This window comes from Mizuhopecten yessoensis, unplaced genomic scaffold, assembly GCF_002113885.1.
Source record: "Mizuhopecten yessoensis strain PY_sf001 unplaced genomic scaffold, ASM211388v2 scaffold481, whole genome shotgun sequence".
Classification (NCBI taxonomy): domain Eukaryota; kingdom Metazoa; phylum Mollusca; class Bivalvia; order Pectinida; family Pectinidae; genus Mizuhopecten; species Mizuhopecten yessoensis.
The window spans coordinates 183,681-327,859 of NW_018403568.1; the positions used below are offsets into that span (position 1 = coordinate 183,681).

The 144,179-nt window shown below is 37.0% G+C and overlaps 4 protein-coding genes and 1 long non-coding RNA gene across 9 annotated transcripts in view; 3 read left to right on the top strand and 2 right to left on the bottom strand.

The window, feature by feature from the left end:
* Positions 1–15,603, top strand: part of LOC110449884 (glutamate receptor-like) — a 20,270-nt gene extending 4,667 nt beyond the window's left edge. Inside the window, exons 2-7 of the mRNA XM_021497032.1 lie at positions 7,284–7,319; positions 7,723–7,902; positions 8,834–8,968; positions 9,609–9,813; positions 10,686–11,413; positions 11,972–15,603. Coding sequence (XP_021352707.1) covers positions 7,284–7,319; positions 7,723–7,902; positions 8,834–8,968; positions 9,609–9,813; positions 10,686–11,413; positions 11,972–12,088 — 1,401 coding nt within the window. The 3' untranslated portion in view covers positions 12,089–15,603. The remainder of the gene's footprint in view (positions 1–7,283; positions 7,320–7,722; positions 7,903–8,833; positions 8,969–9,608; positions 9,814–10,685; positions 11,414–11,971) is intronic.
* A 4,703-nt stretch (positions 15,604–20,306) lies between these two features.
* On the bottom strand, positions 20,307–48,575 carry LOC110449854 (GRAM domain-containing protein 4-like). 5 transcript variants are annotated; one of them, XM_021497022.1, is made up of 19 exons: positions 48,471–48,575; positions 42,234–42,386; positions 41,215–41,344; positions 40,602–40,728; positions 40,181–40,290; positions 38,843–39,005; positions 38,163–38,188; positions 37,708–37,799; positions 34,329–34,420; positions 33,488–33,539; positions 33,177–33,245; positions 31,711–31,754; positions 30,709–30,815; positions 29,809–29,963; positions 28,913–29,027; positions 28,240–28,330; positions 27,489–27,570; positions 23,743–23,808; positions 20,307–20,950 (listed from the first exon to the last, which is right to left on the bottom strand). In XM_021497022.1, the coding sequence occupies exons 2-19, from the start codon at positions 42,354–42,356 to the stop codon at positions 20,735–20,737; spliced, it is 1,860 nt and encodes a 619-aa protein (XP_021352697.1). In that variant the 5' UTR covers positions 42,357–42,386; positions 48,471–48,575; the 3' UTR covers positions 20,307–20,734. The 5 variants fall into 5 exon arrangements, with proteins under 5 accessions (XP_021352697.1, XP_021352688.1, XP_021352662.1 ...); XM_021497013.1 differs by having other exon boundaries at positions 33,177–33,242; positions 41,215–41,374; XM_021496987.1 differs by having other exon boundaries at positions 41,215–41,374.
* A 58-nt stretch (positions 48,576–48,633) lies between these two features.
* LOC110449894 lies at positions 48,634–50,081 on the top strand. The gene is made up of 3 exons (XR_002462910.1): positions 48,634–48,744; positions 49,111–49,239; positions 49,551–50,081. It is a non-coding gene; the product is annotated as an uncharacterized LOC110449894 (long non-coding RNA).
* A 1,244-nt stretch (positions 50,082–51,325) lies between these two features.
* LOC110449814 lies at positions 51,326–95,548 on the bottom strand. The gene is made up of 22 exons (XM_021496915.1): positions 95,345–95,548; positions 95,005–95,067; positions 85,289–85,482; positions 67,427–67,528; positions 66,696–66,849; positions 66,174–66,349; positions 65,614–65,776; positions 64,655–64,845; positions 63,644–63,733; positions 63,016–63,175; positions 61,196–61,362; positions 60,716–60,866; positions 59,565–59,749; positions 59,196–59,291; positions 58,354–58,504; positions 57,874–58,025; positions 57,159–57,312; positions 55,278–55,444; positions 54,760–54,847; positions 52,873–53,097; positions 52,258–52,387; positions 51,326–52,042 (listed from the first exon to the last, which is right to left on the bottom strand). The coding sequence occupies exons 1-22, from the start codon at positions 95,546–95,548 to the stop codon at positions 51,933–51,935; spliced, it is 3,273 nt and encodes a 1,090-aa protein (XP_021352590.1). The 3' UTR covers positions 51,326–51,932.
* LOC110449901 lies at positions 69,177–75,304 on the top strand. Its single transcript, XM_021497051.1, has 2 exons — positions 69,177–69,975; positions 73,955–75,304. Exons 1-2 carry the CDS (start codon positions 69,568–69,570, stop codon positions 74,507–74,509), a joined length of 963 nt encoding a protein of 320 aa, XP_021352726.1. The 5' UTR covers positions 69,177–69,567; the 3' UTR covers positions 74,510–75,304.
* Positions 95,549–144,179: the final 48,631 nt, after the last annotated feature.

A 144,179-nucleotide genomic window follows, 5' to 3' on the forward strand; every position in this document is an offset into this window, starting at 1 on the left:
CCGACCATCCTAAACTATGTATTATTTGGCCCCTTTCTTAAGAACCCGTTATACATGTATCTATATATAATAATTTATATCCCAAGATAATCAGTAATAAACGGAAGTTGAAATGGATAGTTGGGTTAAGACTTGGGCTCTGTATACATAAATCATACGTTTTGTTTACAGTTTTGCATGTTTTCCCTTTGTTAACTGCGTTCGCGTTCCGGTGTAATTATTCGCTTTTTTAGAATTAATTTAGCAAAACATGGTAGGAAGTCATGTGCATTGTACGACAAAAACATACTGCGTTGTGCGAATAGTACACGTACATAAATATGTACGAGAGACCTAGGTAACACCCTTATGATAATTGTTTGGGTTCTTCTGTGTTCGTTTTGAGAGAAGACACAGGCCAGGTACTTCTGTGTCAGACCTCCTATATCCAGCACGGTAATGTTAGGTAGTGAAAAGTAGAACTAACATTACGCTGATAACACCACGAAACGTTAAACATTTCTGGCAATGTCCCAAAAATACTTTGAAATCATACGAGCGCTTATCTATAAAATGGCAAATAATGTCTTTAGCATGATAGATACTGTTTATAGTGCCAAGGACTCCCGTCCAGTACCAAAGTCCTTCATCCTTGTTTATCGCTCACAGCAAGAGCTTCTCACAAAAACCTTCATTTCACAGACTTGCTCCAACATGGCGGTATTCTAATCCCCAGATGGAAGGATGCGCGCTCAGGAAAGTGATCTGTATCTCCGCGGCTGCTGGTGGAATAACAAACGAAACAGACACCTGCCGCGGTGAACTACTTTTTTCTGCTTTTAAGATATATTCCCTATGACTACGACAAATCACGAACGCATCCTGGTCAGTTCACTTGTCAGAGGAAATCTCGCAGTTCGACTTCTCACAGTTATAAGCTGTAACTTGTGTTTTTTTCTGTTGGCTCGAACGCATGATGGTCGTCTGCAAGCTGTAAACATGTAGTGTATGGTCATCGTTCGGCCACTCGAGAGATAGGAAGGTATGGTATACACTAACGACTTGGCCGGCCTGCAAATATTCCCACCAATTTTAGCGCTGTGTGTGATGTGTACAGTGTACGCCGCTATATCGTTGCGAACTAGGGTTGGAAAGGTCGAATGTCTGCAAATTCACAACTGTCTCTGTTTCATCGAAATGTTATCAATTGAGAATAATTTGATATACGTGCATATGCATACCCTGCGGTGCTGAGAGTGATACAGAATCTAGCAATAAATAATAGCCCCGTGAAAACTCATGTTATACAGACCATATGTGTTCAGCTCTTTCAAACTATTTAAAAGACTATGCCTGAGGAGGTATTAAATGCTATAAATAAAAGTAAAGATCATGCTTAGATTTCTTTCCTGCTCCTCCACACCTCTATCCAATCGTCACCCGGACCGATTTAAGTTTGCTACTAGTTGTAATAAGGATAAGGATAAAAAATATACCCGAACCGGATGTCGACGTCACTCTCTGTCACGTACAATCTCGGGGTCATGCTTACCGTATGACCCAGGATGAAATATTTCCGGACCAATGGAATCTTTCTTACGTCGTTTTCGAAAAAAATAATTCCTATATATTGCCAATCCTTTATTATTGTATTTTTCAGCTCGACATGAATTAATAAAACCTTGTATTAAATATCTACACTTAATCGATTCAATTTAATAGCGGAAAGTTTACGACAGTGTCACTCATGGGATATGTAACAGACTCGGAATAGAAGCTGCTCGCTAAACAGTGTGTAGTCTGTTAATTTATCGCAGACTGTTAACATTATAATGTTACGTAGAGATTGAATCAAAGATAAGTCAGCTTCTCGTGAGTAAGTTTTCCGCAGTCGGTCTATCTGTCTATCTAGTACAGAACCCCGCCTGTCTTCGTGCGAAGGCGAGCACATTAATCATACGGATCTTTGATACATATTAATTGTTTGCTTATATAAATTTGAACGCAGACCAGAGAATAAAAGTTGTACGTACTTTAAGGGTACGAGTGGTTTTACCATTACTTTCTAAAGATGTTTAGTTCTGTATGTCGGTAAATATATCAGACACCCGCCAACATACCATACCGTACATGTTGACATTTCAAATCTTGATATTGAACATCATTCTTAGGTAATTTGGTGTTACAGTTCGTAAACGTAAATAAATGCATCCCCCGCCCTAACGAGCGAACTATCAGATGGTATAACACACAAGTGAGAATACTTGTAATTGTAATTAACCAGCAGCAGCTAGCGGTTTCAATTAGAAGACTTTATGGCGTAGATTATACAGTCAGGCAAGTCTCCTTTAATTGCTGTTATTTACAGGTCCAAGGTGTTGATAAGCCAGTGCTCCTCTTATGTTTGAAATTTCATATATTTAAAGGGTTCCATGCCCGTCCGTCTGTTTCAGTGGTGTGTTTTGGCCAATGCCATCACTGATGATGGACGACATAGCAATAGAGTGCAGTGCAATTCACTTTTGGAAAACTGTTATAACATCGTATTGGTGCAATCCCATACGTTCATCACTTAACATTGTTGTATTAGACATTACTCCTGATACAGTCATTGTATTTGTTTACAGTCCCAGGGTGTAACCCACAAAGTGGTTACATTGAACATTACTCCTGTAGCTGATACAGTCATTGTATTTGTTTACAGTCCCAGGGTGTAACCTACAAAGTGGTAACATTGAATATTACTCCTGTAGCTGATACAGTCATTGCATTTGTTTACAGTCCCAGGGTGTAACCCACAAAGTGGTTACATTGAACATTATTCCTGTAGCTGATACAGTCATTCTATTTGTTTACAGTCCCAGGGAGTAACCTACAAAGTGGTAACATTCAACATTACTCCTGTAGCTGATACAGTAATTGTATTTGTTTACGGTCCCAGGGTGTGACCTACACAGTGGTTACATTGAACATTACTCCCGTAGCTGATAAAGTCATTGTATTTGTTAACGGTCCCAGGGTATAACCTACAAAGTGGTAACATTCAACATTACTCCTGTAGCTGATACATTCATTGTATTTGTTTACAGTCCCAGAGTGTAACCTACAAAGTGGTAACATTCAACATTACTCCTGTAGCTGATACTGTCATTGTTTTTGTTTACGGTCCAAGGGTGTCACCTACAATGGGGTTACATTGAACATTACTCCTGTATCAGCTACAGGAGTAATGTCTAATGTAACCCCTTTGTAGGTTACACCCTGGGACCGGAAACAAATACAATGACTGTATCAGCTACGGGAGTAATGTTCAATGTAACCCCTTTGTAGGTCACACCCTTGGACCGTAAACAAAAACAATGACTACAAATACAATGACTGTATCAGCTACGGGAGTAATGTTCAATGTAACCCCATTGTAGGTGACACCCTTGGACCGTAAACAAAAACAATGACTACAAATACAATGACTGTATCAGGAGTAATGTCTAATACAACAATGTTAAGTGATGAACGTATGGGATTGCACCAATACGATGTTATAACAGTTTTCCAAAAGTGAATTGCACTGCACTCTATTGAAACAATGACTGTATCAGCTACATGAGTAATGTCCAATGTTACCACTTTGTACGTTACACCCTGGGACTGTAAACAAATGCAATGGCTGTATCAGCTACAGGAGTAACATTGAATATTACTCCTGTAGCTGATACAATCATTGTATTTGTTTACGGTCCCAGAGTGTAACCTACAAAGTGGTTACATTAGACATTACACCTGTAGCTGATACAGTCATTGTGTTTGTTTACGGTCCAAGGGTGTAACCTACAAAGGGGTTACATTAGACATTACTCCTGTAGCTGATACAATCATTGTATTTGTTTACGGTCCCAGTGTGTAACCTACACAGTGGTTACATTGAACATTACTCCCGTAGCTGATACAGTCATTGTATTTGTATACAATCACAGGGAGTAACCTACACAGTGGTTACATTGAACATTACTCCCGTAGCTGATAAAGTCATTGTATTTGTTAACGGTCCCAGGGTATAACCTACAAGGTGGTAACATTGAATATTACTCCTTTAGCTGATACAGTCATTGTATTTGGTTACAGTCCCAGGGTGTAACCCCCAAAGTGGTTACATTGAACATTATTCCTGTAGCTGATACAGTCATTGAATTTGTTTACAGTCCCAGGGTGTAACATACAAAGTGGTAACATTGAACAATACTCCTGTAGCTGATACAGTAATTGTATTTGTTTACGGTCCCAGAGTGTAACCTACAAAGTGGTTACATTAGACATTACTCCTGTAGCTGATACAGTCATTGTTTTTGTTTACGGTCCAAGGGTGTAACCTACAAAGGGGTTACATTGAACATTACTCCTGTAGCTGATACAGTCATTGTATTTGTTTACGGTCCCAGGGTGTAACCTACAAAGTGGTTACATTGAACATTACTCCTGTAGCTGATACAGTCATTGTATTTGTTTACAGTCCCAGGGTGTAACCTACAAAGTGGTTACATTGAACATTACTCCTGTAGCTGATACAGTCATTGTATTTGTTTACAGTCCCAGGGTGTAACCTACAAAGTGGTTACATTGAACATTACTCCTGTAGCTGATACAGTCATTGTATTTGTTTACAGTCCCAGGGTGTAACCTACAAAGTGGTTACATTGAACATTACTCCTGTAGCTGATACAGTCATTGTATTTGTTTACAGTCCCAGGGTGTAACCTACAAAGTGGTTACATTGAACATTACTCCTGTAGCTGATACAGTCATTGTATTTGTTTACAGTCCCAGGGTGTAACCTACAAAGTGGTTACATTGAACATTACTCCTGTAGCTGATACAGTCATTGTATTTGTTTACAGTCCCAGGGTGTAACCTACAAAGTGGTTACATTGAACATTACTCCTGTAGCTGATACAGTCATTGTATTTGTTTACAGTCCCAGGGTGTAACCTACAAAGTGGTTACATTGAACATTACTCCTGTAGCTGATACAGTCATTGTATTTGTTTACAGTCCCAGGGTGTAACCTACAAAGTGGTTACATTGAACATTACTCCTGTAGCTGATACAGTCATTGTATTTGTTTACAGTCCCAGGGTGTAACCTACAAAGTGGTTACATTGAACATTACTCCTGTAGCTGATACAGTCATTGTATTTGTTTACAGTCCCAGGGTGTAACCTACAAAGTGGTTACATTGAACATTACTCCTGTAGCTGATACAGTCATTGTATTTGTTTACAGTCCCAGGGTGTAACCTACAAAGTGGTTACATTGAACATTACTCCTGTAGCTGATACAGTCATTGTATTTGTTTACAGTCCCAGGGTGTAACCTACAAAGTGGTTACATTGAACATTACTCCTGTAGCTGATACAGTCATTGTATTTGTTTACAGTCCCAGGGTGTAACCTACAAAGTGGTTACATTGAACATTACTCCTGTAGCTGATACAGTCATTGTATTTGTTTACAGTCCCAGGGTGTAACCTACAAAGTGGTTACATTGAACATTACTCCTGTAGCTGATACAGTCATTGTATTTGTTTACAGTCCCAGGGTGTAACCTACAAAGTGGTTACATTGAACATTACTCCTGTAGCTGATACAGTCATTGTATTTGTTTACAGTCCCAGGGTGTAACCTACAAAGTGGTTACATTGAACATTACTCCTGTAGCTGATACAGTCATTGTATTTGTTTACAGTCCCAGGGTGTAACCTACAAAGTGGTTACATTGAACATTACTCCTGTAGCTGATACAGTCATTGTATTTGTTTACAGTCCCAGGGTGTAACCTACAAAGTGGTTACATTGAACATTACTCCTGTAGCTGATACAGTCATTGTATTTGTTTACAGTCCCAGGGTGTAACCTACAAAGTGGTTACATTGAACATTACTCCTGTAGCTGATACAGTCATTGTATTTGTTTACAGTCCCAGGGTGTAACCTACAAAGTGGTTACATTGAACATTACTCCTGTAGCTGATACAGTCATTGTATTTGTTTACAGTCCCAGGGTGTAACCTACAAAGTGGTTACATTGAACATTACTCCTGTAGCTGATACAGTCATTGTATTTGTTTACAGTCCCAGGGTGTAACCTACAAAGTGGTTACATTGAACATTACTCCTGTAGCTGATACAGTCATTGTATTTGTTTACAGTCCCAGGGTGTAACCTACAAAGTGGTTACATTGAACATTACTCCTGTAGCTGATACAGTCATTGTATTTGTTTACAGTCCCAGGGTGTAACCTACAAAGTGGTTACATTGAACATTACTCCTGTAGCTGATACAGTCATTGTATTTGTTTACAGTCCCAGGGTGTAACCTACAAAGTGGTTACATTGAACATTACTCCTGTAGCTGATACAGTCATTGTATTTGTTTACAGTCCCAGGGTGTAACCTACAAAGTGGTTACATTGAACATTACTCCTGTAGCTGATACAGTCATTGTATTTGTTTACAGTCCCAGGGTGTAACCTACAAAGTGGTTACATTGAACATTACTCCTGTAGCTGATACAGTCATTGTATTTGTTTACAGTCCCAGGGTGTAACCTACAAAGTGGTTACATTGAACATTACTCCTGTAGCTGATACAGTCATTGTATTTGTTTACAGTCCCAGGGTGTAACCTACAAAGTGGTTACATTGAACATTACTCCTGTAGCTGATACAGTCATTGTATTTGTTTACAGTCCCAGGGTGTAACCTACAAAGTGGTTACATTGAACATTACTCCTGTAGCTGATACAGTCATTGTATTTGTTTACGGTCCCAGGGTGTAACCTACAAAGTGGTTACATTGAACATTACTCCTGTAGCTGATACAGTCATTGTATTTGTTTACAGTCCCAGGGTGTAACCCACAAAGTGGTAACATTGGACATTACTCCTGTAGCTGATACAGTAATTGTATTTGTTTACAGTACCAGGGTGTAACCTACACAGTGGTTACATTGAACATTACTCCTGTAGCTAATACAGTCATTGTATGTGTTTACATTCCCAGGGTGTAACCTACACAGTGGTTACATTGGACATTACTCCTGTAGCTAATACAGTCATTGTATTTGTTTACATTCCCAGGGTGTAACCTACAAAGTGGTTACATTGAACATTACTCCTGTAGCTAATACAGTCATTGTATGTGTTTACATTCCCAGGGTGTAACCTACAAAGTGGTTACATTGAACATTACTCCTGTAGCTGATACAGTCAGGCAATACACCTTTAATTGTTGGTATTTTATTTGTTTACAGGCCCAGGGTGCAACCTACAAAGTTATAACATTACTGGTAAGTTATTTTAAAATTAAGAATTTAAATTTCAGTATTATTTTATCTTAATCAAAATATGAAACGTTATGCATTCGATTCCCCCACTTATTATGTTTGATGCCACAGTCTCTTAGGAAAACACTTTATAACAATGAACAATGTCGTACCATTTTGTCTACAAACATGTTGACAAAGTTCCGATTCAATATCAATTTATCTAATGATAACGTCCAGTTCACTCCCTTATACTCCAATGAAATTGTGTCATTCTCTTGGTAAAAAAACTGTTTTAGTCTAAGCATCCGTATTTTTTATTTATTTAATAATTTTTCTGAAATATGTTAACTGAAAATTGTGGTGCATCAACAAGGTTGTAAATTCAACGTTTAAATTAGAAACGAAACACATTTTTCAATTGAAGTCCCCACCATGGGTTATGGAGCGTGATGGGCGAAGCACAGAGGGTTTTATGATTGATCTGCTCAAGAGAGTGTCGAGGATCTCAGACTTCAACTATACTCTCGCCTACGTCAAGGACGGCAATTACGGCAGCGAGGTGGGCGGTAACTGGAACGGAGCTATTGGCGAACTCATCGCTGGGGTAAGTTTGTGCTAGCAACGACGCATTATTTATTATTTTGATGAAGAAGATAACTTGATTTTTACAGAACACCGTCGCACCACACTGTACTTTGATGAGTAATTCTTCGTTGTAAATACTCATTCCTATTTTTCTGGAACTGCAATCAATAACATATACATTTTTCTATTTATTGTTTAATGTGACATGACTTCAAGCGGTGTGCAATGTTATAACTGTGACATAACGTCCGTAACTGTTCTTATTTTTAATAAAGTAACCGTTCGCGTTGGTTAACGACGTCAATGATCCCAACGGATCCCGAAACATCATGAAACTGATTATTGTTGACGAAATGAACAATAGCCCGACATCGAAAGGCCTCTATGTTTCCGCTGCACTTGAACAGCTATTGACGTCACTCGTCTACTGCAGAGTGACCAGGATGCCTCAAAATGCTCCTAAATAACGTAAAATCGTACTGGTTTTGGTGTTTGTCTCTTGTGTAAATTGGAATGGAAATTGGAACGCGCTATTTTATTGTCAAAACATAAAAGAAGTTTTCTTATTTTCAGTATAACAACAATTTATTGCACTAGCAGTAGGAAGAAGATCCATCAGCTTGGAAATATGTAATATCAACGTTTTACTTTGAACACAATGTACGTGTTAAACGTGTCGCAACGGTACAAGACAAACTGGCTCCTTTGTCAAGCTATATGACACAGGGAACGAGTAAACGTTTCTCAATGTTTCAAGACCGACTGGTCCGAGCTACGAAAAACGGACCAGTCGATCATGAAACGTTGCAACACGTTAATATGTACATTGTTTGTGTATAAAGTAAAACTTTGATATTATTGGCAATATATGTGTAAAATAGAGTGCTGCATATAATTTTGGCAAGTAAATAACGTTCATTTATTATAATTCGAGTCTCTTTCATGTCTAGGACGCACAAATTGCTGCACTACCAATGATAACGACAGAGAAGCGACAGACAGTGGTGGACTTCTCAAGTCCTATCATTAACAGTGGCCACCGGATACTCATCAAAAAGCCAGTCACACATAATGATCCGCTCAAGGTAAGTCAGACGAACAAATGATAACAATTTAGGTCAGACGAACAAATGATAACAAGGTAAGTCAGACGAGCAAATGATAACAAGGTAAGTCAGACGAACAGATGATAACAAGGTAAGTCAGACGAACAAATGATTACAAGGTAAGTCAGACGAACAAATGATAACAAGGTAAGTCAGACGAACAAATGAAAATGAATGTCACACACAATGATCCGCTTAAGGTAGCTCACGAGAACACAAACATTTGGCCATACACGACAATCTGTTCAAGGTAGCTCACGAGAACACAAACATTCGGCCATACACGACAATCTGCTCAAGTAAGGTCACAGGAACATATGAAAATGTCTTCCACCCAAAACGATCCACTCAAGGTATTGGATCTTTTATTATAGATGGGGAAAAGTTAATATAAAAAAATAATGTTTGCATATATATTAACGTTTATATTCCCGCAATCTATTTTTAAAGAGCGAACTTCCTGGATTATTGCTTTTGACAGAACCTATATCCCATCTTAAAATTCCTCATGAATTATTGAAAGAAGTATTATTTAGCACATATCAATGCAAAATTGTCTTACTTTTGTGTCATCAATTTATTCAGAATTGCCGGGCTGTTAATGGTTTCTATTTTACAGGTGTTGTTCGAGCCCTACTCTCTCCCAGTGTGGATACTGGTGATGGTCATCTCTTGGATAATGGGTGCCGTACTTATTGTCATCAACAAATTCAGTCCATCCGAGTGGGGTCAGTTACCCGAAGATGAGGACCCAACGCACTCCAGAAACAGCTTCACTGCCAATAACGCCTTCTTTTTCGTTCATAGTACGCTGACATGGCAAGGTAAGTCATCCGAATTATTCTCACGTGGTACTTAAACTGCACAAATAATATACCCATGTGACACAATAATTCATGTATAGTATACTAACGTCACTCCGTTATTCAATAATAGTATATGGACAGTAAGACAGCAAAAGTAAACTCATCCACACTGTACGTCATTAATTCAATAATTTACGTAAATAGTCATTGCCATCGTCTAGTATATCTTTGGACAATACTTCATCCATAACTACTCATAGACAGCTATTCATTCAGAGATACGCCCGGACAGTTATTCATCCATAGTATAAACCCATGTGACACAGGGTAATTCATCGCTAATAATGCATGTACAAACTGTACCAATGATCATCATCAATATGAACTGACATGAAGCAATTATCCAATTTCCGTCATGGGCAGTCTATTATTCCATATAAACTCATTGACTTGTTCTTCACTAAAAGTTATTCATATACATCGATAGCATAGCCATGAACAGATTCAAAATGAACCGCTTTGCAGCTCAATAATTTGTTTGAAGACCAACTAATTTTACCAACTCGTGAAACAGACAAAGACGAAATTCGACCCACAAATAGAAAGTCAAGTGATCATGACAATACCATTCGCCACTAGCATATTGTATTGTATAGGGGATTGGTAACGCACTGACAAAACAGCATATGGCAAATCAACAGTTCGAGGACAGGAAGACATGCCAAAGTTACTGTCAGCATATATGGTCGTATTTTAAATAGTAAAAGAAAATGCAAGAATTTATTTGTTAGGATACAATATAACGCTAATATCACTATATGTGCTTCTTGTCTATGGTACTGTGTAGAGAAAGCTGCATTAGTCACTGTTAAACTTTCTGTATGTTCTAGGTTACAAAGAGGTTCCGAAGTCACCGGCCGGGAGGATTGTTGTCTGTATGTGGTTCAGCTTCATCTTCTTCATGATCATCGCCTATACCGCTAACCTCGCGGCCCTGCTGCTTGCAAGGGGCCCAAATCAACCCCTCGTTCCTTTCAAGACATTCCACGAGATGGCGGCACAAACTCTCACCCCTTATGGAACCAGGCAAAATGTACATCTGATTAACAAGCTGAGTGTTTCAAATGACCCAGTATACCGAAAGATACTGGCTTATATGAACCTCATCGACAACAATTTCCAAGATATTGGGGGTGCTATGAAAAAAATAAGAGATTCTCCTAAAGGATACGCCGCCATAGTGGAGAGTACGGAAGCCGACTACATTGCTTCTAAAAACTGTGACCTGATGGTGGTGGGAGAAACGATAGCCATTAGCCAGATTGGATTTGCATGCAGCAAGGCCACCACGGGACTGTGTAACGAACTCTCTGAGGCTATCAGGGAAATACGAGAGGCTGGGGACATGTACCTACTGTACAAAAAATGGTTCAAGAAAGGACAGTGTACGGAAACCGACTTGGACGACTATGTGAGCAGAGAGGAGACCGCCAAGATCACAGCCCGACCACTCTCGCTCGCCGACCTATCACTTGCCTTTATAGTCCTCCTGTTTGGGCTCATAGTTGGGGCGATTCTCCTAGTGGTGGAAATTCTTGTTCACAGGTACAAGAAAAAGGTCAGTGGTATAAGTTACTCCCTCGTGTATCATCAGAATTATCTCGTTTGAATAAAAAAAGATGCGTGTCTAATATGAATTATTGCTAACAAGAAAACGCCTAGTGAACCGCACATACACGTTCGATCAATACAATGTATGGATATATAGCCTATTTTATAGTGTCAATACTGTTTCTAGATACGATGTAATAGGAATTCATTCCTGAAACAAAATTTATTTGTGTGATTCTGTACTGTATGTATTTCATCACTGCTTATTATATCTGTCATTTGAAAACTGTTATCTACATATACTGTAGATGTTATTGCAATTTTCATTTCAAAATATCATTTGAATTCATATTAAACTTTAATAAACGTACTAGTCACTTTAATTCATACTAATGTTACAATATATTTGTATGTAATATGCTACCAACTGTGTATACTTTGTATAGGGAGGGTTAACATAAGCCATGCATGTTGACCCATGCCCTTGTCAGTAAACCATGGTGCTATGAAGTACAAGCAATTCTGTCTAACAGTCGATATATATTTGTTGATCTATTCATTGTAGAAGGGAAGCAGAAACATGGAGCCCGTGCGCATGACAGCTGCCAACGGACGTGGACAATCGGAGACGGACGTAAATGACGAAAGCGACAAGGCACCGATAGCAGCGGCGGAACCATGATGCACATGCGCATGTGCTGTACGACGGACAGTAAGACACAACAGCAAAGAGATCACATACAATACTCGGATCATCAACATTCTTTTATTTCAGCTTTAAGTCTGCGAGAAAGTCAAAATGATATTGTCGCCATCACACCAACTACTGTACATTATACGTGGTGGAAGAAGTAAGTTAGATACATGTATGTATTTTCCAGAACAATAATGATTTAGGGAAATCGCCAACAACGACTAATACAAATTAATTCCATGTGCTTTTTCAATTAAGAGGATGATAATATCTATGTTTATATTATTTCTAGTTTCTAACTTGATCACGAGGACCACAAAATTTCTGACACACAACCCTTCAAAACATATATAACAAACCTGTGTAGAGCTTACGTAGATATATTGTCTATCCGCTTTCGGAATTCATAAAGCACTACGGTTATAAAACATGTTAACTGAATATTTAATCTGCATGAAATTTAAAATTAGATCTATGACGGTAGATTCTGATCGATGATGTCGGAGACATAACTCAGCACTTAATTGGTTACATTTTGAAAGAATTAATAGAAGATAGAAAAATATGCTTAAACATACTAAAGGAGTCCAGGATCCGATTTGATAGACCAGGACAATTGTTGTACACGTGCATTTATGTAGGACCACTTCCATTTAAGAAAAAAATGGAAAACACGCATATCTAATGGGATAATGTCGAAGCCATCATTTGATCAAGGATGCCTTCAATGCGTTGGGACGTCATGTGTCATTCCTAAAAGGTTTTTGGAAGCGGCGAAAAAGAAATAAAAATGAAAAGGGTCTTCCAATTGTACATTGGACCCTAATTGTCTGCTGTATAGATAAACATGTTTTTATGTAATCAATGACAATGAGATTTGGTATTTTGTCAAATTCAGGTTTAATATATTAATGATAAGAAATGCTTTTTATGTGGTACATGTGTATCATTTCCTTCCCGTTTGATGTCTGTAATATCGTTGTGTATGTGTCATTATAAATACATGCTTTATAATATTCAAACCGCTGTATCTTACCTGTGTTGTCAATACAAATGTGTATTTACCTATACAAGGATATCTGCACTTGCTATGTGAAATGGTTACTGTGTTTACCTATGAAATGATTTTCGCACTTGTAATTAATAATGGTTTAAAGGACGTTTCCTTTTGCCGTCATGGATCGTTAGGCTGGTATCTCACGTTCCCAAAGATAAGGCTTGATACTGAAACGGCTGTTATACTGTGCCAATTTTGCTTAAACATCAGAAAAGTATCCCCAAAATACTGACTGGCAAGTACGATATCGGATCAGTGGAGGCTGAATAGTGTTACAACCGGATAAGATGTAGCTGGAAAGTGGAACAACAGTATAAGTGGTAGTTCGATAGTGTGACAACCGGATAATTGGTGGCTCGAAAGTAGGAAACGGTATACGAGGTAGTTTGGGTCGGACAACAGGATTAGTGGTAGTTTGATAATGGGGCATCAGGATTAGTAATTGTTCGATAGTGAGACAACCGGATAAGTGGTCGTTTGATAGTGGGACAAGCGGACTCACGTAAGTGTTGGCTCGAATGTGGGACACAGGATAAGAGGTAGTTTGATAGTGGACAACTGGATTAGTGATGGTTCAGACGTGGTGATTTGATAGTAGGACAACACGATAAGTGGTGGCTCGAAACTGAAACGACAGAATAAGTGATAGTTTGATAATGGCACAACAAGATTACTGGTGGCTCGAAACAATAGGATTAGTAGAAGTTTGAAAGTGGGGTAATCGGATAAGTGTTGGCTCGACAGTGTGACAACAGGATTAATGTCTAGTGACATGATTAGTAGTTGCTGGATAGTAGCTGACTGGATAGTCGATCGGTGGTCGGTGCTATCAGAGAAGATAGTTTTCATCTCTGTTGATCATCTGGTTAACTAAGTTTTACACTTTGACATCAATAGCATTATGTTCTATTTGCATTCATAAACTAGTTAACTGTTTAAAATACACTGCAACTTATACAAACTTGCACGTACATTGCAACTGTAACTATGGTAAATAAAACGTCTGTTGTATACAGCACAACTAATTAAAGTAGCCATCTATAAGTTTAGTTATATTAATTATATCTGCATATCGCTTGGAAAAGTCACACTGATACAGGCGAAAAGAATGAAAAGGGTAAATGAATATTGTTTGGTAAACGTATGTTACATGTGTAATCTTGAGTACAATTACCATGGTAACAATACGCCAGACTAAACCTCCTCAGTTATCATTTCTATCCACCGATCTGTCATCATCAAGTTTCATTTGCTAGGTGGTAGATATTAATTGATTGCTCGGTAGATATGTGCCCGTTTGAATCGTTATGTAGATATGGTTAGATGATGAAAACAGCACGTATCTAATTCATACAGTAATGTGTAACAGTTTTAACATCCATTGCCCGTTATCAATTTAAAACAATCTAGTTTGAAGTGTTTTAACCCTTTCATCCCCATGTAACTTAAGTAGACTCTACCATGCATTGATATGGGTTAGTCCATTATGGTATACAGTGGTGAAAGGGTTAATGACACTATGACAGGTTGACTCAATAGCAGTCACTATATTGATCGATTCAACATTTTTGAGAAGTTGTGTTCTGTTACGATATATCACGTTTTTAAATTATGTAAAAGTTAAAATATACATATATTGTAATAACCAAAGTGTCTTTGCCAGCAGAGTGTATACTATCCTATTTCTACGTTTCTAAGACGTCACGTATGCAAAAAATGTATAATTATACATATACAAGTATGTTTTGTGTAAATACACGTACATGTACAAGTATGCTTTGTGTAAACACACGTACATGTACAAGTGTCTTTTGTGTTTACACACGTACATGTACAAGTGTCTTTTGTGTTTACACACGTACAAAATATATACACATATGTTTTGAGTAAACACACGTACATGTACAAGTATGCTTTGTGTAAACACACGTACATGTACAAGTGTCTTTTGTGTTTACACACGTACAAAATATATACACATATGTTTTGAGTAAACACACGTTCATGTACACGTATGTTTTGTGTAAACTTAAGTAAATGGAGAGTGTAATAAACACACGTTCATATATGTGTAAAATAACATGTTCATTTAAAGATATGTTCAGATTTCGAAGGTGAATCAAGCGTGAGAATGTTGTTACAATAATTGATTATTAGTATGTAATATTTGTACATTACAAGTATGTATGTGTCTGTATTATACTATCAAGTGTTAACATAACATTATAAATAATTCTGCTAATAATATATTATATTATGAATCATTAGCATGGTTTCTGTAAACTACCATACAATATATACAATGTTTTTAAAGCGTCGTAATTTTTGGCAGACTATTTTAAAATAACCATCCAAGTACATGATAGACCTGTTACTAATCACTGTAATTCCAGTAAATATGTCACGCATGCTTTTAAAAAATGAATAAAGTTATGAAACAAAATTATATATTTTATTAAAACGCTTTCAAGAACATTACTGTCAGATAATGCACTGAGATACGGATTTATATATTATATGTTGGTGATACTTACAACGTACATTTAGTCCACACTCTTTACCTATCTGTTATACGGTAATCCTACACGGACTTATGTATACACTCTTATCCTTGTTAATGATGCCTGTACATGCACTACTATAGATTTAAAAAAAAATCCATATGCTGACCACAACAAACACCAAAACAGTTGGTCATTTTTATTCTATAAATAGATCATTGTTGATTCAGTGTGATGAGTAAGACATGATGTAGTTGTATGTGAACCAGCTGATAATAAAGTCTTTCCAGAGATCGATACTATCATGGTTCAGCGATATCTCTAGCGTTGCTCTTGATCACTTCTGATGTGGTTCATTTGTTCAGAAAAAAGGCGACGCTATTATTTGCAATACTGTTATAAGGAAACAATTCAAAACACTTCCTTGAACATACAGTTTTGTGTGATATTATTTCCTTAAACTTAATACTACCGTTGATATCCGGGTACTTCACACAAGGTCGTCAGCAGAATATTTTAAGTGCATACATGTTTTAACCTATAGATAAGTATAGCATAGGAAACTGTGTCCTAGTGCTTCAGTACTGAGTAATAGGGCGCGTTTTTACAAGTTTACTAAACACACATGATACAGTGTGTAATTGTGTTTGAAATATTCCATACATTTGGTAATAAACGCTGTTAGAACATCACAGTTTAACCCATTTACATCACAAATATTCGATACGTTATATAAGTGTGCGAAAACATCACGTTATGACTCTTTTCTGTCACAAATATTCGATACACTGTAACTTTGCTAAAACGTAACATTTGAACTCATTTACATCACGAATCTCGAAAACATTAGGTAACTGTGTTACATTACAACATGTATCATGGACATCACACTTCATCGTCGAGTGGTGTAACTGCACACTTGACATAATCTAGATACAATGTATACCTTTTTACTACAACTGCTTATTATTCAACAGTGTAGACTGAACGACCAGTTTGCTATGTTATCACGAAAACAGACCGATCTCAAGAGCTCCCTATTAACATATCTTATGTGTAAAATGGCACTCCAGTACAATATGCTCTGATATGTATAACATATAAACAACGTGATCAATGATGCATTAATGAAACAAGATTCATAAAAAAGTGAACATATTTATCACGTGGCTACAAATATATCTGCTTATGACGTAGTGATCACGCCCATTTAATATTTTCTGCGAAACAACTCATGGCATATCCCCACTGTGACGTCATAATTGGGATAATTGACATGATGTCATGACATTGTGACGTTAATGTCACAAACAAATAACACAATAAAAAGTAAAAATAAAGACGTGAATAGCGCAGGTCGGAGATGAAGAAATGTTTTGTTCTTCAATGTATATATTGTTGTGAATATTTATTGACATACTTGGTTATTTTATAAGAAAATAATGAAAATACTACGTACTGTATAACCTCGCTAAATCGAAAACACTTATACTCGTTTCTGAATCTCACATGAATGTAACTCATTTAAGACCTTTTGTTTATAAAACCTAAATACATATTGGCAAAAATAAGATGAAATTGAGAAACAATTGATAACACAATGTTCAGCAAAATATAAGGATAAAATCGGAAATCATAAGTCGATAAAGAAATACTATTAACATAAGAAAACGGAGAATTCGTACGGAAACGAGGTCATAGTAACGACTGTTTACGTTTTCCAGCATTGCAGCGCTATGTCACTATTAAAATGGATGAGACAGGTATGTTATTATAGAGGATGGAAGGCTTTTATTGTATTACTACGAATGGGAGGCTGGTATGTTACTATTGAGGGGACGGTGATAGACACTTACTGAGAAGGAGAGGCTGGTATGATACTATTGAGGGGAAGATGATGGGCACTTACTGAGAAGGAGAGGCTGGTATGTTACTATTAAGGAGGGGAAGATGATGGACACTTACTGAGAGGGAGAGGCTGGTATGATACTATTGAGGGGACGATGATGGACACTTACTGAGAAGGAGAGGCTGGTAAGGTTTCTATTAAGGAGGGGAAGATGATGGACACTTACTGCGAGGGAGAGGCTGGTATGATACTATTGAGAGGACGATGATGGACACTTACTGAGAAGGAGGGGCTGGTATAATACTATTGAGGAGGGGACGATGATGGACACTTACTGAGGAGGAGAGGCTGGGATGGTACTATTAAGGGGGGGAAGATGATGGACACTTACTGAGAAGGAGAGGCTGGTGTGTTACTATTAAGGAGGGGAAGATGATGGACACTTACTGAGAAGGAGAGGCTGGTATGATACTATTGAGGAGGGGAAGATGATGGGTACTTACTGAGAAGGAGAGGGTGGTATGTTACTATTGAGGGGGGGAAGATGATGGACACTTCCTGAGACGGAGAGGCTGGGATGTTACTATTTAGGAGGGGGAGATGATGGGGACTTACTGAGAAGGAGAGGCTTGTATGTTACTTTTGAGGGGAAGATGATGGGCACTTACTGAGAAGGAGGGGCTGGGAAGGGTTCTTTTAAGGAGGGGGAGATGATGGGGACTTACTGAGAAGGAGGGGCTGGGAAGGGTTCTTTTAAGGAGGGGAAGATGATGGGCACTTCCTGAGAAGGGTGGCTGGTATGATACTATTGAGGGGAAGATGATGTGTACTTACTAAGAAGTAGAGGCTGGTGTGATACTATTGAGGAGGGGACGATGATGGACACTTACTGAGAAGGAGAGGCTGGTAAGGGTTCTATTAAGGAGGGGGAGATGATGGGCACTTACTGAGAAGAGGCTGGAATGTTACTATTGAGGAGGGGGCGATGGCACTTACTGAGAAGGGGAGGCTGGGATGTTACTATTGAGGAAGGGAAGATGATGAGCACTTACTAAGAAGTAGAGGCTTGTATGTTACTATTAATGAGGGGACGGTGATAAGTACTTACTGAGAAGGAGAGGCTGGGATGTTACTATTGAGGAGGGGACGATGGCACTTACTGAGAAGGAGAAGCTGGTGTGTTACTATTAATGAGGGGACGGTGATAAGTACTTACTGAGAAGGAAAGGCTGGTATGTTACTATTGAGGAGGGGACGATGGCACTTACTGAGAAGGAGAAGCTGGTGGGTTACTATTAAGGAGGGAAATATGATGGGCACTTACTGAGAAGGAGAGGCGGGTATAATACTATTGAGGAGAGGAAGATGATGGGCACTTACTGAGAAGAGGCTGGAATGTTACTATTGAGGAGGGGACGATGATGGGCACTTACTGAGAAGGATAGGCTGGGATGTTACTATTGAGGAGAGGGAGATGATGGGCACTTCCTGAGAAGAGGCTGGGATGTTACTATTGAGGAGGGGACGATGATGGGGATGATACTATTGAGGGGAAGATGATGAGCACTTACTGAGAAGAGGCTGGAATGTTACTATTGAGGAGGGGACGATGATGGACACTTACTGAGAAGGAGAGGCTGGTATGTTACTATTGAGGAGAGGAAGATGATGGGCACTTCCTGAGAAGAGGCTGGAATGTTACTATTGAGGAGGGGAAGATGATGGGTACTTACTGAGAAGGAGAGGCTGGTATGTTACTATTGAGGAGGGGAAGATGATGGACATTTACTGAGAAGGAGAGGCTGGTATGTTACTATTGAGGAGAAGGCGATGATAGGCACATACTGAGAAGGAGAGGCTGGTATTTACTATTGAGGAGGAGACGATGATGGGCACTTACTGAGAAGAAAAGGCTGGTATGTTACTATTGAGCAGGAGACGCTGATTTGAACCTGCTGAGGAGGGGACGCACTAATGTTACTATTAAAAAGGGGAGGTAGGTTCATGTATGAGTACTATTAAGGAGAGAAAGTTTACATGCTATTACCTCGAATGGGAGGCTGGTATGTTACTATTTAAAAGAAGCGCCTAGTAAGATACAACTGAGGTGGAGGGAATTTAAAATTGTTACTTATGATGACGGGAGGCTTGATGGTTACATATATTACAACGAAAAGGAATTATTACGGTCGGAAAATGTAAGTCGTTTGTGAAGAAATATTGTGGTAGACTGTTCAGATATGACACTGACGAAGAGTCATTGGTGATGTTATGAGAGTCCTCGCCATTCGTGACATTCAAGGACAAAATGCTTATCATTCTTAAATACCCATGTGTAGATATGATGCCTCACAAGAGTATAGAGAGAGATGCCTACAAGTGGTGCACTTTCAGTCTAATTGACACAACGAAAAACAATTAATAATTGAAGTACTGCTTTAAACTCCATCAGGAAAACAATATATATGTACAAACAAAAAGTAAAATGCGTACACAACATTAGACGGTTATTGACATCGAAATGCTGGTTCAATTGTTTTGATATCTAAAGTTTACATATGGAATGAGACCTAAAGTTTATATGCTAATAAGTAGTTTTGATCAGTTAGGAGGGATTGTATTTGATTTGTTCAACCATCAAGGTAACGTACTAAATAAAAACGTGTACTGTGTTTTTCGGATAAGGAACCCTTTATCCGATACTGATAAAATAACATCACATGGCAGTTTCTGTCTGTCAAACAAACGTCACAAAACAGTACATGCACACGTAACACAAAATAATAAAATGAGCCTGTATCGTGTACATCAAATATGCTTTATACATGTACCATACCTATATCATACCTGTATTATAATGATATAATGTCTATATTATATCAGTATACCTGCTACATGAATCCATCTGTAGCGTAAATGGAACATGAAATAACATGAGCGAAAAGTGTCCACATTACAAGTAGCGTGTTGGCTAAAATCATAAAACGATATAGTGATGTACCACTGGGAAAAGATTGACACTACATTTCCCAACAAAACAAGACATGGACACACCGTACGTGTATTGCTGAAACATTTCTCATACACTTACACAGAAGTGCTGACACCATGCACCACAATATTTAAACGGTGCTCGCAGAAATTTAATGCCTCGATGATCCCATATGAGGTTTTTAACATTACGATAAATGTGTTTTGTATATGTATAAGAGTATTTTAAATCAACCTTAATCAGAATCGTAATACTCTGAAGCAAGGCTAAAATTTCGGAATTTTTGTCCGCCGTTGTTTCTTTTCCTTAGTGTGATCGGTGACATGCCTGAATCATTTTGGTCTATTGATATCGGATCACCGGTTGCCCATGGCAACATATTTTCAAGTCCTGTTTCCATGATGTGGTCATAAGCCTCGTCCCTGTTCAGGATACCGCCGAAGATAAATGTCTGCAAAATAAAGACGAGATATTATCCAGAAATAACATGAATAGCTTCCTTTCTTCAAATTTTATAGAACAGGATATGCTTGTGACTCCTACTTATGTATCTCGTCGTTCATCATTAACAAAATGGTCAACGAGTTCATAATGTGGTTTTTGTTTCGGAATACATGCATACCAGTAGGAACAGGTATATCAGCCTATCAGAAGAGCATGATACCAGTAGGAACATGTATAGAAGCCTATCAGACGAGCGTGATACCAGTAGGAAAATGTATAGCAGCCTATCAGAAGAGCATGATACCAGTCATGATACCAGTAGGAACATGTATAGCAGCCTATCGGACGAGCATGATACCAGTAGGAACATGTAAAGCAGCCTATCAGACGAGCATGATACCAGTAGGAATATGTATAGCCGCCTATCAGACGAGCGTGATACCAGTAGGAACATGTTTAGCAGCCTATCAGACGAGCTTGATACCAGTAGGAACATGTATAGCAGCCTATCGGACGAGCATGATACCAGTAGGAACATGTAAAGCAGCCTATCAGACGAGCATGATACCAGGAGGAACATGTATAGCAGCCTATCAGACGAGCATGATACCTGTAGGAACATGTATAGCAGCCTATCAGACGAGCATGATACCAGAAGGAACTTGTATAGCAGCCTATCAGAAGAGCATGATACCAGTCATGATACCAGTAGGAACATGTATAGCAGCCTATCAGACAAGCATGATACCAGTAGGAACATGTATAGCAACCTATCAGACGAGCATGATACCAGTAGGAACATGTATAGCAGCCTATCAGACGAGCATGATACCAGTAGGAACATGTATAGCAGCATATCAGAAAAACATGATACAATGTATTTATTGTCCATAAAACGACATTTTAGTAAGTCAGTTATTAGACGGAATACAAATTTCTATTTTAGATATCAACCCGTTCGGCATGTTTGTTTGGAAACCAAAGTTGAACGCGAGGTAACAGGATGATCACGTGACCTTTTTCCTGATGACCGCAAAAGAAATTTAGAGCGTTTTCTTCACTCGACAGACAGAGATGAATACCAGACATATATCATATGGCTCGTGAAGCCCAAACGTACTCCTGCACAAGTGTGGCACAGTGTAGTCACGTCGTAGTGGCTCCTGAAGCCCTAACGTACTCATGTACAAGTGTAGCACAGTGTAGTCACGTCGTAGTGTCTCGTGAAGCCCTTACGTACTCCTGTACAAGTGTAGCACAGTGTAGTCACGTCGTAGTGTCTCGTGAAGCCCCAACGTACTCCTGCACAAGTGTGGCACAGTGTAGTCACGTCGTAGTTGCTCGTGAAGCCCTTACGTACTCCTGTACAAGTGTAGCACAGTGTAGTCACGTCGTAGTGGCTCGTGAAGCCCTAACGTACTCCTGTACAAGTGTAGCACAGTGTAGTCACGTCGTAGTAACAGTGTTGTTGGGTCATTCCTATGTTTAAAAGTGACACAATATGTGACGTCACAGTGTTGTCACATTATGTCCCATTCGTATCAGTGCATATAGGTACGGATGTCATATTGTAATGACAATGTCGTTCATCTGTGCACGTGCATTACAGTAGCTTTACGTATAGTCCCCGTTCGTACAGGTTTATAATGGCGGTAACTCAAGTTTAAAATGTATCAATGGTCCGATTTTATGGAATAATACCTTTCCTGATATTTTGTTAGTTGTTGTTCCGAGTAAACAATTTGTCGTTCTGTATTTAACTTAACAAAGTAATATGATTGTACCGCACCATTTGATTCATGAAAGTAAACATAAACTAAACTAATACCTCAATAGTCAATACAAAAGTATACCAACAGGAACTGAGGAGACACCAAAACACCAAAATAAGTTAACAGACATCTTTTACTCCGAATAAACGAAGATGGAACCAGGCCTTACGGCAACAACGTGTGACAGCCGTAGACGCGGTGATATCTCATACAGATTAACAGCTGCGGTGATGTCTGGAAAAGACTTACAGGCGCGGTGATGTCTGGAACAAACATACAGACGCGATGATATCTCATACAGATTTACAGACGCGTTGATATCTGCAACAAACAGACTTACAGACGCGGTGATATCTTAAACAGATTAACAGCCGCGGTGATATCTGAAACAGACTAACAGAGGCGATGATATCTGGAACAAACTTACAGAGGCGATGGTATCTAAAACAGACTTACAGACGCGGTGATATATCGAACAGACCTATGGTGAAACCTGAAACAGACTAACAGACGCATTGGTATCGGGCATCGACAATCAGGTGGGCATATACCCGTCAAAGTTCTTATAAATGACTGACTAACGGACCATTACTGCTGATATTAGCGAAGAGCGATGACTCATTGATAAATTCCAACGGAGGAGCCGATATGGCGGAAAGACTTCGGATTTCTCTAAAGCGGGAAGACGACTTACAGACTCTCGCTTGTCTCGCTCATTAGATGTATCACGGTGACGCACCGATTATTGTAGTACAATTACCACGGGATTAATAACTACAATATATTGTCTTCTCACACGCTCACACAGCTGTTGGTTTTGATTCGAAAATGTGTTCGGTGAACATAATTTGACAGCTTAACAGAGTAGCAATTCTATACGGACTCATTCAATTTCGAACAGACGAAATACTTTACACCTTGTATATATTAGAGCCGCTCTTACGATATGAAATCTAATCGTATTCCAACAGACCCAGTTTACAAATGTAATTATCAGTGTGGACTGTTTTGTTAGATAATGTCTCACCTTGTTTCCAGTCACTACCACTTCCATCGCCATTCCATTTCCAGGAAGAAAACTGTATGGCTTGCACTGTAAAATAGAAATACTTATAATGTATGACATACAATGTAAAATTGATCCATCGATACTCTACGACTAACATCTCATACACCGATATATCACCATACATCATACACCATAATATCAATACACCGATAATGTATTATTGAAGGATTTTACGGTAACATCGGTACATAAAATTTGTATGGTCTAAAATAAAATCGATACATCAAGATTTAACAGATTATACAGTAAAATTAATACACCAATAATGTAAGGTATACACTTTAAAATCGATACACGAATAACGCACGATCATCACTGTAAACCGATACACCAATATCGTAGGAACTAACTGTACAATCGATACGCCAATAATGTAAAGCTTAGACAGCTAAATCGATACACCGATACACCATGCAAATAATGACACAACTGTTGGTCATTTGATATTAATTAGAAAATCGTAGAATGAACTAGGAGTACAAACAATAAATAGAAATAAACATATATTTATATAAATGAACTACAGCCACGATTCTGCGATACGAAAACAACAACCAAGCACACGTCAAAAAGACATCATGACCTTTTACCTTGTCTATCAGGATATGATATTAATAGCGTCCTAGACATTCACGTTTCAATGAAGACACAGTTAATGCGATGTACTTTCATTGGTAAAATTTGAAGAGTTCGTATTCTGTTATTAATTAAGATAATCACCCGATAAATGGCAGAGGGAAGGATTGGTAGAAGCAAGATAGCAACGGTTCAGCATACAAACACAATGACCTTAATGTGGATTTGCTATACCAAATGCTAGAAACAAATCATTATAAAACACCTTCCTTGTGACACGAAGCGTATCTTGTTGAAATAAACAAACAAAACATATATCAAGGAGAAAGCAGAAACATGTGCAACGCCATATTAAGGAGGCTCCAGTTTCAAATTTAACCAGCAAAATTGTTGCAAATTTCATATATTGTTTATGCAATTATGTAGAGTTGATTTTATGAAAATCTAAGCATTCTGATAGTTTGGGGACTTTTTGGGAGAAAATACCAAAAAAACACCTTTTCGTCAATTTTCATATTTTCGTTGTTTTTTTATGACTCTACAAATATTTTATTTATCGCAAAATATATAAAACACGTTACACAATTTTTCTTTTATTGAAATTGTACGGATAAAAGTATTTATCTACAAGCTAAAAACAAACAATACACAAAGATTCATGCATAAAGAGTAGGTAATTGAACAAAATAAACACCATGGCTTTATAATTAATTTATTTCACATTTTTACAATCACTTTAGTCCTGGTGTGAGATTTCTTTCTTGAAAAAACCCCGGAACGTTTTGCAGAGGGATAAAATTTACACAATGACAGTTATCTCATTTTACATATATCAGAAGTGATGGAAATAAATTAAAATTATAATATCAAAATTTTCAACTTAATTTTCTATTGGAACCAAATTACTCTCGGTCATGGACACTTTGGACATCATTCCAAAGCCCGCTAACGCACGGTATATCAACATGTCAGGTACATAATTATGTGACCAGAAGCTATCGCATGGTATGCCTTTCTAACATGCACCCACCCAGGCATTTTCATAGGGATATTGATATTATACAAAACACTATTTTCACAGAGGAAGTGTACCGCATTTGTAAAAATGATTTCATCGACAGAGCGAAACTCGCTCAACAGCGAAAATCGTAACGACATCAAGCTGCTTGTGGACTCGTGTAAGCACGTGATATGCACATGTGAAGTCGGTACACAAATCACATCAGTCCGCATTCCATGCATTTCATATGTGACCTTCTTGAAGTCGTCTGGTCTCATGTAAGTGTCTTCCCGTGAGTCACTTTATGTCTTTGTATTCGAGCTTTATTCCTTAAGTACGTGTGATTACACATTTCCCAACAAAATCTCAATATTGGGTGTTGACATATCATCGTCACGCACGTGTACTATTGTTTACCAGGTGTTACTATAATTTACACTACGATATTGAAATGCCCGATGCGCAAAACAGATATGACGACACGGTGTACATGCATATTTCGTTCGAGATAATTGAGTCCGAGTTGTAGTTTTTCCGGAAAAACGTCACGAAAATGGACACTGATGACGTTGTGTAGAGCCACCTTAAACATTTACTTGTGAATCACATAGGCTTAGTTTGCGCAAACCAACTCGACCTATTATCTAACTACAATAATGTTAAAGTTATCACCCCTGTGTTTCAGAAAGAACAAATCTGCGGTCAATGTTAATATTTGCAAGGAACCTTACTTAACGCAAGCAGAACACTAGATAAGTCCACGAACGTTTTACAGACATACTAGTACAACAAACTCCCTTTCATTTTACTTCACAATTTTACTGAAAAAACTTTACTATTATTACATCTTTTTATTTCACCATAAAAGTTCTGTGTTATATTCATCAATTATATAATGATGTTCCTCATGCCACGATAAAATTTGTTAAACACATTACGTTTTGTCTACACAAAGATTTAACAGACATACACCATTACTAAGAGATGCCGTTATTTTCCGAACACTTGTTTCAGTTCTCGTTGCCCTAGCATTCTCATTTCTTGAAAACAAAATGCTATCGTGTGGGAAGGTACATATTAAAAACTAAGTTAGACCAAACCACCAAGTATTTACTGAACCTACAGACCAAACCACCAAGTATTTACTGAACCTACAGATCAAACCACCAAGTATTTACTGCACAACGACTAAATAGTCGATGTCCATTTAAATGTCTTCATTTTTTTCATTTCATTTCAACAGATAGTATTGACATGGTGTTATGGTCAAATGGATCGAATAACAGGCAAGCCTAAGACTTTTGGAAATTAGAACACACATACTACCTCATACAGTGTATTGGATGAAAGCAGGCAAAACACATAATTGATGGTATAGTATTGGTATATAGAAAGTATGTTGATATATTGTACAGGAAATATGGGATTCTACACAATGACGTTTGTGACTTTATCAAAGTCAAACTCGACGATAAAAACTATATTTTCTATTATTATCCATATATTATACAGGTTTACACTATTATTGTCCATATATTGTACAGGTTTACACGAGTATTGTCCATATATTGTACAGGTTTACACTATTATTGTCCATATATTGTACAGGTTTACACTAGTATTGTCCATACATTGTACAGGTTTACACTAGTATTGTCCATATATTGTACAGGTTTACACTAGTAGTGTCCATACATTGCACAGGTTTACACTAGTATTGTCCATACATTGTACAGGTTTACATTATTATTGTCCATATATTGTACAGGTTTACATTATTATTGTCCATACATTGTACAGGTTTACACTAGTATTGTCCATACATTGTACAGGTTTACACTATTATTGTCGATATATTGTACAGGTTTACACTATTATTGTCCATATATTGTAAAGGTTTACACTATTATTGTCCATATATTGTACAGGTTTACACTAGTATTGTCCATACATTGTACAGGTTTACACTAGTATTGTCCATACATTGTACAGGTTTACACTAGTATTGTCCATATATTGTACAGGTATTAGGATTGTCCACATATTGTACAGGTTTACACTATTATTGCCAATATATTGTACAGGTTTACATTATTATTGTCCATACGTTGTACAGGTTTACACTTACCTTTTGGAATTTGACAATATCTGTTAATGGAATAACTATATTCTTCGGCGACGGAGACGTTTTCCTTTCAAAACAAATAAAACTGAAAGGGAACATAAGAGTCTTACTTGATATATATATATATTACGATAGTGTTTTGATATATCTAGCAATAACTCTATTAATACACCTGACATAGAAAAGTCATTAGAATTCCAAAGACATCAATTACATTTCTCAATATGTTGTAATATGAATTTTATATGAAAATTACGTATTAAACGTTGGTTGCAATGGTCAAATAGGGCGTTTTGTAAGACTCGATTAATTTTTGCGTGACAAATTCACAACAAAAATATCATACTGAATGTTTATTACTGGTCATCTTTTGCAGGATTAGACCGCATTTGGCGTAAAATCGTAACTACAATCACCTTCTGAGTAATAAATCAACTACGCAAAGGCGATTTTGAAAACTACATATGTATTTCACCTCTTGTGTAATAATTCACTCACCCAAGGGTAATTTACTCAGACTATTACAACGTTTGAGTAGTAATTCTCTCACACATGTGTCATTTACTCAGACTACATGTATTACAACTTTTGTGTAATAATTCTCTCACACATGCGTCATTTACTCAGACTACATGTATTACAGCTTTTGTGTAATAATTCTCTCACAAAATTGTCATTTACGCAGACCAATACACCTTTTGTGTAATAATTCACTCACAAAAGGGTTATTTACTCAAACTATAATCTGCATCACCTTTTTGTGAGATAAATCTTGCCATTCTTCAATCCTGCTGCAAATGCCTTGTCTTTATTTATCAATGTACATCGTCGACCACCTTTCCAGCCTGACAAAATGACAAGAGGATTATTAGCAATGAAACATTGATGTATTTCTCTTTTGGTTTGATGTCTTCTCCATTCATGTTATTGTCTTTATGTATCGAGTTTTATTTCTAACTTGTTTGTGACTACAAACTACCCTATTGCCGTGGAAACTGTCGGAGGGAGTGATAACCGTTAATGGACAAGCACTTCAATGAGCAAAAATGTCAGAGTGTGCGTTAACGTTTCTGGGAAAAACTCTGAGGAGGAAACATATTGTCGGGGTCAGAAATAACAATTCACAGACTGGCCTGGTATAGGGTTTGATTGTTCGGTGAGAGGGGAAGGAGATGGAAGGAGGGGCACATAAGTCACCGCCTTCGACCAATCTGTTTGGATAGTATGGTCTATTCTTTTCCTGAGCCAGTCCAGCAGAGAAAGAAACGTTCATAAATTAGCCTGGTATGGGGATACTGTCGGAGAGATACATAAGCGTTTACAGATTGACATGGTGAAGGCGATTATATCGGAGGGAGTGATAACAATTTAAAGACTGGCATGTTAATTAGATTAATATGTCGGAGGGAGTGAATTCATAGACTTACCTGATAAAGGGGATTCCGCCAGGGGGAGTGAAAACAGTTCACAGAACTGCTTGTCTTGGTTTGTAATTTCCGTTTCACAGCCTTCTAGCTCACTCCCTGACTCCACAAATACGTACTGGAATGAAAACAATTAATGGTATAATTGTGACATTACGAAACGGTGTGGAAAGCTAAAATATCATTGTATAGCGGAAAATCTCAAATTCATTGCTCCACTGCCTAACATTATTAGCCTTATCCAATACTTATTTATAATTAAAAGTCAATTCAAAATTGTATCTTCATTTAGACTTCCAAAAATGATTATTGTGCTCATATGAGTATTATGCTATTTTTTAAAACAATCCTGTACAAAACACTTCATGTAACTACATGAAGACGAGCTAAAACAAATAAATAATTCACACACATACATTTCCGTTCAAGTCGCTAAGAATTTGTGCTACAGCCAAGGAAAGGTATGACATAAATTACACAGCTCGTGCATAAAAACAAGAGACTGCCGTCAACAAACCCGTAATTTGACCTCAAAATTGATAAAATTGAAGCAAAATATTAACAGCAGGGAGATTTAAGTGTCGATCCTTGAAAACTTGGAAAAAAATAGGGCAAGATATTTAGGAAATGTTAGTGTTTTCTGCTTCATCAATAACACCGCCATGTAAATCTATGTCAAATCCAAGTCATGCCACATCCCCATAACGAAAACCGATATTATATGGAAACAAATCGACGGTCATATCTCACAAAGAAATAACATATTTCTCGTTGAGATCATGATAGAGAACAGAGACTACATCAACCTCTAACTTTCGAAAACCCTTGTTGTAAGCTTGTCCATAAGAAGTCTATCACAGAAATCATGAAAACATTACCTGAAAACCTACATATCTTACTTTGGTTAGCTCTGTTTTTATACACTCCTGTTGATACTGCGCGTCTGTCGGCAGAGACATCCAGATCTTGTACGATGAATCATACTTCCTTTTGATTCGTGGATACTTGTTGTAGAAATAGTTAATGATGAATAACTTCACTCCAAATGCTAATCCTAAACGTACAAAAGGCATGTGTGAATAAGATAAAGCTATAAAGAAACAAATATAAACTTACATCGATATGAAAAATATTTTTATTACAACAATATATTTTGTCTTATTTCAAAACATTTCATTCATTTCATTCCAATTTAATATTCTACTAATCGTGCACAAGGATTTTTTTAAATATCTAAATGACATAAACTTTCATTCGTAGTTGAAGTGACAGGAGTAGAAAACAGATGGATAATGGGATACTTTTGACTAAAAGAGGAGAAACCAATCACATCCTCGTAAACATCACGTTCATGTAGGTAGTGGAACATAGCAGTGGCGCATATATCAAACATATTCTACTTTATATTTTTATTGTATATAAACAAAAGCGGAGAAGCTAAACAACAGAAGAATTCAATTATTATTTTCAATATATCACCATACTAGGGTGTATGATACATTCGTAGATATACTTATGTTACATATTTTGTTATAAGACAGTACGACTTCAACGACAATAAATGCATGGTTACATACATGTACCTTCAAACAGTTTGAAATACACTGTGAATTCTGTTACAAAACTTCGTATTTTAAGACGGTGAAAAACGCGATGAAGTACTTCAAAGTTGTACGAAATACACAGACAATTTTGTCATATACTTCCACGATTTAAGACACTAGGGACTACAATGTGTAGTTACATGTACCTCTACATTTAGGACATAAAGACCAGGATTAAAACACACGATGACATACCTCCAAGTTTGAAGAGATACAGGGACGGTAAGAAGCAGGACAATATGAAGACAAACATCAGTCCGTTGAATAGTTGCCGTGTAGCTTGATGTCGCCATGTCAGTAAACTGTGCAAATATAACAGGAATAAGGAACATACACATATATACCAAATCTATATAATACTTTAATACTTAAGTAACATATCATATATACCAAATCTATATAATACTTTAATACTTAAGTAACATATCATATATACCAAATCTATATAATACTTTAATACTTAAGTAACATATCATATATACCAAATCTATATAATACTTTAATACTTAAATAACATATCATATATACCAAATCTATATAATACTTTAATACTTAAGTAACATAAGTTTAGTGTGTTCATATCATTTGATGACTATCAAATGACTGCTTTATCAATTAGTGTAGAACAATAAAAACAAAGTGAGATATGGCTCACATTATTATACTATATATTAAAACAATAATCAAAATTTGGATTAATAAAATAATTGAAAACGTGAAACCGGATGATTCTGATAGAAAAGACTGAATGCGTCTAATTCTTTTTTTTTCTCTTAAAGGTTCACATTATCCCCTGTTAAACAATCATCTATGGTAACTCCGAGAAGGTCTTCATCATTTATGATTCTTTTTTAACATCATTAATAAAAACAGACAATTACTCGGTTTGTCTCCCTATAAAATTTATTTATACATATACATGTGTCGACGTCTCTGCCGTAGTAAAATGAAGTGGGATTTTATCCTGTGTCTATCAAACATGCACAAGGGCGTTGTTTTTTCTGATTAACTTTTAACGATCTATTAAGTCGATGTTAAATAAAGGACCTTAATTTCAGTCTAATGTGTTGATGTTAGTTTGTTTTCATCACTATGGTTGTGGCTGTACTCGCATTGATTAACAAACACTAATCAAACCACAATTATGATCATTATTTTAGATATGTACCCTACGTATCAAAATTAATATACACCAACCTTTTGATTTTTTCGAGGCTATCAGCAGCATCTTTTAGACCATTCTGAGATGTAAAAAAAGACATCATATCTAGACTGACGTTTTCATCTTATTGAAATATGTCTATATATGGGTAATGATCGAGGCAATTACATAGTATGTTTTACAAACACATTCGACTGAAATGTGCTCACTAGGAATATACACCTGAACCAATATCAACAAGTCAGAGGACGTATGTAACTATTACTGAACACAGAACTCCTTTATATAACAACGCCAACACACATCAAACAAGCAAAAAACATCACGAATTGAGGTGATAATTATGGAATCGTATTTTACAACTGAAATGTTCGTATTTCCTTATATACTATTTTAAAATTAGATTATATACAGAATCTAAGGGAAATGTTATGAAATTAGTGATATGTATTTCATAATTATAACATTTACATACCTAGCATATTTTATGTGAATATTCATAATGTATTTTACAATGTACTTGTATTTTAAAAGCTTTCTGTAATAAGGGTATCCCAATTGTAGTGTTAAAGTATTTGAAAACAAGAGGCCCATTAACCTTAACGGTACACCTGCGTTAAAAATAACTATTACCAGTTACAGAGAATACAATTATAACAAAATATGTCTTCTTGATTGTGGATTTGCTTTTACAATATGGTGTTTGGGAGTGACAAACATTGACATAAAGCAAGTAAATATCAGTTAAATGATAAAGTGATACTGCCATAAAGTTAAACGTACCTCCTAAAGAGAGAATAGTTATACTGCAAATCATATAATAATTCCGACCAAGTTTCAACTACTTCCCACTACAAATCAACAAAAAATACAGAAGAATGCCAATTCCCTATATATACAATAATAAACATTACCCCTGCACAGTTGGGGGGGGGGGGGGGGGGGGGGGATTGAATTAGTGACCCAGGAGAACAGAAATTCACAAATTTGATAAAGCAACTTTCTATCCTGAAAGAGGAATTTTATTCTACCATATCTTGGTCTAAGGTTGTTGAAATTTTAGCCAATTGACCACTTGTGCTTCCGCCGCATAGGCCCTTTGAAGGTGAGACCGATTTCCAGTATAATTCTGATCCCACCTTAAGTTTCACCAAAATCTAACAGATATTTTCTGGAAAGAAGTCGAAATACGATTGTTTCAGGTTTTATACTTAGTGACCCCATATTATCCCCCTGATAGTCAGCCCCAGCTCGAGTATAGCTTCTGACACCACCTCAGACTGATGATTACCACTAAGTGTCATCAAAACCTGACTGACGCTTCTGAGGAGAAGTCAAAAATCTGTCCGTTATGTATGACGGACAAAAGGCGATCGCAATGAAAATAATATCTACCAGCAAACGATATCAGTATGAACATGTTCTGCTTGTTAAAAATAGAACCCTGATGTAATAGAGGAATGCTAGACAAAGTGTATGGACAAAGAAAATGTTTTCTCACCTGAACTTTCCTTGCTACTTGTAACACCAGATTAAACTTGTCTGATATCCCCAAACTCTCCTCCGGCTGCTTGGGGGAAGATGAAAGTTAATTCAACGTTCATATAAATATACATGAATAAAGAGATTTCATGAAATTATGTAAAACTAGCCATCGTTATCTGACTCAGCGTTTATAGCTATGTTTATTGATATGGTTTAGTAGTTAATAAGTTTAAAACAATTCTTTCACCATTTAGTGTTTAACTATCATTCAAAAATAAATATTACAGAAACAAATCACAAATCGTTATTGCATTTGTAGTGAAATACCTTTTCGGATTCTTTGCCAGAATCAAAGTAGTTGAAAGTTAGTTTGAAGCCACTGAAACAAAAGTCAATACAGTGTAGCTTATCGGCGCCACAGTAAAAACAATGTGTGTATGTTTCGGTATCAAACCCCTATGTCCTTCTGCCTGGTAAGTTGTAGCTATGTCCGCCGACTGTCCTTGTTTGGAATACATACAGCAGCAATAATGCAATTTCTAAAGTGATCGTCAAAACCGGACAGCATCATGCATACACTAATATAACATTAACACAACTAATGCAATATAACAGATCATCACGATTCCAGGTATAAAGGTATACTCGTTTAGTACATGTACATTACAGGCGACACAGGGACCGTAAAGGAACGCACTTCATATCATCGACATTCCAAGGGATACGCTCTTATACGTCCTCTCCAACCATTGATTATATCATAGCGAAAACGAGGCTTCTATTCGCGCCACCTTTTGGTTGATACAAAAAGACTAGCTTGAAATTTTGAAGAAAAATAATCGGGTGCATTACAGTGGTATTGGCTGATTCCTTTGTATTTTTTAAAGATTAGGTACATCGTATCAGCGAAGTGGTTATTCAGATTTGTTTTACCGGATCCAATCAAATAGCTATCAGCGTGCCTTCGAATTTGCCATGACATATTTCAGGGTTGCAAAACACACTAGTGAGTGTAACCCATCGAATGTCCACTATGTATTCGTATGAATATTTCATTGTTACAAAATCAGGCGGCCAAACATATATACAAATCGCCTGTTGTGTTCTTGAAATATGTACGTGAATAAAAAAAGATACATTGATATTAGTTATGGAAAAAAATACTTACTGGTGTTGCAAGTAGGTAATAAACAGCCTACAGAGAAGCAGGATGACGACAACAGGGAGGAGCCAGCCCTTCCACGCTGTGTACATATATATCTACAACATGAATATAACATTTTGTGTAGAAACATACCAACAACTTTAATATTATCAAAAACATAAGCCATTTACACTGAACAAAAATAATATCTACAATATATATCATACCCATAGCACAGACCATCTACAATATATATCATGCCCACAGCTCAGATCATCTACAACATATATCATACCCACAGCACAGACCATCTACAGCATATATCATACCCCCAACACAGACCATCTACAATATATATATCATACCCCCAACACAGACCATCTACAATATATATCATCCCCACAACACAGACCATCTACAATATATAACATACCCACAACACAGACCATCTACAATATATAACATACCCACAACACAGACCATCTACAATATATATCATACCCCAACACAGATCATCTGCAATATATATCATACCCCCAACACAGATCATCTACAATATATATCATACCCACAACACAGCCCATCCACAATATATATCATACCCCCAACACAGACCATCTACAATATAAATTATACCAAAAACACAGACCATCCACAATATATATCATACCTACAGCACAGACCATCTACAATATATATCATACCCCAACACAGATCATCTGCAATATATATCATACCCCCAACACAGATCATCTACAATATATATCATACCCACAACACAGACCATCCACAATATATAGCATACCCACAGCACAGACGATCTACAATATATATCATACCCACAGCACAGACCATCTACAATATATATCATACCCCCAACACAGACCATCTACAATATATATCATACCCACAACACAGACCATCTACAATATATATCATACCCACAACACAGACCATCTACAATATATATCATACCCACAACACAGACCATCTACAATATATATCATACCCACAACACAGACCATCTACAATATATATCATACCCACAACACAGACCATCTACAATATATATCATACCCACAACACAGACCATCTACAATATATATCATACCCACAACACAGACCATCTACAATATATATCATACCCACAACACAGACCATCTACAATATATATCATACCCACAACACAGACCATCTACAATATATATCATACCCACAACACAGACCATCTACAATATATATCATACCCACAACACAGACCATCTACAATATATATCATACCCACAACACAGACCATCTACAATATATATCATACCCACAACACAGACCATCTACAATATATATCATACCCACAACACAGACCATCTACAATATATATCATACCCACAACACAGACCATCTACAATATATATCATACCCACAACACAGACCATCTACAATATATATCATACCCACAACACAGACCATCTACAATATATATCATACCCACAACACAGACCATCTACAATATATATCATACCCACAACACAGACCATCTACAATATATATCATACCCACAACACAGACCATCTACAATATATATCATACCCACAACACAGACCATCTACAATATATATCATACCCACAACACAGACCATCTACAATATATATCATACCCACAACACAGACCATCTACAATATATATCATACCCACAACACAGACCATCTACAATATATATCATACCCACAACACAGACCATCTACAATATATATCATACCCACAACACAGACCATCTACAATATATATCATACCCACAACACAGACCATCTACAATATATATCATACCCACAACACAGACCATCTACAATATATATCATACCCACAACACAGACCATCTACAATATATATCATACCCACAACACAGACCATCTACAATATATATCATACCCACAACACAGACCATCTACAATATATATCATACCCACAACACAGACCATCTACAATATATATCATACCCACAACACAGACCATCTACAATATATATCATACCCACAACACAGACCATCTACAATATATATCATACCCACAACACAGACCATCTACAATATATATCATACCCACAACACAGACCATCTACAATATATATCATACCCACAACACAGACCATCTACAATATATATCATACCCACAACACAGACCATCTACAATATATATCATACCCACAACACAGACCATCTACAATATATATCATACCCACAACACAGACCATCTACAATATATATCATACCCACAACACAGACCATCTACAATATATATCATACCCACAACACAGACCATCTACAATATATATCATACCCACAACACAGACCATCTACAATATATATCATACCCACAACACAGACCATCTACAATATATATCATACCCACAACACAGACCATCTACAATATATATCATACCCACAACACAGACCATCTACAATATATATCATACCCACAACACAGACCATCTACAATATATATCATACCCACAACACAGACCATCTACAATATATATCATACCCACAACACAGACCATCTACAATATATATCATACCCACAACACAGACCATCTACAATATATATCATACCCACAACACAGACCATCTACAATATATATCATACCCACAACACAGACCATCTACAATATATATCATACCCACAACACAGACCATCTACAATATATATCATACCCACAACACAGACCATCTACAATATATATCATACCCACAACACAGACCATCTACAATATATATCATACCCACAACACAGACCATCTACAATATATATCATACCCACAACACAGACCATCTACAATATATATCATACCCACAACACAGACCATCTACAATATATATCATACCCACAACACAGACCATCTACAATATATATCATACCCACAACACAGACCATCTACAATATATATCATACCCACAACACAGACCATCTACAATATATATCATACCCACAACACAGACCATCTACAATATATATCATACCCACAACACAGACCATCTACAATATATATCATACCCACAACACAGACCATCTACAATATATATCATACCCACAACACAGACCATCTACAATATATATCATACCCACAACACAGACCATCTACAATATATATCATACCCACAACACAGACCATCTACAATATATATCATACCCACAACACAGACCATCTACAATATATATCATACCCACAACACAGACCATCTACAATATATATCATACCCACAACACAGACCATCTACAATATATATCATACCCACAACACAGACCATCTACAATATATATCATACCCACAGCCTGTAATTATATTGTAATCCTGTACACATACACAAATAGTCCCTCTCTTTCCTGACTTTCTGAGGTTGAACTTACCGTGAATACCAGTAACGTGTAAGATGGCGTCGTCCACGTCAGTAGAGTGTTTATACCTTTTACTGTACTGATGTAAGGCTTCAGTGCACTACCTATGTTGAACCACAGAAAAAATATATCACGTCCAATAATATCTATAGTTTTTAAGGATACAAATAGATATATTAACAAAACAAAAATTGGTAAAAAATAGAATTTAATTTAAAACCTGTATTTCCTGAAAATCAATTATTGATTTATAATGTTCATCGTCAACACTGTGCCAAAATGTGAGTTTCTTCAGGTCGGACTACGATGACGACCTCCAAATGGTTACAAAGAAGATTGAACTCATGGCTGTCATGTTATAATCGCTAAATAAGACCACTCGAGATTCTCATCTTATTTTATGATGAACTGTCAGTTGGTTATCATTCATGTTAGTAAACAGGACAACCCTGATTATAAATACATACCAAATCTGTTGATGTTTTCTTTTAAACTATAAACAAACAAAAATGTAATAAATACATATCAGTGTCGAGTATTTCATGATCACGTAATGTTGTGAGAAGCAATGACTATTTCAAAGTTATCTTTGGACTGAACAAGTTACCTCCCTTTATAACAAGCATTGTTATAGTACTTCCAGGGAATGACCGGAATGAACAGAAGATGATGAAATCAGTATCAAGGGTGTTATATTCCCGATATGTAATCTAATTTGTCTGGAAGCAGTAATATTTATGAACATTCTTTATGAATATATTTGTTCAAACAGGAAGTATCGCATACTGTTGGTAAGTTAAACCATTCACATAAGTATAGCAATATCAAAATAAGGTCTTAATAACATGGAATTTGCCACTAGATATTATTTCTTTATGTGAACATGAAAAATAGCTAGACTGGTTCTCTCCTGTGATAGGAAGTAGGTGAAAGAGCATTTTGGTAATGGTACGGACATGAATATTTTCACACAATGCCAAGTTATGTTTCGGTGGATTATAGACACTACAATATGTTATAGTGTATGATTTCCAACAAAAATGATAAAGTTTATGATAAACCATTTACATCATATGATAATGCAGTGTACGGACTAATGACACTGCAATATACACCATTTCTCTGATAATACATGTATGGTACCAACGTTTTTACAGTGAGCGGATCTCCGTCTAACTGATCCGTCTCCTTGTCCTCTGGGGGGTCCTCCGTGAAGTCATCCATTGTCTCGTACACACCTCGTAACACACGAGACCACATCCTGTCCATGGAGCCTGGCAGAAATGCTCGCTTTCGCTGCTTAGAACTCTCTGCAAAACAATAAGAAAACGAAAGGAGTAAACAATAAAAAAATGACCATTGTATTTTTGACTTTACAACAATTTACTATGTCGGACAATGTATGGTTATTATCCATTACAAGTATAACTTAGGTTCAAATGAAGTAGTCTGGGAACCATAGCTATCGGATCAGTTGTCAAATAATAGTAAAGATTTTAAAATGGAGGCCGGAAGCTATACTTATAGTAGGATCGACGTTGTAACCATAACAACAAAAAGGCATCTAAAGATGTTCAACAGTGTGATATTTAGAGAAGTACATCGTATTCTACTTTGCAATATTTACCTCGCAGTTATAGTCACATAAATGACCACACATTTCTAATTGAAGCTATCTTTGTGTTGAGCGCTGATTAATAGATTTAGTTGTGCCAGTCAACATTACACCAAGTACATTGAAGCGGCTTGAAACCAGAACAGACGTTAAAGGTGCCACATAACTATTTACCTTTTAAATCATGTTTCACATGAACATAACATTTGTTAAAGGAAGTGATTGTTTGTAAAGGTTATTATAGAAGTAGCACGTGTATTATCTACAAGATGGGTTGCTTTCACTTACGATGTCTGCACCCCTTGGAACTTGTCATAGCAAAATTGAAGGCACATTGTTAGCCATTTGACCTGTTTATTACTAAATTAATCTTCTTGTCTCATAAACAAGATGGTTCACACTGATCCTTCGATTTTGCTATGCCATATTCCAGGTAGAACGCAGAGTGTTGTGAGGGTAACCTCTGGAGTATGAGGGTGCTTTACTAGAGTGTGATGTGGTATTGATGTTTTGATAATGTGTGTCATGGTATAAAACGTTATGTATATTTTTCATCATAGCTAGTGCGACTCTACTGATGTTAGTAAAAGTAATAGTATCTGGGCTTTACGCTTCGTAAAATTGGTGTATGCTTTAAATCGGTCAATAAATACATGTCTTCTAATACAGACAGGGTGTTTTAATGATGATTGTTGGGCAGTTCGTTTGTTCAGAAGTTGTCAATATCAAGAAAGCCACCGAGATGTAAAACAGATGATCTACACTTTAAAGCTAAGAACGGACTGGGGTCACGCGAGTAAATACATCACAAACTGCTGTACAGAAAACAAGTAATTATAATTATGAAAATAATTCTAAAATAATAGTTACCAATTTCTTCTTTTTCAGCCACTTCTGTTGCATCTTGAGCCACTTCCAACGTCTGTCTAGGTACGGTTTCACCTCCGCCTCCGGTACGGTGGCTGTGGATATGGTGATCTCTAAGATACAAACCCAGAGTTAATTACTTCGGATCCGATGCACGAATAAGTTACTTAGAACATGTTACCACGTATTCTGTTGTATTTTATTGTTGATAGCAAGTAACAAAACCAATTAGTTCCTGACAATTCAAAATACACATCGACAAACTGGGGGTGGATTTATTCAAAATGTTAAACTTGTTTTTAAATCCTTTTTTCAACAATTATGTATTTCTTTATGTTATAACGTAAATGCAAAAAAGAAATTAAATAAAGTTCATATTTAACGGAGTGTATTAATTACAAGCAAGCCTACCCTTAACCCTTACCTTGCTGTTTTCGTTTCCAGGGCGGAGTACTTGTCCTCTAAGTCTCGATAACGCTTTCTCTCAATGTCGATCTCCATCCGAAGCCTCTGCATTGACACTGTATCCTCGTACTCGCGCAGTTTGGAATCTGAATTCAAAGTGATACGTATCAATCACGCTATCCACGTTCTAAGTGTTTGATCTTGAATGTTTGGTCGCCTGGATAATACATTGTACGTAAGGTATTAAATGTGAATCTGATATATATGTCTCTATATAAAACAGAAATTGAAAAGTGAGAATACTAATAACTGACGAAGGGTACTTATTGGAGAACAAATATGTATTTATTTACATTGTCAAAAATCACAAGAAAACATTGGCAGACCAGTGGGAGTCTTTTCCATCATTTGTTCCTATACCACCTACTTTAGATCAGCTGATCTGATCACCAATCATTTCCCATGCACCTTTATTTATTTTGGTTATTACAGCTCAGTCAGACCTTATGCAATGTATTTTGCTCGTCCAGCCTTCTCTGTATACATTTATATATCATAATGTTAAGATGCATTACTAAGCTGATAATGTATGAAGTATGTTAGTATGTTAGTATGAACTTTCTGGGACTCACTTAGTTCCTGGTTGTCAATCATCACTGCCACCAACTGTTCGTGCAGAACGGTCAGTTGGTTTTCAAACACTGTCAAGTCGGTTTTTTCATCACCAAGAGAGTCTGTCCGTCCGCCTGTCCGTACAGACGACTGCCCAGTGGAAGACAACATTTCAAACGGCTGCCAAAATTACATTTACTAATCAACATCAGCAATAATACCACAGATACACTTATTTTACAAGGAATGTAAAAAAGTAAAATAGTTCGGTCATTCCAATTACAACATATAAAAGTAAAAACAATATAATAGAAAACTTAATCGACAAGAGATGATCTATGATATATAAACTCAAAAACAACCTCGGAAATCTAGCCTAACCCTTACCCTTACCCAGGACAGAAACAAATTGAGACGAACGTAGTTTATTTCCATCTTCCACAATGTTAGAACCAGAATCAGAAAGGAAAACATCACAAAATTGTTAAATAACTAACTTCGCCATTTTAAAATCGTCAGCTCATGTTCTAGAGAAAGCACACTCTCTTGGGACAAGAAATAGTATCCCAGTGAGTGATATCAAGGTGTGATTGATAAATCAAGCTTGTAATATAGTAGGTTTCAAGAGGACAGGACACAAACCTATAAAACAATCAACGACATCGACATTCTGTACAAAGACAAGAACAACCCATTTCCGTAACCTGTATCGCTGAAGGAAACTTTAACATCGTAACTGTTCAAGAATAGGACAAAGCTTAATGTGACTCCAAAGTTCAGCAGCACAGTTCCTAGACATGAGATTTGTAGAGCTTGCCTTACCTGACCTGTTTTAAGGCCTAAGTACATGTAATTAGTTGCGTCATCGTTACCAATATACATGTACCTGGTAGTATGCCAGCCGTTTCCTCACGCAACCAGATAGAGTACGCGAGCTATATCAAACAAACGTTTTATCAAACAAAAAACCCTGACAAGTTTAGGTCAGCGGCAACAACACATGAAATATACGTGTAACGCAAGTAAACGAAGGGATTACCTCTTCATCTGCTGTGGCCGACATGGACCCACTATGGCTATCCTTTGTGTGATCCTCCCCGCTCTCCTCCATACTTGTATTCCTCTTACGTAAGGAACCGAATCGGGAACGGATCTTATCCATGTAGACGTCAATGGGTGGTTAATTACATCACTACAAATCAAAGTTTCTAAATATTAGTAGTTTTATTGGTTATAAATATAAAACGATTACCTGCAAATCTAGGGTAGGTAGGGTTAGCGGGAACAGTTTTTTTTTTATTTGTCCTCATTGGACATTGTACATTTCATAATAATTTATAAAAGAGGAGGAAAAGATTATTTCTGGCTATTTTCTAAACCCTTGGAATTAAACCAAAACGAAGGAAGATTAGAAAGTAATTACAATAGATGTACATGCGTAAAGATAGTGAACCAATCAGCGAGTGACAGTGATACAGATGGACTTTCCTTTATTAAGCTCAATTGATGGAGCACTTTGGCTAGTAATCTGGGTTCGAATCATAGCAGGGACAACTCGTCAAAGTCCAGTACATCATTAACCTCAATCTCACATAAAGGTATACACCAGTTTTCACTCTCACCTATAGGTGTACACTAGTTTTCACTCTCACCTACAGTATAGGTGAACACCAGTTTTCACTCTCACCTATAGGTGTACACTAGTTTTCCCTCTCACCTACAGTATAGGTGAACACCAGATTTCACTCTCACCTATAGGGGTACACTAGTTTTCACTCTCACCTACAGTATAGGTGAACACCAGATTTCACTCACACCTATAGGTGTACACTAGCTTTCACTCTCACCTACAGTATAGGTGAACACCAGATTTCACTCACACCTATAGGTGTTAGTGTTCACTCTCACCTATAGGTGTACACTAGTTTTCACTCTCACCTACAGTATAGATGAACACCAGATTTCACTCACACCTATAGTTGTACACTAGTTTTCACTCTCACCTATAAGTGTACACTAGTTTTCAGTCTCACCTACAGTATAGGTGAACACAAGATTTCACTCACACCTATAGGTGTACACTAGTTTTCAGTCTCACCTACAATATAGGTGAACACCAGATTTCACTCACACCTATAGGTGTACACTAGTTTTCAGTCTCACCTACAATATAGGTGGACACCAGATTTCACTCACACCTATAGGTGTACAATAGTTTTCAGTCTCACCTACAGTATAGGTGAACACAAGATTTCACTCACACCTATAGGTGTACACTAGTTTTCAGTCTCACCTACAGTATAGGTGAACACCAGATTTGTCTCACACCTATAGGTGTACACTAGTTTTCACTCTCACCTATAGGTGAACACTAGTTTTCACTCTCACCTACAGTATAGATGAACACCAGATTTCACTCACACCTATAGGTTTACACTAGTTTTCACTCTCACCTACAGTATAGGTGTACACTAGTTTTCACTCTCACCTATAGGTGTACACTAGTTTTTACTCTCACCTACAGTATAGGTGAACACCACTTTTCATTCTCGTTTACAGGTATACACCACTTTTCACTCTCATTTATAGATATACACCACTTTTCACTCTCACATATAGGTGAACACCAGTTATAATATGAAAAAGCAAAGCCTTAAAAGAGCGAAGCTTTTGTTGATCTCTGATATTTACTGACCTAGAATAAGATAATTTAAATACTGCTTTCAGAATGAGGCAAAATAAAATGTATTTAAAGTCGGTAAGTCGAGGGATAACAATAAAACATAAACTTTAATGAGATTAAGACCGACACAACAATTGGGGAGATCGGGGCAAATTCGGCCCATTTTTATTAAAGTCCGTTCTGGGAAGTATGGCAGCACGTCCGTTTTTGAACATTATTTAATTTTCCCTGTCGGATGATCGGATGACCGAACGAGCTCCGCAATGGGATAAGTTCAGACAGACATTCGGGTAAGTTCGGCCCCATTGGAACTAGCTTAATTATGACCTTACAAAGCCTGCAACGTCAAGATGACCGGATTCAATCTCGGTTACCTGCCTGACCACGGGGGTTTTCTCCGGATACTCCGGCTTCCTCCCACATTAAGAATAAAATCCTCTGCGTGCTTCTGTCAGGTCACAAAAAGAATTATTGAAATAAGGTGGGGAAAAACTGTTTGGTTATTGCTATAGAAAAAAGTGCATATTACATATTTGACGATAAGTCTATAAAAGTAAATTTATAGAGATGTTAGTTAAAAATATGAAATTAAAAAAAGAAAATATTGTAATACTTTGATGTAACTGAGATTGTCGTTATATCGATCTTTAGAATTCCTGTTCCATCCTAAAACATCGGATTGAATTTAAAATTTTGTAACTGTCACTGAGGTTTGACAGGTAATAATGCCAAATACAATTAAACAGTTTCTGTCTCTAACTAGTTATAAATCGGCATGCGTTGTGAAAAAGTAATACGTTGCTGAAAAAGGGCGTTGAACTCGGATTCGTTGTCTGGAAAATTATTGTTGATTTCGACATAGATGAATTATGCATTGTTTCTTTTATGAGTGGTGATGCATACATAAATTATGTAAAGACTATAACCAGACTTTCAAAAATGTTATTTCGTTCATATTCTCAACAAATGGAAATCAAAAGCAGATGAAATTTTAGACGATGAAAAATAAATGTTCACGTTGACCTATTGGATTAATGCGACTCTTTTTGAAAAAATATCCCGGTAGAAATATTAACAGAACCTGATTGATGACAAAAAAGGATCTTCAGAAAACATCCCCGTTTTTACTTTTTGTGCCTGTGGCAAAAACTGAAATTAAAAAGTCATGAAGCACCGACAAAGAGAAAAATGCAACGGCCAGCAGTTCAAAGATTTTCTGGTTATTTTTCATCCTTCCGGAAATAACCGATGAAGGCCGATGGAGTGTGAGGTGATTGTGACGTCACAGTATGATAATCTCTGAACGACGTTTCATGTCTGCTAGTATCAAAATTTATGTAATAGATTTTTTTCACTCAGAATGCATATTAGTTTTTATCTTAATAAACAAGTAATAAAACATGGGTATTGTTTTCACTATATGAAGATGTTCATAAATGGGTTGAAACTCAATTGTCTTTGCTTCAAGGAAACACTTCCGTTTTCCCCACTGGACGTCTACTTCCGGACGAAATTTTTTAAAGGCAAGGTGTAGAAAGGGGAAGCAACTCTGTTTACGCACGCATGTGTTACCATTAAAGAGCTTCGCCCGAGAGCTACGCTCTTATTAATCACACCTATAAATATAAACTTTCTTTAACAGCAAGTATGAAACAAGTTTTTACAACTTATAATATGTTTTACGGCACGGCCGTTAGTGAGGGCGGAGCCAGGTTGTACTGTAAATGTATCGGAATATCGGTTCAAGCATTGAGTGATGTGTTAAATTACTAAATCAAACCTACATGTATAGCTATACAGTGTATATTACAGATAAGTTTCCTTTCTTGATTTCTTTTTGGCTGACAAGATGTTTGATATCTTGAAGTTTTCCGCCTAGGCGTATGATGACATGACATTAATGTGAGAATGCGAAAGGTTCATTAGACTATATAAGTATTTAAATTTGCACCTCTTGAATCCATTACAAGAATCAAGTGCAGCATATTCTACAAAGACATTGTTATAAAACATATTAGGATGGATATTGTTAATCATGTATAATAGCATAGTTATCTGATATCCACGAAAAAATATACATATATATATGTATATATCTTTACGAATAAGCCCTTTGGATTACTTCAAACTTAACTTCAATGATTTATAAATATTGCATCCAGAGATAATTTATGCAAAGTATTTTACAATTAGTGCTTTTTATGTGTAAAAATTAATTTGTTCAATGCTATAAAAACTGGATTTATATGAAGTTTCTATTAAAATAAGAAGCATATGCGAAATCACAATTTTTGTCATTTTTCAATACCCATCATTGCAGCCAAGAGAGTCAATAGATCTATATATCATATATATATTGTGGATGAATACATTTGTTTCAGCAACTTACTGACTATATGCTTTATATGTCTCTGCTTTATGTATAGTTTTAGCAATAGAGAAAATGTATTGTTTCCTCAATTAGAAATTGAATCAGTTCAGCACATAAAACTGTATATATTTTTTTTAATCGTGCAGATTTGTAAAACAGCAGATTTTCTGTTATGAATAAAAAATAGCTGTGAGATAGTAATCAAAAATGAAAATGTTACAGTATGGATTCAATTTTTTTCTTCAGTCTATTTTTTTCATGCAAAATATCAATAAAAAAATTCTCATGAAAATACTTGTATGTTTTTTTATCCTTTCATTTTGCTTCACTGTGATAAACTCCCTTTTTGTTGACAACCAGCACGTTGTTTTGTTGATATTCCGTTTTCTAAATATATACCACTGCAATCTCTACCCAGAGTTGTCGTAGGGAGTGCAAGGACCGTAACTCTGCGTGATAGTCTCGTTCAACCAGACTCTTGTTGTCTGCGCAAGCGTCTGATTGAACGAGACTACACTGCCGATACAATAATTTTCGACCATTCAGAACTAGAGCAATGTAGCCGGTAACGTTATGTCAAGAGAATTTACATCTTTAACCATATCAAATATTTAAGTATCCTCTAGTTAGATATAAGTTTTAAATCTTACAAAAATGTAACGTTTGTTCGAGATTCGGAAAACGAGAACTTGTTTCGAGATAAAGATGGCGGAGACTACAGCGCGTGCGACTGGCGGCCATGTTAAGACAAGTTTTTCAGTTCCATAGGTATTGTGAATAATCTTTATTTTTCTTACATACGTGTTACCTATAGGGAGAGCTTCGGTCTCACGGGCCCGAAGGGCCCGTGAGAGAGCTCCGCCCTCTATTAATCACTCTTGTTGGCCCGGATGTTAGTGCGCGGTGGTTCTTAATGTAAGAAGAAACCGGAGTACTCAGAGAAAACCCACGTGGTCGGGCAGGTGACCCCATACCTTTTCACGATTGATCGGGGAATCGAACCCCGGCCGCTTTGGTGAAAGGCAGCGCCACCCGACCACCCAAAACTCACACCTATATATGTACACCAGTTTTCACTCTAACATATAGATGTACACCAGCTCATGATCACTTCGCTCGTTCATAAGTACAGATACAACGTAAACATTTTATTTTGAGTCATCGACACAGATAATGACCCGCGGACGATAAAATTTAAGGCACACATACAGCCATAGAGCAGAATTGTCATATATAGTAGACATGCATACGAACATTAAAAAAAACACTATCTACGGTGTGCATGAGATCATTAAATTGCAAACGTAATGTACATTATTTAGGCCTACCCAGCTAGGATCTGTTTCCGCTTGAGCGTTCAAGTGTGTGTAATGAACATGTTTACAATAAATTAAAAATAAAAAGTACACGCGTACGTTTTATACCGTTTATAAAGTACGTGGTCATGTAGAGGCGGTCTTACAGTGTATTCTGTACAGTCATTGAGAGAGATATGTGTAGATATCCACAACATTCATACATGTGCCCAACCTGATTCAAATGTCATTATCTAATAACTACATGTATTTTGATAAGAATGATACATACCTCTTGTGTATACGTGACTCATACAGCACAAGTAAACACGGTAAATACCCTGGTATGAACACATGTGCACGTGAGTGACAGATAACCCAACACGTGGTAAACACACAGCGTCTGGGCTCAGGACCAACACCAGGAAGCGAAATCTATGTACTCGTCCCCATAATGATATCATACATAGAAAGATATACTCACCTACCTTAACATGATCGTCAAGTATACTAAAAGTAGACAGACAAATCGATGTCATACAGTTACACAGTTTTATTCTGCATCGTGTTAACGTTTCTAACAGTCTAATAAGACTCTTTATCTTTGTTCGCGATTGTTTGATCGTGTGAATTTGTGTTTTCAATGTGCTGAAGATGTTCTATATATAGAACTGATATGGCGGGTACATATCTGGTGCATTCGTCGGTTACATACTGACAAAAGGAGACGGGGTCCAGTCGTTCCGTACAAATATATACAGTGAATTAATGTATCCATGTGATCAGTACATATATATGGGTCAAAGGTTGAACGATTCCAAACAGACGACACCGTCGACTGGTATACCTACGCAGCCTAAACAAAAAAGCCGAGCACATACGTATCATGTTAGCCAATCATGGTCCCTTTATATACAACACACTTACCTGTTTTCGGTTGTAAATCCACCCAGCCAAGTGATTCGTGTTACTTTAACACTCAAAACAAATAGGTTATATGTTAACCTGCATGTAAACAATACACGCGTGTAACACTACAGTAGTATGGAGACGTTAAAGTCCGACGTGCTCGAAATGATATTACAACCGGAACATTTCGTTAATTCGAAGAAAGGAAGGTCACTGCTGTCCTGATCCAGATCATACTAGTTTCTGAGGTGTTTTAAACTATTTAACGGGATGGTCTGATTGATAATTGATGGTGAGTTAATTCATTTAAAAAAAACTTGAAATGTTTATATTTACGATGTAACAACCGTTGGTCGTGCAAATGCTTTCTATCATATTTCAGTGATAAAATGGAGAATGAATCAAACTATCAGTGAGTGTTCGTAATTTACGACAGCCTTGTCTATATACAGTTGTTGACAGGTTGGATTTTGTTTAATTGCCTTTTTTCAATGACGTTGGATGGATGAAATAATCAAACAAACGTGCTGTGTTTTGTGTACTAACATCGGTGTCGGCCTAGTTGTCGTTGTGCAATGTCGACCGTTTCATAACAGCCATGAATTGTATAGGAGTTGTCCCCCTTAGGCCACTAACGGTTCGTTGATTCTACTTTCAGCCTGCCGCTATGTGGCCAACAAGGTTGGTCGTGTAGTCAGCAGGACGTCGGGATTGGGAGAGATGGGGTCTAAACCACCGATACAGAATTTCAGTGAGCGGAAAGTCCCCATACAGGAGACTGTAACAGGTGCGTGTACGTTTCATATGGTCATACTCAATTCGTTGACTTTTTTCCTAGATTTACAGCCGAAAACAGGCTGCTGTCCCTGGCTTGTAAGTGCTTTATTTTCAAAAAATGATGAAACATTCAGCAATATTTTCCCAATTTAAAAAAAAAATGCTTTAATTTCCCAATTCATGAATAAAATAATCTTGTCGCTTGTTTATTGCTATAAGTGATGGCTTATCATCCGAGGCTCTGAGTGTCTTTTTAATATGATTTGAAATGTCGTAACACAATTTACATATTATCTCACACCTCTGATCTGTGGTTTTCAGGAGACACACATGGTCCTGGTCCAGACGTTGTAAAGCGTACTGAGAGTGGCAAACTGGCGCAGGGTCAAACTAACCAAGACTCGGGAGGTCTATCGTCTTCATAGACATCAAACAAAACATTGAAATAAGTGTGGTCTACATTGCAGAATGGAAGTTAAGAAATGAAGGCGTACATTCACAAAATTGTCACAGTTTAAGCTGCAATGAATGTTTCTAATCTGAACAAAAAGCAAGATGCTGATAATTCTGCTGATTTCAAAATCAAATAATGAGGGCGAAAAATCGTGTTACTCATCTCTCCTAAATAAAAGGATTCGGCTAGTAATATATGTCTGATTCCATCTTCTGTCCTTAATATCACTGACGTTTTATGACGTATCTGTTCGTAAACGTGTTGTCATGACACTGGGACAGCTGCTGAAGCCTATCTGTCACGTGATCGGGAAAGGATGAATGTACTTATACATGTACATATTAGTTGTATTTTATTTTAAATAAAAACCTTCTATGAATTAAAATATCTGTTTGTTTTGCGAGTGATTATGTTATTCTTTGTGGAAGAGGGTTAGTAGTTTTCTTTGTTAAAAAATACATAGCATACGATACCGATTGCTTCGCTATAATTATAATGGTAAGAGACTTAAATAATGAAAAATGATTTTAGTATACATTTTTTATTTTTTATTTCCCGATGTCCGAATATTTATTTTGAAGTTTTCCGATTACTTCTACATTACAGTATGCTCGGCCAGCACATTTTATCGAGGGGTATGAATGTTTACATATAGACCTTCCAAACGTAACAATTTGTGATTCACATACAATGACGTACATGTACCCGTGAGATATGATATACAATTACACAGAAATAACTGGGAATCATGTGTTACTCTGTGTTGGCTTGAGCACAGAATTTAAGTTTGAGCATGAGAACAGTTTCATCAGTACGGGCCCAGATACGTTGATAGGGTTTTCTGTTATACATTGTAATACTTATCAAAGGGAATAAGTTTATGCGCGTAACAATAGTAACATCAAAGATGGTGCAAGGCACAAATTTGAGTAATATAACATGTGGTTTTCCTATTCACAAGCATAAAAATCGACAACGCAGATGATATTTGGCCAGTAGCATGCTGAGATGAAGGGCTACAAAATTTGTTCAAATGAATAACCTTCACCATATTCAAGGTAACAGGGGTCAAATATGTTAAAAAACTTTAAACAACTTCTTATCAATAACCAAAATGCCCAGGGTAATGATATTTGGCCAGTATCATGCTTAGATAAAGGGCTACAAAGTTTGTTCAAATAAATGACCTTCACCCATATTCAAGGTCACAGGGGTCAAATATGTTAAAAAAATTAAACAACTTCTTCTCAATAACCAAAATGCCCAGGGTGATGATATTTGGCCAGTAGCATGCTTAGGTGAAGGGCTATCAAGTTTGTTCAAATGAATGACCATCACCTATATTCAAGGTCACAGGGGTCAAATATGTGAAAAACATTTAACAACTTGTTCTGAATAACCAAAATGCCCAGGGTGATTATATTTAGTCAGTAGCATACTAGGATCAAGGGCTACCAAGTTTGTTCAAATGTATGACCTTGAATCATAATCAAGGTCACAAGGAGCAACCTAACCATGGGTCCCAGGATGTTGATACTCTGCAAGTTGCATCCTGAAATGAAAGGCTATAAAATTTGTTCAACATAATGACTTAATTTGCCTGTAGCTTTATTTTAGATCACTTTTGATGTTACAAGTGTGATATTTATACCAGGTGAGCGATGCAGGCCCATTGGGCCTCTTGTTCCTATATGCAGTCACCTCCCTTAACCTCTCTTTGGATATAATTGCGTCAACCAGGTAGCTAAATCGGTCGGAGCGGTAGCTTAGCAATCTGAACTCTTCGGTTCGATTCAGAACACCGTTGTTGATTTTATTTTGCGTATTTCATCATTATCTTTTCTCATAGAAGTACCGCAAGTTATCGCTTTATTTCAGAAATGAATTATCAAAGCTATAGTTATGCCGGAAAAAAGTTTCCAAAACTCGGTAACAATGTTTTGGCAGTGGTATGCGTTAAATATGTATATTCGCATAGGATAAAACTCGCTGTTGGTAGGTTGTGTCATCTTTGATGCGAGCAAGTATTATCTCCTTGATATCTGTGTCTGCCTGGAATAACCTCCATCGTATCTGAATTCTTACTCTAGGTCAACTACTACAATCCTTCTATTGTCAACAACTATCAGTTGTCTGTACTGAAGAGTTTGATGGTTTATTGTTAATTTAGATAGAAACAGTTTACGGCAAATGCTTATAATACAATAATTCCTTTAATAGTGATCTAAAAAGATCTAAATAAAGTGATATCAATCTGCTTCTGGTAGCTCTTCAATTCCCCTTCCTGCTTGTGAAATTGTTGCCGGATCGTTTTCTGTTTCCGGCTTGTTTCCATTTTCCTTCTTCATAGCTTCATGAACTACAAGAACAAATGGTGATTACCAGTCGATCTGCCTTGATCAGCCAAGGAATTTAAATAAATAAAACTGAAGTTGGAACACTTAAACATTTCTTCCTATTCATTTTCCCCTGCCGTTTACATTTTTGTGATTCATTCAATTCTGTGGCATATTGCCTTTTATTTAGAATAATCAAGATATCGTCAATCGGGGTAGTTGAAATATGTTTACGTACTTGATTGAGCCGCCCACATTAAAAGTGCCAAGACAAAGAACCCTCCCACGGCCATTGTTGTGGCCGCTACGAGTCCAATGTGGAAACCGTCGTCTGGCATCGGGAGTTTAGAGGGATGATCCGGAGTGGTCTAAAACGTACATAAAAGAGGACACATCTGTGTAAGTCTTGTAACTACGAAAGGACAGTTTAGACCAGCATAGGGATATGGAGACGAACACAACCAGAGCTGAAGCAGTACCTTGACAATGAATAGAAATAAAGTCAGGCTAAAGCAGCGAAATGACTAGTGAAATGAAGGCGAGTCATATTGAAACCGCACCATGCCATGGGAACAAAGACAAGATGGTAGCTAACTTTAAAGCAAGCATAAAATCACATCTCAGCAATGTTTTCTGAACATTGATAGACATTTTAGTGCATATCTATATACCATGAATAAACATAATGACGAAGTTTACACAAATGTCGTGTTTATTTTCTAATATCCGTCATATTAACTGCGAATTGTGCATCACTAGGTTATATTATAAATATTGTAATCCCTGCTATTTCACGAGAGTTATCTTTCCTGCACTCGGCAGTATTCAAAATAGTGAATAAAGGACAGCTTACGTCAATAGGTGCGTGAGTTGATAAAGAAGTCACATTGGAATCATCGAAACTGCAAGTGTTCCGGGAAAACCTGGTCATACATGCAGGGCATTGGCGAATATCTACGAGACACGCACTGACTCCGTAACTCTCCATCTGACTATGTAGAAGTGACCGTTGTACCTCTGAGTGGTTGTAGATCAGGATTACAGAGGGACGCGACCAGGTTAACGTCGTTGTGATTGGCTGAACAAAGAAAATTATAACAACAATTTCACTTCGCATTTTCTGTTTTAATTTCACTTCGCATTTTCTGTTTTTCATTATAAAACAGTTAATAGTGCGCCCTATGTAGATAGAATAAGCAACATGTACTCTAACGCGCTTTAAAGTACATATATAATTTGATATGCAGTTGAAACTATAAAAAACCCATCCGTTAATACAGCTTGAGAATTTCGTATGAGCTGCCTCATCAAGTGTCAAATTATAGTTCTATACCGCCACGTTAACATCAGAACGTGTGTGTATGCCCAACGGAGTGTTGGAGGGGTTTCTTTATATTTTGCTGTGAGACCGTGTTGTCAACGGTGTCTTTTTCATAGTACCACTTCACTTGAATGCTACAGGGCTGACACTAATGCGCACACTTAATGCAAATCTCAACTCCATTGAGATGCGTTGGCAGCGTTAATGCAAAGTTTGTCTGAAAATTCCATCCTACGACGCCCTCGGGGATTAAACACGGTCGTCTGTGTGGGAGGATAGTGTTAACAACTCGGTTATATTTGCCTATACGGATCTCAAAGGGGCAAGGACGTTATACCAATAAGTCCCCCAAGTTCCTGTTATGATGCAGTGATAAATTAAATGTGCGTACTAAACAACTGTAAAGTACTTGCCTAACTGAAAATTGTTGAAAGTCGATTGTCTTTTGATATTTAATGGCACAGGTTACCAAGACCTCGTTATGGTTCACGATATACCCTCATCCATTGCTATAAAAGGACACGAATTCTATGTCGAAAACCCGTAATCCATTTTTGGAAAATGAAGTTAAATGTAGTAGAATGGAGTGAGTGATTGCTGATGATCTGACATGCTACCTGAAGGACGGGGAGTTTTTCTGCCACACTGATCGTGTTGATCTTTGAACACGAAGTACAAGCCATCATTAGAAAGAATAGTTATACAAGCTTAAAATTAACAATAGTTCGGTTAAAACTGAAGTTAAGCAATGCATTGACTGAGGAGAGATTTTGTTGGATGCTCCAAAACACGTCAGGTTGTAGGGTTTTGGTAGTTCAGTGAGGCGATTTTGGCGCTATTATGACCACACTGGGTAGACATCTGACCGTCAAAGGTCTGACAGGCCACGTGTCAACAAACCTCTGGTTGACTCTCATACATGGCTACGCCATCTACAAGGCCAGTTTCTTCAGCCACGGTTACAATCGTTAAGGCTCACGAAAGTTAACATTTTTCAGCGGTCTATGAGACAGTTTATCAGTGTTGTGATACAAGTTAATGGAGGGCACACTCGCTATTAGGCTTGTTATTTCTAACATGTAACCTTTATTAAATATCCGTAAAATGGATTGTTTGAATTTAATATTTTTCGACCGATAGTATTTTACTGCTTAACAATATTTCAGATTTACTTAAAACTTAAATAAATCCGTATAGTTATATTAGATGAAGCACAGGTAATGTTTCTTCTTCCTTATGTGTTGAGTATAATATACATATTATGTATATTTGAGGAGGATTTTGATACTGATATTGAGAATGATATATACTAGTACATAGAAATATTAAATTGGTAAAAAAGCAACTAACTGATTCGAGCTTCCAGATATATCAAATATTGCTAACCAACTGGCCAAGATAAATGTACTAGAATTGTACCTGTGAGGTTGTAAAGTTGGCGGCTGAGATGGTGACTGGAACATTGACTGTGGTTGTTGTAAACACGGGGTATTTGTCTGGACACAATCTTCGCAATAAAAACAATAGCATTCACTACATCAGTTTACTGTACTGTTGGTCGACGAGGGTCTATTGTAATGAACTGTGGCTAGACAGTACATGGACAGGGGGTTTCAATACCGTTTTCATCGTATTCATACAAATATAGAGGAAATTGGCACGAGTTTGAAGTTAGTTTTTTTTAAATATAAGTATTTCACCTAACAACGTTAAAAACTTTTTTATCAAATCAATATTCCTTTACATTTGCTAATCACAGTGAATCCATGACGTCATCAAATTGTTACTCTTGACGTTACGAAAGATTAAAATATCACATGTAAAAGATTAAAGTGACTTTGTTTTGTTATACCTGACTTTGTTGCTATACCGAATATGCTGACAGGACATTGTTATGATACTTATCAATACTGAAATCACTTTCTGTTCCAACTCACTGTCTAAACGATCCTTCGACGAAAATGCTGGAAGCAACAACAGGTCGGACAAATGGAATGTCCAAGGAAAATTGTCCTTCTTCTACGATGGCGGTCAGGATTTTGATTTCGTCCTCCATATGTACGTTGCTCTCCCCTTCTTTTCTTACTGTAAACTCTACGACCTCCTGTAGATAATTAAAACATGCGTTTTACATATTTGTGTAACAAAATCCTGAATACACTTCTCTGTTTTCTATTGCACAAAAATGTGTTGAAAGAATCTATTATTTTCGTACCATAATCCCGTACCGGCATTTATACTGTAGTCACGAGACACAAGGGCCTGAAGGTTTAAATACAAGTTTTCTGAAGGTTTTAGGAAAAATGACCCTTTTGCGCCTCTTTCTGGTTAGCTCTTTCTTGAGTAATATTTGTTTAATCTTTATAATATAAGGATCATACTATTAAAATTTGGTGAAAACCAATAAATTTCAGAGAATATGTAATGAATTTCACACATGAGTTCCGGTTCACTCTGTTTCGTCTTTTCGTCCGGACGGTCGAAGTTTTGTATACCGACGTCGCGTGGAACTCTTCGCCGACGCGTTCTTGAGGTGAGATAGGTTTGGGGGTGGCTCGGTTATGGTCTTGGGAGAGATATATCACGGGATAAGTCGCCGTTAATTATGGTAGCCGGAAATTTAACCTCCGTAAGATAAAGGGATTAAATCCTCCGCCCGGCTGAAGTGTCATTTGTACAATAGCATCACCTGATTTTCTAGCATGATAATACCCAGCTCTATGTAGCCAGAATTTGTCAAAACTGTTTCGCAAACCATTACATTAGCCCACTCGACTGGCCGCTATACAGTCCATATTTGTCCCTAATCGAACATCTGTGAGACGAGTTTTACATGAGGGTAAGGGGGCGAAGGGAATCCCCGCTACTCTCGACCAAATAAGGGCTGCCTTGTTGGACGGATGGAACAAAATGAAAATAAAAACAACAATTCGAGGTTCTTTTATACCGCTTTATCACACACATAGTTCGTAGGTCGTCTCAAAGTGGTCCAAAAAATATTATCAGTGGTTATAGAGTCTTTGCAACCAGCCAATATCATTCTCAACTCCCTGGGGAGCATACAGCTGGTGCTGCAATTTCGGCGCGCACAGCTAGCATTCATTAATTTTTGCACTGCCCTACCACCCACTCATTTACAGCTGGGGTAGACTGGAACAAGCAAAGTGAAGTATCTTCTCAAAGATACAACACAGTGTCTTGACGTGACTCGAACCGGCAACCCTTCAATCACGAGCCCGGCGTCCTAACACTCGACTACCGCGCCTCGGGAATCCCGATGAGAAGGATAAATGCAATGATGAACTCTATGCACAAGAGAATTATGAATGTGACAGATGCGCGAGGGGGGCATACGAGATTCTAACGAGTCAGTCGATTTCATTTTGCGATATAGGGAGGTACCGTCAAATGTGCTCCAATTACGCATAAATTATAGGTCACAAATCATGATTTTTTTTTATTTTTTTTTATTACATGTAAAGCCAGTTTTTTTTATTTATACTTATATGAAAAATATTGTATATAACGTTCAAATACACGATATTTAATCACCTCAAATGTTTACCACGCGTTTCCTTATCCTTTCAGTGTAATAGGATTCTTTGTTGCAAATCTGGTGAAAATTCACCTGTATGTGTGGCATTCCCTCAGGAGATCTACCCCTTCGTAACTGTTGATAACTCACGCTATACCCACAGCGCACAATATACTTATAGAGAACGCACACTATGGTTACGGAGAACATTCGCTATAATACACACAGAATGTCGTATTTACATGGATATTTATTCGATGTTATCTCTTTAGATATCACATACTCTGTGAATGGAAACCATTTCCAAGGATTGGACCAATACTCCCAGTAAAACGTTGTTGAGACTTCGAACAACTTTCGCCGTTAGATCATCGTAGCTGTATTTAATCTTCAGTAACTCAAAGTCTATGCTGTAGAATGTCAGTTTGACGTGGACACTGTAATAAAAAAGAACATAAAAAAGATTCATCGTAATGACTCTATTTTGTAAAATAGACCAAAAATCCATTTACGTCGGCCATCGTGCTACAAGCGGACATCTTAGCGCAAAGTGGTACCTTTCATGTCAATAAAACAGATTGATAAACTATTTTTATCTAATGATGTATACCGATTTTCCATGATCGAGAAATATTAGTTATCAGCGTTTCATCCTCTGCATATGTTGCTATGTAACTATGTGATGTTACCAAAGAACTATTCGTCAATATCTGCTTCACGTTTCATAACAGAAAAAGAGGGAAATATACAAAAAAATATTTTGTGATATTGTCTAGTAGGTTATAAAACTATTGATAGCATAATGACTACGGACAATTATTGACCTGACCAGTCCAATATTATCTGATCATTTCTCTACTACTTGTCCCGCCTCTACTAATTTGTCAATATCAACTTGGTCAGACCCGTATCAACCTTAATAGCTCAGTATTTCTTGGTCAGTGCAGTATATTGTCATCAGTTATCAGTCATTATTCGGCTTGGTTTGTGGTACGTACTTGGTGTAATCTAGACGGTTCCTGATGGAGAAGCGGGGTTGGACACCGAACCTGAACCCAGTCCTGTAGTCCGTGTGATTGGATAATACGGTGACGTATCTCTCGAGGTGTGGGAACTGGACGCTGGCTTGTAGGTCTACACGTACACCTGTCTATTTGATATGTTGTAAAGTTATCGTCAGCTAGTTACCGTTAGCATTGGTTACGATCATGTTACTATTTCCTCTGTTACGCAACGTGTTACACTACATCTATGTGTCACTTGTTTATATATATATCACCAAACCAAAAACTCATTTTAGAAACAATTTTCGTATATATTTGACGTGATTAAAAAACGTATTTCCTTATTTTGCATTTCATGTATAGGAAAGTATTATTATAGTCTTAGTTATAAAAGTATTAATAAAACAGGATAAAAAAGAAGATACTGTGTTTAGTATAATTGACTGAGTGCGATATGGTATCACCAGATCTTACCCGTGTGATAGTCACATTTGTAACGACATTTGAGTTGGGTGTCCCCAGAATGGTGGTGAAGTTTTGAAGCAGCGTTTGTTCTATTGTATTCACTTCTGTCGCAGAGAATGCGTTTAAGTCCATACATGGCACGAAAAGGTCTAGCTGGTATCTATAATAGAAACATTAAAATCGTCTCAGAAATGGTTAAATAGAAGTTGTCATTATAACTCCTATAATTATGGAATTTTAAAAAGTTTGAAAAATTAAACAGAAAACAAACACAAAAAACAAACAAACATTTTACCACACTATATCACTCTGTTGTACCTACATGTACTAGTAAAAAATAAGCGTTATAAAGCGTCTGTCGTTATATCGAGTTAGTAGCAGAAAGTAAACATTACAAGATATCTAGCGGTATATCGAATGAGTAGTATAAAATAGCGGTATGAACTTGTCTTGCGATATATAGTGTGATTCTTATGAAGCTACAGTATATATAGTCATGATGTTATATCGAATAGTGAGCATAAAGGAATAGTTTAGCAAAACGAAAAGAAGCCATTGAAACGTATTGACGTTAATCAAGGGCGTTATATCGACGTGCTCTAAAGCAACCTTGTACGTCGAATGTGTTTCCTCACACAGTGTGGCATTATGCTTGAGTATATTAACAGTTTGATAATGAGTAACACCTCATTTATTTGGACAATGTACTGCAACATATGTCTGGGAGATTGTGGTCCCTAGTATTTGGATCAATTACCCATCTCTGACACTCGTATAACGACTCATGTACCGTGATTAACTAATTAGGAAAGTCATTTCACACGGTGGGACAGTATAAATGGATCCATTACCTATCAGGTAACTTGTGGTCCCTCGCACAGTGTGACACATTTCCCTCGGTAAACCAAACACACATCTGCAGTTTATTACAGTGACCAGCATCTAAACTGCAAAAAGATAAAATGATCCATTCATAGTTAAGCAGTCTAGTTTAGATTGTACCAAATACAGTTATCCAGTGTAATAATGTACCTAGAAGAGGAGAACAATACAAAATGTACGAAGTATCGTTATTTAGCGTGTAAAGTACCTGGTGCAGGAAACAAGAAAAAAATATATACCTTGAAGAGCAGTCCAATGTAAATGCAATGTTATAGAACACATTAGAGATGCACACATTGTAAATTGTACCAAGTAGGAGAGTCGTGTATATGTTGTACCTAGTCGAGCAGTCCAGTGTGCAGTTACTATGAAATTTCTCCTGGAAGTTAATTTCGTTTGGTAGATGTTTTACGTTGCCCTGTACGATTCCAAATCCTCCTAGCCGCCAGAGTTCTTGCATGAGTTTCTCCATTTCCCGTAGGCTCATGTCGCCGGTTTTCTCAGCATCAAACCTGACGTATTTCTGTCACAAATACCATACACATATATCAATGTTATACGACTTGTAGACAAAACAAACATGTGTAAACAATACGTATCTCTTAATGATGTCAGCATCATGCAAATTGTTAAAGCTGTAGTGTGCAAGTTAACGTTTAATACCCTTGAAAGGTGACCTGTGATTACATTCAGTATTAAATTTCATTGAGAGGCTGCCCATCAACCAACGTAAAGAGAGGATATAACATAGTTCCATTTTGATATTAAACGAGCAGACCTATTTACACTAGTGCCCAGTTGTCTAACCCCTTATTGGCTTAATGACGAGTAAATATAATCTGATTCTCTTAACGAAAAATTAACTTTAATGGTTTATATAGCAGGCTCTGTTTATTTAGTCATTGAACATTTGTTCTAATGACTCAATAGGCTAAGCTTTCGACAAACGGTCCAAGAATACCTTTCTAAAACTGAAGGAAATGGGATCTTCTTGATATCAAACTATATATGCTATTTCTATCATTCAACATATCCGTTTTATCTTTACAGTACTATTAAATTAAACACAATCAGAACATATCGAAATGTAAAGTAGATATTCACTATTATCATCTTCATAGATTTAATTAAAGAATACTAACGTATCACATGTGATGCTAGATTACAAGCAAGAATTAAAACAAACAATTTATATAAGGTGTTCTACCTCGATCTCTATGTTGGCTTATGTTACCCTTCGTGAATTAAGAGATATATTTTCAGGATATTTTCGGGGACTGATTAGTTGGCATTGGATACAGCCAGTAATGTAATGTCGGCAAAGATTTGTGTACCAGATGTGAAAAAATCTACAATACAAACCTTCGAAAATCTATAAAACACAAATCTGAGACATTGCATGCAATACAAACCTTCGAAAATGTATAAAACACAAATCCGAGACATTACACGCGATACAAACCTGCGATAAAATCTACGTATAACAAACCTGAGAAAGCCTGAAGTTTGCGACAGATATTACACCCAGTGGGAACACGTCTTCAATTAGTCTGGTGAGGTTCTCGGCGACTAGCTGTCGGATTGTCAGATTTGTGGTATTCGTCAAGTTCATCGCTTCATACCTCAACGCAACTTCCAATCTTCAACAATTGAAATACTCTTTTTTAGTCTGACATATCATATAGATATCTATATTTGGTCACACGTTTTAGGGTAATCGTTAGAATTATTATAATAACGACTCCGCAACAATGACAATGAAACTGTATCGCTCCATAGAGGTTCCTGACACAACAACGCGTACAGTATAATGATGTAGCAAAGCGTCATTGGGAGAAAGAAAACAATATTCATTTTCAAGCTGTATTAAGTTTTTCTTATGAACACAGAACGCAAATATAGCTAAACATTCGATAACTGTAGTCCCTGTACTATGATGATGTATGTACGATTCGTTGACAATACTCACTCTGTGAAGTTACCTAGTGCCTTCGCTGTGACACGAGTACTGTTTGGCCCAATGTCGATCATTAGTCCTCCCGCGGCTATCCACTTGTCTAAGTCCTCCACCATACGTAACAGAGGAGGGCTCATCATGGATCGCTGGACAGTGAACACCAGGCTACTGGGGTACACCTGTTAATTTCATTGTATTACGTGTACCTAACATGGATTCGTATAAGGTTCTCCGGGGAACCTTCTTTGCATAATCATTAAAAGCATGTATTCTAACCGTGTAAACATCATAATCAATACGACATTGGCATTATAGTGAAAAGATTCTTATTACACAACCAATCAGTGTTTCTATGTGACGTTTCGATGACTAGAACGGTATGTACTTTGTCACCTTCACCAGACAAATGACCAGCGAAGCGTACGAATCGGTTACGCTGTTAGAATATGTACAATTATTGTTATATATGTACCGAAATGACTCGATTCAGCTACGCTTTGTTTAACATGGACATATCACTCCCATCGGAATACAACCTCTTCCTCCAGAAAATGCTGTCAACCTATTGTCAACTTATGATATATTTTCAAACCTGTAGTTGCAATTTGTTACAATAAAAAAACGTCATCACATCAAATTTGAAGTAAATATTTCGTTTGAATGATTGGGCGATGTTTATAAATCTGCATATGACAAATACGGTAGATGAATGTTAGATCTTTAAGGCTGTCGTTCTGATACCATTTTAACATAATATGTTACGATAAGAAAATTTGACAGTCAAAGTTAGGTATAGTATTATCGATCTGCTACATGTACATGATTTATCGTTGTATATAAATATTGTTGCAAATTCACCATTCTTATATTACACTATCATACATATAATATAACATATCATAAACATATTGCAAAGATCTACACCCATAGAGAATCATTTATCATATTTGTATTACAATTTTACATTCTAACTCACAAACACTGAAGATAAAACATATACGATCTTTATTGAATACTATATATAGGTAAACACGACAGAAATAGGACTGGTACAAAAGCACAATGGCATGAGTTAATCAAGTGCTCCTTTTTATGGATACACCGTGAAGCGTATAGTATATTCTGTGATTCGCTTTCTCAGTTAACAAAATTGACGATTTACAGGAAGAATTCTTCAGTTCAACTTTTTTCTATATCACATATACAAAGGCTTCCCCGACATATCGATATCTACATAGATAGTTTAAGACTCCGTTCTGAGGTCGAACTCGCGTCTGCCAGCTCGACGGGTTCAACCGTTGTCAAACATTGTATACCTATAAGTTGCATTATATATGTAATGCCGCTCTGGTAATTCCCTCTATTTACAACAAAATATATAGAAAATAAATTTAACAAGCAATATGAAACAATTAATCACTCTTGCTGGTCCAAATAAAAACGCACAGAGGGTCAAGGTGTGAAAGGAAACCGCATACCTGGAGAAAACCTGCGTGTTCGGTTATGTGACCCGCACCTTTTCACGTCCGATCGGGGAATGGAACCTCGGCCGTCTTAGTGAAAGGCGAGTGCGCGATCGACTGTGCCATCCGACCACGTACCAGTTAAATTTTACAAACAAATATACCTAACGTTGATGTCCCACGTCATTGCTCGCAATACATTATGTACAAACAGACATAGAAAAAAATGGGTAGCCCTTCGTATGCTTGAATATGTTGCTGAACAAATGTACGAAAGCAATAAATGCTGATGAACAAATGTACAAAAAACAACAAAATTGAGAGATCTCAAACAAAAATAAAAAGCTATTTAGATTAACGAATCCTAACCTGGCCGATTCCAAAGCTGTGAACATTTCTGGAGCTGATGTTTGGATATACGAATAACACATTTTCGACCTCATGTTTGAAGGATGCGATGAGAGCGTCAGTTTCTAATGGTGTTCGGTAAGGTAAAATATGACATGGTACTAGCACTGTCATCTCGTGTCTGAGGATAGGAAGATATCAACAAATAAAAGCAAGTATACATAAGTAATTACATGTATATGAATTAGTTATCAGTATGCTACATGTTTTTTTAATTTAACTTCATGCGGTTTAATACTTCAATTTATACTTTCTATTCTTTTGGCAATCAATAAATATTGATACTTAAAGTCACTGTTGTTATGTCACATATATGGAGGTTTACATCGCATTAATGCAGCATCAATATAAATAAAATTAAGTTAACGCTGTTACACAATAATGTGCATGGCAATGTCACCAACACGTACACCCAACATTGCGTTCATGATGGCCCATGCATGAAATTAAGAATGTTTATCTTGATTTTTAACAAATTTTATTTCTAATGTAAGAGGACATTCGAATCAATGATATAACAATGAAAATTTGAACGAATAATCGGAATCCGTTGAATAAATGATTATGTATTATTAATAAGGATTGTTACCTTTCAGGAAGTAAAGCGTCTGTCGTACATTGAGCAAGCTGATGAGACCAACCACAGTTCGGAAGCCAGTTACAAACACTTTGTGTGAGGCTGAAGTATAATATAAAGTACAAAACGTAGGTAAACGTATTTTATCCGGACTGAAGGTGACGACATATCACACACACACTCTTTATTAGGCTGAAATGCTTCCCACAGCCTATCTCAAGCTTTGTGCAAGGATAAGTCATAATACAAAATATGTGCCAGGCTATGTCAGTTCACAAATAGTTTTTTAGTTTAAATCAATTTTATTGCAACAAAAGACAAATGGATTGGACAAAAGTTATTGCAACTTACTTACGTCCTTTCCGTAACAGAAAATATATATACAAAATTAATGAGTCACGTAATAACCTAATACAAATTCATATATGTATATATATATATAAGATGTTAAAGATGGATAACAGCAAAAGAGGTAATGATAGGATTAGGGACACCAACGTATAGTTTTTAAATATGTATTCGGAGAGTTTACTTGAGATCGCGTGTGTGATTTTCCCAATCAAGTCGGCGTAAGTAGTATAACTAATCTATACATACATGTCCTTCTGCTTTTCTAAAGTTCAATCACATTCCGTGCCGCATTTGCCTTTCTCCTGTGTCACTCCAAGTCCTTCTGTGAATTCCTGCCTTACATACTTAGCCGACTAGATTAGGAAAACCGAACACGCACTCTTTGTCATATGGAAACGGTTATGATATTGATGGACGCTAAGATTGAAGTTAGTACACAGAGATCGTTGGTGTTGGAAAAAGGGAGAGGGGCTGGAATAAGAGAGGAGGTGGAGGGGAGAGACAGATGGGAATAGTCGAAATAGGTTAAAGATTTAGTCGCATCGCACAGTCTGTGTTGGACTAAGTCATTTAAATAAAATTTGCGTCAAACTGAGTCGCTGTTCCAATATAAATGCAATGAAAGTTGGACATTACTATTTTACAAAGATTGATACACATACAATCACTTACTTTTGATGACAAGATCTCGGACAGATTTGGTAGAAACTGCCCTGGTAGTACAGGTTATCTACAGCGTAACGCGTTCCTCCCAGTGTTATCCAAACACGGCCTGCATCCACGTCTCCACGAAGCTGGTCATAGTACAGCCCTAGGTCAAGGTCACTGTCCGCGGACTGCCAAACCATGAAGGGGAGATACATCTGGAAACAGAAAAACATACATTGTCTGAATACTTTTTAACCGATTGTCAATTAATGGTACCGGTAGATATATCTGGAAACAGAGGGACGTACATTGTCTGAAGACTGTCACAACATAAAGGGAGATAACATAGGAATGGTCCATGGTGTAAATACTGTCAAATCATAAAGGGTAGATAATATAGAAACAGAAAAAGTAAATTTACTGAAGACTGACAGACCACAATGAGCAGGTACAATAATGAAATCTGGAAACAGAAAAAAACTTATTGCCTGAAGACTGACAGACCATAGAGGGGAGATAACCTAAAGAGGGAAAGAGTGCAGTGTCCTCAGACTGTCAGACAATGAAACGGATATCATCCGAAAATGTCTGAAGACTGTCAATCAATATCAGGGAGACAATCTTGAACCCGAAAAAGTATATTATCTGAAGATTGTAAGTATATAAAGGGGAATAATACAGAAATAGAAAAAAAATAACAATGAAACCCCTAAAGGTTCCTTAAGTAGCAATTCTTTAATGAACATACATTGGACCATCTTTAATGAACATACATTGGACCATCCTTCTAACTACAAAGTATGTTATATGAGGTGTCACATAGCGTCGATTATGTCGATCGACCTCACTAGAACATCTGAAAGAGAACAGGTGAAGGGTAAACTGCTAAAATCTATTATAGATGTATATTTTGATCAGATTTTGAACAAATAAACCAATATGCATTCATATTTTTGTGAAAGTTGAAACAGGCGCGTGAATACCTGGTAGGGTTGTACATCTGTCAGAGTCTGAGCAATGGAGGGAGTAAAATACCGGTCTACTAAGGACTGGGCAGCACGCATGATATCCTCTCTGGCCGTCAGAGGACTGGTCAGCAGCAGTTGATCAAAGTCAAACATGGATACTGTCAGAACCACCTGCAAACTTCATAGAAATGACTATTTCATCAACTAAGTAAACAGAACATAGCTACCTTGTAAACTATGCATTACCTATACACGTGATGTTCAATTTATGACCAAGGCATGTATGCCCAGTAAACGCAACAGTGTCGCAAAAACACACTTTTTGAATTATAATAAATATCAAAACGTATATTGACAAATTAGCTGAATCATTAGAAATTGTATGTACAAAAATGACGTGAAATACTGCCAACGAGTTTGACATTTATTTTACATGGTTTTCGAGTGTCAGATCCTGCAAGTTAGGAATACAAGGAATTGTCCAATAAAAAAAATGTTGTAAATTTGGAAAAGTAGTCTAGAAATATTGTTTTAAATGAACAAAGTCCCAGCCAATACCTCGCCATCTAGCTTACTTGGTGAAATGTCTTTTCCGCCTAGGTTTGCTGTATCCAATGTAAGTTTGCATTCCTACACTTACAGACAGGCTTTCCAACACGTGTGTCAAGTGCTGCAGTGAGTTAGATATTAACGGATCCCGTATGGTTCCTTGGAGGGTAAATGCTACCTCGGTACCAATTGTCCGATTATCCTAAAATTTAATTATATTAATTACAATTAACCTTAAAATTATTATAATATCAAAAAAAGACACGCGCAGGTGTAAACATGTGTACATTTGATATGAAATAAGTTAAACTGCATGTGTATGCTTTCTGATATGAATCGCTAGTGTTTGGCGATATTGTCTTGTAAACGGTGAAGTAAAATGTTTATTGGAGGGTGGGGGTGGGGGGTCTGGATCTAAAAACAGCATTTGCAACATGTTTTACGTTCTTTTTGTGTCATTTGATGTGGATAGATAATTACTTTTACTCAAGAGCCTTCCTGCATTAACATTGCTCACCTTACAGGTAAATGGGAACATGGATATGTACCTGTCCGTAGCTGAATCCGATAGTAGCCTTATCTGAGAAGTGAGTTAGGGCGGTCTTGACCTTGAGCTTGACCTCTGTCACCACTTGAGTCTGGTCATTCATGCTCAGCTTACTGTACAACCCCAAGCATGGGAAATACACCACCGCCTCGAATCTAAACATAGAAGTATCGAAAAATTACTTTCTACACAAACAAAATGTACGTAACAAACGTGTCGCAACGTTTCAAGACCGACTGGTCCCTTTGTCAACCTGTTACTTGATACAATGTAGCAGTCAAATGGACTAGTCGGTCTTGAAACTTTGCGACACGTTTAAATTTATTAAGTACATTGTTTGTGCATAAAGCAAAAATTTCATATTGCATGTTTTCAAACAGACGAATCTTATTAAAAATGAAGGTCACGTGAGCAGAAGATGTGAGATATACCACATCACCAACTATTGTTTGCAATGACAGAAGGTCCGGTGAACAGATGCTAGGAGACAGTTTGTTAGGCTGAGATGTATATCCCATTCCATCTAAACCAAAAAACACATTTCATATTTAAGTCACTCTCCACAGCTAGAAACAAAGACAATCTGATAATATAAAATAACTGTACTTTTTATATACAGAATTTAATTTCATGTTTGGTATGCAATACAGTCTAGCGTGTACAAAACAGAAGGACCGATCGCATCGTTCGTTTAACTGGTAATTTTTACAAATGTAATACAAGTAAATGTACCTTTCTGGTAGATACGCATCCTCCGAGCACATATTGTCACCGTTGCCATGGTAAATATCCCACCTACACTCATCCCTCATGTTGCATTCAGCTCTGTTCAAACTGTATATACAAAATAAAAAGTCTATATATTTATATATTTCTTATCGTGATATAATTACACGGCAAATTGTAACTGGGGTCTAGCGGTGAATCCCCGGGTGGAGGGTCTGGCGTAGTAAGTCGTGTTCAGGCGTAGTTAGTCGAGCTTAAGTTCAAATTCTGTTATTACATTGAGCTTTAAAGCTCACCCATAAATATTTCACACTAATTACATGGTGTAAGGGACGCATTTATGACTGTTGTGTGTGCGTATGTGTGGGGCGGGGCGCGGCGCGGCGCGGCGGGATGGGAAAGGGGATGGTGGGTGGGGCAGGGACGAAAACAGATTTTTTTCTTGTGTAGTGATAAATGGTTTTATATAAAAAAAAGTATGTACTGAAGAAATGTGCGCCAACGGCGCGAAGTTAAAATGAAAAATAAGAGTGACAATTTGTTTATACTTATTTGAAATGCAGATTTCATATAACAAATACCCCTTCATCCACAGATAAAAGGTACCCCATAGAGAAATGTGCGTTTGAATTTCGAATTTCAGCTGCTACACATGTACACATGCAGGAGTGTCAGTATATGAAATGCTGAGTCTATGGTTTAAGCAGTTGATATACTTCAAATTTACAAATATGACAGTTATATCAATACATATAACATAAAACATGCACCGAAAAGGTAGGACGGCATCGTTTTATTAATAGATAGAATAAATGCACAATATACTTTAACAACTTGGTGAGAATTCCCCTCGTCCAATAGATGATGATGCCTTTGTCTTAATTATAGGTTTCATGACTTTGTTGGTTTGGGTGGTTTTAAGTCCGCGTTGATATCGACTTCCCTACCGAGTATAATTACTACGTACATATATTACACGTATCTGTCACGGCAAAAACACGACGTTTCCTGATTTCAACCCCAATATATATATCCATTTCTGTTGACAAAGTTGAAGCCATTTTTTTCACCTGACTGTTCCATCACATTTGATCGTACAGTGTACGACTCTTACTTTTCTTATTATACCAGAGGTGTATTATATATATACCTCTGATTATACAAAGTGATGTCTTACCTTGAGCAGACAATGTAAACAATTTACCTGTATATGGGCCTGGAAAACGAACGCCAGACTGTCATCTGATTGGCGATCATCATGTATTATAATTACTCCTATCAATCCACTGACATAGTAGATGACCCAAACTATTGTGCTTTGGGGCAACTTAAATTTGGTCACGCCAGATAAATGTGACTCCAGACAGCCAGGGAATACATGTAACCCCCACCACCATTACCACCATTTTTTTTAATCGTATTTGTTTTATTGAAGCAGAGATCTAGACGTATAATACATTATACGTCTCTGATTGAAGATATTTAATTTTGTTATTATATTTCTGACACTTACAATATTTTTTTATTAAACATATCGATATTTCTTATTATATGATATTCAAAGAATATTAACTATTTCTCTTTCCAGAAAAAAAAACAGAAAGAAAAAAAATCGGAAAGATCCAAGGAATTTCCCATAAAAATAGAATACACGTCATATGCCTATTTACCTGCTTGTTATCGTGAGAATGTGTTACAAGCGCTGTGATTGGTCATATTCTTATCGATCAACCAATCAGACGACAGGTAATGACACGCATAGGTAAGCCGTGAAGGTGTTACGAAGTAGGAAGTACCACTCTGAGTCAGCGTGCTAAGTTATAACCAAACCTAATAGAACTAAATATCTTAATTATTTATGTTTGAAATTGACACACAGCCAGACATCGTGGTGAACGAAGATTTATTGGTGAACTCGACCCTGGATCGGAGAGTTAGATTTAACTTCAGCGGTCAGGTATTTAGAACGTAAACACACCTGGACACATCTGGGTGTGTTGTATCGAGCAGTGACTGTTTATAGACTCTTATCAGATTGTATTTCAGTGTTATGTGTAACATGGTATAGAACGATTTCTCAACATCACACCTGTGATTTTGTACCTGTGATTACACCTGTGCGTAATATGAACATATAGACCCTAATCATGCCTTCGAAGAAGGAGCGACTACAGGTCCTATCACAAATATGGGCAACACCTACCCCATTTGATATAGATTTTTTTGACAAGGGGAGTGAAATTGTTGTTGTGACATCATACAAAGGAGATGTGACGTCGTGGTGGTTACGTGTGTTCAAGGCTCTGTACCCTGATCAGGTGTACCGAGAGAAGGCAGACATCACCAAAATCAAGCCGTCCGATGGAGTGACGCTCAAAGTCAACAAGCGTACAGGACTTATGAAGGTTACTGGTAAAAACCACTGGCGTTGGATGGTGGACAACTTTTCAGAGGTTTTGGACCAGGGTAACGCTGATGCTCAGGAACTTGAGGAGCAACAGTCAGTAGCTGACTCTGTCACACGCTACCTACAGCTCGACAAGAATGTGGAGGAGGTAATATCTACAATTGCCTAGTCTTCTTATTTTTTACTGAACTTCATCATGTTTGTGTGAATTTAGTACAAGGGCACAGTTTAAGGTCTCCATAAAACTGTCAGATACATCCAGGGGTAATTGGGGTGCAAAATGGGAAGTCAAACTTTTTTCTCAAGTTCTTGAAATGTTCCTGAATCCCATTCTTTTTCTTCTTTAATTTAAAATAGAATGGTTTGGGATTGTAAGTACTTACTTGGAATGATTTGTTGCACTTCAAACACCTACCTCCTTCTCCATCCCCCTCCCACCCCACCTTCCAATTTGTCCGAAATGATCAAATTATCATTTGTGACTGATGAATTTTACTTGATGTTCATATAGATCCCTAATCAAAGTGGTTTTACCTAGTCACCATACAAATATAAATATCACTGGTAATATTTAGTCGATTCAGTATACTGTCTCAACCTAATAAAATCTATGACCTGTAAATGTACGAGATTGGATTATCTCAGTCGAGGGTTAAGATTCTGTAACAAAATCCCAACTGAGGTGTAAGCCAAGGTTGGGATGTTACAGAATCTTAGCCCGAGACTGTACAGGTAATTGATTTTTTTTCTTGCATCTATTAGTTTATGCATAAAAATGTAGTCCGGCCTTAATATAGATGACAACGTATTTCACAGTGTAGATTATATTTTATCTACAACATCAAATATCCATTCCCCCAACAAAATCAAAACTATACATATAACGACAAAACAGAACATTTATAATGCAGATTGTCAATTTCAAGCAGTTAACGTGCGGATGAATACATCGCAGTGTAAAAATTCCGTGATATGTCATGAAAATGTTAAAGACATATCGGACGAAATAGAAAAATCTAGCTTGGGGTATGAAGTGGGATATCTCTGTCTGAGGTGCGAGAAAAACTCATCGGTCTAATCTATTTTTTTTTAAACCAGACAATGCATCTTTAATCAGTAGACTCTCAACAATATGAAATTCTCTACAAACTGACCAATCGTCTGGGGGATGTCCGTTAGCGCAGAGTATGCGCATGTCCTGAAGTGAATTTTTCAGTTTTTCAAATTTTCAATTGTCACCTATGAAATGTGTCTGAAATATTTCAAGCTTTATACACAAAAGTTTTTAAAAAATGTTTGGGAAATAATTGTTTGAAAAAAAGTATGGACAATCACCCGCATTTGGTAGTCGACTAATTTTATTGAAGTTTACATAGTTAGATATATGTATTGTGATCTCTGTGAGCTATCAGTATCGTCTCTCAGAACAATAAACACCTGTAAGATGATATGAAATACTGCAAGCATATCACTTGATATCTCTGAGAATTGTTTTTTGCTGCAACTAAAATTTTCTGTAAATGGTGAATATTTCACCTGACAGAAATTTCATTGTACTCATTATTGTGTTATACAATGCACATGTATTAAAGTTAAAGCTTAAACTCTAGACAGATTTTGAAAATTCTACTATAGCTTGACCTATATTTTCATATAAGAATTATTAGAGTTATTTTACTAGCCCCATCTACAATGAGTCAGTACCAAGTCAATTACCAGTTTGAACATGTACACCTCCAATCATTGTGCTGTCACTTTAACTGAGCTAGGACTATATTCACCCCTAAAATCACATTTGAGCAGGCATTCTTAAAATGACCTTTTTGTGGCCCCACTCTGTATAACACCATCCTCCTAGCTGTTGCAAATACGGAAAACCTGCAAAAATCAATAATTCCTTAATTATTAATTAGTCCTTAAGAATTGAATGTATGTTATCTAAATTAATCTGAGGAAATGTAAAGGCTTGCAGAACTTGATCTGATGGCAGGGCTTTCATTAGATCTTTGAGACTATGATTTACTAATTTAGTAATTTATCTATTTGATATAGTTTTTGACTTTCTTAAATGCAAGGATAATTCTGTTGGACTTCTGAATTGCTAAATGTCAAGGGTCAAATGAAAGCCCTAGAAACATGTAGTTTGTTTTATGAATCAATCTGGCTTATTTGGGGGAAAATTTATTACAATTTCTTTATTGCAGTGGTTGAATTAAAAGTGTACTAATGTAGATTGGAATGGTGATTCTGAACTTTTCCACATGTTCTGATTATAGTCCAAATTAATTGTGTTAGAAGAAAATGATTTCCATCACCTTTTCATTGGGAGCATATATAAGGACAAGCCATGTAAGGGCTATTCTGTGTACATGTTAATGTCCTATATACTAGGCCACTTGTAAGGGCTATTCTGTGTACATGTTAATGTCCTATATACTAGGCCACTTGTAAGGGCTATTCTGTGTACATGTTAATGTCCTATATACTAGGCCACTTGTAAGGGCTATTCTGTGTACATGTTAATGTCCTATATACTAGGCCACTTGTAAGGGCTATTCTGTGTACATGTTAATGTCCTATATACTAGGCCACTTGTAAGGGCTATTCTGTGTACATGTTAATGTCCTATATACTAGGCCACTTGTAAGGGCTATTCTGTGTACATGTTAATGTCCTATATACTAGGCCACTTGTAAGGGCTATTCTGTGTACATGTTAATGTCCTATATACTAGGCCACTTGTAAGGGCTATTCTGTGTACATGTTAATGTCCTATATACTAGGCCACTTGTAAGGGCTATTCTGTGTACATGTTAATGTCCTATATACTAGGCCACTTGTAAGGGCTATTCTGTGTACATGTTAATGTCCTATATACTAGGCCACTTGGGACAAATCACTACACTACAATTTTATACCTGTTGGCATTCACAGTATATCAGGTAAGATTACAGCAGCATGGGGAATTAAATTATATGTAAAGGAGAAAATCTAGTAATGGTATAATATGTAGCGAGTATAATAGATGTGTTAAAGGTTACAATCAGAACACAATGAAAGTGCCACTCATCATGATGGTAGTATATATATAGTATCTGTCTGTGATACTGGTCCAAGTATTCTATCTGTATCAAATTCTCTGGTCCCTGTGGTTATCAGGATGTTTTTTTTTCTGCATTACTTCCCGAGGCAGTCATACAGACTACAACCATTAGAGACTTTGTTGAAATTAGTGTGGACAATCAATGGAAACATTTTGAACTGTTAATCGCCTAGCTAGCTATAAATCTAACAACAGGAGTAGTTTTTAATTTGAAATTGTTATATTGTATGATATAGACATAGAAGCAGTAATTGCCTTCGTCCGTCATCTGTTCTATTAAATAAATGACATACATGCATGTTCTCGTCAGTAACTATTTATATGTACTTGTGATTAATCATGACCATTACCTGTGTAGTGGAGCAGGACTTAGTTGATCGCTGTTGACCAGGTAGCAGACTTGAGTTGGTAGCCTATCCCTCCAGAGTTCAGAGGAGTTTCGAGGGTCCAAGGTTCAATACCCAGCTGTCTGGCCATACATTTGATTTTCCCCTTTTACAGCTGCTTACCTGTATTACTGACCATTTACTGTTTACCTGACTGTATAACCTACCATTCACTGTTTACCTGACTGTATAACTGACCATTCACTGTTTACCTGACTGTATAACTGACTATTTTCTGTTAACTTGTATAACTGACCATTTACTGCTTACCTGTATAACTGACCAATTACTGTTTGCTTGTATAACTGACCATTCACTGTTTGCCTGTATAACTGATCATTCACCGTTTGCCTGACTGCATGTATAACTGACCATTCACTGTTTGCTTGTATAACTGACCATTCACTGTTTGCCTGTATAACTGACCATTTGCTGTTTACTTGTATAACTGACCATTTACTGTTTACTTGTATAACTGACCATTCTTTTTTTACCTGTATAACTGATCACCATTTACTATTTACCTCCAAAACTGACCATTCACTATTTACCTGTATAACTGACCATTCACTGTTTACCTGCATAACTGACCATTCACTGTTTATGTATATAACTGACCGTTCACTTTTTACCTCCAGGTACAAGACCTGCTTGACATGATACCAGAAGGAGGAGGCATTATGCAGCATGACTTCATCATGCGACTTTGGAAGAGCCTGATAGATGATTGGTTTGGATGTGGAGCAACACTATATATTGTCACGCCTCGCATTGATGAGGAAAGACTGTTCCAGATTTTCCTTCTGATGATTCGTAACAAAGGAACTGCATTTAACGTGACCTTGGTAACCCCTGAAAAATCGCCGGAAGGTGAGAAATTCAAGAAAATCCTTTCAGTCACGCAGAGGATGATGAAAAAGACGCGAACACCGAGATCCCAGAAAAGACTAGTTTCGGATGTGAAAATGCAGTGGGCTATGGAGAATCTGCATGTTCACAATGAGAACTTTTCCACAAACTTTATAGCTGCTTATAAGGACGAGGAGGCTGAAGTGCTGACCACCACGGCCCACTTCCATAAGAGTCATTTCCACACGAACCAAAAAGACAATGTGTGCTACAACAAACTCAGTACCCAGGACCTTAAGAGGAATTACCTGTTCCCCTTGGGTGTGACCACAGTCAACTACTGATTTAGTGGAGTGCCTAACAAATACATATACCAATTATAGCCATACGATCATATTTGTATGACAATTTGTCATTGACAGTCATGATCCAAATCACCAAATTGGATCAGGTTGTCTGGCCTGGACCTCTGCAACACATTTCTTGTGTAAGGCTATATAAGCTAGCTATATTACCGGCAATGATTAAAAGTAAATTCCAAATAATTGCTTTGAGGTCCGAGTTTTCATATTTGTTGTGTCCCCTCATGATCAGTTTGTGTTAGAATTTAACATACATGTATAACTTAACTTATTACTAAAAACCATTGCATGATCAATTATAAATAATCCTAAACTGTTAATATGTCAACCTAATACCATCAACCAAATATACCTGATTATCAACCTTGACTCATCATTTTCATTTTCAAGTTTTCTAATTAATGTAGTATGATTAAGCAATAACGGTATATTACACAGGAATGAACAGATAAGTACGTGTTGTTTAGTCAGAGATTTTACATTTATCAGTTATACATATATGTAATCTAACAGATGTGAATATTCACCCTATAATAAGTGCATTTACATCACTATATTTGAAAAATGAATTTGTACTACAATCTGTATATACATATAAAAACTCATAAACTATATAATGTATTTAGGAGAATCCTTGTCATTGTAAGATGTATTTCTTTTAAAATCCAGATTACGAAATGTAATATGTAGCTTTTATATAAATGTTGAGCATATAACAGTTAAACTTTGTAAAATCGTTCAGTAAAATGTGGCACATCTTCAGCCCATCACAGTCTCCATATTTCTGCCTCAATTGTGTGAGAAAGCACCAGGGGCAGCAGTGTAAAACTCTGTTTTTGTTGTGAACATGTTTAGGGGTAGGAGAAAAAATAATCATTCCTACCTCTGTGAAAGTTAAACTCAAGGTATTCCTTAAGGTTTCCAAGGACATCCTAAGGTAGGAGAAAAATAATCATTCCCTCACCTTATATTACCTATGTGAAAGTTAAACTCAAGGTAATCCTGAAGGTTCCCAAAGACATCCTAAGGTAGGAGACAAATAATCGTTCCCTCACCTTATATTACCTATGTAAAAATTAAATTCAAGGTAATCCTTAAGGTTTCCAAGGACATCCTAAGGTAGGAGAAAAATAATCGTTCCCTCACCTTATATTACCTATGTGAAAGTTAAACTGAAGGTATTCCTTAAGGTTTCCAAGGACATCCTAAGGTAGGAGAAAAATAATCGTTCCCTCACCTTATATTACCTATGTGAAAGTTAAACTCAAGGTAATTTTTAAGGTTATCCTAAGGTAGGAGACAAATAATCGTTCCCTCACCTTATATTACCTATGAGAAAGTTAAACTCAAGGTAATCCTTAAGGTTCCCAAGGACATCCTAAGGTAGGAGAAAAATAAGCGTTCCCTCACCTTATATTACCTATGTGAAAGTTAAACTGAAGGTATTCCTTAAGGTTTCCAAGGACATCCTAAGGTAGGAGAAAAATAATCATTCCCTCACCTTATATTACCTAGGTGAAAGTTGAACTCAAGGTAATTTTTAAGGTTATCCTAAGGTAGGAGACAAATAATCGTTCCCTCACCTTAAATTACCTATGTGAAAGTTAAACTCAAGGTAATCCTTAAGGTTCTCAAGGACTTCCTAAGGTAGGAGACAAATAATCCATCCCTCACCTTATATTACCTATGTGAAAGTTAAACTCAAGGTAATCCTTAAGGTTCCAAGGACATCCTAATGTAGGAGAAAAGTAATCGTTCTCTCACCTTATATTACCTATGTGAAAGTTAAACTCAAGGTAATTCTTAAGGTTATCCTAAGGTAGGAGAAAAATAATCGTTCCCTCACCTTATATTACCTATGTGAAAGCTAAACTCAAGGTAATCCTTAAGGTTTCCAAGGACATCCTAAGGGAGGAGACAAATAATCGTTCCCTCACCTTATATTATCTATGTGAAAATTAAATTCAAGGTAATCCTTAAGGTTTCCAAGGACATCCTAATGTAGGAGAAAAGTAATCGGTCTCTCACCTTATATTACCTATGTGAAAGTTAAACTCAAGGTAATTCTTAAGGTTATCCTAAGGTAGTAGAAAAATAATCGTTCCCTCACCTTATATTACCTATGTGAAAGTTAAACTCAAGGTAATCCTTAAGGTTTCCAAGGACATCCTAATGTAGGAGAAAAGTAATCGTTCTCTCACCTTATATTACCTATGTGAAAGTTAAACTCAAGGTAATCCTTAAGGTTTGGTCATACCTCAAGTCAACGAAATATTCTATTAATGGTTAATGTTACACCATGTACAGATGTACAGTACTATTAAAGAAACATTTTAGATTATTTAGCATTTGAGCATAGTTTCATCTTGAAATCGTTTACAAGTTCATGTTTGCTGCTAAAATTTAAAATACGCACCTAGGTTAGCTGATTTGCATAAATTAAAAACTAATACATATCCTGCACTCATTGTGTAATTTTGAGGTAAACAAGATGTTTGTTTGGTCACACGTGGCTCACAATGTCTGGTAGATACAGAGTTGTTGATTATGTAATCAGCCCGCAGCAACACATAGATAATTGTAAGTTTTTGTCCTGTACTGGCAAGACATTGCAGTTATTTACATCAAACACTTAACTCAATTTAGCCGACATCGATATAATGCCCAGTATAGAACCAGTTATATCCTTTAGTGTAGCTATGTAGGTAGGACTGTCACTAACCTGATCACTGAACCCAGCTGGACTCCCTGTTCTATCTTTGTGATGGATGCTCAAATGATTATGAAGACAGCTACATGTATAAAACTATATTTTTACAGTAAAGTCGTTCGTTCTAAAATACACATTCTCAGTATGTAAACACCATGCCTGGCATCCATAAACTGGTTGATATATAATAGATACCAGGTAGCTAGGTAGGCGTTTCAGGCAAATGATTGTTATTAACAGTGTTTTAGACAATGCAAGTGGTCTATAGTATAGACAGGTTGTTTTTAGACCTTAAAGGCATATAGTTTTTAGAGATAGTTTGTGGTCCTTATAAATATACATGTAATTATATATGATAAGGTGATCATTTAAGACAGCTACATTTGTATAGACATATGGTCTATAAAAATAAATTGCCTTTTGACATCATCTTTGTAGACGGATAAGCTTTACCAGCATTAAGTCTTTTGATAGATGAACTTTATAGACAGGTAATAGTTTGAGTCAGGTGATCTTTGTAGACAGGTGAGCTTTATAAACTAATAGTCTTTTGATAGGTGATCTCTATAGACAGGTATTATTTTAATTCAGGTGATAAGCATTTATCGTTGAAGACAGGTTAGCTGTTTAAGATAAGTCTTTTGATAGATGATCTTTATAGACAGGTACTTTAAGTCAGGTGATCTTTGTTGACAGACGAGTTTTAAGGAATAAAGATTGGTTACTTTTATAAACAGTGTCTTATCAAAATGTGTGGCTATTCACTAAAAGGAATTAAAGTACAATTAAGTAATGCACTCATTGTTTAAGCAGATTCTACATTTTATATTGCAAATGTATTAAAATGATCGTCATTTTTAAGTATTTACTCGTTCATTAGGTATTGCTCAACTGCTATTACTATCTTTCATTTCAAAACATTCCATTGATTGTTTTTAAAAATCAGTGCACATTTTTTTGCAGTCCTTAAAAAGTGTAGCTGTATGGAAGATGAAAGTAACATCTTTGTATTGGATTGAGCAGGACTTGGGTCAGTAATTGTAACTTTCGTTTGCATATAAATGGTATAATGTCTACAAATCCCACTTGTTTAGAATGTGGCTTGACTAAGCTATGCAGCCTTCTGTTTCATTCGTAGTGATTAGTAACTAACTGGTGTCCACTGGATATTTAGTGTAATAAATGATTTGCTTTCATATCAGCATGCATGTTTAAAAGCTCCATTCTCCCGATTAGATTCGATGAAAATCTGGCAACTATTATTGGCATTTTGTTGGGAGTTCAAACGATGTGTATATTACTGTTTTGGTGAGATTGTATAACAAAGATTGTTTTAAAACAGAACCTCAGATTTGTGCGAAGCTTAATGTAACATGATATATGAGTGATTATACAGGACACTGAGACGTGGATTTCATTTCTATCTTCTGTATCATTGATGAATTCTTCGTAAAAACGGTGATCATATCATGCAGTAAACGTTCACCCTAATTGACTTTCTGGATGGACTAACTCAATTTCTAATTAAGAGTTCATTCATTTATTTGTGATTATGCAAAATCAGAAAATAAAATTAGTATTGTCCTGCATCAGTACCGAGCATTGTGAATATAAACATGCAGTCTATATTGAAATCAAGCACTAGTAATTGCATGTATTGAGTAACAAACATCTTTCTACCCTATGAAACTTTAATAAACTCGACCATGCATTGATTTGGATGAGTCCATTATGGTGTACATATTGATACAATCTGTTAGATTTAGTCCCTTTTGTCTATTTTATTTATGGTATACACGTAACTTTATCATAGTTGTACATAAACGCAATTCGCCCATAAAGTGTTTGTATTTCATCATTCAAGCGATAACGCTGTAAATTATGTTTGAATATGTTTCCTGATTTTATGATTCGAGGAGATTTCTACAAGATCATGCATACATAAGTGCTTTTCCTGACACAAGCTAAAACATAAATATTTATTAAAAACAGATTCCGAACTCATTGATGACTGGTTTTCATGTTGATCTAACTAGTTGAAAATTGTATTCTGTGTATGCGTCACGTATTGATTATTACAAAGATTTCGTTAATGTAAAACAATAAAAACAATGATTTTATCAACATATGTATTGTTTGACAAACTAAAAAAAGTAATGATATACATTGTAGGGTCTGGACACATATATTTATGTTATAATTTTTATACCATAGTTTAATACAACGATGGCTTTGAAACTGTTTTCTTTGTCTATTTGTAGACAATTCGGTACAGGTCCTCGGTATCTTTACTATTGTGTCTTTTTAGACCTATATCTACATATGGGTGTGGATTGTATACATTTCCTGGCCGTTATATATAATCATTTAAAAATTGTTAGCTTCTTTGTCTATTTTCTGGTAAGTCTGAGTGGTATATTAAATGTCTCAGATGTTTCATGAAAATTGTTCTGATATCCCGTTTTTACACCTTATTTCCTATCGTACATTAAACTCTAGTGATGCATATATAGAGAATGACTACCCCATCATTACTTGTTCATCAATTATGTTTTAAGTTCTCTGACCTAGTGGCCAGGCCTACTGCCCGCCCTTTGTTAGACTATCCGTGATCTAGTCTGGTACATACACCCACACCAACTGTCTTAAAGCGGTTCTGACATACAAGATGAGGTGATTTGATATAAAACGTTACCAATTACCGGCAATTTTGTTACCCTACCAGAATTAATGGGGGATAATTGACAGAATATATTTTTCAGAAAACCATTATCAAAGGTTATTGGTAAATTAAGATTTGTTGGTTTCCCTGACCGAGACAGTGTGGGTGGTATAATATTTAGCACACTCGTTGTACATGGCACCACTCACACAGTCAGCTGTAGTCACAAGGTTTGATGAGTTGTTTTTGTTTTCTTTACTGAATCAGGGAAGATAAACCAATGTGTTCTACATTATAATGAACATTTTAGAGATATAGGTTTACAGTTCATGTAACAATCCTGATGTCAATGTATATAATTTAATGATTTGCATGATTGTATATTGTTTCCTGAGTGAGGAGTGAATGATCTTGTTAATACTACAATTACCATAGTTTATTCCAATATGCACCTATTAAATAAACACATAATAACCTATACTATACACTCATCACTGGTTTCTTTTGTTGTTAAGAGATTTAGTTAATGTAGTCAAATTATTATTGTTCTTGTCGTTAATAAGTGATATACAACTTTTTAAAACCATTCAATTTTGTCTGTACCATGAAATAGTCCATATGTGTATGTGTAATATATATATATTCTGTAATTATTATATGACAATGTCCTACCACGAAATAATTTAGCAATGTATGTAGTATGTTCATAGTACATATATTGTGTTTGGCGTACCGTTTTCTAAAAAGATTTTGTTCCGCACATAAACAGTAAAACATATATTTGCTAGATTTTAAATTCATGTTATACTCTCCATTTACGCACATATGTGTAAATCATTAGAAACATGAGTGATTAACAGTTTGTATTACTGGATTACTAACATAAAATATATATGTGTATGTAAAGTATATTGAGATATATCAACCAAGGACATCGACATACGATGAACATTTTTGTGTATCAAATAGAATGAGATTATGACCAGATGTTCACATCAACGGTCAATGCTAAAAATGTAGGTGCTTTTTTCTCCCACAGTTCGTGTATGTACAATTGTAAACTATGACGTCATCACACGTTTGATGATTTCCCTGTGATAACTGAAAATACTGAAATATTTAACAAACGATTACACGGCCTGGGAGTGATAAGACTTAAAGCAGTTGAAGACGAAAGATACAATTGTACCTATTTACTTGTAACACATATTCTCTTTTCCATATTTGGCATTCAGGTGAAATCATATGTTGTAGCAGGTAATGTCCGGTTTGGATGAGTAAAGACTGAATATATTTACATGTTAGGTTTGCATCATATCCCACAATGAAATGTTGTGGTGTATGTCTAAGGTTTGTAATACACTCCACAATTATAGGTTGTGATGTATTTATTTAAGCGGTTTGTAACACCCTCAATGATAGGTCGTGACGTCAGCGTTGTATTAACAGCTATGGTCATATAAGAACATGACAGGTTTTGGTGGAAGCGGAAAACTGGAGTACCCTGCGCCCAGGTCAACGTAGGCTTCGAACCTGCGACCTAATGGCGGAGGTCTAGTGATTGTAAACATTCAGACGACGCCATCTGTCAGCGTTGTCATTACACCTGATTTCGCTAGTAACAGTTTTCTTGCCCATGCATATAGGTCCTGTATGTTTACATGCATTGCTAATACGTGTTTTCGAGGTTGTTCGTGTTTAGTAGTGACATCTTTATAACAGTGTTTGTTTTTATGACTTGTACATTCCATGTATGTTGTTTACCTGTCGTTAAACTGGTGCCGTCTGGTCAAGTCTGTAGGCACACCTACACATCTGTAACTTGTATAGACACTATATTTTATGTATGCATGATTGATCTTCGTCATCAAATTATTGTTGATAAAAAATATTATATGGCCGTGAGCAGCAGGTGGTATTTTATATCAACACTTAGGTGATTGGTATCACTAGTTTGGACATATTTCCTTTAATCATATTCAATGGACAAGTGCTACATTGTAATCCATTTAAAACAAATGAGCTTTATAACTAATTCGTAATCACCGACACTTGCCGTTGTTCGAGTAACACAAATTAATTCAGATCTTTTTTCTAGAACAAGTCCTCGTTATATAAAGATCTGATTCCGTTTTCAATAGCTTTCCTTTAGTTGAGGAAAACAAATAACTTAATTAAGCCTCTTCCATTTTAAGATATGGCTGACTTTAAATAAAAAGATTAGTCATGTTGTTCCTCAGCGCAAAACCGCAGTTAAGAAACGGTTATAAAACTTGGTTGTTGACTGTTATAACGGCACGTGCCTGTGATTTATTGAAACATCCTATTTTTACTCCGTGTATTCGATGTACGTGTTTGCTCGCACAGAAGTGCAATTCTACACGGTGTAGTGGTTCACATTCCATATGTTGACATATCCTTTGTATTACTATTGTGTCACGGTGATTGACGTTTGTTGCACGAACGAAAGTAATTTTATTCCATACATGAAAAACAAATAAATTGGAAAATGATATTCTAGTTGTAGTTTCTATGAGTATTTATGTAAGATTATCAGCACGAGTGTTCTAGACTATGGGCTGTGATGTTTCGCCTGAATCCTTTCTCGGGTCTGTGGAATCCTCATTATGGAATCCTCACAAGTGTGAGACAGTATCATTTCTACATATACACTACATTCTGCTGACCAATAACGAATTATAAATCCAGGGATTCAAAACAGGTAAGACAGTAATTAAAACGATAGGATGGATAAGGTTAAGATACCAGCTCCGTAAATCATGAAGTCGTATTTATATTACAAAAAATGTAAACCATATAATTTTCTAAACTGAGCGTGAACTATATAGACATGTAGTTACTTTCTCATGAAGGACAGAACGTGCAGAATTTGTATTTTCGTTAATAGTCAGTCGCTCAGTCACACTTACTTTTTCAATGTACAATTCTTTCACACAAATTGGTGGATGTCGGCTTGCATGGCATACATGAACAACTAGTTTATGAATGATTTATCTGGTGTTGTTAAAGATGTACCTTTGTAATGTTACACAGGTTTGTATTGACACTTTTCTATTTCCATTTCTACCTATTTTTTGAGAATAAATTTGGCCTAAATATTTGTTTGTTTGACCTTTGCCCTCCTAAAAGGGGGAAAACACATGACCATACGGTGAAGTAAATATGTACTTTGTTTGGCTTTATGACTCATCATACTAAACTTTGATTGGGTACTTCTTTACTTCTTAATTCTGGGAAATATTCTAATGTAATGTTACACACGCAGGCATTTATAGATTATCACACTGTTTTCAGGGTCAGACATATATTTACCGATTTAAATGTAAACCGTGCAGACATCGGTTTTCCCGTGGTATTGCGATTATCGATTATCGATATGTGCAAACAATGCAATCCGATCCTGATGTCAATACAATGTAGGGTAATTTTATCCTGATGGTTATACAATGTAGGGTAATTCGGTCCTGATGTTTATATACAATGTAGGGTAATTCGGTCCTGATGTTTATATACAATGTAGGGTAATTCGGCCCTGATGTTTATATACAAGGTAGGGTAATTTGGTCCTGATGTCTATACAATGTAGGATAATTCGGCCCTGATGTCTATACGCTGTAGGACTGTTTGACCCGGGTGTGTAACCCGTATCTGCGTTTCCTATTACATTTTTAGCTCATCTGGTCCGAAGGACCATGGTGAGCTTATGCCATACCGCAGCGTCCGTCGTCCGTCCGTCCGTCCGTCAACTTTTTCTTTAAAACGGTACTAGTCATTAACGACTAAGCAGAATTTGGTCAGAAGCATCCTTGGCGAAAGGGGAACAAATTTTGTATACATGATGGGTCTGGCCCCCCTGGGGGCTGAGGGCCGGGTCCAATAGGGGAATATATAGCAAATTCTTCGAAATCCTTCTTCTTCTGTAAGAATGAAAGGATTTGTTCCATATTTGGTCTGAAGCATCCTTGGGTGAAGGGAAACAATTTTGTATAAACAGTGGGTCTGGCCCCCCTGGGCGCTGAGGGGCGGGGCCCAATAGGGGAACCTTAGCAAATTCTTTAAAATCCTTCTTCTTCTGTAGGAAATGACAGGATTTGGTCCATATTTGGTCTGAAGCATTTTTGGGTAAAGGGGAACCAATTTTGTATAAACGATTAACGTTGGTCTGGCTCCCCGTGGGACTGAGCGGCGGGGCCCAATAGGGGAAATATAACAAATTCTTCAAAATCCTTCTTCTTCTGTAGGAATAAAAGGATTTGTTCCATATTTGATCTGAAGCATCCTTAGGTAAAGGGGAACCAATTTTGTATAAACGGGGGGTCTGCCCCCCCCCCCCCCCTGAAGGCTTAGGGGCGTGGCCCAATAGGGGAAACACAGCAAATTCTTTAAAATCCTTCTTCTGGAGGAATGGAAGGATTTGGCCCAATAGGGGAAACAAAGCAAATTGTTCTTTAAAATCCTTCTTCTGTAGCAATGAAAGGATTTGGTCCATATTTGGTGTGCAGCATCCTTGGGTAAAGGGAAACCAATTTTGTATAAACGGTGGGTCTGGCCCCCTTGGTTCTGCGGGGCGGGGCCCAATAGGGGAAATAGAGGTAAAAACCTTTATAATCCTTCCTCTACCATAGGGATTAAGGGATATTATCCTAATTTAGTTTGGAGCATCCTTGGGCAAAAGGGACTCAATTTCGTATAAGCAGCGAGTGTGGGCCCCCTGGGGGTAGAAGAGAGGGGCCCAATAGGTGAAACATAGCAAATTCTTCAAAATCCTTCTACTTCTGTAGGAATGACAGGATTTTGTCCAAATTTGGTATGAAGCACCCTTAGGTGAAGGGGAACCAATTGTGTATAAACTGTGTGTCTGACCCCACTGGAGGCAGAGATGTGGGCCCAATAGGGGAAATAGAGGTAAAACCTTTTAAATCCTTCTTCTACCCTAGGTATTAAGGGATTTTTTCCTAATTTAGTGTGGAGCATCCTTGGGCCAAGGGGACTCAATTTTATATAATCAGTGGGTGTGGTCTCCCAGGGGACTGAAGGGCGGGGCCCAATAGGAGAAATAGAGGTGAAACATTTAGAATCCTTCCTCGACCATTGGGATGAAGGGATTTTATCCTAATTTAGTCTGGAGCATCCTTGGGTATGACCCCCCCCCCTCCTAGGGGCACTGGGCTCTGTTTGAAGGGTGTTCTCGCTATATCTCAAGTACTGGATGGATCTTTCTGAAATTTCATATGTATTTACAGCACCTACCATGGAGTGCTATATCATACCAATTATTTTTAAGCATATTCAGATGAGCGATACAGGCCCTCTGGGCTTATTGTTAGTAAGTAGATTGGCGCCCAGATTATTTTTATGCAATACGTACGTGTAGTTACAGGGCCGTCCACATACATCCTGGTCTCCAGTCGTCGTAGTAACAGTCTTCAGCGATGTTATTGTGTCCATTAAGGCAAATGTAGTGTGGTTTTTCAACATCTCGTTTGTAAGGGAATCAACCGCGTCTACAAGTTGGTCACTTGTAAAACCCGGAGGTACTGCCACGGTGAAACTCACCCTATCCTGAAAGCAAGGGAATATGTCATATTAACATTTCAACAAGTGTGACCTCACCGAATTCGATGTGCAGTTTGCAAAAAAATATGTGATCGTGACGAGAGACTTTATAGTGAGCCGTTTGTAAAAGAAAACTAATATTTTGTTAAAAATAGCAGTTTAAAACAAGTATTGAAGATATTGATATAATTACGTAAAAAGGCCAAATGTTAGCAAGTGAATTGGCAACAGGCGGCTGTAGGTTGGTAACGATAAAATCACGCAAAGTCCTTTCAACAAAAGCCCTGAGGGTCAATGCCGTGGCCAGTTGTGACGTAAGGTTGACATCACTGAGATGCAAGGTGATACCAAGTCTGGAAAAGAAGGATAAAGTGGCATTGTATGATTAAAAAACGAGTGCTATATTTCAAATAATGTAAAGAGCAATGTGATTCTGAATGAGTTTGGGGACAATTTATGTGCAAGCTTTATACAGCCTGGCCTAATATGAAATACAATACTTTAATTAGATTCGCTGTCAGACTTTTTTCCGGGATCAGGAATGAACACTTGTATTCAGGTTACCTCATTAGATTTTCTTACAAATATATAATATACACATTTATACAAGACGGATATCTTTTCACATTATACAGAACACACCAAGGTTTGGTTTGGTTTAGTTTAATCTTGCTTAACGTCCTATTTACAGCTAAGGTCATTTAAGGACATGCCTCCATGTATGTAGTGTTTGCGTACTTGTGTGTGTGTATGCCGGATACAGGGTATGTTGGTGTGCTTGCCTCCTTGTGATAGCGCGGATCTGATGCCGACTTTATAGTGCTATCTCACTGAAATGCCATGTCGAAGGCACCAAGCGCAGCATTCCGCCCAGTCTCATTATACTGACTACGGGTGAACCAGTTGTTGCCATTCCCCTTAATGCTGAACGTTAAGCAGAGAATAACAACTACCATTTTAAGGACTTTGGTATGTCCCGGCCTGGGGACAGAACCCATTGCCTTCCTCACCTGGACGAACGCTCAACATTCAAGACAAAAGTTAGGTGTTGCCAAGCAAGGCGCTAGGAAATAAAAGGTAGTAAGGAGAAGAAAGAAAGATAAATATCCTAAATAGTGCAATAGGCGCAGCAGATTTATTTTGGTCGCTTTTGTGTCCTAAAATAGAGGACACCAAAGAAAATCCCAATTCTGCAGGGGGTTCTCACATTAGTCGCTTCCTACAATGTCATGCAGTGGGTAACAGCAGGTGTATTCTTTTCCCGATCCCCTACCTGCAGGGGTGACACACCAAGGACGATTCAGTAATAAACACTGACAGTTGTACTCTTATCACAACGGAACGTTCATAATAAACACGGGAAGATGTACTCATATCATAACAAGAAAGTTCATAATAAACACGGGCAGATGTACTCATATCATAACAAGAAAGTTCATAATAAACACGGGCAGATGTACTCATATCATAACAGGAAAGTACATAATAAACACGGGCAGATGTACTCATATCATAACAAGAAAGTTCATAATAAACACGGGCAGATGTACTCATATCATAACAAGAAAGTTCATAATAAACACGGGCAGATGTATTCATATTATAACAGGAAAGTTCATAATAAACACGGGTAGTTGCACTCATATCCTACCGGGAAAGTTCATAATAATTCAGGGCAGTTGCACTCATATGTAACCGGAAATGTCACCATAAACGCTGATAGTTATACTCATATCATACCGGGATATTTCATAATAATCGCGGGCAGATGTACTCATATCATAACGGGAAAGTTCATTATAAACACGGCCAGAAGTACTCATATCATAACGGGAAAGTTAATCATAAACACGGGCAGATGTACTCATATCATAACGGGAAAGTTAATGATAAACACGGGCAGATGTACTCATATCATAGCGGGAAAGTTCATTATAAACACGGGCAGATGTACTCATATCATAACGGGAAAGTTAATAATAAACACGGGCAGATGTACTCATATCATACCGGGGAAATTAATCAAAACCACGGGCAGATGTACTCATATCATAACGGGAAAGTTAATCAAAAACACGGGCAGATGTACTCATATCATAAAAAGAAAGTTCATAATAAACACCGGCAGATGTACTCTTATCATAACAAGAAAGTTCATAATAAACTCGGGCAGATGTACTCTTATCATAACGGGAACGTTCATAATAAACACGGGCAGATGTACTCATATCATAACGGGAAAGTTAATAATAAACAGGGGCAGTTGTACTCATATCATAAAAAGAAAGTTCATAATAAACACGGGCAGATTATGTACTCTTATCATAACAAGAAAGTTCATAATAAACTCGGGCAGATGTACTCTTATCATAACGGGAACGTTCATAATAAACTCGGGAAGATGTACTCATATCATAACGGGAAAGTTAATAATAAACAGGGGCAATTGTACTCATATCATAAAAAGGAAGTTCATAATAAACACGGGCAGATGATGTACTCTTATCATAACGGGAACGTTCATAATAAACACGGGCAGTTGTATTCATATCATATTGGGAAATGTCACAATTAACACGGACAGTTGCACTCATATCATAACGGGAAAGTTCATTATAAACACGGGCAGTTGAACTCAAACACAGACAGTTGTACTCATATGTTACCGGGAAATGTCACAATAAACGCGACAGTTGTACTCATGTCATAACGGGCAATTTCATCATAAAAACTGACAGTTGGTCGTACTCACATCATAAATGATTTGTTTAAAGTAACTTATACACTACTGGTTAATAGTGGACAAATTAAGAGCAAATATAGAAGGGTTAACTCTTATCATATAGACAAATCATATACTATCAATATCTTTAATGTTCCAGATTTACATATTTTGACGATGTCTTGTTTACAATATGGCCCTTCATCGATAAATATATGCAGTATATGGTATCAGCACATTCATGGTAACTTTAAATTAGTAATCCTAAAATACAAATCAGTATTTGTATTTCAATACGGGCAGATATAGTTGTAAATTAACATAGAGAGTTGTAAATATCGGTTGTACTCACTTCGTAAAGGGCAACGCTTTAGGATAAAGTGTTAGAGCTGTTGTGTGGCACACACCACAAATGACCAGGATTGGATGGGTATTGACCACGTCCTGAACGTCCCGTTCAACAGGTTCACCGTCTAGTGTGAACACGGTAATTGTAATGATACCCTGCAAGGATAATGCAAAACAGTCATTCGATTTGCTATTATTTTAACTCCATACAATACAAAACATCTTAGTTACAGTGGAGTCAGAAAGCAAATTTTATTAATCACCAAAACATTATAATAAAGCAATAGGTTTCTTCTGAGAGAAGTTTACCTGATCTATCGTCGGAAAATTGAAAGCAACATTTTTGAATTGGGAGAGCCGAGATTCGAATGACTGGGATACATTCTGTAACAGTTCTGCTGTATTGCGTGCTGCAAGACAGGACAAATTCATACATGGAGATCTGTACTGGATATCAAACCTAAATAGACAGTAAAATACAGTGTCAATGTGCCTTCAAACCAATCAATACGAAAACTACACATACACAAGGTAATAAAATGCGTGTTTGACGCTTGTATAGATCAAATGTAACTACAGTATCATAAAAACGTATTGTCCTGATCAAGTTATGTCGGTCAAAAGGCATTGTTTCGTACATTGATTTGTAAATTTGACGGAGTTTCAATTATTGGTTATATATTGTTTAGTGCACGGTTGAAACTTTGATATATATATATATTTACCTATCAATATAAACGTTTCTGGAAACCCGGTGATAAAGTCTTGCCTATCAACTACGCAGTTTGCTATACCGGAAGATATATACAATATAACGTTGGTATCGTCTTTCTTATCAGTGAAAGAGTGTGATGTACAGAGCTCAAACTCTGCTCGAGTCTTACCTATCAATAGTGCAGTGTTTTGTACAAAGAGGAGTAGATTTATATAAGCCGGAAGTACACCATTGACATCCGGGTACTAATGAACAGTTAGTGACATCCAACCTACAAGCAATAGAGATTGTGATATATAACGTAAAAAGACATTGAATTGTTCAAGTAAGAACACACAATATACTGAAAACTCGTATCTATCTTGGAAAAATAAGTGCACCCTTCAACGTAGCCTGATACGTAGGTCCTCCCTCGTGTGACGTCACAGTCCCGTGGTATTGGATTTATTATTATTTTTTTGTATTCCCAACTTGTTTATATTTTTGCAAGATATTTTAAATAATTAACTAAAAATATTTGTGTATGTCCTCTATGCACTTAAATGATATTTATGGTTATTTTTTACGCAAAAAGCATATTTGTCCTTGCTAAAGGTCATTTTGCCCGAGTGTCGGCGATCGGACGTGAAAAGGTCATTTGCCCAACATCGTGGGGATTTTGCGGGTACTCCGGTTTCTCCCAACATTAAGACCCCCAACACACTTCTATCTGGGCCACTTCTGAAATATCAGTAAGATTTTCAATGTTTGTTGGTATACTAGGTTACGTACATCAATATTTCCTTTCCGAAAATGAAGTGTTTTTGACATCAATCTTTGATATAAAGCATGTAAGACGGCTATCATCTACAACGCCGCATATGTTTTCGTTGGGACACTCCGTTGTTAATGCGGGCAATTATTTTTCAATTGAGGACAACACTCGAAAGGTGATTGTATATGGGATATAAGATACTAAATTATGTTATGTTCGGCAGTAGCGTAATTAACTGTGAACAGTGGAAAATCAGTGACATATATTTTACTCTTCTGAGGAGACGGTTGGTATACTATCAGGTATTGGTTCCCTTTGTTACAAATAGACTGTTACATTTAATTATTAATTACTATATATATTTTGACGTTCCGGTAAAACAAAAGTACTTGAAGAAAGATCTCCTCAGTCTCCCATATATCTGAAAGGCATTATACTTATGATATCCCTCATAGGGGTCATCGGTATTCTCGTGAGTGTTAAAGAATAGATAAATATATTTAAAAAAAATCACCAATAATCTTCAACAGGCCTTTTCGATACCGTTGTTGTGGTGAAGTGCATCTTTGAGTATAATGTTAACTTATTGTGCGAGCGCCTTTAAGCCGGTCGTTGCGTTTGTGTTCGTTTTGTTTCTAACCGCCTACTCTGAGACGTCTACAGAACTCCGGGGACCAAACATGTTGGATCAACCATACCGAAAGTCGAAACCAGACAGATTGTTACAGGCCTTAACTTATCATTAATGTAATTTGTGTTACATTTACGATGATTTACTACGTACGTGTTGAATCAAAAGACCTTCAGAATGACTTGTTTTGAAGAAAAGTAGTCGGAAGTCTTGGTACGTTAGGAAAAGTCGTACGTTCCAATCTTTAACGTCACGACTGCAACATGGAGTTTTGTATACATGTATATCATGACTGTTTTGTCTGCTTTTCCGACTTTCTAGTGGACCCATATCCATTTGATCAAATTATAAGGTATGCTAGATGCGTTGTTTTGATATTCCCTATAATCAAATATAAGAAATCCCACGACTCCTGAAATCTATCAAATGTGACTTCGGTGTCCTAATACCAGGAACATGCTGCATCTCATTGCGAGACCAATTACGCAGGGTTTTTTTTTGAAACAAAAACAGTAACCAAAGATACCTGTATTCATTCAGAGACTTAACGATTCAAATATTGCGATGATTCTGACCTTTAGCGCACGGATCTCTGTATGCGACACCTATTTTTCTAGTCAGCCGCATAGCAAACCTTGTAGTGTGCCGACCTATTGATTGCAGTCTCGATACGCATTAAAGCCATATTTCAACAATACCTAACATTGGGAAATTATATTTTTGATAAAATAGACAATTATAAATTCTTTCATAGCGTATAAGGTATCACGTTTTTCATATAACTCATCAAAAAATCAACGACTTATCCGTCTAGGGTTAAACGCTAAACGTATTGAATTACATGTATTAAACAACTACACTATAATGAAGTAAGTGTAATTGCACTGTTCCACCAGCGCACTATATCCTCAAATATTCCTAAGCTGCTGACAAATAATTGATATTCAATTAATGCTATACGACAGATAGGAATTTGAATGAGAAGGGCTGCTATTACAGCGTTAAACAGTAGATTAAATACTGCAATGTTCTACTCTAAATACTCATATAATAATGTTATCCAGTAAATAAATTTATATTACAATGTTTAAAGTAAAAGGGGATGTTTCTTTAATGTTCTAAAATATAGGGGATGCTATGAGAATATTCGAGAATAACTGGGGATGTTATTACAATGATTCAGAATGAAAGGGATGGACAACTACCGATATGATCTGACATTTGCACTTTTGACCCCTCGCTGTCCCTTTGAGCTTTGCAAAGGTCACATGACACCATTTATATCCTTTAATCTCCTTCTGTCCTTGACCTAGGAGTCCCAAACTTAAACTACATGGACGTCGACTAAACGTTTTATACAGTGATAACCAGACGCACCGATACATTAATGCAAACAAACAGTCAGCAGTGGGGTATTTTGCCATCACAATAACAGGTTACTAACATATATTTAAAGGAAGACGTTCTCGTACCAAAACTGAACTGACAGCCGTCGATATTAAAGTTATCTCCCTTTTATAATGGTACACCGATATTCATGTCTTCCAAGCGTTTTCCATTTAGAAACTGGATATAAGATAGACTTGGATGTTTAAAAGCCGACAAGAGAATTAAGAATTATTGGATTATCGGGTTTGTAGCCCGTTAAATCAACGTGCGATAATCATCAGAGGAACACTTTGACGATATTACAAGAGGGCCGCAATAATGAAAACCAATATGGAATACGCTGCTTTTATGTCTTTGACGATTACAAAAATAAATCGTGGTTTACAGTGAAATTTAGACCTTTTTTGCAGTATGGACATAAATAGATGTTACAGTTATATAATCAAATAATTCCCCATAGATGATAGTGTTAAACTTGTAAGCGGTAAAAGCGTGATAACAAAATAAGCATCTGCTACTAAACAATAAAAAAAATAGTTGTATGTTAAAGTGTCTGACAGTGACTATTTTTTTTGTTTTGTAATTCCAACAATGTTAGGGAGAACCTTTTGCAAACTCTGCTGTTCTTGTTGGTCATGTTTTTCTACTTTGCTGACATAATTATGCATTTAAAGGAGCCCTCCTGTGCTATGATACAGCCTTAACTATATGATGCATTGTAACACATCTTGCGGGGGTAAACACGGTAGCCTTAGTATACAAACAACCTTTATAGATCGAAAATAGGTTTTATTCTACAGCTTAAGATGACAATAGTTTCCAAGTCAGATCATAATATGCAAGTCTCTGTTTTATACTAAACGTTGCCTGTACAACCCGATTTGAGACAGCAAAAAAGCCGACATGCGTCCTCAAACACAAACGTTAAAACACATAGAGTGTGGTCCCGTAAATGACCACTGATATCATTTATCCATATTCAACAAATACAATTAAATACATACAGTGAATTACAGGATGGTTCACAGACGGTCAGGTTCAATTTGTCTGGCTGAATAATGATTTTCCTCGTTAATGTTTTCCAATGTGTACCACGTCCTGAAAAAGAATACATTTTTTTAAATAGAACATATTGAAGTAAATGTTGTCGTGGTATTATAACACAATGAACTACATATGTGATGGCATGAATGTAACCTGTCTGGTTTGGTTTTGTTCTGTTGAAAGCAGGGAATGTTATGTTTGCTGACATCGATTACGTTAAAAGATGTGTTTTTTCTGTCAGAGCTTCATACTTACCTGTAGAATGTTAAGTTAAGATTGGGCATCGGGGACAAGAGACACAGAACAAAAGTTTTATTTTCATATTAGATGTTCAGGTGCTAATTCCTTTTAGAATGACGGACCCGATTGATCTCACTCGCTTCGAAAGTGAGTCCAATTTCATACGCGTCGTTTTGTCCATTGTCTGGCAGTTCTTCTAAAAAATCCATCAGTGTCTTATATATTCACAATCTAATTGACATTATTTTTTTCTCTCTCGATACTTGTCGTTCAGGAAAACGTATCATAGCTTTGCATAATTGAAAATAATGGACATGATGTTATGGGGATGTTGAACATAATTGGAAGGAGATATTCTAAAGTCATTTAAATACAGCAGTTATAGCGTTTTCTTGTACATGAAGTTGAAAAACATGGAATCAAACAGTTTATACTGGGTGTATAATTGTATCATATTCCAATAACATTTAGCTTCGGCGGACGTCTGAAGTAGTATATTACTGATGTTAATTGATAACATCCCCTTTTTTTAGGTTGATGAAGATTTTAGGAAAGTTTTATGGTCGCCGGGTTGTTATAATCCACACACCTCTACCCTTTGTTCATATTTTGCCCCAGTATAATTGATTTTAGCTTGCACACTTCCATTCTTCATTCTCTGGTTTTGTATGTGTGCTTTCCTAGTGTTAATTTTATAACTCACAGATAGGCGTATAACTCCAATATCAAGGTCACGGTATAAAAACAATGTAACATATTTACTGTCAATTAGCTATTGTTTTAATTAATCTCTATTGTAAATATTAATATATCACAAATGCGAAAGGTTCTGGGATACGTACATGGCAAAGTGTTAAGGTGAATGTATTCATGTACCTGAGTAGGTATTGAAATGGTAGTGTTTGGGAGAGTAGTAAACATTGACATGTGTTAATTAGCTGTATACCTGGACAGGTAATGAAAGGCTAGTATACCTGTGTGATTGTTGGGAGGGTAGTATACCGTGACACGTGTTATTGAGATGATTTACCTCGACATATAATGGAACGGTAGTTTACCTGGGTGGATGTTGAGTGGGTTGTATATATTGACACGTAAATTAGATGATTTACCTGGACAGGCCTGGTGTCCGGTGCTGATGTTGGTAATACATGTGTCTTGTAGACGGCTTTTACATGTACACGGGCACTGGAACAACATGACGTCAACAACAGTTTGATGAGTACTCGAGGTTAACAACATGACAAAATCTACATAAGATACATTTGATCTACATATACTGAAGAAAATATTTAAATTGATCAGTCTGCATCGTTTCTGTTGGTAATACCATTGTTAGGTTAAATCGCCATTGTTCATGCTTTGTTTGTAAAAGGATCCTCAATAACTCTCATTATGCACGTACGTAGATTTTAAACGACACTTTGAATATATAGCAAATCTCAATTTCCGTTTTAAGTTAATATCTAACGCGATAACATTATCGTAAAAAGTCACCAACCCAACATTATTTCGCCCATTACACTGGGGAACAGAGGGTGCACTTAGTTGTACTGTAACATCTTTCAGATGTCCACCACTCCTCAAATAGACATATAGACGGAACAATGAGTTGTGTATCAATCTTAGTCCCTTAGATAGAAGTTGAAATTCCCTCCAACTGGGATATTGGAGGATCAACATACCTGACATTCACTAGTTTTTCCTAGGGCGGTACAAGGAGAACACTGCGTTGTACACGAACACATCTGCACAAAAGAATCATCGGATCTAGATCAAATCTAGAAGGTTTCGCATATTATCCAAATTATACACCAAACATTGTGATTTTTAGTGTTAATAGCAAAACGAAACAAGCCAGATACAAAATCAAATAAAACCGTAACAACACAAAAAACAAACAAAAAAACGAACAAGTAAAAAAACAACCCTGATCATTGTTTCTATCTAACACTGTTTATAGCTGTTTTACTTTCAATTCTAAATCAAAGAATTTGCTCCTAGATATTATGAAGATGCATTAACCTTTGATTGGTATTGGGTACATTTTGATGAAGACGTTGTCACTAGTAGGAATAGGTTAGTCTCGTTGACGGGGCGAATCCAGTAGTTTTGACAATCATCGGTAGTGGTTGATGTGTAGGCTTGATTCTTTAGTTTGTGAGCTAACACGAGCTGACCACTTTCCAGATCCTGACACCAATCTGCCTTTATAAACACATTAATCATTTTGCATTATTAATAACTTGTTTCGAATGATGTAAGGTAACACATTGTTTCCATTTCTAGATTCTTACATCAATCGGCTTTTACGATAGATAACAAATATATCAGTGAGTATTTATTTTTGACATCTTATTTCTTTTGTAAGTGGGTACGTATATCAAACAACAGCATTTACATACAATACGGAAATTGTACATTTCATTAAGCATAACATGAGAGGTATAGAAAATAAATACACCACAGCCTGGTCATATCATGACTAAAATGGACCTTAAAAACCCCTCAAAAAACAACACTTTAAAAGACCATCCTCTGCTTGAAGTGAACACAATCGATCTTTACAAATTGGCAAACAGTTGCGGCTTAATAATCCACGTGACGATTTCGTGTCTTCGATCATGAACTTTTCTATTTTCAGAAAAACATCGCTGCACCCTACATCCGGTGCTTACACGTCACAGTTGATTCAAAATCATAGGCATAACCCGAATTTCACGATTTCCGTGATACATCTCGAACGCTAATGAGCGAACTTATTACAACAAATGACTTAAGCAGGAAGCAGTCGATGGATACTTTGAGCAAGTTAATTACAGCTTGCCATCATAATACTATTCGGGAAATATAATATTTCCTTTTACTATGTTATTGTCGATGTGTTTAATTATATTCATTAATGTACTGTGTGTTCAGCGCCAGTAGATCATTCAGAACCCCAACCCATCTGTGAAAAGGTATGGCTTTTTCCGTCAATTTCGGTTTTATCCCATTTTAAGACCCCAATATATGTGTTGCAATCTTGGCCAACAAGAGTCACTGATGCAAAGATTAATTGAAAAATACAGTTTACTCTAATCGTACATTCGTTCAATACAAAGTCCATATTTGTTTCTAAATCTACTAAATAATAGATATGGAATGTTCGACAAACCTACATATTGAGGATCCCAGGCATATTTTTTTTTACATACGGACATGATTCCGAAGAAGGTCCAGAGGCTTGTCATATTGCACTGTACATTTCCACTGTAAACCGGAACTTAATTAGCACAGCCCGCAGCATGAAGCATGGGCTGGGTTTATTTGTTAGACGATCATATTAGAAGGCGTGATGCGACAGTGTGAACGTTTCAGCTTTTCAATACGTGTAAACAGTGTATCAAAGAAGACACGTGCTAATCGACTGAATGTTGGTCCACATAAAGTTTCTATGATTTAAGTAATAGTCAGTAGTAGATAACATAAAGGTCGTCCCACTTTTCCTCAAGACATACACAACATTATTAAAACGATGTACATGGTGACAACAATAAATGGCGTACAGCGAATAAAGACGATGTACATGGTGACAACAATAAATGGCGTACAGCGAATAAAGACGATGCTTAAAGATGTAACCCTAATCGGTCACCATAGTGAAATCAAAATGGACCCCGATGAAACAATAAGGTTGCAATGCCTGTACCGCATAAATCATCCGACTTCAACACTCCTGCCAAATTCAGGAAACTATGTTCTTTGCAAACGACCTAAACAATCGGAAAACATTCCTTAAATAAATAAACCGACATTGAAACGCCGTAGTCAAAACCACACTTGAACACAACGACAGTTAAATTGTTCAAATGTAGAGCGAATTTTTGGGAGAAAGCCGTGTATACGTAACTTATTGGTCGATATAAAACTTCCTTCTAGAATATTCTGATAATTATATACAGACGCTTGAATAGAAAATCAACTGTAGGATATATGCTCCGTAATCAGGTCTGGCTAGGATGTCACGATTTAGGAAATGTAGGAACTCAATCAGTATAACTGTAAGCGCCTGGGTATTCCGATATTGTCATATACAATTATCTAGTCCTTGATATGTAAAAGTCGGTAAACACACTTTACACCGCCACGGAATTCCGATATGAAGCATGCATTTTAGTATTTGCATAATGCCCAGATAAAACCGCAAAAATGACCTGTAAATGAAGTAGATATTTGAAAAATTAATAAAAAAAAACATTCCAAGTTTATGATTGCTGCCAAAAAGATAAAAAAAAAACCACTTTGGTATATGGAAGATTTTTAAAGATTTATAGCTACAGCATTCAACGAAAAAAAGTGGTAATTCATGGAACTAAACTTCCCAGCTATAAACTGCAATAATGACGTAAAATCATTCTTTTAAGGAGTGTGAACACCCAACTAGGATTCTGACACTGCATAAATTGAACGGTACTGAAGGGGCTTGACTAGAAGAGGGTCTTCTAGGGAAGGGGATGGGGTGGAGTAGGGGGGTACGCAGATATAAATTGCCACAAGAGTAAAATGACTTTCCCATTAAGCGGCTACTGCAGGAGCAAAACGATTCAGATGGTATTCTAGGCGTTAACATACCTATATATACACTTCGTGGAGGGTACAATGACTTGGAAATGAAGTGGTTATTCTAGGGGAACAAAGCACTGTAAGGCACATACGTTTATCATTCCTACCAAGTTTCATTTAAATCGGCCAAGTTGAATTTGACTTTAAGTTTGAAATAGTTTTTCAAAATGGCGGCCATGGCGGCCATATTGGATTTCTGATTGACCCGAAAAATAACAACACTTTGTCAGGACCTAGAGTTGATCATTCCTACCAAGATTCAGTTAAATCGACCCAGAAGAACTTGACTTCATGTTTGAAATAGTTTTTTAAAATGGCAGCCTTGGCGGCCATATTGGATTTCTGATCGACTCGAAAAATAACAGCACTTGGTCAGGGAGTTGTAAGTAACATTCCCATGAAGTATAAATGAAATCCCGTCGACAAATTTTCAGCTTAAGTTGAAAATGTAAAATGTTAACGGACGACGCAAGACGATGGACGACGGACGAAGACGGATAGCAATAGGTCACTTGAGCTTAAGATCAGGTGACGTAAAAATGCAATGAAAGTTTACCTCTAATAGTCCAATTCGTAGTAATGAGCTGGCTACCTCAGGTAGTATCTGGGTAACATGTTGATTAGTTGGTTGAAATGTTTCTCCATACATAACATACCTGGTAGACAAAGGGACAACATAAGTGTGCATCAATAAGTCAGAGACGTTAGGAACTTTAGCGTGTATAGACAAACCAGATAAGTGCTATTTCATCTTGACATATATCGTTAGTGTTTTAGAGGTACGTATAGGTAACCGAGATTGACCCCTCTACAGTTCTTGAACAATGAAACAAGCGTAGGTGTTATCTAATTTAACGATGATAGTCCAGTGTATTGAAACTTTGTGACATTGCAAAATGAATCGTTTACCATACCAGGTGGTAACAAGATATTAGCTAAGAAAACATAATATACGGAAGAGTCATTCAGTATACGTTCCAGAGGAACAAACAACTAGCAGTTTAGAATTAAACTTCATTTGTAGAGGAAAAACCATAGTCAAAATTGTTTTAACGCGACTGTAAAATATATATATTCAAAGCAATATGTGTTTATTATGATGTGGGAATTAACACAAACCCAAAATTCAGAATAATATTTCAAAAACATACACGTATTTATACATTTTGTCAAGCCTTTGGACATTTAAGTAACACTATTGGAAGTTATTTCTATTAAGAATGATAACCATGTACTAAGAAAAGCATGTCTGCCTTATGTACATACCCTTTGTCATTCAAAATGAAACACTGTTTGTTCTCCTTGTTACATGGTCGGAGAATGTTGAAGAACACCACGTTCATTTGCCGTGTTTCAACGTCTGCGGCCAACACCCCAGCTACACGTCCTCTGTGGTAGGATGATAGGATATACAAGTTATTTTCGTACCTTATTAAAGTAATGTATTAAACTAATGGAGGATATTCCATGTTCCCCTGAACATCAGATATATTGTCAGAGAATGGAATCATTTACCTTATATTTCGCTTTTCTTCATATGTGTCCGAACAATTATGACATAGATTGTTCATTATATTTTATTTGAATACCAGAGATAAGTCCGAGCTAGAAGAGATGTTCATATTTTCCAGTTGAATGTCTCCTTTTAGCTTTCGTATCTCTAGTGATTATTTCACGAAGGTATTTATTATAACCAGGTGACTAATTTTAAACCAATTGGTTTGATGATTTTACAACTTTCATTAGTAAAAATTACATCAAAACATTTATTGCACTTATCCATGGATCACTCAAAAACTCAAAAAAAGATCAAAAATAGTACCTGGCCTTGAAGAATGCCCGGGATAATGTAACAGTTGAATTGTTCTGCGCGAGAAACACAGTTGCGTGGGTGTATTTTATGGCTTCTTTGTACCACGTGTCAAGACGAGGGTCATACATGTCGGATAACACCGTACCAGGGTAGACCTGGAACACGCCATTGTCTGTCCCCACGTACCTGTACCACAAATATTTAATACATGTACCATATAATGCAGAATATCAGGAGATATATGTATTTACCACAGCAAAATCAACAGAAGCATCAAGTACAGACACATGCAGAATATATCAGTCTATCATTTATAAAAGTTATAAAATAACGTCAGTTATTGTTCACCGGTTTCAATGAAAAAAATGATATGTTTCGACTATAAACATAGCTTCTATTACAATATTATCACTATTTAAAAAAAAGCATGTCTGATGATGACTGTCATTGTCAAATTCACAATTACAAAATGAGCTTGTAAAGTTTCCATTGAATGGAAGGGTCTGCCCTAGTGGTGATTGATTTTTATGTAAAGTGCGCTACAGCATGTACAACTAAGGAGTGCTGCTAGTTCAAACATATATATATATTCTTGTCCCTACTGTTCATCAATGGAACTGAGTAAAGGCTCCGGAGAGACCGCACTAGACAAAAACTGTCACCATCTTTAGAACCGTTGTTGTATATTGCACATGGAAGACAAGTAACTTAACGGTCCTAATTGTCGGTCGCTTTAGTAGTGCTATTCCGTCCTCGATAACTAACAGGGTCTTTAATTGCATGACTTGATATTTCTTTTATTGCTTGAAGCGGCCATTAAAAGTTATACGGAGTGCCACGGACATTAAAACTACTGGCGTTTTAACTGCTAACGACAACGAACTTATCAAGTGCTATTTGAACCTCAGTGAACAAATTTTATTCCTTGGATTAGTGACAATGCGTCGCTGCTAAACGATTTGTTGGTGCTGATTAAAAATATTTTATTTGTAAAACCAAAATATCACTAGGTCAATTAAGGTTAATTTATTACAGTACGTGTGATCCGAATCATTGTAACGCATCACTGTCCTCAGTGTTAGGTTAAGTATTTTCTAACGTCCTTTCAACAGCTGTGATGATTTCAGAACGGCCTCCCCTGTGTGAAAGATGCATGCGTGTAGTCTATGCGTGTGTGGTTTAGGAGGCTGCGATATGTTCGTGTTTGTCTTCTTGTGATAGCGCGGAACTGATGCCGACTTTATAGTGCTATCTCACTGACATACCACGCCTAAGTCATCCATCACATAATTCCGCCTGGTCACATTATACTGACAACGGGTCAACCAGTTGTTGCCCTTCCCTTAAATGTGAAACTTTAAGCAGGGAATAACCGTTTTGGTTTAGTTTAGTTTAGTTTTGTTTAACGTCCTATCAACAGTTATGGTAATTTCGTGTTTGTCTCATTGTGATAGCGCGGAACTGATGCCGACTTTATAGTGCTACCTCACTAAAACATACTGCCGAAGACACCCAGCAGGACACCCCACACAGTCACATTATACTGACAACGATCGAACCAGTCGTCCACCCCTATATTGCTGAGCCTTAAGCAGGTGTAAAAACTATCACTTTTACAGACTCTGGTATGTCTCGGCCAGAGGACAGAACCCAAAGCTTTCATCACAGGGCCGAACGCTCAACTAAAGGCCAGAAGTTAGGCATTGTCAAGGGAGACATAAGGAAGAAAACAGTTGTTTAGGAAAAGAGAAAAGATAATATCCCAAATTTAGTAGCTTTTTCGATCATGCTATGGAGGCAGCAGGTACATTTCTCACGCCCTACCTGCAGGAAATAACAACTACCATTTTTAAGGATTTTGGTATGTCCCGGTCTGGGGACAGATCCCTTTGCCTATCTCACCTTGGCGAACGCTCAACATTCGAGCCAAAAGTGAGGTGTTGCCAAGCAAAATGTTAGGAAACATCTGATTATTTCTAGAATATTCATGCAAGGGAAGACAATTTGACAAAAGGAAATATATCGCACGCAACAACACTATGAACAAAATAGGCGTTAAGAAAATTTATAGCGTTTCAAATATTGTGAAGAGTGTTTAAAGTGATTACTAAGATTCAACTACGGAAAAAATTATATGCAGATGCCCCATTATTGTTTTGTCAAATTCATCAAATAAAAGCAATATTTAATTGGCTATATATGAATAAGTCATAAATGATATTTTTGATAATCATAATGACACATTAACATAATAACAACACTTGAAAAAAATGGTATATAAACATGATGATTGTTGAATTAATGGTACGTAATTTACGTAATAGCTCAATAGCTGGAAGCAATGTAACACTTTTTGATTACGATACAATAACAGGATACACAATAATTCGATAAGATAATAATTCAATAGTTGTATACAAAATAATACGTAATGGTAACGATATAATAATTCGATGCAATATAATATTGTTACGTATTGATACAATAACATGATACAAAACCTGAGGCCCAGAGGGCCTGTATCGCTCACTTAGATATCTAAGCAATTATGGCAAAATATTCTCCAAATGGGATCCAAGGTAATATGTAGCATACACGTATCTGTATTAGATTTTCAATGCCCAGCACTTGTATGTATGGTTATGGGGTGGGGATCTCAATTGTTTCCAAGCTGTGACTCAGAAACTAGGTACCTAGGGTTGTGACCAGACCCCAGGATCAATTATAATATCATGACTGCATTCGTCTCTTTATGCCCAACAATTGTATATATAGTTTTGGTGTGGGGATCTAAACCATTTCAAAGTTATGACCCAGGGATTAAGTCTCCAAGGTGGGGCAGACCCCAAGGCCATCCTGGAAGCATATGTCCATTCATCTCTTTATACTCAGAAAATGTATATAATATGGTTATAGGGTTGGGATTTCAACTGTTTCCAAGCTGTGACTAAGAAACTAGGTCCGTTGGGGTTCAGTCAGGCCCCAGGGTCTATTCTAATATCATGACTGCATTTGTCTCTTTATGCCCAGCATTTGTATACATTGGGGATCTCAACCGTTTTAAAGTTATGACCGAGAGACTATGTCACTAAAGGTGGGGCTAAACACTACGGCCACCCTGGAAGCAAATGTGCATTCTTCTCTTTATGCTCAGCAATTGCATATATAGTTATACAGTGGGGATATCAACCAAGTAATACACTTTTTTACCCCACTCCTTAGCCCGGGGGGTCAGCCCCACCATTTGTACAATTTTGAATCCCTGCCTCCCATGAATGCTTTTGATCAAATATGATTGATATCCAGTGCATAATTCTACAGCAGAAGTTGTTTATAGCGATATAGCAAAATTGCCGCCTTTTGGCCACGTCCCTCAGCACCCTGAGGACTCAGCCCCACCATTTGTACAATTTTAATTAACCACTAACTCAGGAATGCTTCCAGTCAAATATGAATGATATCCATCAACTTAGTTCCAGAGAGGAAGTCGCTTAAAGCAATATAGCCACAGAACCCTTTTTTGTCCCCGCCCTGTCAGCCCAACGATTTGTACAATGTTGAATCCCCACCACCTAGGGATGCTGCCAATCAAATATGATCGAAATACATCACTCAGTTCCAGATAAGAAGTCGCATAAAGCAATATAGCCAAATTGCCCCCTTTTGGCCCCGCCCCTCAGCCCCCTGGGGGTCAGCCCCACCAGTTGTACAATTTTTAATCCCTGCCTCCCATGAATGCTTTTGATCAAATATGATTGATATCCAGTGCATAGGTCTACAGAAGAAGTTGTTTGTAGCAATATATTCTAATTGCCCCCTTTAGGTCCTGTTCCTCAGCCCCCTGGCGGGTCAGCGCAACTATTTGTACAATTTTGAATCCCCACCCCCTGGGGATGCTTCAAGTCAAATTTAGTTAAATTCCAAACAGTGGTTAAGAAGAAGAAGTCGTTTTAAGCAATTGTTGACGTACAGACGACAAACGACGGACGGACGGCGGACGCCACGGTATAACATAAGCTCACATTGGTCCTTCGGACCAGGTGAGCTCATATAATAATACGTTAACGTTATAACACCATAGCGAGGTACAATGCAATATCTTAACACAACGTTATGATAATTTGAAAAAAATGTATAACAATTTTACGTAATGATGCAATGACTCGATATGAAGTAGAGATTTAAATTAAAGATAAAACAGCCAAATACAACGTGATTATGTACCGTTACATTGACAAAAACATACAATAATTTGATGATTTAATGATCATTTGGCATAATGGTACATTACAGTTTTTGTAACTACCAATTGCAAAGTAAACGTTAGTCCTGTTTTTACTGACATCAATCATAGTTTTAGGGTATGCATTTTGTAATTTATTTCTTCCAAGAGCTAATACAGTAACTATGCTATGAAAATAAGTATCACAACAAACTGTGTACATAAACTTACCTCCATGAAACATCACTTGAATCCGTTCTTTGTTTTGTCAAGTATAAATCAATTGCTGTTCCGATGGATACCCCTATAACAAAGCCGATGTTTGAATTTGATCAACATCATGTTATTTCAAATTTCAAATAGACAGCTGGGGCGTGGGTATTATAGTTTTCAGTTAACCTTTGCATTTAGACGTGACCTTTCAAACCAAAGAGTCAAAGTTCATTTTTTTAGTCAATGTACCTATTACATGACTGAAAGGGACGGCTCACTACTAAACTGTGTTTGTGAACTTCCCCTTTCTTGATAGTTACTTCAGGTTTTACCTATCGAAGAAATTAACATGTCGTATTCGACTCGATATTCCCAGATTTGCATCAGATACCAATTTGTTGGTGATAGTTGTCGAATGTTGACGGAAACACTTACACCAACATAATTTTAGATTCAATTTTAAACGAATATTGGAAGGTTTGGTTGTCGCTTTCAAAATAATGGTAGGAAAGGATCTATTCCCTTGTGCAATATGAATTTCGACATGCCAAGTCTGACATATTATGTCTTTTCTCCCTTTATTAAAGGGTCTTCGTGTTCATATCATCATTATTTGCTCATCGATTTTTGAGTTCGAATACAGCTGGAATAACACTCCGAAGTTCTCTTAGTACGTTTCTGCCACGGTTAAATTTATAATCATGAGTATTTGTTTCTTATTTTGGTTTAATGTTTTAACTGTCATTAATGCAATTAATTCCGTATGCAGTTGGCACTGAGACACTACACGAACAAGAAGGGTGTTGAGGAATGTCGGAGGTCTGTCTGTCGATCCCATTGTCCCTCAATATCTCGACCCTTTGCATACCTTCAGTAGGTTAAAAGTTACATGCACGCGACAGAAAATCGACAAATGATAGAAACAAGTGCTACTTACCAAATTGTACAGCAAAATCGGTTATATTGTCGAATAGCCCTTCATCTATTTGAGATAGATTTTGAACAGGTCCAAAACTATGGATGTGACCTGCTACTACATCTGATGAAAACTAACGAATAATAGAAAAAAATACTGTATCAACACATAAAAATAAATCGATACTAGAAGTTGATAAAAATATAAGTCAAAAGGAAACGAACCAAGCACGTGAACAGTGATCTAAGACAGAGAAGTAAGTTTTTCCTCATTTTGTTCATTATGAAATATTGTAAGAAAATATCAGGGGATGATGGCAGCTGTAATCTTTCTTCATCTGAAGCCAGACAAGGAAACACAAGATAATAAAATGTACGTAAGCATATCAAATAATAATATCGACATTTGCTAACTATTTTAATATATTTACGTATTGTAAACATGTTGTTTTGCCGCTGTTTTATATCTTATACTTTGAATCTAGGCGGTATTAACCTGTGTTTCAAATTGGATGGGATATTATTTGCATGGTATTGATAAATGTCAATGTGCTGAAAACGACATGAAATTTTATTGCACAGTTTTGTAGATTACCAATAATAAGCGAAATGTCATCTCGCGTTCTCAATGCTGCACTACGATTGACTGAGTTTGTCGTCGAAACTATACATACTAGTTGTAAATATTGATTCTTAACAGATGTATTCATGGTCCATGATATGTATGTGGAAAGGGCAAACTTTTAAGTTTAGCAGTAAAACCTGTCTGTTTTGCAGTTTCAATAGGTGACATAAGCAACGTAAGATAATAGCAGAGAGAAAACAATTAACAGGGAACATAAAATCATAAGAGAAGAAACAAAGGGGGGAATACACTAAAGACGATGAACGTATTTCACAAAGAGGTGACTGCACCTTTAGTACTTAGTCATAGATACAGTATGTCAGTGATGATTGTCACTGCATGTACAGATGTTTCGTCTTTCTGGGACTCATCGGTGACCCTAGGGGCCAAAAGGTCGGAAATCTAAATTGTCATAATTACTGTTGAGTTGAAACAAAGGGACAGGTTCGCAAAACTTATAAAAAAAAATGAATTAAAACATTAGAGGAGTACTGTTTGATTTCAAATAAAATAAATTGTGAATGGTATATATTATGATTAAAAGTCATAAATCAATATCTGGATGAACGCCAACATTCTTAAACTTAATCAGGAAAAGACGGAACTGATCGTCTTTTCCCCAAAGTGTCAGCAAACAATGGCTCTCCAGCTCAAGGTTGGTGCAAGAACTATTGAGACTGTTCCAGCTGTTAAAAACCTAGGGGTATACTTTGAAAGTTCTCTGAACATGGAGAAACAAGTGAACGCTATTGCCAAATTCTGTTACTACCAGATCAGGAACATCGGCTGTATTCGGCAGTTTCTAACTGCAGATGCATGCAAGATTTTGGTGCATTCACTTGTTACCTCTCGGTTGGATTATGGTAACGCCCTGCTCTGTGGTATATCTGACAAACTAACTAGTCGTCTGCAGAGGGTCCAGAACACTGCAGCACGGCTAGTTACTCGTACTCGAAAGAGAGAGCACATCACACCTGCGCTTTATTCGTTGCACTGGTTACCTGTACGATACAGGTCGCAGTGCAAAATTCTGGTATACACATACAAGGCACTGAATGGAACAGCTCCTCAGTACCTACAGGAGCTTGTTACCCTGTATCAGCCGTCAAGATCACTGCGGTCGGAGTCGGAATCTTTGTTGTGTGTCCCAAAATTTCGTACAATGACCTACGGGAACAGATTCTTTGGGAGGGTTTCGGCTACGTTGTGGAATAGCTTACCATCTGCTATAAGGAAGTAAAATACCCTGGCCAAGTTCAAGAGGGACATAAAAACTCACCTCTTCACGTCTGCATTTTAGAATCTTTGCAAAGACGTCATGCAAATACCACCATTTTATTTGTTCAATTATGTGCAAATTGCTTGCTTAAATGTATGAAAGTGATTGCAAGCCTTTGTTGTTTGTTTTCACAATTATAACCATTACTATTATCCATATGTTGTAAAGCGCCTTAGCGTAATTTTACAAATTATATAGGGCGCTATATAAATGTTGTATATTATCATTATTATCATTATAAAATGAAAAGGAATGTTCCGAGAGGCCACTGACAAATGATATCAGTATGTAACGTAAATGTAGGTGAAACCATAGATTTGTAACAAAGGAAAAGCCAACAAACTCAGTACAGGGAAAAATGTAGGAAGTATTGAAAGAATAATGTAGCCCAGAGGAAAAAATAAAACTTAGGAGAAATAAAACCGATAGCATAAGAAAAAATGTATAATCAAGTATCATAAAAAACAAGTACAGAAAAACCAGACAACTAAGGCAAACAGCTTAAATAAGTAGGAAAACAATTTGAATAAGTTACATGACATTGTCATCAAGCAACACAGGAACAATTAGTATAGCAAAGAAAAGGCCAAATCGCAATAAGATTCAAAATCGATACAGAAATTCAGTAATTCAGTATTACATATATTAATTAGGGTTGATTGGATTCGTAAATGTAAGCTTCTATTTTATTTAAAAGCTCACCCATGTAACTGTCTCGTTGTTTAGCACTGGGATTCCTTCAAGAATGCATACGTTGGTGTCTCCGGTTTTCATTTTCTCGTATACCGTATTTTGCAGTGTAACCTTTTCGTTTAAACCGAGAGTTGAAGTCTGAAAAAGTAGCATATCTCTGATTAACAATTTGCTTTAAAACACACACACTCTCTCTCTCTACATCTCTGACTTTTCTCTAAATCTCTGAATCTCTGTGTTTCGGTCACAAGGAGATCGACAGAAATAAAAGGTATTACTTACATTCTTGAATGTTTCCATATCCTCTTTTTCACATTTCTTCAAAATCGCCACAAAACTGTCCTCAAACCCGTTGACAGGTGTGTAGTAGAAGGTGGCTAAACAGTCTTTGGTGTCGACACCCTTGAAACAATTACGCAGAAAATATATCCACCTATATCAGATAGTCAATTTAATTTCCAATTCGATGAAAACAAGTAATTATGATGTTCCATTTCGGTTTTACATATGACGATTATGTGTTGTCTTTAAATAACAAGACATGTTATGACCAATGCGATTGTATATACCCTCTTAAACTAGAAAGATATATAAAATCGTGAGCTCTCTCGTTATTAATATTTCCATTCCTGCTTCCAAAGCCTGTTGATAACGCATTCAAGAGTTCGCTCCGAATAGCATGATTTCCATTACAGACGTTTTTTGAAGAAAACAAACTTGCAACACCACGTTTCAAGAGTTGCAGGTTGGTCGCTATCATAATCTTATAGGGATATATTATATTTCGTAGTGCAACACAGGGGTTGGTGTGTTGTTTTGATTATTAGTAGATCGGGTTGAATGATCGTTACTGTCATGGCTTTCCATTTTAGAACTTGACCTATATTTATATTTGAGTTTTGATAAGACTTTGTTATTCAGTCAGTGTATACTCTATTTCTAAATTGTACTCTGTGTACCGTAAAACTTCTGCTATGTTTATCTTTAAACTAGTAAAGTATATGTTGAACAATGTATATTAAGGGTTGTACTGTCTTTCTCTGTTTACTCGATACTATTACTGGATTAGATATTACAGCATCCTATGCCTCGATCCGGTCAATGCACTTAGAGTGTTCTTTTATTGTCCTAAAGTGTAATACGATCTTGGTTAATGAATCCTGTATCTAGTATGTCCCCTCCGTTTATTTACATGTACGTTTTTGTATTTATCTGGGCATCGAATGTGATCAAAATGATGGTACATAAGTGTATTATTATATGATTAAACTACTATATATATATATTGTAAATAGAGTGTAGTTATTGCAACTTGTGCTTAAAGTGTACTTGGGTACTCTGTGTATTCCCTGTATTTTGATACATACGTGTACATTGTATCAGTTGTGTGCAAACAGATGAAATGACCAGATTTTACATAAATTATTGACAAAATGTAAATATGGATACATACTCGAGTTGACTGCCACCCTTTAATGCCATTTGTTATGTTATACACGGCTTCATCGGTTAGTGTAGGTTCAAGATCCTGGATGTGGAACAACCGGGAATCCTCCCTGTAATGGGGCCGTCTGAGCAATGGATGCCAAACAAGTATACCTAACGGAAGAAACAAAGATATTTCAAGTAAATAATACAGGTATACTTAACAAAGGAAACAGAAATATCTCTATAAACATAACAAGTACAGTCAAACCTGTATTAAGAGGCCACCCATGGGACCGGCAGAAGTTGGCCGCTGAAGGCAGGTGGCTGCTTAAACCAGGCTCACCCGAAAATCACAACCAAGTTTTCATACACCCACGAGTTATAATGACATTTTCCCGGCAATATAGTCTGCTATGTTATTTTGAATTTTTCTCCCTTCATCAACAGGGGTACGATTTGATACTTGAATATCAATGCATAATCAATAAAATGCAACGGCTTTGATGATTAATTTCTTGAAATGATGAATTTATTTTTGTTTGGCTACACACGTGTTTCAAATACGTTTTGCGCTAGCAGACAACCACCAGTACTGAAATCTACATGTAGATCTACTTTTAATGAAAATATGCATTGCGATGTATTCTGATCTGTGAGGTTCAAATCATTTTCTAATCAAATGATATATCAGTATTTAGTTAATTCATAACTTATAAATAAATCACTCAATAAGTCTAGAATGTTGCAAGAATCTTTGAGCTTTCAACTTGGCGTAACAGTTTATTCACAGCACCCATGCGCCGTATGGAAAGGTTAACACTCATGTCCTGATCTTGCACAGCTATTACAAACCAAATAAATTTATTAAAGAAATAAATCAGGACATAGTAATGAAAGGAAAATCTTATTCAGCGTCTGCGCTGTGACATTTATCCTTTTGACATGATGTGTGTTTCGTTGATATAGAAATCGTGACTGGCAGATCGGAAGCAGATCTGTTTTCCGTATGCAATGTGATAGCGGCAAGTATGTTTATCACATGACATATTAAGCCTGAGTACCTTTGGATACAGTATGTAAAGATACCACAACAAATACTATGCTTGTTTTGAAAATCACAAGCTGATTGAGTACACAAGGTGGGATTAATTGTTTTGTTTGTAAAGCATTGTTGATGGGTCGGTACAAAATGTAGGACCTGCCTCAATTTGCAAGCTGAGAATTGCTGTGTAAACAACTTGTCAATTCAACGTGTCAAACCTTATCTATGTTTTTTAATTACACATTGTAATTAGCTTTGCTCTATTGAGATGTGTTCTTGTTAATATATTGTGATCTTTTTGACTTCAATTTCTGGACAAAGTGACCGCTGAATACAGGTAGAGATAACGTCTCGGGCCGGAGTTTTGTGACCGCTGGCCGCATTAGACATGTGGCTGCTTATTTCAGGTTCATTATATATATTTTTTTATATTGGGCGGACCACAGACTGACCACATAAGGGAGGTGGCTGCTTATTTCAGATGACCGCTCACGCAGGTTTGACTGTATATCTAACTGAGGAAACGGAAATATCTCGATAAATATTACAAGTATACCTAACGGAGGAATCAGTGATATCTCAATAAATAACACAAGTAAACATAATGGCGGAAACATACATATCTCAATACACAATTTTCCAATCATGTGTTTTGCAATGAAACTTCGCCCGTTAAAAAATACTCGCTGCTTTTGTGTATGAACAAAATAAATCAGACTTAACATATAACGATGCCAATAAATTTTCTAGAGGGGAAACAGTTTAATGATTCAATTCTTCTAATAAATCGCAGATAATAATGTAGGTCATTCTATAAACCTTGCTCGTTTAAAACATGCTTATACAAGTAACAATTATGTTAGTTTTGCTCGAATAAGCACTTTTCCTACATTGATTATGTATAGGTCTAATTGACATGATGTGATAAGAATGCCTAGGTGATAACAAATGGATCATTATTTTTAGAAGGTTTACCTCCAATGCCCGACACAAACACATAGCTGTCATGTTGACCAGCATTGTACTGGCGTACATCATACAGTAAAGCCGCCAACGACAAATCTAAGGCGACCACGCCTACAAATCCACCATCGTCATCTGACACGGGTAGTCCGAGTGTCACCACGTGACCTGAACAAAAAGGATGTCATGCAATGTATATTGTTTAAATTATTACCCAATCAACGAGGGGATGTGTGACATGACGAAAGAACGAACGAACTAATCATTGATCGAACGAATTATATAATCGGTTGACGGGGATGAGAATGAATCAATGAATCAATGAATTAATGAATGAATGAATGAATGAAAACAACAGCAATTTAAAAAAACGACAAATATGCAAATTAATATGCAAGAGATAAGCAATTGGGAGAAACAAACATACATATAGCAAAAGATAAAATATGATTGCTATGTTTGTCGTTTGGATAAACGAAATAAGAAAGAAGAAGAGATGCTACCTGATTGTTACAATGAAAAATTGCTCGGCCCTCTATATAATTACCTAATGCCTGTTTTACGTAGGGAAGACTGATGGTAGGGGTTGTACGCTTCACCATAGGCAAATGTGTGTAATATCTTCCGAGGATGGTGCTCAGGTGTTGTCCGTTAGCATCCGGAATAAAGGTGATATAACCTGGAGGACCAACAGGTGTGTCTGGGAAATCCTTGTCATAAAGAACAATACCATGTCAGAGGTCAGGTAATCAGCTGGTCTGACAACACCTAATTTGTATTGAATGTAAGTTTTATTCAATTACAGCTGCTTGCCTTTTAATTTAATTCTGAAATTGTTAACCCTCGTATGTCTATCAATAAATACTACATCTTGAAGGGTTTCTCGCTATAGTGTTGATTTATGATTGTATGTAGTGAGAAATGTTCACAGGTGTGTTGTGGTGATGCTGGTTTTACTAGAATGTGTTTCCTTAACTGAATGTGTCGTTGATGTGGACATTTTTGCGGTGTGGAATTATTTGCTTTTTTCGCGTTGAGTGAAATAGCGCGAAAACATCCACACTTATATATTTTTTTACGTTAGGGCAGTGAATAGACGGATATCAATGAACTAAGTTTAATTCAAAGATTGTTTTTGGAACAGTTCATACGTGCAACTATTCATCATATAGATCAATCATTTGTACTGATATCTGAACAAGGATATATAAATCTTACCGGCCATTGCAGTACATCAGGCGAACTACCAGGAGGGGTTAGCAGCTTATTGTTCTGGTCAGCAAGTTTCATCAAAGTTTGAATATTAAGATTAGCGTGTTTTCCGTTGAACATTTCCCATCCCAATGCATACAGAAACACATGAACACTGTTGTTCTGAAAAAAAAAAGAAACGAAACAATATGACAAAACGTTCATTGGATTGGTTGATTTTGTTTTGTTTAACGTCCTATTAAGGTAATTTAAGGACGTGCCTCCATTTGTATTGTGTATGCGTGCAAACGTACCGGATTTAGGGTATGTTGGTGTATTTACCTCCTTGTGATAGCGTGGATCTGGTGCCAACTTTATAGTGTGTTCTCACTGAAAAATCATACCGAAGGCACCGAGCAAAGCATTCCGCCCGGTCATATCATACATGTACTGACAACGGGTGAACCAATTGTTGCCATTATTCTTAATGCTGAATGTTAAGCAGGGAATGACTATCATTTTTAATAACTTTGGTATGTACCGGCCTTGGGACAGAACCCATTGCCTTCCTCACCTGGGCGAACGCTCAACATTAAAGCTTGTGTGTATGTGTGCAGGTGGCAGTGTCCGCTGGTATAGTTGCCACCTTGTGATAGCGCGGATCTTATGCCGTCTTAGAGTTTTATCTCACTAAAATACCGTACCGATAGCACCCAGCACAGTATTCCACATGACAAATAACTCACCGATAATACATTACTTAAGTATTAACAGCTTTTCATCTTTAATTTACCATTCTTTGATAACAGAAACCGGAAATATGGGATAGATACACTGGAGTATATATATCACATATGGTATAGTGGTGTAAACGACTCTACCGTCTATTTAAATTGTGTATTAAGTAAACATGCACATCCCTTTCCCTTTATATACATAGTCAATTTAATAAACAGGTAAAACTACTTATCGAAACCACAGGTAATTTGAGTATTAATGCTACATCATCTAAGTGTAAACACAATGCACCATCACACTCCTGTGTATGTATACATTGCTTGTTATAATATACATATTGTACAAACTACCTGTTATAACTGTAAATGTGTTTCAAATGTGATCTTTCATATGTACCTGATAAATGTCAATGATAAATGTTACTCCTTATTATATTGATAAATGTTAGTGAAAATATACGGAACCATCGCGCTTTGCCCATCCATGATGGCCTGTAGCAGTTTCTTATGTGGTGGGTTCTCGGTGGGGATTCCATCTGTCAGCAATAGGATGATATCTTCAGAGTCCTCAAATTGTGTCTGAAGAATAAAGTACATGGCAAATCTACATGTTAAATGAACTAATATGAAACCAATACACATCTTACGTACTGATAACCTTTGAAGATTTTCGAGTCTCACTTGTCAAGCCAGGTCTAATCCTGATAGGCAGATATTTCTTTGCAATCACAACCAGTTTCATGTCTTCGTCACTGCGACAGCTATCTGTCTAACATAATACTCTGTCTACCTCAGTAATCTGTCTGCCTCAAAAGTTTGTCTAATTCAGTATTATGCCTGTCTCTTTTATCCGTCTAATTCAGTATTTTGTCCGTCTCATCTATCTATCTATCTGAATATTCCGTCATGTTTACTGATTACGGCTGGTTTTTTGAGATTTTACGATATTAAAATCTGACTATCATAATAATATATCTGTCAACCATGATACAACACTCACGTATACTTTTATAAACATCTATCGTATCACACGTTGGTGCAAGTTTGCCTTTATCAATATTGAAAAATGAAAGAAAGAATTATAAATACCGGGGTCTTTAGTTTGGTTGCAGACAGCAATTTGAACGCTTCAGTGAACGCCTCCTTGAAGTATGTGTTATCTGTGAATAATAATAATCGAATTATAACAGGGCTGATTATTTTGGGGATATCATTTCAAATGTTTTCTGCTTTAGACTACTTCCGTATCGTTACAGAGGTTACGAAAATGCCACCTGAAGCCAAAACAAACATACACTTTTACTACACAGTTAATACACAGTGAATAGATATGTATCCCCTTTTAGCAAACTCCAAACCCTTTGAAAATTAAATCAAGTTTTATTGAGAATAAAAAACATGGGGGATATTGTACAGTTGTGTGACCGCCCAACGAACCAAAATACCCTGCGCACATCGTGCATACATCGTTCACACACCGTCCGCACATCGTCCACACAACTGTGAGATTTAGCAATCGTTCGCCCAGTTGTGCGCTTCTCTCCGCACAACTGTGCGATTAGGTACAATTTGTTGATCAATATTACGGAATGAAAAAATTACGGAAGGCTCGTATGCAATAACGTACACTGTATTTATTATTGTAATTTCTCATCACAATAATTAAGAGTATGTTCAATTTTACAATGCATGTAAGACAGTATTACAATGACAGTTATACTGTCAGGAATTAATGGATTTGGCTCTTAGCTAGGTAGCAGAACAGGTAAATAACAATTTGATGAGTGACCGGAGTTTTACCTGGCCTGTGCCTGACGGGTAGAGCTGATATGTGATACCGTATACCGTTATGAAAACACAACTGGACGTTTAGTATTTGTTATTTGCATTAGTTTTAATCTAAAGCTCCCCTTCACCTGGTTTTCACACCTTGGCGAGTTACGTAAGTGCCCCGGGCGGAGGAAAACTACGGTCCAGGAACAAAGTGGCTATGTTGCCGAGACTGTGTTGTAAGTTTACATGTGTCGATTCTAAATTTAAGAAAGTATAGAAAGAAAGACAAGTTTGTAGATGAAGTTAGGATATGGAAACATACTAAAAAATCAAGTTTATGTGTTAAAACACTAAACCGTATATATTGTTTAGCCATTCCTCAATTTACACCAACCACGATTGTTATCGCACAACGTTCGTCGATCGTCCGCACAAATGTGCGCAAGCGATGATCCTCCAACTTTTTTATCGTTCGCACTTCGTGCACACATCGTTCACACACCATGCATACATCGTGCGCACACCGCACATCGTCTAACGTTGTGCGACCCCACAACTGTACATGCACGTCACAGATGCATGAGTACTTAAGACACATGAGTGTCCCCTTGAATTCAAGATCGCTACTTCAGAATGAATGTGAAAATCTGTAATATATGCGATTATGGAAGTTATTGTGAAGGAGGTTTCTATTTTGAATCCCTTCATCTCCAAGAGACGAACAAATTGCAAACAACATCTGGCATATCGTTGGATTGTCACTCGATCAGGTCATTAAAAATACCAGATACAAAATGTACTTAAATCCCTTTGCGGAACCTTTGTGAACTTGGCCTTGAATCGATATCACAAGTGACAGAATGAATTATGCTGAAAAGTTAGTTAAGCTTACATCATGTGTCAAAGAGTTGATCTGGTTTGTTAAAATAAACAGATTTAATATTGTCCCTATGAAAAATTGATTGGTCGACAATGTTGTTATTTGTTAAAACATATTACAATAGAATATTAGTGTTCTTATATGCATAATTATAATTGATGGATTATTTGTTTTAAATGAGACCTCCACTACCGTTGTATCACATCAATTTCAACACGATATTTTACCTGTTACCCTATTAAATATTTAACACATCTTACCTGTTAGAAAATGAACTATTTTACAATGTATCTTGCCTGTAAGTCAATACATTTTGTAAAATATTTTTGACTGAAAGCCATTAATTTAATTAACACGATGTTTTACATGCTTGTCAATAAACTATTTAATCAAATATTTACCTGTTTGACAATTAATTATTTAATAAAATGTTTAACCTGTTAGTCAATGAATTATTTGAAAGATGTTGCACAATGTTGCTGTTAGACATTGATCTCCTTAACAAGATATTTAGCCAAAAACTATTTATATATATTTTTATGTTTACCTGCTAGCCTTGACAAGACAAACAGACTTATAAAGTCGATTCGACCCCCCCCCCCCGCGTAAATACAAAGTCAAAAGTTCAGAAAAAGCCGATGGAATTACTTACGACGTAAAGCACTCATACTGAATGTGTAATGTGTAAGATAATCAGTTGTTAAGTTCAGTAATCCATTGCCTGAACATTGTATAACATACTCAGGTTGTGGTAGAATAGACTCATTGAAACAGTGAACAGGTACATTGTACCCAGTTCAGAAATTAATCAAAATCTACATGTGTCTAATCCGACAAAATGTGCGTGGCGTAAGTACAGTAATCTGATCAGACGCGTGCTTGATGGAAGCAGTTATTAACAACGTTTTACACTGTGTGTTCCGGAAAACTCGTATTTCAGTTGAGTAACTCTTTATGAAACAGTCGAAAACGAGTTTATCCTACTTTACTATCAATATCTGTGGATCTATGGATCCTGCATTTATCTCATAACATCATGATTCAAATGACAAACATTAATTTGCAATAAGGTAGACAGACTTACAAGATCCATGTTTAAGAAACATTACAACTTCATAAACACAATTTCATTAAAAAAAAAATAATAAATAATAATAAACATTATTATCAAGACAGGTCCTTGGTGATGCAGTAACAGATGAAGCTTTCACATATGGTGACTTATTTCAGACCCCCCCCCCCCCCCCCCCCCCCCCCCAACACACACGCACACACAAATATTGCACACAAATATTGTAAGCTTCAAGCAGACCTTATTTATAATTATTAATATGCATTTGAAACAGTGCACAAAGCTGTTTTGACAAGAGATTAAAGACACGGTAAATGTAATTGTTGATGCCAAAACATTCACTTCATGTCAAATCGTGCGCCCGACACTCGACTCGGTACTCACTGACGTTTCTAGTACCAACAGAAACCCAGTTACGTGACCAATGTTATATCAAATATGTAAACATTACTTTGAACGACGATCTTTTCGATGAAATCCTTGAGAAGGGCCTTGTTGTGTCCGCTTGCTTTACCCATGTGTGTCCCAAGACAGCTTGGCGGGCTCCTAGTGTGGTCACCAAACGACAAAACGCCTACCTGATGCAGATTGACAAAAAAACATTTAAGGTTTGCTAGAATTGTTTTGTTTATCTAGTGATACCAACGTTGTATAACCTCTCCAATGTCCATGTTTCCAGTTTATATAATATTAGAAGCCAGGTTTTAATGACCTTACGCTTGACAAAAAGGCAGAGCGCCATTTCGAATGGGTAACCCAACGCAATTCTCCCATATGCTGCTATTACCTGGTAAGACAACGAACGAAAATAAGATTAATTGTGTAGTCTTTTAGTATAATAAACTTTATTTATTTTATAACAATTACGAAACAAGTTATTTCAACTTATATCAATCACTCTTGTTGGCCCGGATGTTAGTGAGCGGGTGTGCTATTGTGGGAGGGAACCGGAGTACCCGGAGAAAACCCACGTGATCGGGCAGGTGACCCCATTCCTTTGGATACTGTACCAGTAATTTTATTATATATTAGTTTGAATAAAGTACGCAGTAGTAATATGGAGAATATGTTTGATCGGAACTATGATGCATACCAGCAGATTGAATTTATGCATTTCAATCTATATACATTGAAAAGAACAATAATAATTTCATTTTATCGTCCTTTGTGCTTCAAACTATATATAACATCCTGTTTAACCGAATGGCGCAACGGCAAATTTCGCAGAAGAAAATCGTTCTTTTGATGGTTACAGATGCCTTGAGACGGCGGATGTCAATCGGAAATCACTCGAGAATAATGGACGTGAAATGATTCTTACTGTTTCTGAATTCATGTATAACAACATTTTGTGTTTGTAGATTTAATAAATGATCTAAGAAAAATGTAAATTGTACATTTATCAGCGTTCATTGCGGGGTAAGATTATCTTGTATAACCATAGGAACAAACATATCGGCGTTGCTAATATGGTAAGTTTGTCATGCCATGATACAAAACAATCGGAGTTTGGTTTCAAAGTGGGTCATCCGTGTGCAAATATACACATATAAAATATTAACGTAAGAATCAATCGCACTTTAACAAACACATATGAAGTTCAGGGTTTATCACCACATTTAAATTCATCAATGCGACCTTCGATTAATTATTAATAGTTGCTTTCTTTGATACTTGTAGACAACAGATGCCATGTGGGGCAGACTTTGATATGTCGCCGTGGTTGATACAGTGTAAGGAAGATTTTAATGTGTCGCCGTGGTTTATATGGTGAGGGACAGACATTAATATGTCACCGTGGTTTATACAGTGTAAGGCAGACTTTGATATGTCGCCGTGGTTTATATGGTGTGGGACAGACTTTAATATGTCACCGTGGTTTTTATGGTGTGGGACAGACTTTAATATGTCGCCGTGGTTTATATACAGTGTTGGGCATACTTTAATGTGTCGCCGTGGTTTATATGGTGAGGGACAGACTTTAATATGTCGCCGTGGTTTATACAGTGTAGGGAAGACTATGATATGTCGCCGTGGTTTATATACAGTGTGGGGTAGACTTTGATATGTCGCCGTGATTTATACAGTGTGGGGTAGACTTTAATATGTCGCCGTGATTTATACAGTGCAGGGAAGACTTTGATATGCCGCCGTGGTTTAAACAGTGTAGGGAAGACTTTGATATGTCGCCGTGGTTTATACAGTGTAGGGAAGACTTTGATATGTCGCCGTGGTTTATATAGTGTAGGGAAGACTTTGATATGTCGCCGTGGTTTATACAGTGTTGGGCATACTTTAATGTGTCGCCGTGGTTTATATGGTGAGGGACAGACTTTAATATGTCGCCGTGGTTTATACAGTGTAGGGAAGACTATGATATGTCGCCGTGGTTTATATACAGTGTGGGGTAGACTTTGATATGTCGCCGTGATTTATACAGTGTGGGGTAGACTTTAATATGTCGCCGTGATTTATACAGTGCAGGGAAGACTTTGATATGCCGCCGTGGTTTAAACAGTGTAGGGAAGACTTTGATATGTCGCCGTGGTTTATACAGTGTAGGGAAGACTTTGATATGTCGCCGTGGTTTATATAGTGTGGTTTATATACAGTGCTGGGCATACTTTGATATGTCGCCGTGATATACACAGTGTAGGAAAGACTTTGATATGTCGCCCTGATTTATACACAGTATGGGGTAGACTTTGATATGTCGCCGTGATTTATAAACAGTGTAGGGCAGACTTAGATATGTTGCCGTGATTTATATACAGTGTGGTGTAGACTTTGATATGTTGCCGTGGTTTCTATACTTTCTGGTGCAGACTTTAAAATGTCGCATTGGTTAATATAATGTTTTGAACAAACTTTAATATGTTGCCGTGATTTATATACAGTGTAGGGCAGACTTTGATATGTCGCCGTGGTTTATATAAAGTTTTGAACAAACTTTAATATGATGGCGTGCTTTATATACAGTGTAGGACAGACAGTGATATGTCGCCGTGGTTTATATAGTGTTGGGCAGACTTTGATATGTTGCCGTGGTATATATAGTGTGGTTTATATACAATGTCGGACAAACTTTAATATGTCGACGTGATTTATATACAATGTCGGACAAACTTCAATATGTCGCCGTGATTTATATACAATGTCGGACAAACTTTAAAATGTCGCCGTGGTTTATATACAATGTCGGACAAACTTTTATATGTCGCTGTGATTTATATACAATGTCGGACAAACTTTAATATGTCGCCGTGATTTATATACAGTGTAGGGCAGACTTTGATATTTCGCCGTGGTTTATATAGTGTTGTTTATATAGTGTTGGGCAGACTTTAATATGTCGCCGTGATTTATATACAGTATGAGGCAGACTTTGATATGTCGCCATTGTTTATATAGTGAGGAATAGATTTTGATATGTCGCCGTTATTTATATAGTGCGGTTTATATACAGTGTGGGGCAGACTTTGATATGTCGCCACGGTTTATATACAGTGTGGGACAGAGTTCGATATGTCGCCACGGTTTATATACAGTGTGGGACCGAGTTTGATATGTCGCCACGGTTTATATATAGTGTGGGATAGAGTTTGATATGTCGCCACGGTTGATATAGAGTGTGGGACAGAGTTTGATATGTCGCCACGGTTTCTATACAGTGTGGGACAGAGTTTGATATGTCGCCGTGGCTTATATACAGTGTGGGACAGAGTTTGATATGTCGCAGTGGCTTATATACAGTGTGGGACAGAGTTTGATATGTCGCTACGGTTTATATACAGTGTGGGACAGAATTTGATATGTCGCCACGGTTTATATACAGTGTGGGCCAGAGTTTGATATGTCGCCACGGATTATATACAGTGTGGGACAGAATTTGATATGTCGCCACGGTTTATATACAGTGTGGGATAGAGTTTGATATGTCGCCACGGTTTATATATAGTGTTGGACAGAGTTTGATATGTCGCCACGGTTTATATACAGTATGGGACAGAGTTTGATATGTCGCCACGGTTTATATACGGTGTGGGACAGAATTTGATATGTCGCCACGGTTTATATACAGTGTGGGATAGAGTTTGATATGTCGCCACGGTTTATATACAGCGTGGGACAGAGTTTGATATGTCGCCACGGTTTATATACAGCGTGGGACAGAGTTTGATATGTCGCCACGGTTTATATATAGTGTTGGACAGAGTTTGATATGTCGCCACGGTTTATATATAGTGTTGGACAGAGTTTGATATGTCGCCACGGTTTATATATAGTGTTGGACAGAGTTTGATATGTCGCCACGGTTTATATACAGTGTGGGCCAGAGTTTGATATGTCGCCACGGATTATATACAGTGTGGGACAGAATTTGATATGTAGCAACGGTTTATATACAGTGTGGGACAGAGTTTGATATGTCGCAGTGGCTTATATACAGTGTGGGACAGAGTTTGATATGTCGCTACGGTTTATATACAGTGTGGGACAGAATTTGATATGTAGCAACGGTTTATATACAGTGTGGGACAGAGTTTGATATGGCGCCACGGTTTCTATACAGTGTGGGACAGAGTTCGATATGTCGCCACGGTTTATATACAGTGTGGGACAGAGTTTGATATGTCGCCGTGGCTTATATACAGTGTAGGGAAGACTTTGATATGTCGCCATGGTTTATATACAGTGTAGGGTAGCTTTATACATACATGATCTGTGGGGCTGAGGGTAGCTATATATGCATACATGATCTGTGGGGCTGAGGGTAGCTACATATACATACATGTTTTGTGGGGCTGAGGATAACGATTTATACATATATATACATACACATACATGATCTGTAGGAACGGGGTTAGCTATATATACATACATGATCTGTGGGGCTGAGGGTATCTAGCACGGTAAAGGCAGCTTCCTTGGCCACGTCGATCCTGTGTGGTGTGTCGGGATGCCCAAGACCCCCTATGTTCCATGTCATGGATCCACTGGCATCGATCAGTATCATTATATTCTTCTTTTTGGGAGATGCAGTAAACACATACCAGTTACTAGAAACAAAACAACATGTTAAACGTGTTGCTTTGTGTAAGGAACTACAATCCGTTGTTAGCCATTGGGACGCATTTTGTAAAATAATTTCGAAGTTCATGAATTAAAGGGTTAAACACACCTACCCCGCGGTATCAACAGAGCTTTAGACAATTTTTATTTCTTTTTTTTTTTTTGGCGCCCAATCATCACTGATGAGACCCACAAGGTCGAAATAGTTGTATATTGCTGTGTTACTCATTTTTGGTATACTGTATATATACACCCAATTCTTAAGGTTCACATGTTTGCGCGTTAAAGACATATAATTTGATTCGATCCGCAATCATCATGTTACAACGTTTATGAAATGGTATGTTTATAACAAATTACTTTCTACTTCAAGGTAGTGAACACGCTTATGAATGAAGCGTGATACATTGATACAGCTGGTCGTATATGTGGAAGCACGTCTCACTAATTATATGACACCATCTGCCACGATATCAAGGAATAGCGGACATAATCGTACAGAATAACGCTCATTTAATCAATAAAATGACATTTGCTGCTTTATTCAGACTGTAGTATGTCGGTCATTCCACGTAGATCAACAATGGGCCAAATGCAGCACGTCGGACTGACACGTCACTACCTTGTTGCAAGAATAATTAACCTTTCTGGACTGAAGTAAATACGCAGATATAAAATTACCCGGCCCTAGCCTTATCTATTTGTTTTATATTTACCTTTGCCCTGCATTGCCACTATATAACACTACCAAAGCCAGTTCTATGTTATGAGACCATATCACATGCGTAACTACCGGATCGCTATTATTTGGGCCAACAAATGGTCGAGAAAAAGCCCCAATTTAACATAAAAACATCAAACAAACTTAAAGGTTAAAAGACAAACGTCGATTTGAATATTGAAAGTGGCTATGTTGACTAAATTTTTATTAAAAAGACCAACAGCTTTCAGATATCCTAAAATTGAAGAGACAGTTATGTTTTCGAAAGGAGATGTAAGACATGTAATGTTATTATAGTAATTGATTTAATGTTATTATAAAAAAAAAAACCACCACCATAGGCAGGCGGAAGGTGTTACTACTAAGAAAGGGAAATTTCACGATTGGAAAGTTGAAATCGTCCCGTTTATCGTACATCTTAGTAGTTAGCCATCCATGTTGATCATGTTGTAAGAAACAAACTTGGTTTTCGACATCCTTAGATATGTTTCAGGACCTACCTTAGATAGATATTCCATTTAGTTTCAACTATTTATAATGTAATTGTGGGTGGATGTCTTAACGTATCGCGTTTTTCTGGACATTGCTTCGCATTTCAGTGGTACACATCGGACAATGTTCGCTTTTGTAACGTATAATATTGACGCAAATCACCTAGAGCAGATAACTAATAGAAATTAATAAAACAAGGATGCACCTACTAAAAAGGTTTTTCGATGCAGAAAGCAATAAAACAAGTTCCAAAACAAACAGCGAAAGGGTAAAGGTTCCTAACCCTACGTGTATATCATTACAAATTACAATGTTGATCTAAACAACTGATATTGAATTACTCAACTATTACTTTTTGCTAATTTGCCAGAATAAATTTTAGTGTTCTTTTGTGGTACGGAAATATATTTTTTTCAGAAAAAAAAGAATACCGCGATTTTAATTTCACTTTCAGATATATCGACTATATGTTATGACACGGGTGAAAAAATATGTATAAAAAGCATAAAGATTAAGAAGACATTTTGCAATAAAAGAAGGTCTGAAAGATTTCTTTTTATATAAAGATGAACTGAATCATATGAGAACTGACTACCATAAACGAAACCATGATGTTTACGCTAATATACAAGGTGATTGACAAAAATATGTCCTGCTTTGTTAAAAAGCAATTTCGCACTTGATACATGTATATAGCGTCTTTGTGCTTATCCTCCTACGCACTGCCCACAATATTATCAAAGTTTCGTTGCAATAAAAAGAAATATATAAAATCAGCGTTTTTTGTCGTTACATATACTGTATGTACAAGGTTTTATGTTAAAAAGAATCATATTCAGGCGTAATGGGTTACGAGAGAGAGTGGAGAACCAGGTAAATACGTAGGTTTTTATGTAAAGCCGCATATCTACTGACTCAGACTAAAGCAAAACAGGGGAAAAAAATAAGATTTATACCTGCGATTCTCGTTTGATGAAACAATATCTGTATGACGTTCTTAAAGAATTATTCGGTTTACGAAACTTCAAGGAACCCTTCAGGCCAAAATCAAAACGACCGTATATCCATACCACATATAGAAACGGGATTCTGTTTTGAAGTAGATCCGACAGCATACATCTATAATGCTAATTGAAATATTAAAAGAAGCCCGAGAATATCAAATGATCTGCGACATGCAAAAAATCTTAAATGTTTAAAAAGAGAAATATTCCAGATCTGAAGAATGAAATCGTCCTTGTATGGTACAGTTTAACACTTAGAGTGAGTGGAACGTTTACAATGTCTCTTAAGAATGGATCTCATAGATAAGTTTGTCTAAGGTTGATGTCAATGGTCAACTTTACTAGAGTATATACTTTTATGTGAGTACGTGAACCTGAAATCAATTACGTCAGCATTACACGTGAAATATAAAACATAGAAAAATGTTATAAAACCCTACCTGAAAATGTGATTCTTTCTTGTTGTGTCAGTACACCTTCCGTCAGGATGAGAAGGATATTGTAAATAACTTCCATCTGAATCACCAAAATACTGCTGCACAAAGATATTATACATGTCCTCTTCTGTGTTGTCTTTAAAAAGTTTCGTAGCCGCCAAGTATGGAACGAATTTCCCTCTTAATGGGTTCAAATAACACGTACTTGCTCGGGAGTCTTGGAAAACTCTTGCTGTTCCGTTTTGGGATGTCTTGTCCGCGCAGCATATTTCTATCTGCTGCTGTTTCGCCAGTTTGAGTTTGTATGACGTTTCTATAAAATCTTTATTCCGTTGTAAAATCTCTGTTCCTCTCACCAAACGTTCTCGTACGTTATGAACTATGTTGTTCAGTATTCGATCAGTGTGTAGGGGCTGGAAAACCGCCGGAGGATATTTATGGTACGATGATTGCATATTTTTAAAATGCAATAGCTCCTCGCTGTGCTTGGAAAGAGCCACAGACACATTTCCAAGTAGGGAATCAACGAAATTAGTGTTATTTTGATTTAAGTCTTTACCATTCGAAATCGAAATCGAAACAAAAGTAAAAATTACTAATAAAGATAGACCTACCGCCATATTTAATGTCGCTGTTCGTAAATACCCAGGTGACACGTAACTGACTGGGACTTCAGTTTTGTTAGGCGGTTAGAGGAGTGTTATCAGAGAGCAAAATACAGATGCTTTAAGATTCAAAATATGTGATATCCGGGTATCGCTGTGTGCGTTTATAATAGCTGTCGATGAGGTTGTTTACAAAACCGATATTCCGCGGATAACCTTCGTGCAGTAAGGATGCTATATACAGAGTGGTACACAAACTTGTACAGATCGCAGGGGTGGACATCGGACGCACCGACTCGAAATAAACTCCCGACGAGAACTATTCGACGTAATATTTTCAGTATATTTGTCGCATCTTGGTATTTTACGACAAAGAACAGAGTTAATAATACATGTTGGCAATATTTGATTATTGGAATAAAGCTTCGGGTTATACATTTCATTTTGATATATATGTTTTTCCCCATTTCAAGGTAATAGTATAAGACTCTTTCATGCACAGTGGTGTAGGATAGGGAAATTCCACCTGAGGGTTTTTCAAATTTGGTAAAACCGAGTGTGGAATTTCCCTATCCTACACCCTTGGGCATGAAAGAGTATTTTTTTCTCATTCCAACCAGCAGTATAAGCTCTAAAATCATGAAAATGCGTTTGGACTGGCCACCATTTTGAAAATATTAAGTTTTCCCCTGAGCTTTTTAGACGAAAACGAATTAGCCAGCCAAATTAAGCATATCCCATATTTGTAAACATTGTTTGCGCAGAAAATTATTCACATCTTTCTAATATGTACAGTAAATATCTGGAAAAAGATTTTCATTTCATCACGTCGCTTTTTCCGCAATGCGGCATCGGAGAGTTCCAAATTTGTGACACCACGTCATTGTTGAGTCATTGTGACGTCACGTCACGTGAAATCGGATGTAAGGTTACTAGAATCTTTCACCTTGGGGGTGAGACAGGGTAATCTAAACCCGAGGGGTAATATTCTTAAGTTGTCAAACACGAGGCTTGCCGAGTGTTTGACAGCTTAAGAATATTACCCCGAGGGTTGAGATCACTCTGTCTCACTCCCAGGGGGTGAATGATTATTTTTCACTTACCCTGTTTACCTTCTTATGTATTTTATATAGACGTTACATCAATGCAAGACAATGTTGATGTGATGCGGCTGATTTGTCAACGTGACGTCATGGTATTGTTGCTATGACGTCATACAATTGTAGAGAACGTGCAAAGAACACGTGTAGCTTGTCTCAACCCTAGGGTGAGATAAGAAAATCTCACACCGGTAAAATGGTGGATATCCCTGTCCAGGGTAAGAGAAAGAAATGTCCTACACCCATTTCTTACCATGGACAGCTCTATATTACAAACAGGGAAATGAGAGAAAAAGCCACATGATAAAGGCATAGCAGACAACATGTCTGTTGGGCTGAAGATAGGATGCTATTGTAAAACTACGATTCAGACAGACAAACACCTTAATTTTCAAATTTCATGTTATGTTAGCGGTTTATTTCAGTTACTATAAGGATGCATGCGATATTTTGGTATAAAATTGTTATACACGGTGATGCCCAGAAAGTAGTCTTGTTTTGCACCCGGTATTTTCCCGTTCGTATTTCATAAGGTATTTGAAATCCTTAGATGATCAATATAAAACGTGTGAAGTCGTGTTTTTTGTTAATGAAAAATGAGAATGATTTTAACGGCTCACCTGAACCAGATAAATATATCCCAAATTGTTGTTTTGTATGTTACATGTTAGAACAAATACTAAATTTTGAAGTTGACACCATCGACATAGTTACGAATATCACTATGGTAACGGTAACACATATTTATCACTAGGGACGTAATGAAAACTAGGATTTAAAAAATATGAAACAAAACGTTAACAGCAAAGGACAAATAAAATAATCGATTTTGATACAAGAAGACCACAAATAACCCAACAACACCTGCATTCAAACCGTATTAAAATATACATTGTATGTCCCCAATAATATATAGGAGCCGCCGTTATGTAATTAATAAGTCCATGAGAATGTCGGTCTATAATTCCTTATATAGCATCCAACGTTGTGTTCTCATGAATAATTAAATAGTTTCTGCATCCCGTGTCATACCCAAAATAGGAAAGCCACATTTAACTTGTTGATTTCGAAAAATAAATATAAATATTGCACTTGTACATGATGAACTATGATGTGAGTGTTTCCATTTATTTGTAATTTTCAGTATTGCACTGTAGAATATTACTACATGCAAAATGTTTTTTACAATCCCTAAAAGTTCTCAACTGTTTACTGTTATAATAAATGAATAGGTGAATGGATGAACGTAAATTACACACACACACACGTGACCACACACACACACACACACACACACAAGTGAACACACATACACACACACACGTGAACACACACACACACACAAGTGAACACACACACACACACGTGAACACACCTTTATTACGCCAACAATGAATGCTACTTCATCAAACAGCTGCTGTTTCGTCCTTATAGGACCCGTCTGTAACGCAACGGGCCCCTCACACTGCCCCTAGGGTAGCGTACAGTAATGACACCCTCACACTGCCCCTAGGGTAGCATGCAGTAAAAACACCCCTCAGAGTTCCTTAAGGAAAGCTTACAGTAAAAACACTCCTCACACTGCCCTAAGAGTGGCGAACAGTAATGACACCCCTCACACTATCCTAAGGTTTGCGTACAGTAAAAACACCTCTCAAACTGCCCTAAGAGTGGCGAACACTAATGACACCCGTAGCAATGTCCTAAGGATAGCGTACAGTAATGACACCCCTCACACTACACTAAGGTTTGCGTACAGTAAAAACACCTCTCAAACTGCCCTAAGAGTGGCGAACAGTAATGACACCCCTAGCAATGTCCTAAGGATAGCGTACAGTAATGACACTCCTCACACTACCCTAAGGTTTGCTTAAAGTAAAAACACCTCTCAAACTGCCCTAAGAGTGTCGAACAGTAATGACACCCCTAGCAATGTCCTAAGGATAGCGTACAGTAATGACACCCCTCACACTACCCTAAGGTTTGCGTACAGTAAAAACACCCCTCACAGTTCCTTAAGGAAAGCTTACAGTAAAAACACTCCTCACACTGCCCTAAGAGTGGCGAACAGTAATGACACCCCTAACAATGTCCTAAGGATAGCGTACAGTAATGACACTCCTCACACTACCCTAAGGTTTGCTTAAAGTAAAAACACCTCTCAAACTGCCCTAAGAGTGTCGAACAGTAATGACACCCCTAGCAATGTCCTAAGGATAGCGTACAGTAATGACACCCCTCACACTACCCTAAGGTTTGCGTACAGTAAAAACACCTCTCACAGTTCCTTAAGGAAAGCTTACAGTAAAAACACTCCTCACACTGCCCTAAGAGTGGCGAACAGTAATGACACCCCTAACAATGTCCTAAGGATAGCGTACAGTAATGACACTCCTCACACTACCCTAAGGTTTGCTTAAAGTAAAAACACCTCTCAAACTGCCCTAAGAGTGTCGAACAGTAATGACACCCCTAGCAATGTCCTAAGGATAGCGTACAGTAATGACACCCCTCACACTACCCTAAGGTTTGCGTACAGTAAAAACACCTCTCACAGTTCCTTAAGGAAAGCTTACAGTAAAAACACTCCTCACACTGCCCTAAGAGTGGCGAACAGTAATGACACCCCTAACAATGTCCTAAGGATAGCGTACAGTAATGACACTCCTCACACTACCCTAAGGTTTGCTTAAAGTAAAAACACCTCTCAAACTGCCCTAAGAGTGTCGAACAGTAATGACACCCCTAGCAATGTCCTAAGGATAGCGTACAGTAATGACACCCCTCACACTACCCTAAGGTTTGCGTACAGTAAAAACACCTCTCACAGTTCCTTAAGGAAAGCTTACAGTAAAAACACTCCTCACACTGCCCTAAGAGTGGCGAACAGTAATGACACCCCTAACAATGTCCTAAGGATAGCGTCCAGTAATGACACTCCTCACACTACCCTAAGGTTTGCTTAAAGTAAAAACACCTCTCAAACTGCCCTAAGAGTGTCGAACAGTAATGACACCCCTAGCAATGTCCTAAGGATAGCGTACAGTAATGACACCCCTCACACTACCCTAAGGTTTGCGTACAGTAAAAACACCTCTCACAGTTCCTTAAGGAAAGCTTACAGTAAAAACACTCCTCACACTGCCCTAAGAGTGGCGAACAGTAATGACACCCCTAACAATGTCCTAAGGATAGCGTCCAGTAATGACACTCCTCACACTACCCTAAGGTTTGCTTAAAGTAAAAACACCTCTCAAACTGCCCTAAGAGTGTCGAACAGTAATGACACCCCTAGCAATGTCCTAAGGATAGCGTACAGTAATGACACCCCTCACACTACCCTAAGGTTTGCGTACAGTAAAAACACCTCTCACAGTTCCTTAAGGAAAGCTTACAGTAAAAACACTCCTCACACTGCCCTAAGAGTGGCGAACAGTAATGACACCCCTAACAATGTCCTAAGGATAGCGTCCAGTAATGACACTCCTCACACTACCCTAAGGTTTGCTTAAAGTAAAAACACCTCTCAAACTGCCCTAAGAGTGTCGAACAGTAATGACACCCCTAGCAATGTCCTAAGGATAGCGTACAGTAATGACACCCCTCACACTACCCTAAGGTTTGCGTACAGTAAAAACACCTCTCACAGTTCCTTAAGGAAAGCTTACAGTAAAAACACTCCTCACACTGCCCTAAGAGTGGCGAACAGTAATGACACCCCTAACAATGTCCTAAGGATAGCGTCCAGTAATGACACTCCTCACACTGCCCTAAGGTTTGCGTACAGTAAAAACACCTCTCAAACTGCCCTAAGAGTGTCGAACAGTAATGACACCCCTAGCAATGTCCTAAGGATAGCGTACAGTAATGACACCCCTCACACTACCCTAAGGTTTGCGTACAGTAAAAACACCTCTCACAGTTCCTTAAGGAAAGCTTACAGTAAAAACACTCCTCACACTGCCCTAAGAGTGGCGAACAGTAATGACACCCCTAACAATGTCCTAAGGATAGCGTCCAGTAATGACACTCCTCACACTGCCCTAAGGTTTGCATACAGTAATGACATCCCTCACACTGCCCTAAGGTTTGCATACAGTAATGACATCCCTCACACTACCCGAAGGTTTGCGTACAGTAAAAAAACTCCTCACACTGCCCTAAGGTTTGCGTACAGTAAAGACACCTCTCACAGTTCCTTAAGGAAAGATTACAGTAAAAACACTCCTCACACTGACCTAAGAGTGGCGAACAGTAATGGCACCCCTCACACTACCCTAAGGTTTGTGTACAGTAAAAACACCTCTCACAATTCCTTAAGGTTTGCGAACAGTAAAAACACTCCTCACACTGCCCTAAGAGTTGCGAACAGTAATGACACCCTTAACAATGTCCTAAGGATAGCGTACAGTAATGATACCCCTCAAACTACCCTAAGGTTTGCGTACAGTAACAACACCCCTCAAACTGCCCTAAGAGTGTAGAACAGTAATGACACCCCTAGCAATGTCCTAAGGATAGCGCACAGTAATGACACCCCTCACACCCCCCTAAGGTTTGCGTACAGTAACAACACCCCTCAAACTGCCCTAAGAGTGTAGAACAGTAATGACACCCCTAGCAATGTCCTAAGGATAGCGGACAGTAATGACAACCCTCACACTACCCTAAGGTTTGCTTACAGTAAAAACACCCCTCACAGTGCCTTAAGGAAAGCTTACAGTAAAAACGCTCCTCACACTGCCCTAAGAGTGTCGAACAGAAATGACACCCCTAGCAATGTCCTAAGCATAGCGTACAGTAATGACACCCCTCACACTGCCCTAAGGTCTGCGTACAGTAATGACATCCCTCACACTACCCTAAGGTTTGTGTACAGTAAAAACACCTCTCAAGCTGCCCTAAGAGTGTCGAACAGAAATGACACCCCTAGCAATGTCCTAAGCATAGCGTACAGTAATGACACCCCTCCCACTACCCTAAGGTTTGCGTACAGTAATGACATCCCTCACACTACCCTAATGTTTGCGTACAGTAAAAACACTCCTCACACTGCCCTAATGTTTGCGTACAGTAAAAACACTTCTCACAGTTCCTTAAGGTTTGTGTACAGTAAAAACACCTCTCAAGCTGCCCTAAGAGTGTCGAACAGAAATGACACCCCTAGCAATGTCCTAAGCATAGCGTACAGTAATGACACCCCTCACACTGCCCTAAGAGTGGGGAACAGTAATGACACCCTTAACAATGTCCTAAGGATAGCGTTTAGTAATGACACCCCTCAAACTACCCTAAGGTTTGCGTACAGCAAAAACACTCCTCACACTGCCCTAAGAGTGGGGAACAGTAATGACACCCTTAACAATGTCCTAAGGATAGCGTACAGTAATGACATCCCTCACACTACCCGAAGGTTTGCGTACAGTAAAAAAACTCCTCACACTGCCCTAAGAGTGGCGAACAGTAATGACACCTCTAACAATGTCCTAAGGATAGCGTCCAGGAAAATCACCTCTCACACTGCCCTTAGGATAGCCTAAAGTAAAAACACCCCTCACAGTTCCCTAAGGATAGCGTACAGTTAAAACACCCCTCACAGTTCCTTAAGGATAGCGTACAGTTAAAACATCCCTCACAGTTCTTTAAGGAAAGAGTACAGTAAAAGGACCTCTCAAACTGCTTTAAAGGTAGCGTACGGTAAAACACATCTCACACTGCCCTATGCACACTGCCCTTATAGTAGCGTAAAGTATACAAACACCTCTCAAAATGCCCTTCGGGAAGAGTAGAGTAAAAACACCCCTTACAGTTCCCTAAGGTTTGCATACAGTAAAAACATCCCTCCCACTGCCCTTGGGATAGAATACAGTAAAATTACCCCTCAAACTGCCGTACGATAGGCGTACAGTTATGACAATCCTAACAATGCCCTAAGGGTATCGTACAGTAATGACACCCCTCATACTGCCTTAACGAAAGCTTACATTAAAAAAACACCTCCGACACTGCCCTAATGGTAGCGTACAGTAAAAACACCTCTCAAACTGCCGTACGGATAGCGTACAGTAATAACACCCCTCACACTGCCCTTGGGGTAGCGTACAGTGAAAACACCCCTAACAATGCCTTAAGGGTAGCGTACAGTAATGACACCCCCACACTGCCTTAATGGCAACGTACATGTCGCTATGGCAATATAATAAGGACAGGACTAGCCTATCTGTTTTCAAGGTATTTCTAATATTACGATACCAAGGGAAAATCTGTCAACACTACTACGTATATTCCGTTTCAACATCAAAATAAATTAGTTCATAACTATTTAAAACATATAATGTTTAGTACAATTAAATCAAATATCAACAAGATTTCAACCTTATAGGTTTGATTTTCTACTTGGGTATTGACGCCATGGTGTATTTGTTCGCTATTTTATTTTTGTCTAACCCCCTTGATGACACGAGGAAGAAATCTTCTATGTTTGCCAGTAGTTATATATACATGTACAAACACCAAACCCGCGATAACGTTAGGGAATATCAGCAGGCTTTATACCATGCCTATTCTCTAGCGACGATCCTAGATACGTTACAATTTGTGTCGATACTGTGAAGGTGGGGACCTGTTAGATTGCCGCAATCTTGACTCCGAGTACCGCACGACATCGTGTTTTGAATCTTTCAATTTTTATAGTTTGTTCATCTGATAACCAATACTACTAAACCTACGATTCAAGTTTTTAAAATCAGATAACGTCATAACGCAAGTATGACGTCACAAAAGAAGGACGTCAACGTCTTGTCAGGAAATTTTAATCTAATTATCTGGTCAACCATGAGCCTGTTAAATTTTGTAACAGTTATAAGATAGGAAAATTATTGACTATATGCCGTCTTTGTCTGCTTTATTTGATGGTACATATAAAGAATAATTTTTTGTTGCATTACCATAATAAACAAATTGTGCAAGAATCTTAGTATGCATTTCATTCCGTGTTGTTTCAAAGGAAGAAAAAAAGATACATTACGATATTAAGCAGGCAAGTTTTATTACAGAAGACGGAAATTCATATAGCTACGTCCAGGAAAATTCAACACAGATACGTGGTACTTAGATACCGAAAAGTCTTCAATAATTAACAGCGCGATTTAATAGTGGTCTTCTCAATCCATCAACTATGATAATACTATAAACTGGTTTTGCTGACATAATGTTGTTCAATGAACTAGATTATTTGTGACTGACATACTTTCATGGATATTCAGACGGTGAATGTAAAGTTTGTTCTCCAAGAATCTCGATTTTCCCATGGTAACATTGCGTTGCAAAACTCCTTATTACTGAAAGTACATATATCCCTATATGGCTGGTAAAACGCATTGATCTAATAGCTTGGTTGTCAGCTTAATCCGATATCTGTCCGCCATATTTACATTTGGACAATAAAAGACAAATATGCACTTATCGTGCCTAGAGATAAGAAGACGATAGCCCTGTTGCACTCTCATGCTTTGTTATGTCGGATGTACCTTCAATCAATGTAAGACATTTTACTTGGAAGGTTTGGCATCGTTTCCGATTTTAATGAGGTATCAATTCTTTCATATTTCGATTCCAGTGAGATTTGCATTTTGCAAATTTAGTTCAGTATATTTAAGGCTGGTTTTAGAACACTTTTTAAGCAGTTATTCTTTATTCAATCATATATCAGTATTTCGCCGATGGAGTTGATCAACAGATCATGATTAGGCTAATGATGAAATTTGAACCAATGTTGGCTTTTTGGGACTTACTCAAATAGGAGATTAAAGACTTAAACATTCCCCATCCCCCGTAAAAAAATCAAACAAACATAAGGATTAATATTGATACACCTCGTTGAATAAGACCAGGTGTTCTCAAAAGGTAAGCGTCTTATGCTTCATCGACGATACTTGCTATGTAACATTTGGTTAACTTCCAAGTAATCTAACGTCGTAAAGCACGAACCTTAGCCTAGTAATCGCAACGAAACAACAGGCACTCCAATGAGCCTGATCAAAAACATCGTCCATCGCGTCAAATAAGGTAAAAACATATTTATAAATGAGATAATGGAAACCCTGTGGTTTAAGTGTGTCCATCAGCTTTGCAGATCTATAACAAAATCATTATATTCGTAAAAAGCTCTTGGATACCGAATTAACTGTTAATATTAATATGAACACGGTAGGTGTGGTAAGTTCACATAGTAGTATCAAGAATGTGAAAGTTTACAATCGGGAAAACGCAGCGACTATGGGGTTGCTGGAATAGCAGGTTACGTAGAATACATGGGAATAAGTTATACAATATTAATAAATGAACATTAACTCCTCTATTAATCGCCCCAGCGCATCCCGGTATATAAAACCAACACATACAACACAGTATTGAAATCGAGAAAAAAATGTCATCAAATCGGCGTAATGAACATTACTGCAATAACAATTCACTAAAAGTCAAATAAATATTTTGAAGGGTGTATGGCACTTTTATAGTATATCTAATACGAGAACTAAGTTTATTTCCTCGCAAAATGTTGATAATAGCATGTTTTGGCAACCGATGTCGTACACGACAATCCAGTAATTAAAACAAATGCAATATAATAAAAATCCATGAAAATAAATGTTTATCCAGGTAGGTATGAGTTTGGTTTATGATGTAGTTCAAGAGTAAAATGGATGTTACCATGGGAAAATCGAGATTCTTGGAGAACAAACTTTACATTCACCGTCTGAATATCCATGAAAGTATGTCAGTCACAAATAATCTAGTTCATTGAACAACATTATGTCAGCAAAACCAGTTTATAGTATTATCATAGTTGATGGATTGAGCAGACCACTATTAAATCGCGCTGTTAATTATTGAAGCCTTTTCGGTATCTAAGTACCACGTATCTGTGTTGAATTTTCCTGGACGTAGCTATATGATAACTGATTTCTTATACTTTTCTCATAGATACAGTTGTAAAAAAACCACCAGTTAAATCTAAACCCAGATTGGTGAAAACACTCTTCACAAAACTACAGAAAATAACGGTACTTACTCTGATGGCATATACGGCCTTTCGTGTGCCCGGCTAGTGTGAAATTTAAAATCTCAATGTATTGACCATCAGATGCTCGTTTATATATGTTGAACATTAAGGACTCATGCGAAATACAATAAGAATATTTTCAACACTAACAATTATATACACAATTAAATATACAATAACTTCTCCTAAGGATTAAGATACTGGTGCAATAATCATTTATTACTAAAATAATAACACTAGAATATCCCCTGCTCTGCTATCAAGCGTGACATTCAACAAACATGAACTCCTCAAAACCGTAGTACACGAAGAGCTAGAGCATTGACAGGGATCTAGTGATTGTGCGTCGATACAAATGTTACCTCGGTTTAGTACCTATACCGTTATGCAAATAATTAACTGACATTTGCTGAAGTTAATTTACCTCGTGCTATATTACAAGAATTTTGATATCGTCATTGGCAAGATGTGATTCATTCAACAGAGAAAACGTCTTCCTGGTTACTTAATGAAATAAAGCCTTAACAGTGCCTATACTATACCAAGCCATTATATATGTTAATATGCTCAACATGACTGTCAGTAAAATAAACCAACGGATTTCCTTATAACTTAGCGGCGGAAACAGCAGGGATGACTTTTCTGTACTACAAGTTCAACTAGGTCACGCCTCCGCCGTACCTGTGTCATGATGAGGCTGGTAGGTGTGATTTCTCCTCTATAAATACGTTGGAATATAACCGATTGTTCATTTCTACAAAGAGGATATTCAAGGAACAAGATAACATACTATTAACAGGTATGTGACAGTTTATTGACTACTTTTTAAGATATTACTTATCTGGTAAGTGCTTTTCATATTACAGGGAATAGAATAATGTTGTAATAATCAATTATTTACTTTGATATTCATATTGATACACTCATGTAAATTAAGTTTCGTTTTTAATCTCTATTTATCATGATATTAAAAGATACAACATGTATTTATGGTATTGGTAAAATATAACGAGTATTCAGCAAAACGTCTACTGTCAGAGCGTCTATTTAGGAGTTGAGTAACAAAACTACATATTATATATTATGATATATTATTATTATGATTATTATGGTATATATGGTATATTATGGTATAGCGTACATGTTTGCATTAGGGTAAAGAGTTGGCAAACGGCAGACCATCCTTCATTTTGTTTTTATAAATGCAGTTACACAATAGGTATCAAAATATTCAATTTTCAAATATACATGTTATATGATTTGAGAATATTTGTATATTTTTATATTCTATTATTGCTTTAATCATTTTGTCTTTTTAAGAAAAAAACCATTTTAAAACCCATTATACGATCATCATCTTTATCAAAATGTCTTACTATGATGAAAGAGACATATGTGGTAAAGGAAGGGTCTATCTATTCGCAGTATCTTGTATTGCATGAACGCTATGTGATGGTTCGTTTCTTACCATTTAGTGACGTATTTTTGTTTTACTTTGAAATGAACAGAAATCTTTAGTACATTTGTGTTAATATATTGAATGATTTAGTTATATGTCTTTCATTTACGAAGACTTCATTTGGACGTTGATATGATAAACATGTCGTTTGCAACGTTGAATATACCTGTTTTACATAAAAAATGCAATAAAATGCCTTTTATTTACCCTCGTATTGCCTTAATGCAGATTATTATTCTCTGAATTCATTGATGAAGTAACGATAAATGCATTGGTGAGTCAAAAGCCAGTTGTTGCTAATATATATATATATAAGTTCTGACTTCCTAGGCATCAACATTACTTCCGGGTTCATTCCAGATTATCTTAATGACGATTGTACGGTCATAAACTATTATTTTATATACAACATATACTTTGAGTAAGGCTTGAAAGGAACCCAAGTTTAATTCGCCAGGCGAAGCCGAAGACCAAAATCCCATCGCGGGCAATAAGATGTTTTATTAAACCCAAACCAACGTATTCCGGGTACTTCCGGGGTGTTTTAATTGCATTACTGACTAAATTCTCCAGATAAGCGTAGTAGGAGTACACTTGATAATAAGGTTGTTTTAAGTCAGTTATTTCCCTATGGGTAAATATAAGGAACGGTTAATTTAGTTATGGTATATCATTGCAAATATCGCCAATACAACATATTCCAACAAGAAATGTTAGTTAGTCAGAGGCCATGGTGGGCTTCTTAAATCCAGAAAGTTGAAAGTTGGCGATCTGACAAATAAACGTATACTCCATATGCATAATATGTCTCACTCCTACGCAGTTTGAAAAATATGTGTTAGAATCGTACTTTTCTCGGGAGGCTACACCTGGTGGCCATCTTGCGAAACCACGTTTTCGTTTTCTCTCGTAGATACAATTTTCATATTAAAATTACTTCAATCAATAAAAAAAAATATTGCCAGGATATGTGTCGGCCAATCCAAAGCCATCGCTAACATATATCTGAAAAAAAAACTTCTGACAAGTCACGACAAAACGTAATCGACTTAGCTAGTCAACGCAAGCACTTGGCGACCGTCATGCAATAAAGAGTCATTATATTTGTTTCAGATAGTAAGAACCGCGTACTCCTTTCGACAACATTTAAACAATCAACATGACAAGAAAAGTTAAAGCCTAATATTCCTCGACTAATCTGAATGTGAATTTTGTATTTTGTATTTTGTATTGTTTAACGGCCCATCGACAATTTGAGTCATTTTAGGCCAACAACAATGTACAAAAAGACATTTCCGAAAATAAACATACCAAACCAAAACCTAATAGCTTAAAATATTTAAAGGATTAAAGAAATACATCAATATTGAAGAAACTGGCTGCACTATTTATCATATTTTATTGTTAAGTTCAGTAGAGTGTAAAAAGTCATATATTATTTGCACAGAAACTGTATCGAATACTCTTTTCATAGACGGTACATACACAAATCTGTCACGTATTTGTTTGAAATCAGCACATTCAATCATAAAGTGTTTGACTGTAAATGGTTGATTGCATGCATGACACTAAGGCATATTACGCGGCCGTGATTTATGATGTTTCGATATGACTGGCAGTTAGTGTTTTATGATAAAATCGCTGTTTTGATAGCGTTAAAATGTATTTCAGGTTGTGTTTGCTATAAAATATATACAGTATCTAAAAGTTTTTAGAACACAAACTGTATATGTAAAAAAGAAAAAATACAAAAAAAAATATCACACTCATATTAACCTGATATCAGACAAAAAAAACCATATGATTTAACATACCGAAGATATACTGAGCGGCCTCGCTCATCGACTTGTACATTTCCAATTTCCTAACATTATACAAAACCTACACTTGGCTCACTTGTCTAAGGAGGCGTTTGCCAAATTATCTCCTTGCACGTAAACCGAACATATAAAATGTAATTCAATTTGAATATTTTAGGTTTGGATATTTCGGAGACGGTTTGATTAACCGTTGCCTAGAAAACTAGTTTTGAAAACTGGAACGACACCATGAAATATATATAGGTGTATATTTTTTAAACTGAAATGACAGCAACTACCTAATGGAGATCATTATCAGAATGTATATAAAATAGGTTACCAGTTAGACAAACTGCATGTGCAAACAATAAAAACGTGATTTTGTTACAAATTAAATGTACCTCCTTGACTCAGCTAGTAAAGGAAAACGCTGACCGGATTAGGAATGATATGCCATGCTGATAGTCTGTCAACGGAAAGTAAGGGGCAACATAGCTTAGTGAACAAACAGCAAGAAAGAAACATTTCCAGCTAACCTACTTTGTTTACAAACTATTTTCTTAACTTGGATGGTTGTACTGGGTTTAAAGTCCTATCAACAGGTAAGATCATTCAATGTGTTCAGGGTATGTTGGTGTATTTGCCTCCCTGTGATAGCGCGGATCTGATGCCGACTATATTATTATTTACGAAAACATGCAACTTCGTACCGTATCAACTGTGTAAAGCATTTCATAACTCTTAACGAAAATCCTTGACCTCTATTCCGACTCCTTATCAACTGTGTCAAGCATTTCACGATTCTGAACGAAAGTACCGTGATTTGTATTCCTACTCGGTATCAACTGTGTATAACAGTTCATGCTCAGTGCTACCATGACTGATAATAACTGTTCTGTTAATATAAAATATGACAGAAAGAGTATTTTTTTTGATAATGCAATTATAATGTTATGCCAATTGTTGTGGATCATTGCCGATACTGTGTCTAGCACGAAGATTATTACTGATTATCATTTCTTTATAAATGATATAAATGTTACTTTTGATTTCTGTATTGACCTATTTGTGTTGTGCTGGGTGTCTTCGGTATGGTATTTCAGTGAGATAGCGCTATAAAGTAGGCGGCATCAGATCTGCGCTATCGCAAGGTGGCAAATACACAACATACCCGTCTCCATCACACATTCACACATGAACGCTTGCATGACACTTGGAGGCAGGTCCTGAAATGACCTTAGCTGTTAATAGGACGTTAAGCAAAACAAAACCGATTAATGCAAGGCAATCCATAGTCCCCCACCGGATTTGTTTTTAATCTAACAAACTGTGCACCTATGTCAGGAAGCGTGGACCACAGTGAGGATATAGTGACCTTCTTCTTGCACTTCGGCATCATAATATGTCCTTGTACACCAAATCTGGTTACTCAAGATGAAATAGTTCAAAAGATATGCCCCGGACAAACTTTTTCAAAACTTAAGTTCAAAGGTCAAGTCATAGGTCATACCATGTCAATGTAGTGACTTCATTCTTGCACTCTGCACGCTGCAATCCCAAGATGTCCTTTTGCACCAAATCTTGTTACTCCTGGTGAAATAGTATAGAAGATTTGCCCCTGACAAACCTTTTCAAAAGTTAAGGTCAGAGGTCAAACCATAGGTCACAGGTGAGGTCATAGTGACCTTCTTGCACTCTGCCATTCCAAGGTGTCCTTTTACACCAAATCTGGTTACTCCAGGTGAAATAGTATAGAAGATATGCCGAGGACAAACGTTTGGACGGAAGGACAGACGGACGGAGTGCAAACCTATTCTCTTGTTTAACGTCCTATTAACAGCTAAGGTCATTTAAGGACGTGCTTCCATGTGTGTAATGTATGCGTGCTTTCGTGTGTGTATGCAGGAGACAGAGTATGTTGCTGTGCTGGAGTGGATTGTACATAACGATCAATGCCTGTTTTAACGAGGACTAGATGTAAACCGGGATAATAATATCATTCTTGAAAACAAATACAATTCTAAAATTCTGGAACAATATCGAAAGCTGTTCGACTTTGCCAACATTCATTAAGATGGTATTTCCTTTCGCGCTAGGATGCTGAAACAATACACATACATTGCTACAACGTTAATGGCATGCGTTGGTTGATTGGACTTACGATCACGGGTAATTTAGGGCACCTCAGTTTATTTGAAAAAAGAAAGTAACAAGAGTATCATCATAATACAGAAAATGTAAACATCCACGATATACCTTTGAATTTGTCTTCCCCGATTTACAGGACGACACATTGCCCCAAATCTGACTCTAATGTCTGACAGGGTGTCGATTTTTAAAGAAGAACGTAACTTACGCGCCGACTGTAAAATAAATTAACAGTGACACCAATACATTACATACTTAGATCCGCGAATAGTGGTGTTATACCTTAATAAAAACAAATTTCGTGGGCTGCCGTTTAGAATTGATGTTTCGTGTTGTTTTCCGGGTTTGTTATTCTCAAATGATATGGATCAATAGGCGTGCTTAGCCCCGGGGAATCTGTTACGAGACTCCAATGTGGGTGTTGAGCCCAAAATATAAACGAGTTGTTGCCGAAGACAGCTGCTCGTCAACCGTCTTTACTTCTACGGACTAGTTGTATATGTAAACGGTTTAATTAGGCTGATATTGGAACCTGAACGAGACATCTCCGCCTTTGTGCCTCAATTATGCGATTGTACCGGGGAATAAAAGAACACAGCTAAATGCTACCATTATTGGCCTAGAGGATTGATGATATATTAACGGTTTATCTAAACGTCTTTGTCTCACACGTAAGGTTATCGTTTATTACGACATAATATTTAGAGTAAAAAAGATAATGTCACTGTTTCAGCTTATAATGTGCTCTAAATGAATTGTTTATTATAACTTGATCTAAAATTAAAGATATGTATTTCATATGTGCATTCTGCACAAATAGATAAAAAAAAATGTAAACAGTGGACTTGTACATATGACAAAAACAATTTTAAGGCTCATACTCGTTCTGAAGTAGAAATTAAATGACACATACCCTAACACAAATAGACCATGTACAAGCACATGCAAATATTTAAACTTCGATGAAAGTGAGAAACATGTTAAAATATTTCGATGCAGAATGCCAAACAATGATAATCGCACCATATTGTAAATAAAAATGCCATATAATGCCTAATATTAAAATACAATTTTACCAGAGAATTGTAAATTTTTACCTCAATAGAAAATAACGATTCATGCGTTGTACAAGACCACATATAGGCAATCCATTGATAGTTTCATGTTTCTTAATATTGAAAGAGATTATGGTTTTTATCATTGTAGAGAACATGGCAGAGATGGCGAAATTTCCGAGAATAGAGCAAATATGCGTATACCTTGTGTTGCTCCTGACCGTAGTGAACTGTCAGTGCAACCGTGGACGTATCCGTCACACTCTCACCTACCATAATTGTCAGCCAAAACGTCTTCTATCCTGGGGCTGCGCCGGCACATGTCAAGCTTACTCACGGCCGTCCTCAACTGTCCCTGGAGACATAGAACATTTTTGCGAATGTTGCAAGCATACTGAATTTGAAACAAGAAGGACAATACTCCAATGTCCCTCAACTGACGGTTTGAGCTTTCGTCGCATCGCCGTAAGGGTCAATATCCCCAGTGGCTGTGCATGTAGGCCATGTTCAGCTTTACCACATCACATTTTATCGGCCGAAGAAGAGTTGCGGAACGGAAAGAGAACATCAAAAAACCAGACTGTGAAAAACGTGGCTCCTTTTGCCTATAACGAAACGATAGAAGACGTCGATGATGTCGACTCATTGAAGTAAAGACATAACTTCTTATCTGAGCATACGAAGATGGCAACCCCTAGGCCTACATTAATCAGGCGCATCCAACAAGGACATAGACGCCTGTTTCCACCATGAGATATTACTGTCGACATTACTGTTGAATTTAGCAGATATAAAGGGTAAATTACACCATTTTTGCAAATAGCAAACTAACCACTGCCAAGTGCTCAAATTGCGAACAGTTGTATTTCTCCCTCCCCTTTTTCCCCCTTTCGTGTTTTCGATCGTGGCCTACTAGAATCAGTTAGTGAAAACGTCTACCTTGGTGTTTGTTCGTCAGATTTTAATATATAAGCAGTGGATAATGTATTGATAGTAGCATAGCCGATGTTTGTTTTATAAGGAAATGCAAGAGTAACAGTAACGGGTAGTAAAGTCCTTCTTTATTTGGAGAAAGAACGATATAGATTGAAGCAATGAATTTATTTATATTTTAATATCTATATTGTCGTTTGTATATTGTTTCCTAATCGACACGCCTTCTTTATATTTGTATTTATATGTACTTACATAAATGTAGTACAATTCATATTATATTCGGAGCAGGAAAAAACTCGAGATTATTCGAAATAGGCCAAATTTCATTCCGAGTCCTTCCGTTTCTTTTCACTATGTTTCGTTTTCAATTCATATTACAATATCATATCTATAACAAATCTCCTGATTTTTTTATTTTTTTTTAAAATATCATATGCTGTATGTTGATTCTGAAGTACAGAACATAACATTAACTGGAGTTGGCCTAGATGGCAGGTGCCGTCGATATTATTTCACTGTACTTCTTTCAAACTCTGCTTAAAGCTTAAAAGTTCATTCGATATCTGCATTACTGGATTTTGACGTTATTGCAGAAACCGATGTGGTTCTGTTGTATCCTTCTCTAGATTATACTATCTTTTACCATGCGTTGCGACTTACGATACGTTCTAAAAAATACACCTAAAATGAACTATTGGTTTCATATCTTTTTAATCAATATGAAGAAACTTAGACCTAAATCTAATCCGATTTTTATGCACAAACGACAACTTCTTATAGCTTTCTTTATGGCTTTAATGTTTTACGAAATAAAAACGCAACAAAACGAACGAAACTTAATAAAATGAATATCAAACATTGTAAAAAAATGTATTGGTCCGTCTCTGTTTCGATTTTGTTTTGTTTATGAACGCCTATAAAACGCCACGAAATGATACTCGAGCGCTCAGTGGAGACGTATATTTATCATACTTTGTTATCATACTTTGTACTGATGTAAGAAAGCGAATAGTATGATTTTTCTTTTTGCAGAAAAGTATGATTGCATTTTGTGAACATTTATAAAAGGCATTAAATATAAAGGTGCTCTCGAACAGATAAAGAGGCAGGCATGCAAGAGATTGTGTTCTTCATGTTATAGTTTTTACAGTTTAGATTGGTTGTGACTTTTACTGAATAAAAGAAACGGAACAATGGCAAATGTTTCCTTCTTCCATTGTTTCATATGTTTACATGTAAAAACACAGGATGTAACAGTTCAAGAATAAATAATTGAAGCATGTTCGATACGAGTAACATTTCACCCTTGGTAGGAAAATTATATTATATTAGAAACATGTCCTATAACATGCCAATGGGGTAAATGACTGCTGCTGGATGTTTTCACAAGCGGCAGCGTGTCCTTAAATGGATCGACATATTGACCAGACATATTAAAAAACAAAAATGAACCTGAAACCCGAGAGGTCATGTGGTGATGTTCGTAGTTAAAATCCCATGCGTTTTCAAAGTACCT

What these genes read in the sequence shown, in the direction of transcription:
- LOC110449814 (XM_021496915.1), bottom strand. Translation starts at nt 95,548, where the DNA reads ATGATTAATGTGTTTATAAAGGCAGATTGGTGTCAGGATCTGGAAAGT. An exon ending in GTACCCAATACCAATCAAAG is followed by an intron (nt 95,068 to 95,344) that starts GTTAATGCATCT and finishes TCTTTTGTGCAG; the next exon opens with ATGTGTTCGTGTACAACGCA. An exon ending in CAGATGTACAACCCTACCAG is followed by an intron (nt 64,846 to 65,613) that starts GTATTCACGCGC and finishes TTCTGTTTCCAG; the next exon opens with ATGTATCTCCCCTTCATGGT.
- LOC110449854 (XM_021496987.1), bottom strand. Translation starts at nt 42,356, where the DNA reads ATGGATAAGATCCGTTCCCGATTCGGTTCCTTACGTAAGAGGAATACA. An exon ending in CTGGAAACGAAAACAGCAAG is followed by an intron (nt 40,291 to 40,601) that starts GTAAGGGTTAAG and finishes TTTGTATCTTAG; the next exon opens with AGATCACCATATCCACAGCC. An exon ending in GATCCGCTCACTGTAAAAAC is followed by an intron (nt 38,189 to 38,842) that starts GTTGGTACCATA and finishes GTTTGTTTATAG; the next exon opens with TTTAAAAGAAAACATCAACA.
- LOC110449901 (XM_021497051.1), top strand. Translation starts at nt 69,568, where the DNA reads ATGCCTTCGAAGAAGGAGCGACTACAGGTCCTATCACAAATATGGGCA. An exon ending in TCGACAAGAATGTGGAGGAG is followed by an intron (nt 69,976 to 73,954) that starts GTAATATCTACA and finishes TTTTACCTCCAG; the next exon opens with GTACAAGACCTGCTTGACAT.